The 144179-nt window shown below is 44.6% G+C and overlaps 1 protein-coding gene across 7 annotated transcripts; it reads right to left on the reverse strand.

Moving 5' to 3' along the window:
• Positions 1-9158: 9158 nt before the first annotated feature.
• ZFYVE16 (zinc finger FYVE-type containing 16) lies at positions 9159-121568 on the reverse strand. Of its 7 annotated transcripts, none has more exons than XM_044276032.1 (20): positions 121481-121548; positions 100612-100668; positions 100173-100273; positions 84215-86163; positions 83148-83244; positions 82036-82212; positions 65400-65551; positions 63488-63734; positions 62267-62392; positions 62005-62160; positions 56442-56666; positions 54664-54746; positions 54082-54186; positions 53059-53209; positions 52457-52537; positions 51440-51602; positions 50818-50923; positions 49247-49414; positions 42606-42725; positions 9159-9303 (listed from the first exon to the last, which is right to left on the reverse strand). In XM_044276032.1, exons 3-20 carry the CDS (start codon positions 100240-100242, stop codon positions 9187-9189), a joined length of 4293 nt encoding a protein of 1430 aa, XP_044131967.1. In that variant the 5' UTR covers positions 100243-100273; positions 100612-100668; positions 121481-121548; the 3' UTR covers positions 9159-9186. The 7 variants fall into 7 exon arrangements, with proteins under 7 accessions (XP_044131967.1, XP_044131963.1, XP_044131965.1 ...); XM_044276028.1 differs by lacking the exon at positions 121481-121548 and adding an exon at positions 121252-121456; XM_044276030.1 differs by lacking the exon at positions 121481-121548 and adding an exon at positions 121252-121455 and having other exon boundaries at positions 82105-82212.
• Between the last annotated feature and the right edge of the window lie 22611 nt (positions 121569-144179).

Consider the following 144179-nt stretch of genomic DNA (forward strand, 5'->3'; position numbering starts at 1 on the left):
CACATGTTGCAGAAATGAGCATTCCCAATAAAGTTCTCAGTACCCTTTTCATATATCCCATGATAGTGCAGATGTGCGATCATTTGGTGGTAGCAACTGATTATCTAGATGATCAAATATGGGAAGTGATGAGACTTTTGAACATCGTGCAGAACCAGTTGATCGTTGTCACCAACCAGCACACATTAGTTCTAGACTATGTTACAGCCAAAGATCGAGGTATGTGCCAGGTTGTGGGAACCGCTTGTTGCCATTACATAGACCCTCAGGGTAATTTGCAAGTTAAGGTGGGTGTAGAGAAAATGGCGGATCTAAGAGATAAATGGCTGGAAGCACATAAAGCTGATAAAGATACATGGTGGTCTGATACCTTCTCCTTTCTTAACCCCGCCAACTGGTTTAAAGGTATTGCGGGTTGGCTCATGGGAATTGTCCAAGGAATATTACAGGTAGCCCTAATACGATTGGTGATAAATATAGTAATTAAGCATGTTCTTACTTGTGTGACCCGCCTTTCAAAAAGAATGAAGAAAGCTGATGAGCAACCTATCATGCTTCTCTACAATGAGGAAGAACAAAAGAAAACGCCATTCAACACAGTTCCCCCTCCTCACTATGATGCCGTGTAGAGATAGGGTAAGATGAATCCCAGGGTATTATCACAAGTCCGAGCAACCGGGAGCCTAGCTAGAAGGGGTGTGTTGTCGCCACTGAGGGTGAAGAGGATACGAAGGGTTTGCCCAGGGGATTCGCTAGGCAAGGGAAAGTCTCCAAAGGGTGGACTGTTATGGAATATTTAGACAAAATGGATACTTGCTTGTTGAGAACTATACTTTAGCTAAAAAGGCAGCCAGGCACCCAGCCAACGCCTAGAACAAGAATCTTATATATTAAAAATCATACTTCATTATGTACCTCAAGACAGTTTCTGTTCATCTCAAGCAAGCAGCTTCCCCAATCTAGAAGGGGGAGGGGAGAACTTCATCTTGCACATACAGTTGCAAGAAAAAGTATGTGAACCCTTTGGAATGATATGGATTTCTGCACAAATTGGTCATAAAATGTGATCTGATCTTCATCTAAGTCAGAACAATAGACAATCACAGTCTGCTTAAACTAATAACACACTAAGAATTAAATGTTACCATGTTTTTATTGAACACACCATGTAAACATTCACAGTGCAGGTGGAAAAAGTATGTGAACCCTTGGATTTAATAACTGGTTGAACCTCCTTTGGCAGCAATAATTTCAACCAAACGTTTCCTGTAGTTGCAGATCAGACGTGCACAACGGTCAGGAGTAATTCTTGACCATTCCTCTTTACAGAACTGATTCAGTTCAGGAATATTCTTGGGATGTCTGGTGTGAATCGCTTTCTTGAGGTCATGCCACAGCATCTCAAATCGGGTCGAGGTTAGGACTCGGACTGGGCCACTCCAGAATGCGTATTTTCTTATGTTTAAGCCATTCTGTTGTTGATTTGCTTTGGGTCGTTATCCTGTTACAACACCCATCTTCTGTTGAGCTTCAGCTGGTGGACAGATGGCCTTAGGTTCTCCTGCAAATGTCTTAATAAACTTAGGAATTCATTTTTCCTTCGATGATAGCAATCCGTCCAGGTCCTGACACAGCCCCAAACCATGATGCCTTCACCACCATACTTTACAGTTGGGATGAGGTTTTGATGTTGGTGTGCTGTGCCTCTTTTTCTCCACACATAGTGTGTGTTTCTTCCAAACAACTCAACTTTGGTTTCATCTGTCCACAGAATATTTTGCCAGTACTGCTGTGGAACATCCAGGTGCTCTTGTGCAAACTGTAAACATGCAGAAATGTTTTTTTTTGGACAGCAGTGGCTTCCTCTGTGGTATCCTCCCATGAAATCCATTCTTGTTTAGTGTTTTACATATCTACAATCGCTAACAGGGATGTTAGCATATGCCAGAGACTTTTGTAAGTCTTTAGCTGACACTCTAGGATTCTTCTTCACCTCATTGAGCAGTCTGCGCTGTGCTCTTGCAGTCATCTTTACAGGACGGCCACTCCTAGGGAGAGTAGCAGCAGTGCTGAACTTTCTCCATTTATAGACAATTTGTCTTACCGTGGACTGATGAACAGCAAGGCTTTTGGAGATACTTTTATAACCCTTTCTAGCTTTATGCAAGTCAACAATTCTTAATTGAAGGTCTTCTGAGAGCTCTTTTGTGCGAGGCATCATTCACATCAGGCAATGCTTCTTGTGAAAAGCAAACCCAGAACTGGTGTGTGTGTTTTTTATAGGGCAGAGCAGCTGTAACCAACACCTCCAATCTCATCTCATTGATTGGACTCCAGTTGGCTGACACCTCACTCCAATTAGCTCTTGGAGCTGTCATTAGTCTAGGGGTTCACATACTTTTTCCACCTGCACTGTGAATGTTTACATGGTGTGTTCAATAAAAACATGGTAACATTTAATTCTTTGTGTGTTATTAGTTTAAGCAGACTGTGATTGTCTATTGTTGTGACAGATAAAGATCAGATCACATTTTATGACCAATTTGTGCAGAACTCCATATAATTCCAAAGGGTTCACATACTTTTTCTTGCAACTGTAGATGTGACAGAAAATACAGAGTTTATAGCCAATAGAAAAGATATACGCCACCTTACACCCCCACTCCTTCCTGTTCTATATTTGCTGTCCTATATACTGTCTGCTGTTCAGCAATAAACCAGAGATCTTGCTTTGACTGCCAGGTGTGTGTGTCTCAGTTTGATCTTTCCATGCACGTATTCATTTAACATTGATTTGGAGCAGTACATCAACCGAACTGGCAGTTTGACCAGATTCAAAACACGGGACCCGCATCTACAACGAGAACGAAGTGGGCAGTGCTGTGGCTGGAGGCCCCCGAATTTCCCGGGGTCCGTCCACCACTAAGCACTGCTCCCATAGAAGTGAATGGGAGCGCATCACGCATGCAAGGCCCATGCTCCTATTCATTTCTATGGGGCAGACGGCAATAGCCAAGCCAGCGCTCTGCTATTTTCGGTGGCCCCATATAAATTAATTGAGGGCGGCTGCGCATGCGCAGTGCGCCCTCTCTTCATTTCCTGGCTCTGTTCTCATGGGACCAGCACCTATCAGACAATGGGGGCATATCCTAGCGATATGCCCCCATTGTCTGAGATGGGAAAACCCAGTTAAAGGGGTATTTCGGTTATAAAAAGTTATCCACAGGATAGGTGGGGTTCCTACCTCTGCACCACCACCAATCATGAGACCAGGGACTGTACCCTGTGGAGCCCCCCTTGAACTGGACGGAGCAGCAGGTCAAAAATGCGCACCACTGCTCCATTCATTTTTTCTGGGAGTGTCGGAGATAGCCGAGTACAGCGCTCAGCTATCTCCGGAGAAATGAATGGCGAGGGCTGTGTAAAAACGCCAGTGCAACAAAGTATTGTCACACAGGCGTTAAAAACCCCCCACAAATTAGGATCTTGCGAGATTTTTTTTTTTGTAAGTGGGCACAAGCTCCTAGGCCAGACACACCAAATAGTACGGAAATATTGCAAATTTAAAATCAACAGAGCAGGTCAAGTTATACACAGCTTTCACCATGGACACTGCTACTGCATATACTGCAGATTTCTCTCACAATCCCACAGCTTACACTACACTACTTGTGGTTTTACATTTAAGCCTCATTCACACGTCCGTGTTTTGGTCAGTGATTTCCATCAGTGATTGTGAGCCAAAACCAGGACTGGAGCCTCCACAGACATAAGGTATAAGGAGAAGATCAGCACCTGTTCTGTGTTTAGAGCCGAGCCTGGTTTTGGCTCAAAATCACTGATGGAAATCACTGACTGAACACTGACTGTGTGAATGAGGCATTAGGCTGGATTCACCTGTGACTGACAGTAGCTGCGGAACTAGTGTTGCAGATTTTCGAGTGCAAATCAGAAGCATTGTACAGTACCAGCAAATTGGATTAGAATTTCAGAATTCCCATGCCCATGCTGCATAAAAAAAAAAAAACGCAGCAGAAAAAGCTGTGGTATTGTGGATTTTCAATCTGCAGCATGTCAATAATGCGAATTTCACTCTTTCCAATGCAAAGAATGACACTGTCTAATATGCAGCTTTTCTGCAACAAAATCCACACGGTATGCATGCACCCTTTGCTGCATTCCCCCCCCCCCCCTGCTAATCAGACACATATGAACCCAGCCTTAGGGTGCCTTCACACTTTACGCACCATAAAGACATTTCCATGTTAGGCTAGGCTAGGTCTACACGATGACATTTGTTGCACGACGTTTTGTCGCACCAATGTCGGGCGTCAATTTTTATAAGGATAGTCTTAGTGTTGTGCTGCGACTGCGACGCGACTGTCGCGTCGCAGCATGTGGCCTTGCGACACCATAGACTATCATTATAAAAATTGTCCCACAACAAATGTTACAGTGTAGTTGTGCCCTATGTGTCGCGCAACGACACGTTGTCGTGTAGACCTAGCCTTAGCCTATAGAGGATGAAAAGTGTCAATACCCGCGTTCTGTTCTGCTGCAGAATGATCAGGATTTCCTGTAGCTGAATGTCTCCATTTCAAAGGAGATGTCATCTACACAGAAATCTGCAACATTATTGCATAGTAACATAGTTTATAAGGCTGAAAAAAAAGACATCTACCCATTCAGTTATACAACATTCATAGATTTGCTGCAGTCAAGTCTAGAACTTACCTCCCCATAGAAACTGATTAAATTAATTTGGCATGACTGATCCCTCATAAAGCCATGGCGTTATTTGCTTATTTTCATTGAGGTACTCCAAGATAGCGTCTCTTAGAAAACCTTCAAACAGTTTACCCACGACAGATGTTAAACTTACCAGCCTATAGTTTCCGGGCTCTGATTTTGGACCTTTTTTGAATATTGGCACCACATTTACTATGCACCAATCCTGTGGAACACTCCCTGTCATTATAGAGTTCTTAAATATCAGAAATAAGGGTCTGGCTATGACATTACTTAATTCTCTTAGGATATGGGGGTGTATGCCATCTGGTTCCAGCGATTTGTCTATTTTCATATTTTTAAGACGCAGCTCCACTTCTTCTTGGGTCAGACAGGGCACTTTTAATGGGGAATTTACTTTTACATTCTGAATTTCATCTGACAGTTTATTTTTCTCAGTAAAAACAGTGGAGAAAAAAAAAAGTACATTTTTTTTCTTTACTTTTTTTTTTAGCATCGCTCTCTGCAACTCCCTCTCATTACTCTGTAAAGGGCCAACACCTTCAGATTTATACTTTTTACCATTTAAATAATTGAAGAACATTTTAGGGTTAGTTTTACTCTCTTTGACTCTAGTTTGGATGCTTTTATTTGTCTTTTACATATTATATTTTTTTCCTTCTAGTTTTTCAGTACTTCCTGGTTACCCTCCTGTTTTAGTGATTTTAAAGGCTTGTTTTTTTGTCATTTATTGCTTTCTTTAAATTTCTATCTATCCACATTGTTTTTTTCTTGTCCCTTAACCTTTTATTCCCATAAGGTGTGTACCTCTCACAATTAGAGTTTAGGATGCCTTTAAAAATATCGAATTTTGTAGCTGTATTTTTATTTTTGAGGACTTTGTCCCAGTTAGTTAGACCAATGGCATGTAAATTTAGGTTTTTTGAAGTTTGGTATTTTTATGCCTCCCTGAAGAAACATTCTTTTGAATGACAATTGGAAGGTTATTATTATATGGTCACTATTTCCCAGGTGTCTCCCGACCTGCACATCTGTTGTTCTGTCAGGTCTATTGGTTAATACTAAGTCCAGTATGGCTATCCCTCTAGTCGGGTCCTGAACCAGTTGGGAAAGGTAATTGTCTTTGGTTATTGCCAAGAACCTGTTTCCTTTATAAGATATCCAGGTTTCAGTTTCCCAGTCTACACTCACTTAAAGAATTATTAGAAACACCTGTTCTATTTCTCATTGATGCGATTATCTAGTCAACCAATCACATGGCAGTTGCTTCAATGCATGTAGGGTTGTGGTCCTGGTCAAGACAATCTCCTGAACTCCAAACTGAATGTCAGAATGGGAAAGAAAGGTGATTTAAGCAATTTTGAGCGTGGCATGGTTGTTGGTGCCAGACGGGCCAGTCTGAGTATTTCAAAATCTGCTCAGTTACTGGTCTATCTCCTTTAGTAGTAGATTTTCTGTGGACTCTGGTATATTAGGTGGCTTATAATAAACTCCTATTAGTAATTTATTATTGTTTTTGCCTCCATGTATTTCTACCCACAGTGACTCCACATGTTCATGTCCCTCACTTATATATTCCCGGAGTGTGGGCTTTAGACAAGACTTTACATAGAGGCAGACCCCTCCCCCTCTCGGGTTTTGATGATCCTTTCTAAACAGACTGTAACCCTATACATTAACCGCCCAGTCATAGCTATCATCCAGCCATGTCTCAGTTATTCCCACTATGTCATAGTTCTCCTCACACATCACTAATTCCAGTTCACCAGTTTTATTAGTAAGGCTTTTGGCATTAGTATACATACAATTAAGAGGTTTATGTATATTTTTTACCCTACACCTTTCCTTCTGAACTGTTCTAGTCCCTCCTTTCATTTCTCCCCCAGACCCACTACCTCGCCCCTGGTCTCTATCTGCACTATCTTTCCCTCCTATGATGTAATTTCTCCCCCCCAGTCCCTAGTTTAAACACTCCTCCAACCTTCTAGCCATCTTTCTCCCCAGCACAGCTGCCCCTTCCCCATTGAGATGCAGCCCATCCCTACTATAGAGCCTGTAGCTGACAGAGAAGTCGGCCCAGTACTCTAGGAACCCAAACCCCTCCTTCCTACACCAGTATTTGAGCCACTTGTTAACCTCTGTAATCTCCTGCTGCCTTTCTTGTGTGGCTCGTGGTACAGGCAGTATTTCAGAAAACAGCACTTTTGAGGTCCTTGCCCTGAGCTTGTGACCTAAATCCCTAATTCACACAAAATCCGCAACAAAACTGTAACTTTGAAAAATTCACATCTGCGGATTTTGTAGCGGAAAATTCTACAACGTGTGAAGGCACCACACCAGCCGCATGTTGCGGAATACTTGTTTTTTCCGTGCGGATTCCTGTGCGGAAAAAACGCAGCGCATTGCAGGACCAGTCACTCTCATTGTTCTAAGTACAGGTATGTCACCTATGGATAGGTCCTAATGTTGCAATATTGTGCTGCTTCTATGTCATAACTTAGGGTCCATAAGCACATTTAGATAGGCGCTCTTGGGGTGGGAATTTCTGAGGCCACATCGGGTGACCCAATATCATATACTATATGCCCTACGTCTTTCTAGCTGGCCCACAAAAAGTTGATTAGGAGTCAGCAACAGGTGGTTAACCCCTTGTAGGAGACCAATATTATTGATTATCTGCCGTTGTTACAACAGTTATGGACCATTTTATGGATATTTATTAATTATGTATCATGAGATATAACGCAATTCATTTGTATCCCTACTGTTATCATGAAATATATTTTTTAATTGAATTTAATAAAATTTTATTGGATATTGGAATTTGATGGTACTCATTTGTTTGGGAGGTCAAACAGTACATTGGCAAGACAAAGCGTGAATTCAGGAAAAGAATTGGTGAACATCTTTCAGACATTAGGAATGAGGCAGAAACACCAATAGCACGGCATGTGAGTGAGTGTAAGGGTCACGAGGCCGTAGTCGGGAAGACTACTGGGCCACACTCCCCCATAAAGGTACTGGACTTGAGACCGTGTGTGAACGGTACTCTGTACAACCAGGAGGCTGATGGACATTGGGCTGGGAAAGCCGCATGTTATAACCGTGTGTGAACGATGCTTTAGGTGCCAAATAAAAGCGATGTTTGGACCTTAAACTTGGTGTCTGGCGAAGATACTTGTGTGAATGACCCCCGGAGAAGAGCTAACCCCCCACAGTATGTACTATACCCTAGTGACACTCTTACCTACTAACATGACATCATTTTATATGAAATGACTCCATGAAGACATAGTAGGTATAGGGCTACCATTGGTTTTCCCTTGAGTGAATGTTATATACACTATTCCCTGTTTCCTTTTGTGGTATTTACCTACTATGTGAAGAGATATTACGCTGCTACTATGATTTTTGTTATGTTTGCTAGCTTGTTAGGCTCCCCCAAGAGTGTGATTCCATTGTCATTTTTAGTGAATCCCATAATGTGATCCTATTGCTTTTTCGGATAAGGACACGTGGATGGACTCCAATTTATGTATACTGCAGTAAAATGTGAGTGACAAGGAGAGCCGCCAATTGATTCCTCCAAAGATGTAGGTGCGATCATTCAGCACCTCCCAGCAGCGATACACTACACCAATAGCGGACGCCGGGTAGCAGGAGGAGACTGTGGACACCCCCCTGCTGCGATTGGCTGTCCCCAGAGGCCGTGTCTGCTGAGGGACGGGGTCAGAACTATTTGAAGCTGCCGGATGAGTGACCGATACAGCCGGTATAGCGCCTAGATACTGCCACTCTGTGAGTACCGAATATTATATGCTCAACTGATCTAATACCTACCTGCTCCTGATGAAATGCGGGTCTATCACCGCATAGAAACGCGATGAGCAGGAGTGTAATATAAAAGGGCCAGTGCATAGAATAAAATGGTGTCGCAACTATGACACCCTATGTATCTGAAGCTATTATAACAAACGATCCTTAGATACAAATCCCAATTATCTGTGAAACCTGCTCCATTAGGCAGTTTATTGGTAACATATCGTGTCTACACTGAGACTTATGTTCCTAAGTTACAAGATAGTAACACTGTAGCTACCACCTGCTCATACAGTGTTTACCCAGATGAATAGGGTTAAGTGAGGTAGCCTTTCATGATAGAAAGTACACATTAACCTTAGTGCCTCCCCTCCATTAGTTGAGGTTACACCCTAGCCTGAGTCGCTCTAGTTACCTGAGTGAGTTCCCGATTCCAGTTTTTAAAGAGACAATACACAATAAAGATTTATTACTTTATTTTAACTTTTTATTCAGGCAAGTTTGTTAGTTTCGAGTCAATGAGGGACGTAAACGCTTTTTAAATAATTTAGTAGAATTGTTCAGCTTCTTCCCTGTCAGTCAGGCTGGGCTCAAATCACATTTTTGTCATATAGTGGTTTACTCAAAAAGGTGGCTGCGCTGCCACGGATAGGCTGTAAGGATATGACAGTCTCTTCTAGTGCAGCCGAACAACCGGATTCCAACAGAAGATGATCTTTGCCAAAAACGACCCTTCTGTGGATTTTAGAGTTTGGAGAACATAGTGAAGGTCCATTAACTTTCCATATATCAACAATATATTAATATACTCAAAGGTATAAAATCAACAGGCATTGAACAATCAGCAGGTCGTCCGTGTTCACAAGATTGCCCGACCCAGGTTTCGACAAAATAGCTTCATCAGGGGCGAATGTTACACCCACTTCTGGGCGTTCTATTTATATGAGTAGGGGATGACAAAAAAGGCATACCCCTCCCACCCCTCTTTAATATAAAATACATATATCTTAAAATTTTTGATATAATTGAAACAACCATATTTCTGTTAGTTATACTTGCATTAAATCAGCACTCAATCTCAGTACTGATTAAGTCTTTCTCCTGCATATAATGATTTCGCATTGCCTGTATTGCACATATTAAATCTCCGCAGTATAGCAACCCTAATCCTTTAGAACAGACTTTCAAATCTCCGTTGTTTTTGACAAATGTAACCGGAGTTATTATATCTTCTCTCCATAATACAGAATTTATCCTTCCTACCTGCAGCTCGTAACAAAAAAAAAAATCACTATTCTTAACATTACGCTGTTTAGCATTACCCACGTTATCATTCGGCCAATCCCATTGCACTCACATCTACTATCACCCTACGTAATTCCCTATTCACAAACCTGACACGTGATTTATAGCAATCCGTAGAACCTCCCATTCTCACTGTTCCTCCGCATAGTGTTATACGTTAGCTTCACTACAAACTATTCAATCAACCATTGTTTCGGATCAAAATCAATGTTTAGTCCATCCGGTTGTAGGGAACTCATTCTATATATCCAGTCCACTTCCCGGCGGTTGATGTTCGCCAGCGGGTCCCCACCCGGCCAGTTCAGTTTAACCTTTTCAATCCCCGCAAACCATAACGCCTTAGGATCTTTTCCATGCATTTTTTTTTTTTTATGCATGGACACGCTATGACTTTCCAAGCCTTTCTTTATGTTGTTAATATGCTCCTGGATTCTAGTCTTAAAGGGCTTCTGTCACCCCACTAAACCGTTTTTTTTTTGTTTTTGTTTACTTATAATCCCTATACTGCGATTTATGCCTACATAATCTAATTAATCATTTTGGTCCAGTAGATTGTGTTAAAAACGTGCTTTTAAAATATGCGAATTACCTTGCTACCAGCAAGTAGGGCGGCTACTTGCTGGTAGCAGCCGCATCCTCCGATCCTAAAGACGCCCCCTCCTCATGTTGATTGACAGTGCCAGGGAGCGGGATCGTTCTCTGCTGGCCCTGTTTGCATTCAAAATCTCGCGCCTGCGCCGTACGGGTCTTCAATCGGCGCAGGCACACTGAGAGGCGGCCCCTCCATCCTCAATGCGCCTGCGCCGGGTGTAGATGTGACGTCGCAGGCGCATTGAGGATGGAGCGGCCGAGCGAGCGGCCGCCTCTCAGTGCGCCTGCGCCGACTGAATACCGTTACGGCGCAGGCGCAAGATCTTGATAGCAGACAGGGCCAGCAGAGGACGATCCCGTTCCCTGGCACTGTCAATCAACATGAGGAGGGGGCGTCTTTAGGATCGGAGGATGCGGCTGCTACCAGCAAGTAGCCGCCCTACTTGCTGGTAGCAAGGTAATTTGCATATTTTAAAAGCACGTTTTAAACAAAATCTACTGGACCAAAATGATTAATTAGATTATGTAGGCATAAACCGCAGTGTAGGGATTATAAGTAAGCAAAAAAAAAAACTATAACGGTTTAGTGGGGTGACAGAAGCCCTTTAAGCTTGCGCATAGTTCTCCCAATATAGTGTAGTCTGCATGGACATTTAAGTAGATAGACAACCCCCATATGGTCACAGGTTATTTCCCCTTTAATATCATAGGTCAAACCCCTTATAGATGTTATTCTCTGTACATTCCTTTTCTTTTTATCTTCATTAGTGTGATTTCTGCATGCAATGCAGAAACCGCACCATGTGAATTATAATTTTTTCTTGTTAGTATGGTATCTAAGGCGTTAATGTTTACATTTTTAGTGTATGTTGAAAGTATGACAAGAACCCACCCTTACGTGCCCGATCCAGCACTTCTGTTATTTTTGTTGCTCTGCTACATGGCCTAAGAGGTAGATATTTATGCAGCGGACCATTACTAAATACCATCAGGCAATTATAACCAAGTGATAAATAGTGTTGAGCTCGAATATTCGAATAGCGAATATTAATCGCGAATATCGCAACTTCGCTAATTCGTGAATATAGTGGTATATATTCGCAATTTTTTAACATCTGAAAACACGATTCCTCCCTGCTTCTTTCTTGTGGGTGAATGAGTCATTGGCCCACAAACAACTTAAGCAGGAAGGGATCATGTTTTCATATGGAAAAAAAAATTACGAATATTCTAAAAAAAACGAATATATAGCAATATAGTGAATATATTCATTATTTAGAATATTCGCATTATTTTTTCCTATCTGTACAGTTGTTCGCATACTCCTCCCCGACAAGCGTCCCCGTCACCATGGGAACACCTGTGGGTTAGAAAATACAGGCATTCCCATGGTGACAGGGACGCTTGTCGGGGAGCAGTATGCCAAAGTGGAATAACAGTACACATTAAAAATAAAAATAAAAATAATATTCTAAATAACGAATAGATTCGCTATATTGCTATAACTTTGTTCTTTAGAATATTCGTAAAATACACATATAGACTGCAATTTAGCTAATATAGTGCTATAGTATTTTATTTTTTTTATAGTGTAAATTTTTTCCAAAACTAAAGTTCAGAAGAGACAAAAAAATTGAATTATAAAAAAAAGAAAGATTATAGCACTATATTAGCTAAATTACAGTCTATATGTGTATTTTACGAATATTCGCTATATTGCTATAACTTAGTTTTTTTGAATATGACGTATATTCGAAAAAACAAAGTTATAACAATATATAGCGAATATTCGTAAAATATACATATTAGCCATAGCAACCAATAGGAAAGTTGCCTTATAAAGTTAAAAGAAAATCGTGAATAATTAAAATCGCATATTAGTCTCAGTAAATAGAATGACGAATATTCGATTTCGACAAATATTCAAATATTCGCAAAATATCGCGAAATCGAATATGGCACCTCCCGCTCATCACTAGTGATAAAATCCAGTCCAATATAGCTGAATTAACCCTGTACTTTATTAGTTGGCTATAATAGCTGGCATTCACAACACAGTGCACTAAATATACTACACTACACGCATCAGTGTGTAATGTATACCTGTGTGTGGTGCAGTGTGTGATGTATACCTGTGTGTGGTGCAGTGTGTGATATATACCTGTGTGTGGTGCAGTGTGTCATGTATACCTGTGTGTGGTGCAGTGTGTCATGTATACATGTGTGTGATGTATGTGGTGCAGTGTGTGATGTATACATGTGCGATGTATGTGGTTCAGTGTGTGATGTATGTGGTACAGTGTGTGATGTATACATGTGTGATGCATGTGGTGCAGTGTGTGATGTATAAATGTGTGTGGTGCAGTGTGTGATGTATACATGTGTGTGATGTATGTGGTGCAGTGTGTGATGTATACGTGTGTGATGTATGTGGGGCAGTGTGTGATGTATACATGTGCGATGTATGTGGTTCAGTGTGTGATGTATGTGGTGCAGTGTGTGATGTATACATGTGTGATGCATGCGGTGCAGTGTGTGATGTATACATGTGTGTGATGTATGTGGTGCAGTGTGTGATGTATACATGTGTGTGATGTATGTGGTGCAGTGTGTGATGTATACATGTGTGATGCATGCGGTGCAGTGTGTGATGTATACATGTGTGTGATGTATGTGGTGCAGTGTGTGATGTATACATGTGTGTGATGTATGTGGTGCAGTGTGTGATGTATACATGTGTGATGCATGTGGTGCAGTGTGTGATGTATACATGTGTGATGTATGTGGTGCAGTGTGTGATGTATACATGTGCAATGTATGTGGTTCAGTGTGTGATGTATAACGTGTGTGGTGCAGTGTGTGATGTATGTGGTATAGTGTGTGATTTATACATGTGTGTGGTGCAGTGTGTGATGTATACATGTGCGATGTATGCGTGTGTGGTTCAGTGTGTGATGCATACGTGTGTGGTGCAGTGTGTGATGTATACATGTGTGTGATGTATGTGGTGCAGTGTGTGATGTACAATCATGGCCATAAATATTGGAAATTGGAAAAGTTGCTGCTTAAGTTTTTATAATAGCAATTTGCATATACTCCAGAATGTTATGAAGAGTGATCAGATGAATTGCATAGTCCTTCTTTGCCATGAAAATTAACTTAATCCCAAAAAAACCTTTCCACTGCATTTCATTGCTGTCATTAAAGGACCTGCTGAGATCATTTCAGTAATCGTCTTGTTAACTCACAAGGCTGGAGATCATTATGTCAGGCTGATTGGGTTAGAATGGCAGACTTGACCTGTTAAAAGGAGGGTGATGCTTGAAATCATTGTTCTTCCATTGTTAACCATGGTGACCTGCAAAGAAACGCGTGCAGCCATCATTGCATTGCATAAAAATGGCTTCACAGGCAAGGATATTGTGGCTACTAAGATTGCACCTCAATCAACAATTTATAAGATCATCAAGAACTTCAAGGAAAGAGGTTAAATTCTTGTTAAGAAGGCTTCAGGGCGTCCAAGAAAGTCCAGCAAGCGCCAGGATCGTCTCCTAAAGAGGATTCAGCTGTGGGATCGGAGTGCCACCAGTGCAGAGCTTGCTCAGGAATGGCAGCAGGCAGGTGTGAGCGCATCTGCACGCACAGTGAGGCAAAGACTTTTGGAAGATGGCCTGGTGTCAAGAAGGGCAGAAAAGAAGCCACTTCTCTCCAAAAAAACATCAGGGACAGATTGATCTTCTGCAGAAAATATGGTGAATGGACTGCTAAGGACTGGGGCTAAGTCATATTCTCCGATGAAGCCTCTTTCCGATTGTTTGGGGCATCAGGAAAAAGGCTTGTCCGGGGAAGAAAAGGTGAGCGCTACCATCAGTCCTGTGTCATGCCAACAGTAAAGCATCCTGAGACCCTTTCATGTGTGGGGTTGCTTCTCATCCAACGGAGTGGGCTCACTCACAATATTGCCCAAAAACACAGCCATGAATAAAGAATGGTACCAAAACACCCTCCAACAGCAACTTCTTCCAACAATCCAACAACAGTTTGGTGAAGAACAATGCATTTTCCAGCACGATGGAGCACCATGCCATAAGGCAAAAGTGATAACTAAGTGGCTCGGGGACCAAAACGTTGACATTTTGGGTCCATGGCCTGGAAACTCCCCAGATCTTAATCCCATTGAGAACTTGTGGTCAATCCTCAAGAGGCGGGTGGACAAACAGAAACCCACTAATTCTGACAAACTCCAAGAAGTGATTATGAAAGAATGTGTTGCTATCAGTCAGGAATTGGCCCAGAAGTTGATTGAGAGCATGCCCAGTCGAATTGCAGAGGTCCTGAAAAAGAAGGGCCAACACTGCAAATACTGACTCTTTGCATAAATGTCATGTCATTGTCGATAAAAGCCTTTGAAACGTATGAAGTGCGTGTAATTATATTTCACTACATCACAGAAACAACTGAAACAAAGATCTAAAAGCAGTTTAGCAGCAAACTTTGTGAAAACTAATATTTGTGTCATTCTCAAAACTTTTGGCCACGACTGTATACATGTGTGTGATGTATGTGGTGCAGTATGGGATGTATACGTGTGTGATGTATGTGTTGCAGTGTGTGATGTATACATGTGTGTGATGTATGTGGTGCAGTGTGTGATGTATACATGTGTGTGATGTATGTGGTGCAGTGTGTGATGTATACATGTGTGTGATGTATGTGGTGCAGTGTGTGATGTATACATGTGCTGTCACCTTAATGTCCGGGGCTCTTTGTCACCTATGAGGAGTCCTCTTCAGCTCTTCAGCCATGTGTCCCAGGAGCCGGCACCTCCTCCTTTCAGCTCCCACCGGCTTCCCCTGCTGCTTGGCGCTGTATCGCTCCTGCCCAAACCATCCAATAGTAAAGCTCCTTACTGTATGGAGCTTTGCTATTGGTCATTTCAGGCACAGGCAGCATCGCTGCGCTGCCCGTGCCGTTCCCTGTGCTGCTGAATGTAGGGGAAAAGTCTAAGGTGTATTGATAGGCCTTAGACTTTTTCCAGGGAGTAAAATGGCCTGAACAGGCGTCAATGATGCTTGTACAGGCGTTATTGCGACCTCTGCCTGAGAGTCCTGAATCTACTGAATTAGGGCTCATGCACACAGCCATATTTTGCAAATCGCGGATCCACAAAACACGGATACCGGTGTGTGCATGCTGCCATTTTCTTTTTCACTTCAATACAAATCTCCTATCCTTGTCTGTAAACTGGACAAGAATAGGACATGTTCTATCTTTTTTGCGGGGCAGCAGAACAGATGTGTGGATGCAGAAAGCACACAGTGTGCTGTCCCCATCTTTTGCGGCCCTTATTGAAATGAATGGGTCCGATCTGTGTACGTACAGCCATGTACATGAGCCTTTACACTGACAGCATTATGTCAATACAATAGATTCCCGGACCCTCAGGGTTACACAGCATTATAACTCACTATATTGCTGTGAGATCCTATCGGAGGAGCAGATGACAGAACAGGACCTCTCACTGACACACACTGCGAGTTTCTCTCATTGAACTCGCTTATGTGTCTGGCCTTAGAATGAGCCTTACATCAGGGCAAAAACTATCTCACGCAGATCAAATAATATGGTAAACATTCGTTAGTAAGTCTATTATCACAGCCTGATGAACGCATTAAAAGAAAAAACTAAAGTTTATTGAAATCTATTTAAAATAGGGCAAATCCTATATGTCACAATATGTGGCCATCAAGCAACCAGACTTGAAGAGTGCAGATGGGACTTGTGTATAACCCTCTGCACCCATTAAAGTCTGGAATAATTCTTAGCTTGCTAGCAAGGTGCTGCTAATGAACTGCAAGCAAAGAAAAACGGACACGGTCCAGTATACTTGTAGACTAAGGTGTGATACAAGTGAACCTCTGTGATCCTTATTGACTATGGTCTGAGAGAGCTATATACTGCTAGCCACACTGACTGTACTAGGTTGATGGAGTCTGGTCTATAGCTCAACCAGTAATCCACACTATAAATGTGCCTCAGTAGTCCTTGCGTTTGCTGAGCACACATAAACAATCCACACGGTTATCTTTGGAAAGGTCTATTTTTATCACCAATCATCCAAGATACATGCACCGTACTTATGTGTTCATTTCATGTGGATACAAACAAAACCCCCATACACGTCAGTGTTAATAGGCTATCCTCTCATATTGCCACTATCTTATTGTCAGTATCACCTAACTGTTGTGACTCATTCACACCCTGCCTTAAGAACCGTGTCCTAAAGACATTGACTCTACACGTTTCCACGTGACATGTATTCGCCACGTATCCTCAAGGAGCTAGATTAAAGACGCCTGTGTAAAGACAAGTGCCCCGCACTGTTGTGTGCACGGGCTCCGGTGCTATGATGGCCATACGCGGCCGAACAAACGCCAAGTACATATAGCAGAAGCCCCACCCTTTGGTACACGCGCCAGTCAGAACTAAAAGGCGTGTTCCTACTCACGCTCTCTGGCCGTCGAGTACTCCGATGAGCTATGACGTTCCCGGGAGTTGGCACATGCGCGCTTAAATTCTGGGGGAATCCAGTTCGCAGCCCATATCCATAGCCTGGCTTAAAGTAAGTACAGTCGTGGCTAAAAGTTTTGAGAATGACACAAATATTAGTTTTCACAAAGTTTGCTGCTAAACTGCTTTTAGATCTTTGTTTCAGTTGTTTCTGTGATGTAGTGAAATATAATTACACGCACTTTATACGTTTCAAAGGCTTTTATCGACAATTACATGACATTTATGCAAAGAGTCAGTATTTGCAGTGTTGGCCCTTCTTTTTCAGGACCTCTGCAATTCGCCTGGGCATGCTCTCAATCAACTTCTGGGCCAATTCCTGACTGATAGCAACCCATTCTTTCATAATCACTTCTTGGAGTTTGTCAGAATTAGTGGGTTTTTGTTTGTCCACCCGCCTCTTGAGGACTGACCACAAGTTCTCAATGGGATTAAGATCTTGGGAGTTTCCAGGCCATGGACCCAAAATGTCAACGTTTTGGTCCCCGAGCCACTTAGTTAGCACTTTTGCCTTATGGCACGGTGCTCCATGGTGCTGGAAAATGCATTGTTCTTCACTAAACTGTTGTTGGATTGTTGAAAGAAGTTGCTGTTGGAGGGTGTTTTGGTACCATTATTTATTCATGGCTGTGTTTTTGGGCAATATTGTGAGTGAGCCCACTCCCTTGGATGAGAAGCAACCCCACACATGAATGGTCTCAGGATGCTTTACTGTTGGCATGACACAGGACTGATGGTAGCTCTCACCTTTTCTTCTCCGGACAAGCCTTTTTCCTGATGCCCCAAACAATCGGGAAGAGGCTTCATCGGAGAATATGACTTTGCCCCAGTCCTCAGCAGTCCATTCACCATACTTTCTGCAGAAGATCAATCTGTCCCTGATGTGTTTTTTATTTATTTATTTTTTAGAGAAGTGGCTTCTTTGCTGCCCTTCTTGACACCAGGCCATCTTCCAAAAGTCTTCGCCTCACTGTGCGTGCAGATGCGCTCACACCTGCCTGCTGCCATTCCTGAGCAAGCTCTGCACTGGTGGCACTCCAATCCAGCAGCTGAATCCTCTTTAGGAAACGATCCTGGCGCTTGCTGGACTTTCTTGGACGCCCTTAAGCCTTCTTAACAAGAATTGAACCTCTTTATTTGAAGTTCTTGATGATCCTATAAATTGTTTATTGAGGTGCAATCTTAGTAGCCACAATATCCTTGCCTGTGAAGCCATTTTTATGCAACGCAATGATGGCTGCACGCGTTTCTTTGCCGGTCACCATGGTTAACAATGGAAGAACAATGATTTCAAGCATCACCCTCCTTTTAACAGGTCAAGTCTGCCATTTCAACCCATCAGCCTGACATAATGATCTCCAGCCTTGTGCTCGTCAACATTCTCACCTGAGTTAACAAGCCGATTACTGAAATGATCTCAGCAGGTCCTTTAATGACCGCAATGAAATGCAGTGGAAAGTTTTTTTGGGGATTAAGTTAATTTTCATGGCAAAGAAGGACTATGCAATTCATCTGATCACTCTTCATAACATTCTGGAGTATATGCAAATTGCTATTATAAAAACTTAAGCAGCAACTTTTCCAATATTTATGTAATTCTCAAAACTTTTGGCCACGACTGTATATTGATAAAGGACCCACCAGGTCTGATGAACTATTTGCAACTTAAAAGGTCCACATCGCTTCCTTGCGAAGCAGGGGTATGTCAATATCACCACCACGAATCGACATCTTAACCTGTTCAATCCCCTGCACTCTCAACACATTAGGGTTGCCGTCATGCATGTCACATACATGCCGTGCCACAGATGTGTCCCTCTGATTACGAAAGTCTGAGAGATTTTCGCCAAACCTCCTCCTTAGCTCACGTTTAGTTTTGCCAACGTACTGTAAACCACATCGGCAACTAATAAGGTACACAATGCCCATAGATGTACACCTGATAAACGAGTGTATGTTGTATCTGTTCCCTGTAGTGTGGCTTACAAAAAAATGCACCTTTCATAATTTTGCCACATACTATACAGGAGCCACAGGGAAAAGTGCCCTTTAATGTGTTCTTTAACCACTTCAACCCCGCTAGATGAAACCCTCTTAATGACCAGGCCACTTTTTACACTTCTGCACTACACTACTTTCACTGTTTATTGCTCGGTCATGCAACTTACCACCCAAATGAATTTTACCTCCTTTTCTTCTCACTAATAGAGCTTTCATTTGGTGGTATTTCATTGCTGCTGACATTTTTCCTTTTTTTGTTATTAATTTGCAAAAAAATGACATTCTTCACTTTCAGTTGTAAAATTTTGCCAAAAAACGACATCCATATATACATTTTTCGCTAAATTTATTGTTCTACATGTCTTTGATTAAAAAAAAAATGTTTGAGTAAAAGTTATAGCATTTACAAACTATGGTACAAAAATGTGAATTTCCGCTTTTTGAAGCAGCTCTGACTTTCTGAGCACCTGTCATGTTTCCTGAGGTTCTACAATGCCCAGACAGTACAAACACCCCACAAATGACCCCATTTCGGAAAGTAGACACCCTAAGGTATTCACTGATGGGCATAGTGAGTTCATTGAACTTTTTATTTTTTGTCACAACTTAGCGGAAAATTATGATTTTTTATTTTTATTTTTTTCTTACAAAGTCTCATATTCCACTAGCTTGTGACAAAAAATAAAAACTTCCATGAACTCACTATGCCCATCACAAAATACCTTGTGGTGTCTTCTTTCCAAAATGGGGTCACTTGTGGGGTAGTTATACTGCCCTGGCATTCTAGGGGCTCAGATGTGTGAGAAGAAGTTTGCAATCAAAATCTGTAAAAAATGACCGGTTAAATCCGAAAGGTGCACTTTGGAATGTGTGCCCCTTTGCCCACCTAGGCTGCAAAAAAGTGTCACACATCTGGTATCGCCGTACTCAGGAGAAGTTGGGGAATGTGTTTTGGGGTGTCATTTTACATATACCCATGCTGGGTGAGATAAATATATTGGTCAAATGCCAACTTTGTATCAAAAAATTGGAAAAGTTGTCTTTTGCCAAGATATTTCTCTCACCCAGCATGGGTATATGTAAAATGACACCCCAAAACACATTCCCCAACTTCTCCTGAGTACGGCGATACCAGATGTGTGACACTTTTTTTGCAGCCAAGGTGGGCAAAGGGGCACACATTCCAGAGAGCACCTTTCGGATTTCACAGGCCATTTTTTACACATTTTGATTGCAAACTACTTACCACACATTAGGGCCCCTAGAATGCCAGGGCAGTATAACTACACCACAAATGACCCCATTTTGGAAAGAAGACACCCCAAGGTATTCCAGTGAGGGGCATGGCGAGTTCCTAGAATTTTTTATTTTTTGTCACAAGTTAGCGGAAAATGATGATTTTTTTTTTTTTTTTCGTACAAAGTCATATTCCACTAACTTGTGACAAAAAATAACTTTCATGAACTCACTATGCCCATCACAAAATACCTTGGGGTGTCTTCTTTCCAAAATGGGGTCACTTGTGGGGTAGTTATACTGCCCTGGCATTCTAGGGGCCCAGATGTGTGAGAAGTAGTTTGCAATCAAAATCTGTAAAAAATGACCGGTGAAATCCGAAAGGTGTTTTTTGGAATGTGTGCCCCTTTGCCCACCTAGGCTGCAAAAAAGTGTCACACATCTGGTATCGCCGTACTCAGGAGAAGTTGGGGAATGTGTTTTGTGGTGTCATTTTACATATACCCATGCTGGGTGAGAGAAATATCTTGGCAAAAGACAACTTTTCCTATTTTTTGTCACTACCAGAGCTTTGAGACGTTCTCACAGCTCTGTTTCTCCACCCCTGTGATGATGTCACTACTAGAGCTTAGAGGAATTCCCTCTGCCCTGTTTCTCCGCCCCTGTGATGAGGTCTTTACTTTCTGTTTCCTTCCTCCCAGCTGTCCCTCCTGTGTTTGATTTCGCTGCCTTTAAATCACCCCTCCTTTGTAGAGGTGCGGATTATACTTTTCATTTGAGCTGTATCTCTCGCTTGAGTATCTTCACCTGTGTGATATCTTTTCACTGGATCTGTGTTCTGCTGAAGCAAGTACTTCGGATATTGTCTGCTGACTTTGGATCTGTTTTCACTGCAGCTGCAGCTCCTTCAGTTAAGTGTTCAGACATTGTGTGTTTCTGTTTGTTTGCTGACTGGATCCGAGGCGACCCCGGTTCCGTCCATATACTGAGCAGGGCACCGGTGGCCGTGCCCCTTCCACTATTGTAAAGGTTTCAGTGGTCATCAGCCTTAGGTACGCGGGCATGTCTCAATCCACCATCTGGATATGTGCTTAGCAGCTTAGGGAGAGCTTTTAGGGTCTGACAGGGGTCACCCTTTATCCTCCCTAGTTTGGGTCCGGTCAGTTGCTATTCACTGTGTAGGCTCTTGTTGCTCACTTACAGTCATGACATTATAATCCACCATACCGTCCTTTTTTGACATGGATCCGCTTTCTGACCTGGTTGACCGCATGCAGGGTCTTTCTTTGGAGGTAGCGGATCTCCGTCAATCTATGACTCAGCTTCAAGCATTGGGCTCTGCTCCGGCCCATGGAGTCTGTTGCGAGCCAAAGGTCTCACTTCCGGAAACGTTCTCCGGGGACAGTGAGAATTTTGTTAGTTTCAGAGAGGCATGCAAACTCCATTTTTGCTTGTGTCCCCATTCCTCTGGTAATGAGGAACAGAGGGTGAGGATTGTCATCTCCCTGCTCAGGGGTAATGCTCAGACTTGGGCTTTTTCGTTGCCATCGGGGGATCCCTCCCTTCGATCCGTGGAAAGATTTTTTGTGGCCCTGGGGCAGATATATGATGACCCGGATCATGTTACTCTGGCCGAATCTAACTTACGTTTTTTATGCCAGAACAAACTGTCGGCGGAGCTTTATTGTTCTGAATTTCGGAGGTGGGCAGCTTATTCAGGTTGGAATGATGCTGCACTCCGGAGTCAGTTCTCTCATGGTCTCTCAGAGAGATTGAAAGATGCGTTTGCTTTCCATGAGAGACCAACGTCCTTAGAGTCTGCCATGTCATTGGCGGTACGCCTTGACAGCCGTCTAAGAGAAAGAAACGAGACCTCTCTGTCCAGCCATTGTCAGTCTAGGGGCAGTGGTGCGGACTCATTCAGTGTGCAGGGGCCTCATCCTCTCTCGGTTCCCTCTGTGGAGGAGCCCATGCAGCTAGGTCGACTTCCCCCTGATAAAAGAGGATTTAGTCCTCAGAGAATGGTGTGTTTTTGTTGGGGGGGGCATAGGTCATTTGGCAAATGTTTGTCGGTCTAGGAAATTCTTGAACTGTACTAAGAGTTATAATAAGAGAAAAACCTCAAAAGGTAAATCATCAAACTCTGCTTCATCTGCTACTTTGAGCAAAGTTGATGTAGGAATTGATGCTTTTCCTCTGACCTGCAGTTCCCGTTTTCTCCTTTCTGCCAGGGTAGCGCTAGGGAGCAAAGTCATTTCTTGTGAAATTTTTGTCGATAGTGGAGCGGCCGTCAATCTTATTGATACTCAATTTGTAGCCATGCATGGTTTTCAGGTTTGCACATTAGTAAAGGATATACCTGTTTTTGCTATTGACTCTGCTCCACTCTCACAGAGATCCCTGAAGGGCATTGTTCACAATATCCGGTTAGCGGTAGGTGACACTCATGTGGAGGATATATCTTGTTTTGTCCTTAACGGATTGCCTTCTCCTCTAGTTTTGGGGTTACCCTGGCTCACTAGACATAACCCCACTATTGATTGGCAAGGAAGGCAAATAAATGAGTGGAGTGAGTTTTGTAGAGAGAATTGTCTCACAGTGATTTTTGCAGAGGTGTCTACTAAAACGGTGCCATCATTTCTCTCCGATTTCCCGGACGTGTTTTCCGAGAGCGGTGTTCAGGAGCTACCTCCTCACCGGGAGTTTGACTGTCCCATTAACCTCATTCCCGGCGCCAAGCTGCCAAAAGCACGCCTCTACAATCTCTCACAACCGGAAAGAATCGCAATGTGAACTTATATCTCTGAGAGTCTCGATAAGGGGCATATTCGTCCCTCAAAATCACCTGTTGCCGCTGTTTTTTTTTTTTTTGCTAAAAAGAAAGATGGCTCTCTGAGACCTTGCCTAGATTTTAGGGAGCTGAACCGTATCACGATTCGCGATCCCTATCCCTTTCCTTTGATCCCGGACCTCTTCAACCAAATTGTTGGGGCCAAGGTTTTTTCCAAATTGGATTTGAGAGGCGCGTACAACCTGGTCAGGGTCAGAGAGGGGGATGAATGGAAAACGGCCTTTATTACCCCTAACGGGCATTTTGAGAATCTCGTTATGCCTTTCGGCCTGATGAATGCTCCAGCCGTCTTTCAGCATTTTGTTAACAGTATTTTCTACCATTTAATGGGGAAATTTGTATTGGTGTATCTTGATGATATTTAGATTTTTTCCCCTGATGTTCAGACCCATCAGGATCATCTTTTTCAGGTTCTGCGGGAGAATAAATTGTACACCAAGCTGGAGAAATGTGTTTTTATGGTATCGGAGATTCAATTTCTGGGTTTTCTCCTCTCTGCTTCTGGTTTTCGCATGGATCCGGAGAAGGTCCGTGCTGTGCTGGAGTGGGAGCTTCCTGAGAATCAGAAAGCATTGATGCGCTTTCTGGGTTTTGCGAACTATTACAGAAAGTTCATTTTGAATTATTCCTCTGTTGTCAAACCCCTCACTGACATGACAAAAAAGGGGGCCGATTTTTCCTCTTGGTCGGAGGAGGCGCTTGCAGCTTTTTCTAAGATTAAAGAGAGTTTTGCGTCTGCTCCCGTCTTTGTGCATCCCGATGTTTCCTTACCTTTTATTGTTGAGGTGGATGCTTCCGAGGTGGGTGTGGGTGCGGTTTTGTCGCAGGGCCCTTCTCCTGCCAAGAGGCGACCCTGTGCCTTTTTCTCTAAAAAACTCTCCCCGGCAGAGAGAAACTATGATGTGGGAGATAGGGAGTTGTTGGCCATCAAGTTGGCTTTCGAGGAATGGCGCCATTGGTTGGAGGGGGCCAGGCACCCTATCACCGTTTTTACCGACCATAAGAATCTGGCGTACTTTGAGTCGGCCAGGCGTACGAATCCGAGACAGGCCAGATGGTCTCTGTTCTTCTCCAGATTCAATTTTGTCGTTACATTCCGCCCTGGGATCAAAAATGTGAAGGCTGATGCTCTCTCTCGCTGTTTTCCGGGAGGAGAAAACTCTGAGGACCCGGGTCCCATTTTGGCGGAGGGGGTGGTTGTTTCTGCTTTGTATTCTGATTTGGAGGCCGAGGTCCAGGCTGCCCAGACTGAGGTACCTGCCCGTTGTCCTCCTGGGAAGTTGTTTGTGCCTCCTGAGTTACGTCACAAACTCTTCAAGGAGCATCATAATACTGTTCTTGCTGGTCACCCCGGGAGTAGAGCCACGGTAGATCTCATTGCTCGGAGATTTTGGTGGCCGGCTCTTCGTAAGTCGGTGGAGGGTTTTGTGGCTGCTTGTGAGATGTGCGCTCGCGCTAAGGTCCCTCGTTCACGGCCTTCAGGTCCCCTTCTCCCGTTACCCATACCTTCCCGTCCTTGGGCACACCTCTCCATGGACTTTATCACGGATCTTCCTCGTTCCTCAGGGAAGTCGGTGATTCTGGTGGTGGTGGACCGTTTTAGCAAGATGGCTCATTTCGTACCCTTCCCTGGTTTACCCAGTGCTAAAACGTTAGCGCAAGCTTTTGTCGACCATATTGTTAAATTGCATGGCATTCCCTCGGATATTGTTTCCGATAGAGGCACGCAGTTTGTATCCAGATTCTGGAAGGCTTTCTGTTCTCGCCTGGGGGTTCGGCTGTCCTTCTCTTCTGCTTTTCACCCGCAGTCGAATGGTCAGACTGAATGCGTCAACCAGAATCTGGAGACATATTTGCGCTGTTTTGTGGCAGAGAACCAGGAGGATTGGTGTTCGTTTCTCCCTCTTGCTGAGTTTGCTCTGAACAACCGTCGTCAGGAATCTTCTGATAAGTCACCATTCTTTGGTGCATATGGGTTCCATCCGCAGTTTGGGACATTCTCGGGAGGGGGTCCCTCTGGTTGGCTTGAGGAGGAGAGATTTTCCTCGTCTTTGTCTACCATTTGGCAAAAGATTCAGAGTAATCTTAGAAAGATGATTGAGAAATATAAGCGTGTGGCTGATAAGAGACGTATGCCTGGTCCGGACCTGAATGTGGGTGATCTGGTGTGGTTGTCTACAAGAAATATTAAACTGAAGGTTCCCTCCTGGAAATTGGGTCCCAAGTTTATTGGGCCTTATAAAATCTTGTCAGTCGTCAATGCTGTTGCTTTCCGTCTTGATCTTCCATGGGTTTGGAAGATACATAATATATTTTTGTATAAAAATCAAAGAGATTTTTATTTATTTTTTTCTCACAAAGTCTCACTTTCCGCTAACTTGGGACAACAATTTCAATCTTTCATGGACTCAATATGCCCCTCAGCGAATACCTTGGGGTGTCTTCTTTCCAAAATGGGGTCATTTGTGGGGTGTTTGTACTGCCCTGGCATTTGAGGGTCTCCGCAATCATTACATGTATGGCCAGCATTAGGAGTTTCTGCTATTCTCCTTATAGTGAGCATACAGGTAATGAGATTTTTTTTTTCCGTTCAGCCTCTGGGCTGAAAGAAAAAAAAATGAACAGCACAGATTTCTTTATTCGCATCGATCAATGTGGATGAAAAAAACTCTGCCCAAAAAAAAAAAAAAAGGAGGTGAAAGGCGTCTGCCAGGACATAGAAGCTCCGCCCAACATCCATACCCACTTAGCTCGTATGCCCTGGCAAACCATATTTCTCCATTCCATCAATCGATGTGGATGAATAAATCATTGCCGGGATTTTTTTTTTTTCATATACAAAGTGTTTGCCAAAGCATAGGAACACCGCCACCTCCTCAGCTCATATGCCTCGGCAAACGTATCTTTTACTGCAGAGGAGAAATCTCGTCTTGCAGCGCCGCATACACCGACTTGTGTGTAATCTGACAGCAGCGCAATGCTTCTGTCAGAATGCACATCAGTGCTGCAGCTAGTCGATCGGTTGGTCCACCTGGAAGGTTAAAAAAAAAAAAAGAAAAAACCAGGCCACAAGGCAACAATTTTATTAACTTTTGAACAGAACATATAAACTTTAACTTTTTGAACTGAACATTAACCTTTTTGCTTACTGGTGATTTTTTTTTAATTTTTTTTTTTCTTCACCTTTATAGGACAAACCTCTCCTTCCATATGGGACAATGTGCAAAGCGCAAATTGCCCAAAGATGTGGCGAAGTACATTATGCACTTTATCCCAGGTGAAAGGAGAGGTTTGCAGCAGCTGTATATGAATGGGCCCTAATAGCCCTGTGTGCCTGTCCTGGTGAGATGTGATCCCTATGCTAGGTGTACCTGTGTGTGGTACTTCCGGAAACACTCTCCAAAGCATAGGGCAGGGTGGTCAGGGCAGTCAGGACAGAAATAGCGGGCGTCACGCCTTATTCCACTCCTGCTACAGACACAACATCTTTTTCGGGGTGACGGTTGGGTTGAGGTACCAGGAACGACATTGGGGAAATGTCGCTCGTGTAGACGGCTAACTACACTGGTGGATGGGGCCACTGAACCTCCTGGATACAGGAGGTTCTCGATGATCTCTTCCTGAAATTTGAGAAAGGATCCTGTTCTCCCAGCCTTACTGTAGAGAACAAAACTATTATACAGAGCCAATTGAATCAAATATAAAGACACCTTCTTATACCAGCGTCTGGTGTGTCGGGAAACTAAATACGGAGACAACATCTGGTCATTGAAGTCCCCCCTCTCCGTCATTGAAGTCCACCCCTCCCATGAGCGCATTATAGTCGTGGACACAGAGGGGCTTTTCAATGACACGGGTTGCTCGCTCAATTTGTATTGTCGTGTCTGCGTGAATGGAGGAGAGCATGTAAACGTCACGTTTGTCTCTCCATTTCACCGCAAGCAGTTCTTCGTTACACAAGGCAGCCCTCTCCCCCCTTGCAAGACGGGTGGTAACGAGCCGTTGGGGGAAGTCCGCGCGACTAGTTCGCACGGTGCCACAGGCGCCAATCTGTTCTAGAAACAAATGCCTGAAGAGGGCCACACTTGTGTAGAAATTGTCCACATAAAGATGGTACCCCTTGCCGAATAAGGGTGACACCAAGTCCCAGACTGTCTTCCCACTGCTCCCCAGGTAGTCAGGGCAACCGACCGGCTCCAGGGTCTGATCTTTTCCCTCATAGACACGAAATTTGTGGGTATAGCCTGTGGCCCTTTCACAGAGCTTATACAATTTGACCCCATACCGGGCGCACTTGCTTGGGATGTATTGTTTGAAGCCAAGGCGCCCGGTAAAATGTATAAGGGACTCGTCTACGCAGATGTTTTGCTCAGGGGTATACAAATCTGCAAATTTCTGGTTGAAGTGGTCTATGAGGGGCCGAATTTTGTGGAGCCGGTCAAAAGCTGGGTGGCCTCTGGGACAAGAGGTGCTATTGTCACTACAGTGCAGGAAACGCAGGATGGCCTCAAATCGTGCCCTGGACATAGAAGCAGAGAACATGGGCATGTGATTAATTGGGTTCGTGGACCAATATGACCGCGATTCATGCTTTTTGGTTAGACCCATGTTGAGGAGAAGGCCCATAAAAAAATTTATTTCGGAAACTTGGACAGGTTTCCACCGGAAAGGCTGGGCATAATAGCTTCCCGGGTTGGCGGATATAAATTGAGTGGCATACCGGTTTGTTTCTGCCACGACTAAGTCCAAGAGCTCCGCAGTCAAGAACAGCTCAAAAAAATCCCAGGGCCGAACCGATCTGAGCTGTCTCAACCCGAACTCCAGACTGGGCGGTGAAAGGGGGAACTACAGGTGCGGCTGAAGTTGGGGACTGCCAATCAGGGTTTGCCAGCACCTCTGGGATTCAAGGGGCTCTACGGGCCCGTCTGTGCGGTGGCTGCGACGGGGTAACTAATGCACGTGCCACCGTACCAGCTTCAACTGCCCTTCTGGTGCTCTCCACTTCACCATGTTCTACGGCAGTGCTGGTACTAGGTCCAGGGAGGGCTGCGCTGCTGGTGTATGCCTCACCACGTAATCCAACAGCGCCAGCCCCACTCTGCTGCCCTTGAAGCGGATCCTGCACAACCTGTGGTCTAGCGACACGGGGCCGGGTATGCCTGGTGCCATCAGGGACCTCAACCTCCTCGTCCGAACTTTGGGTCAGAGTGCCACTGCTTTCTACAGGTTCATATTCTGACCCGCTAGATTCATCAGATGAGGGTTCCCATTCCTCATCCGACTGGGTCAGAAGCCTGTAGGCCTCTTCAGAAGAATACCCCCTGTTTGACATTTGGGCAACTAAATTTAGGGGTATTCCCTTAGACTACCCAAGAAAAAAAGCAAGCCTGTCTTACAAATGGGAGGCTAGCGAAGTACCGGAGGCCGCTGCGGTTGATAAAAAATATCAAAACAGATTTTTTTTTATCGCCGCAGCGCGTGTAAAGTGATTGTGCAGTGATAAAAAAAAAATAAAAAATTGTCACTGCGGCGGGGCGGGCGTGGGCGAACGCACGTGTGGGCGACCGATCAGGCGTGATCGGGCAAACACTGCGTTTTGGGTGGAGGGAGAACTAAGATGACACTAATACTATTATAGAGCTGACTGATCAGTTCTGATCACTTCCAGACACTATAAAAGTACAAAAGCTGATTAGCGATACGCTAATCAGCGAATAAGTGACTGCGGTGCGGTGGGCTGGGCGCTAACTGATCCCTAAACTACCTAACCAAGGGGCCTAAACTATCCCTAAAACCTAACAGTCAATACCAGTGAAAAAAAAAGTGAGTTTGCACTGATCACTTTTTTAACTTTCACTAGTGATTGACAGGGGCAAGAAGGGGTGATCAAGGGGTTAATTGGGGTGCAGGGGGGGTGATCTGGGGCTAAGTGTAGTGTTTGGTGCTACTCACTGTGAAGCCTGCTCCTCTGCTGGATCCAACCGCCCAAAAAGGACCAGCAGAGGAGCAGGGAAGCCATATAACACATCATATTTACTAATATGATGTTTTATCTGGCTTCTCATTGGATTTTTTAAAAATCAGCAACCTGCCAGCGACGATCATTGGCTAGCAGGTTGCTGACGTGACCCCCCCCTCTAACTTTTGCCGGCCCGCGATGCGCATGATGACGCTCGCGAGATGACGCTTATATGTGTGAGACTGCGCAGCGCTGCCACCGCCGGAACGCGAATCTGCGTTAGGCGGTCCGGAGGTGGTTAACCAGGTTTCAGATTTAGGGCATGTACAGTTGCAAGAAAAAGTATGTGAACCTTTTGGAATTATATGGATTTCTGCACAAATTGGTCATAAAATGTAATCTGATCTTCATCTAAGGCTACTTTCACACTTGCGGCAGTGTGATCCGGCGGGCAGTTCCGTCGTCGGAACTGGCCGCCGGATCCGCCGATCTGCTGCTGACTGAAAACATTTGTGAGACGGATGCGGATGCGGATCCGTTTTACAAATGCATTGCAAGGACGGATCCGTCTCTCCGCTTGTCATGCGGACCGACGGATCCGTCTTGTACATTTTTCTCATTTTTACCGATCTGCGCATGCCGGAACGACGGATCCGGCATTCCGGTATTCTGAATGCCGGATCCGGCGCTAATACATTCCTATGGGAAAAAATGCCGGATCCGGCATTCAGGCAAGTCTTCAGTTTTTTTCGCCGGAGAGAAAACCGTAGCATGCTACGGTTTTCTCTTTTGCCTGATCAGTCAAAACGACTGAACTGAAGACATCCTGATGCAAACTGAACGGATTACTCTCCATTCAGAATGCATGGGGATAAAACTGATCAGTTATTTTCCGGTATAGAGCCCCTGTGACGGAACTCTATGCCGGAAAAGAAAAACACTAGTGTGAAAGTACCCTAAGTCACAACAATAGACAATCACAGTCTGTTTAAACTAATAACACACAAAGAATTAAATGTTACCATGTTTTTATTGAACAAACCATGTAAACATTCACAGTGCAGGTCGACAAAGTATGTGAACCCTTGGATTTAATAACTGGTTGAACCTTTTTTGGCAGCAATAACTTCAACCAAACGTTTCCTGTAGTTGCAGATCAGACGTGCACAACGGTCAGGAGTAATTCTTGACCATTTCTCTTTACAGAACTGTTTCAGTTCAGGTCGTTTTCCTGTTACAACACCCATCTTCTGTTGAGCTTCAGCTGGTGGACAGATGGCAGATTCTCCTGCAAAATGTTTTAATAAACTTGTGAATTCATTTTTCCTTCGATGATAGCAATCCGTCCAGGCCCTGACGCAGCAAAGCAGCCCCACAGCATGATGCCCCCACCACCATACTTCATAGTTGGGATGAGGTTTTAATGTTGGTGTGCTGTGCCTCTTTTTCTCCACACATAGTGTTGTGTGTTTCTTCCAAACAACTCAACTTTGGTTTCATCTGTCCACAGAATATTTTGCCAGTACTGCTTTGGAACATCCAGGTGCTCTTGAGCAAACTGTAAACGTGCAGCAATGTTTTTTTTTTTTTTGGACAGGAGTGGCTTCCTCTGTGGTATCCTCCCATGAAATTCATTCTTGTTTGGTGTTTTACATAACGTAGATTCGCTAACAGGGATGTTAGCATATGCCAGAGACTTTTGTAAGTCTTTAGCTGACACTCTAGGATTCTTCTTCACCTCATTGAGCAGTCTGTGCTGTGCTCTTGCAGTCATCTTTACAGGACGGCTACTCCTAGAGAGAGTAGCAGCAGTGCTCAACTTTCTCCATTTATAGAAAATTTGTCTTACCGTGGACTGATGAACAGCAAGGCTTTTGGAGATACTTTTAGAACCCTTTCCAGCTTTATACAAGCCAACAATTCTTAATCATAGGTCTTCTGAGAGCTCTTTTATGCGAGGCATCATTCACATTAGGCAATGCTTCTTGTGAAAAGCAAACCTAGAACCGGTGTGTGTTTTTTATAGGGCAGGGCAGCTGTAACCAACACCTCCAATCTCATCTTATTGATTGGACTCCAGTTGGCTGACACCTCACTCCAATTAGCTCTTGGAGATGTCATTTGTCTAGGGGTTCACATACTTTTTCCACCTGCACTGTGAATGTTTACATGGTGTGTTCAATAAAAACCTGGTAACATTTAATTCTGTGTGTGTGTTATTAGTTTAAGCAGACTGTTATTGTCTATTGTTGTGACTTAGATGAAGATCAGATCACATTTTACGACCAATTTGTGCAGAAATACATATCATTCCAAAGGGTTCACATACTTTTTCTTGCAACTGTATATAGACTGTGTACCAGACAATCACGTAAATTGGAACTACGTTGATACGCGATTAAAGGACGGTCTGGTATCAATGTAGGATGGACCAGTGACACGATCAAAATATAACATATAGGCTGGACAGCCAGCGGATACATCAGATGAAACTGGCAAATTAGGCTTAAGTACGTGGACAGAGGGCATCCACCATCAGGGTGTGCCTCTGGGCTGAGCCATTATCTAGGGTTCCGACAGGGTCAGATTTCCTACAATGTAGTCCTTATTTGCCCCTGATGCCAAGTTTATCACTGAGTAGCTAGATTCCCTTTAGACAGTTGCCAAGAGGTTGTGTATAACCAAAGGAGGACAGCATCTGGGGTCAAAGTAATAGAGGAGGGGGATATACTATTAATCGAATGGGTAATCTCTAACCAAAAAGTATGTTTCTTTAGGCAGAACCAAAAAATGTGGCTTAACAAGCCTTCTCCAGACCCACATCTCCAGCATGCACCATAGTCCTGTATGCCCCTTAATCGCATTCCAAGAGCTATAACTTTTTTGTTTTCTCATCAATGTAAATTTTTTGCAGGACAAGTTTTTTAATGCACCATTTTGGGTACATGTAATGATTGATTAAAGCCAGCTGTTTAGCGAAAACCTCCTTTGTTTACATCAGTAAAAAGACGTATTAGTGGTCACTAAGGGGGGTTAAGTAGATCTGCTTGGAGGTTTTGTACCATTGTGTCAATATTTTATAAGAGTGTTCCTGAAACCGTATGCATCTCGAGAACCCATGGGAGTGAGAATGTATATGCAGAATACCTATTTCTGAAAAATCAATGTTCAGTTATGTGGCCAAGGTCTTTATGTATTGAGAGATCACTTTGTTACCTTGTGTCAACAAGGAGTACTACAAAAGTGAGTTCAATTTTGGTTGGACAGTCTTCTTGTGCATTAACATTTCAAACCATGTTTCATCTTTTACTTCTCCTAATTATTTACATAATAGCCTGCAAGTAGATAGGAGTTTAGAGGTGTCTAGAAAGTTACCTCGGGTGGAGGTTTAAAAGGCAGATTGAGGATCTTCTTCTGGGGCAGGAATTTCCCTAAGAAAGTCCTCCAATGTGTGGTCTTGGAACCTGTCCCATACTAGTGCAAGATCGGTTACTACTAGTCTTACAAGAAAGGGGATCAGACCTGCTGGCATTACAGGGGATAGACTACCAAGCAAGTCATAGTCCTTGTTTAGGGTTCGTACAACTGATATGGTTTCTATAAGAAGAGGGCTGTCCCCTAAAGAGGCAGCAGAAAGACAACACAGGCCTGCTCTCTGTTCATGTGTAAGATGTGTTAGTTCCACCCTGTATTTGGGGAATTGAATTTGGAGCCATCTTTTCAAACGGATCGCTCTATAATAGGTGAGTACATCTGGGCGACCAAAGCCACCATGTTCTTTCCTTAATACTAATTTATTGTAGGATACCCTAAACTTCTTCCTATTGCACAGGAAGGTTGTGAAGATTGGTCTTGGGAGGAAAAAAAAAAAAAAAAAAAGATCTGGAGCAAGATGGGGAGGATTTGTAGGACATATAGGAGTTTGGGCATGATGAAGGTCTGTAAGAGGTTTTTACGACCCATTCACAAGATATAGGCGATCTTGAAGGACTTTAAATGTGTTTGAATATCTTTAAGCAAAGGGACATAGTTGAAATGGAATAGTCTTCCAAGTTGAGAAGGGGTTTTGACTCCTAAATAAGTAATACGGGATGTCTGCCACTTAAAAGGTGTGGATGCCCTTAAGGCTGTCACTAATGCAGAAGGGGGGCCTGAGACATTAAGGGCCTCAGACTTGGAGTGATTGACCTTGAAATTGGAGAGGTGGCCAAACTAGTTAAATAACTAATAGGTGCGGGAAGGCCTCGACAGGGTTGGTGACCATGATGAGCAAGTCATTAGCAAAGACTGCATTAATGTAATAGGTCTTATTATCCGCCACCTGAATATCATGAATACTGGGATGATCTCTAATGGCCTGGAAAAGGTCTCCATCACAAGAATAAAGAAAGTGGGAGAAAGGGGCACCTCTGCCTCATACCATTCCTAATTGGGAAAGAGTCCCATTAACTCTAACTTTGCACTCTGGTCACCATATAAAATCATGATTGCCTGAAGGAATCTTTCTGGTATACCAAAACGCAACAATGTCTTCTGCAGGAAATCCCAATTGACCCTGTCAAAGGCCTTCTCCACATCTATTCCTAGGAGCACCAGTGGTTGACATGTCATTGTGGCTACTTGAATGACTGTAATAAGCCTGCAAGAGTTGTGGTTCCCTTCTCTACCTGGGACAAAGCCTTCCTGATCATGTTGTATGAGTTTAGGGAGAAAGGTGCTGAGCCTCTTGGCCAGCAGCTTTCACCAAATTTTATCATCAACATTTAGGAGTGAAATCAATCTGTAGCTCCCCACATTGTTGCAGGTCATTCCCCTCTTTAGGCAGAATAGCAGACTATTGCTTCAAGGGATTGTAAGTGAAGGTGGAAACCAGAAAAGAGAGATCTGCACCAGTCGGTAAGCTGAGGTAACAGAATGGGCAAGAACTTCTTGTAATATCCCACAGGAAAGCCATCTGGACCAGGACCTCTCGCCAATAGCATTGATTTATTAATCCTCCCAACCTCCTCTTCCGTAATTGTTCTGAGTAGGGTCTCTGCATCCTCCACAGATAGGCAGGGTAATTGTAATTTGCACAGAAAGTCATCCATGATCGAACAAGAGTCCAGTCTTGATAGATCCCCAGACTCCCTAAAATTGTACAGGACCTGGTAGAACTTGGAATGCTTCAGCTATATCTTTTGTCTTTGATACTAGCTTTCCACTTTTTTTGCTTAATAGAAGAAATGCAGGTAACAACTGGACTGAATAACATTTATTTGCATTTTCTTAAATACAAATTGCTTTATTATACAATGAATTAACAACACGTTACAAATTATCTAAAAATCAAGACAAATGTAAAAGAAAGAATATTTTAAATAACAGAAAATTGTTTTCCAACCTTTACAAAGTGCAGGGGATTACCATATGTAGAAATACTCTTACTCCTCGCTGCTTCTATGACAATTTTGTGCCTTTTATAAATTGTAAAATTAATTTTGCACAACAGCAGCTCAATATAACAATGCTCTTATGCGGAGACCAGTCATTCCTGTTTGATATACTATAATAGTTAATGGACATAATGCTGATGAACATTTCATAATGCCACAGTTTCGCAAAACTGATGATACAAAAACAAAAAAAAACTAAAAACACAAAAAAACTGCATTACAACAATATAAGGCTACTTTCACACTCGCGTTTGGTGCGGACCTGTCATGGATCTGCACAAACGCATCCGTTCAGAACGGATCCATTTGTATTATCTGTAACATAGCCAAAACGGATCAGTCTTGAACACCATTGAAAGTCAATGGGGGACGGATCAGTTTTTCTATTGTGCCATATTGTGTCAATGAAAACGTTTGGCTTAGTATCGTCAGACAAACACCAAAACGCTACTTGTGTCCGCCTCCAAAGCAGAATGGAGACGGAACAGAGCCAAACTGATGCATTCTGAGCGGATCCTTTTCCATTCAGAATGCATTAAGGGCAAAACTGATCCGTTTTGGAGCGCTTGTGAGAGCCCTGAACGGATCTCACAAACAGAAAGCCAAAATGCCAGTGTGAAAGTAGCCTTACAGATATATAAAAATATACAAACAATTTGGATATCTGGAGAAAGAAATTTAGACAGCTGAACCGCAAAAGGTTCTTTGTACAATGAAAAGTTATGCAATTTTCCATGATATCTCCTGTATCTGGAGGATCTCTGCTTGCAGTCATACCATATAAACCTTCATTGTTTACTTCCCAAGGATACAAATCTGTCCTGGTCACGTGATGACAAATGCATGGCCAGGGCAAATTCTCATCTAATAAGTAATAAAGGTGGCTTTCGAATGACAGCAAGCAGAGATCCTAAAAACCTGTAAGGAATTAATACATAAATTGTATCGGAAAACTGTAATTTTAAATTATAAAAAGAAGCAGCTTTATTTGCAGAAACCGTAGTGCACCTTTAGGTTGGTGATCCCTTCTGGTTTTCTTTTCCTCTGTATTCTAGAAGGATGAAGTAGAAAAACCTTGTGTTTTCAGAATACAGGAGGCAAAAAATTGGATTTCCAATCCAGTTGTGTAAATGAACCTTTAGATGAAAAAGTAAAAAAAGCGCACAAGATCTGCTAGAAGTTGTATACGGAAATAATAAAAGCTATGGACTGCCAGCAGCTTAGGAAATCTATTGGTTTTAGTATGAAAAAAACTTGCATAGCTTGAGATTTGCTATTTGATGAATTGTTCTTCACTTTATACACTAAGGCTAGCTTTGCCAGCTTTAATCTGTTGCAGACTACTACTATGAATGAGTCTGGATGTAAAACTAGAAGGTTTTCCTATGGCCTCACAATACAGTAGTAGGAAATAATGATTGACAATGCAGTGCAGCATGGCCTGGCTATAGAAGAGTTGGATACATAACCATACCTTATGAATGATGTAGTAGGCTGCTACAGTATACATCGATCCTTGCCTAGTATGACATTTACAGAAACCTGAGCGAACAATAAATGCTGAGATTTTTCTATCAAATATGTAACTACATAGTATAAGAATTCCCTTCTCTCCTGTTCAGAAGACGTGAAGCTCACACCTCTCGCTGCGCTTTATTATTGGAAGATTTACTGAAAGGGGTTGCCCAGGATTACAAAATCTGTACATGAACTGTGTCTGGTACTCCGAATATGGTTAAGGTACCATACCAGATGGGAGTGGGCCTGTTTACAGGAGACCTTTTTGAGCAAAAGTGTGGTAAAAAAAAAAAAGTTTGCAGTATTGGCCAAAAAATAAATAAAAAAAACATGAAGAATAATCTATACCATCAGGAGTGCATTCTCAAAACTTTTCTCTACTCGAAGAAAGGATTGAATGCTCCCCAAGTAAGTGATGGCGAACCTTTCAGAGACAGAGTGCCCAAACTGCAACCCAAAACCCACTTATTTACCGCAAAGTGCCTACACGGCAATAAATGCTACAGTCCAATATAGTATATCTCCCATGTACTTTATCATTTAGCTATAATAGCCTGCCTAGGCATATTGGTACGCCTTAGACTTTTTCCAGGGTGCGGGTGCCCACAGAGAGGCTCTGAGTGCCGCCTCTGGCACTTGTACCATAGGTTCGCCACCACTGCTATAATAATATCTAAGACTGTATGAGACCAAACTAGATACCACCATTTTAAACTGTATGACTGCTATGTGTTTAAGCTGTTGGGGTAAGTTGACACGTAGTGGATGAGGTGTGGGTAAAGCCACATCAGGAAAAACATTCATTTAACATGTTAAACATTGCAATGGCGTCGTAAAGGGCATCAAAGTTGTATCGCAAAACATATGTGTCATAACTAGGGAAGCGCAAACTTTATATTCTGAAGTTCGTGTTGTGGTATATGCTGAATTGCGTTATGGATTCAGTTACTACGGACCATAACGCAATTCCATGACGGAATACATAACAGAATGCCTTTAGAGGCATTCCGTCATAATAGAAGTCTATGGGCTGCAAAACGGATCTGTCCGGTTTCAGTTATGCAGGAGAGGACTCCAACATAACGAAAACTGGACGGATCCGTTTTGCTGGCCATAGACTTCTATTATGACGGAATGAATAACGGAATGCTTCTAAAGGCATTCCATTATGGAATTGCGTTACAGTCCGTGGTAACGGAATCCATAACGCAATTCAGCATATACACCAACCCGAACTTCAAAATATGAAGTTGCTCATCCCTAGTCATAACCCTTAAGATGTGCATAAAAAGATTTGCAAATAGAACTCTGGGCATAAAATTTATAATAAAACCTTTTTTTATGTGGGCAGAAATGGTCACTTCTCCTGCCCCTTAACGAGAGGGGTTTAGCACTGTGAGGACTCAGTGTTCTCCTGCCTGGTAGGCCCCAGAGCATGGCTACTGAAAGGCCTTGCCATGGGCTGACCAGGAATCTGCATAACAAATTGTGAGGATTCCCGGGGCCATATAGCAGAGGATGAGGGGGTTTACATAAATGAAACTGAAAGGGGTATATTGGCCAGAAGTGATAAATGGCCCTGGTCCTCAGCTGCAAGCTAGAAGTTAGGGAGGTTCAATTTGTACCCTGCCGCTCCATTTAAAGTTCATGGCACAGACAAAAGCAACCAAGCCCAGTGTTTGGACCCCCACAGATCTAGCATTTATCACCTATCAAGTGAATAAGTGATAAATGGTTCTAGCGAGAATACCACTTAAAATTATCGCACAATTGCTCACAATGTTCAAGGTCTCGGTTTGCCTTCAGTCAGTGGGAACATTTTTGCTTACTTCTAGGCGGAAATCTGGTACAGACGTAACCGTTCTCACAGCTGAAAGTCAACTATAGTTGTTTTCAGTCCTCTGAATCTTAAGGGCTCATTCAGACGACCGTATGAATGAGTCTGCATCCGTTCCGCAACTTTGCGGAATAGGTGTGAACCCATTAATTTAAATGGGGCCGCAAAAGATGCAGACAGCACACCGTGTCCCTATCTGTTGTTCCGTTCCTCGACCCCGCAAAAAAACAGAGCATGTCCTATTCTTGTCTGCAATTGCAGACAAGAATAGCTATTTTGTATCATAGTGTCGGCCATGTGCAATCCGCAAAATGCGGAATGCACACGGGCCGGTATCAGGGTTTTGCAGGGCTGCAATTTGCAGACCGCAAAACACTAGTGTCGTCTAAATGCCGCCCAAGGGTGGATCCTATGAACGATTGTTAGCGATCATCTGGCAGTCTAATACTGCCTCCAAATGCTCATTCATCGGGATGAATGCTTAAAAACCACAATAGAGTGGGCGGCAGATCACGCAGTTACACCGCTGTCCTGCATGGGAACGAGCGATGGCATAGCGATCACTCCTCCCCATGATGCGGAGGACATCGCTGCATGTAATAGCAGTGGTATCCTCTGCTAGCTATCTGACAAATGCTTTCCTGCCGACCATCGTCTGTGGCATCGGGATGTCTATTACACCCTTTAGACTCTAGAATGACATGTTACCTACACTCACACCTGGTTCTAAACCATCAGCAGCAAAGTGAAATTTGTGCTACTGACATACTTATGTCACAAAAGATAGCCTAGACTGCAAAAACTGTAGTAAACTCTGGACATGGGTTGTCCAGTTACACTGTGAGGCTTTACACATTCAGGCTTAAAGGGGTTGTCTGGTTTCCCATATTGATGACCTATCCTCAGGTTAGGCCATCAATATCAGATCAATCTGGTACTAACGACCTATCCCAAGGATACATCATCAATATGGGAAACCAGACAACCCCTGTAAGCCTCATTATGTAAACAGGAATATTCCTTTTTACTCACAACCCGCAGAAATTTAAGCAGTGAGTAAATAAAAAAAAACTTCAAAACATTAAACTTCACTATTCACGCAGGAAACATTTTGAAGTTTTCTAGAGTACCTGAATCCAATTAACTAGTCCACACACAGTGGAGGGACCGATGACATCACTGAAACGCAAGGCACATGGTGAAGAAATACATTACATGGTCATGAATAATTACTTCAATTAGTTTTTCCAAGTACGTCCACCTAGGACATAAACACTCCGTCTTTGCATGTGGTGAATCCGCTGCATTTTCCTGTACCGGCAAAGTAGATGACAAGACCTCATCCACACACTGCAATAAAACCTGCTGCAGAAAATGCCATGCAGTGCGGATTGTAAATCCACAACATGTCAATTTATGCTGCAGATTTCACCCTTTTCAATGCAGGTCTAAAGCAAAATTACATTAAAGCCTCCTGTAATATGCAGAGTTTGCCATGGAAATCTACCCCATATGGTCATACCCTAAAGGGGAAGCCAACAATAAATTAAAGGGGTATTCAGGTTGTCTGAAGTTCTCTCCTATTCACAGGATAGGAGATAAATTAGATTGGTGGGGGTCCTACCGCTGAGACGCGAGAATGGGAGTCCCCTGAAATGAATGGAGCGCCCAGTCGGGGATTCGCATGACCACTCCATTTATTTCTATGGGAGTTCTGGAGATAGCTGAGCGCCAAACTTCCACAGAAATAAATGGAGCGGTCACAAGCATGTAAGATCGCTTCGTCCATTTCAGGGGGGGCTGCAGGGGGTACAGGGCCCCCTGTTCTCGTGATCGAATGGGGGTCCTAGCAGCAGGATCCCCCACTGATCTAATAGTTATCCCCTATCCTGTGGTCAAACAACCGGAATACCCCTTTAATGATTGTATACTGTAATATAGACTTTAAGGGCTCCTCTCAAGTCTGATGTCTCAGCTAAGCTGTAAACAGCTCCCCCATATTAACAATCTGATGTTAATATTTTTTACATAAAAAGAAAACCCAACTTCGCTGACCTTTGTTTTCCCTGAAGGGTGAGAGCTGGTTTTAAAGGCAGTAGGCTGGTGGGATTCACTGACAAAAACCTAACGTGTATGGCGGGATCCATCATACAGGGGGACGCAACAGTCAGAGGCAATATCAGCTATATGCCAGGAGCCAAACCTGCGTTGATCAGCTGAAAGGGTTTTTGCTGATGAGACAACCGCTTTATGGCAGGTCCTCGTAAAAGCTGTCTGGGGAAAAAAAAACGGACTGAAAGCTGTTCCTCATGACTTTACAATGAAACACACAATCAGCTTGGCCGCGGAACCAATATATATTTTTTTAATGGAGATGGGGAAGCAGCTATGCAATGAGGCGGTGGCATATAAACTGTACCTAACCACAAGGCTGCCAAAAAGGACAAGTGGAGGGGAGGTGACTAGGCAAAACCCAAATTTTGAGTTTTGCCCAGAATCTTATATTGCATGAAAAGTGCACTAGACAGCAGGTGCAAACCAATCAAACAAAGCCAACACCGGCAAAGAATGCTACATGTTGATTACCCGCTTCAGAAACGGTTTTGCATATGAATGTAGTTTTTATTAGTATTATATCATCATACATGTCTTAAATGAACTAGACACACTATGCAAGGAGAATAAATGCAATAGAAAAATATATGTGTGCCTTTTCTAAATTATTGCTTTGTGCAATTACACACATACAAAGTAAATTAAATTATTCCTTTCACGCGACAATGCTGTCTCTAAATACAGCTATGAGGATAGAAAAGCATGGCGATGAACTTTATAGCGCTGCACAGCGTGTATTTTTACTATGGTACAGATTGAAAACATCTATACAAAGCAAACTGAAATATAAAGAATAAAATACATAAGATTAATTTAGCTTTGAAAATGACAACTCCTAAAACTTCATACAGTAAATTTACAGCCCCGGCCTGAAAAACCAACCCGGTTTACTTGGTGGGGGAAAAACTGATCCAGCAGTGTAATTACAAGGGCAGACGTAGTTCTAGGAGCTTTATATTAATCAGGATAGCACATTTACGTATTAATATATTGCACCAGGGTTGCTGTAATGGCTAATCTCGGATGCTCAGTGTCCACACAGTATGAGAATCGCACAGCACAGTTCTATTCTTTATATTCAAGGACTAGAACCGCATACAATAGTTTTCTTACCACTCTCACAGTGATACAGGAAACCAATCTGACAGCTTAGTGTTTAGAGTTCAGTACTGAGACAGGTACAGGTGCTTATAAAGTTATAGAGAAAAGTTTTACTAAAAGTATTACAATGAGATATAAAATGTTCATATGTTACGGTGGCAAAGTCATCAGTCACAGCTTATGACCAGTAAACACTGGGCCAAACATTTTATCATTTTTCATTCTCTGCTTTATTTTAAATGAGCATCACCCTTTACAGCAGAGGAAGAAGATTACCCAGACTTGAGTAGTTTTCAGGTTGCGCATCCGGACAAAATAAGTGACGCCCGTGTGCAAGGGGGCCTTTATTAAGGTAGGAATACCCTTGAGGCTATGTTCAAGGTGAATTTGTGTATGACAATTCTGCAGCATAGTGCCACCAATGTGGATGACATGACAAGAAATCTGAAAAAATAAATAAATAAAAATGCACAGCCTAAACTGACCTGCAGCGCGGATGTAAATTGGTAGCATGTCAATTTAAGGATATCATCCTTTGCCATGCAGAAAGAAATCTGCTGCAAAATCCACAAGTTCCACTGCAGGTTTTGCTCATTTCCATAGAATAATTTGCAGGGAAATTCCAGTAAGCTATTTGTGGCCATACCCTAAAGGGGTTACATACTGTAGAATCAGAAGAAGAAAGGCTTTTTTTTTAAATAAATACTATTTTTGTTAATCTCATAAAACACCTTTAAATTGTTATTTTCATAGTCCTGTATGGTGCCTGTGGCAGTGTACCAAATGTACAGAAATGTAAGTATCAGTGTAGGGACACCCAGAGGTAGCCACCACCTCCGCTCTTCGCCCCTGGCTCCGGAATTCTCCTTTACTATTGATGCCTACGATTACTTATGATGTATTTTTTTTGTATCTTTGATAAAAGCTCATTCACTGACGCTAGGCAGAAAGGCTGTAGAATTCGCCCAGGCAGAGGTTTTCATTACATCTCCTTCCATCAGTAAACTGCCATGTTAGTAGGTGGTACAATAATGTGAGATTTGTATACTGTATAATTCTATTAGCTTGATACAAATACTGGTATTGTCCATGCTAACCAATCTGAGACTTGAAAAAAAGCTTCATTCATGCCATCGGTAGACTGAAATAAGCAAGTGCACAAAGCATGCTGGAGAATAAAAGTCTCGGGCCCTGAAGACTACAAAGACAATGGCTTTGGAAAAAAAGCTACAAATCAAGATTTTGGTTGGAAATCTCCCCTTTAGTTTGAAAAAATGAAAGTGCACTGGTTGTTCCTGTGGCACTATTAGGATGGAGGGTATCGCAGAGAAATTGTTTCTAGAATGGTGATATAGTAATTAATTTGCTGTATAAAAGCACTTGTCCAAAATATGCTGCATGAACGAGCTGGTAAAAGAACTGGTGAGAGCCCATGCCGTCAAATGACCAATGAGTAAGATGAGAGATAGGCGCACACTAACTAAGGCTCTCTATCAAGAAGAAGATCAGTTCCATTACCAGAGGTAAAATGCTGGTGTCTGAGGTCCGGTTGTGGATGACTGGGATGAGGGCGCTGTCCAGGTCATTCAAGTACTGTTGGGGGAGAGGCTGACCACCTGACCCTGCACGATACTCAACCTGAAGAGAAGACCATATAAAAAGAACCATTTAACGCATATAATATAAAACAATCATATCAGGTCTCCGTTAAGTTTACTACTTACTACTTACTGCTCAATATCTTACTTCATTTCAGAAAACCAACCTGTGCGGTGTTTAGACACAAGCATAAGGGTACTTTCACACTTGCAGCAAAGGATTCCGGCAGGCAGTTCAGTCACCGGAATTGCCTGCCAGATCTGGCAATCCGGACGCAAACGGATACATTTGTGAGACGGATGCAGATCTGTCTCACAAATGCATTGCAATACCGGATCAGTCTTTTCGGTTGTCATCCGGAAAGACGGAATTAGACTTACCGGTAATTCAGTTTCCACAAGATCACCACGACGACTACAAGGAGATTGACCCCTGACCTCTGTAGGGGCAGGAACAGAGAGAGGGTTTAAATCCCCCCTCCCACCACCAACACCAGTGTGGTCAAAATTACAGAGACAGAAATAATTGGTGAAAACACAAAATAATAAGTCGAGAGGGTAAGCTTCATAACCTCCTAGGTAAGACTAAATAAAGGGTAGGGAAAATATGTGCCGTCGTGGTGATCTTGTGGAAACTGAATTACCGGTAAGTCTAATTCCGGGTTTCCACCTCATCACCCCAACGGCTTCAAGGAGATATAAAAAATTATAGCTATGGGGGGGGGGGGGGGGACCGCCTGAAGGACCTTACGTCCAAAAGACAAGTCTGAGCTAGATAGGTCTAACCTATAGTGTTTTGTAAAGGTGTAAATGTTAGACCAGGTAGCAGCTTTACAGATATCCTCAAGAAAAGCTCCGGCCCGCTCGGCCTGGGAGGAGGACATAGCTCGGGTAGAGTGAGCTCTCAAATTTGAGGGGCAAGGAAGGCCTTGGGATTCATAGGAAATGGAAATGGAATCCTTAATCCACCATGCTAAGGAGGACCTGGAGGCTTTTAGACCCTTATTCTTACCTGAGAATAAGACAAATAGGTTGTTGGATCTACGGAACCCTCTTGACACCTCAAGATACCGTAAGACTGAGCGTCTTACATCTAGTGAGTGGAAGCTAGACTCCCTATCATTAGAGGGATTACTGCAAAAGGAGGGTAAGACTATCTCCTGGTTACGGTGGAAATCCGATACTACTTTAGGCAAAAAACCTGGATCTAATTTAAGAATAATTCTATCATCGGTGATACGGAGATAGGGTTCTTGTATCGATAGGGCTTGAATCTCGCCTAGCCTTCTTGCGGACGTGATGGCCAACAAAAATGCGGTTTTTAGAGATAGATGTTTGGTGGAACAACTAGCTAGGGGCTCAAACGGGGCAAGAGTTAGGCCTGTGAGCACCGTATTGAGGTCCCAGTTGGGGATCCTAGATTTTAGAGAGGGGCGTAGCCGGGAAGCAGCTTTCATAAATCTTTTGATCCAGCGATGATTGGCTAGATCTTGATCAAAAAAGCGCGCTAGTGCCGAGACTTGTATCTTCAAGGTGGAAGGTCTAAGACCCAATTCAAGTCCCTGCTGGAGGAAGTCCAAGATTTTCTGAAAATTGGGCGGCTCTAAATTTGGGGCAGGGTTACCAAACCAGGAGCAGAATCTCTTCCAACCCTTTAGATAGATCAAGAAGGTAACCTTCTTCCTACTCGCTTTCAGGGTAGATATCACTTGGTCAGAAAGCCCTTGAGACTTCAACCTCTGGACCTCAGGATCCAGGCTGATAACTTGAGGAAACTCGAGTTTGGGTGTAGAATTGGCCCTTGATGAAGCAGGTCCCTCCTGGAAGGAAGAGGCCATGGGTCCTCTATTGATAGTTTTTTTAAGGAAGGGAACCAGCTCCTTTTCGGCCAATAGGGAGCTATTAGAATCAGAGTCGTGTCCTCTAGGTTGAGCTTTTGAATTATCCTGGGAAGTAGAGGCAAGGGTGGAAACGCATAACAGAGATCCCAGTCCCAATGCATCGTGAGCGCATCCAGCGCCCAAGGATTGTCCCGTGGGTTCAATGAACAGAACATTGGTACCTTTGTGTTCTTCTTGGAGGCGAACAGGTCCACTTGTTGAGTGCCCCATCATTCTACCAGAACCTGAAACACGTCCTGATTTAGAGACCATTCGGTATGGTCTATTAACTGGCGACTGAGATGGTCTGCTTCCACGTTCAGTATCCCTTTCAAATGAATTGCGGAGATGGACCTCACGTAGGACTCTGCCCCATTGAAGATACTTCTTGCGACGGACATCAGTTTCTCTGATCTCGTGCCACCCTGGTGAGAGAGGTATGCTACCGTCGATGTATTGTCTGAATAATTTTTACGTGTCGACCCACGAGAAGGATTTCTGCAGCTTTCAGAGCTTTCCAGACCGCTTCCAGCTCTCTGAAGTTGGAAGATTGAGAGCGGGTTGTTGAAATCCAGGAACCTTGAAAGAAATGATCTCCCACTTTCGCTCGCATCCGTAAGCACTTGAATTAAGGGAGTCTTCTCCCAGGCGACTCCCAAGGACAGATTGCCTGTGCTTTTCCACCAGTCTAGGGAGGTCTTCACCGCTAGAGGGATCAGAACTTTGTGATCCAAGGAGGACTATTGCTTGTTCCAAGTTCTGAGGATCCATGACTGTAGGGATCGGAAGTGGGACTGGCTTCATGGGACGGACGGAATGCAGGACGAGAGAAGGCCCAGGAGACTCATAGATTCCCTTATGGGACAAGACCTCCTGTTCTGAAACCGTTGAACCCTTAATTGGATGTTCTTGACCTTATCTGGTGGAAGAAAGGTATGTTGAGCCCGGGAATCCAGGACGACACCCAAAAACTGGATAGTGCTGAAAGGTACAAGATTTGACTGAAAGGTACAAGCTGGACACCAACCACCCTAGATCTTGGATGAGAGACAGGAAGGTTAGTAAGTCTGATCTGAGTTTGTCCTCTGAATTCCCAATTAGGAGGAAATCGTCCAGGTATGGAACAATCACCAATCCCTTGTGTCTCAGGAAGGCCACCATCTCGACTACCAGCTTCGTAAAGACTCTGGGCGCAGAGGATATCCCAAAAGGGAAGGGCCGTAAACTGGAAGTGACGGGTTACCCCCCTGTGGTCCTGAATGGCAAATCTTAAGAACCTTTGGGATTCTGGATGGATTGGGACGTGTAGTAAGCGTCCTGAAGATCCACTGAATACATTAGGGCATTTCTCCCTATTAAAGGAATCAGGGACTTTAGGGATTCTATCCTGAATTTCCGATAAATTATGAATTTGTTTAAGGCTTTTAGGTTTATAATCATACGGAATGAGCCTTCTTTTTCCTCTACCAGAAAAAGATTCAAATAGAACCCCTGTCCTAGCTGTGATGAAGGGACCCGTACTATCACATCCATTGCCAGAAGGCTTTGAATTCCCTGGAGAATCTTTTTGCGTATATTGGAGGAGCTTGAATTTGTGACAATGAAGCGGTTTGGGGGGGTGGGGGGCTGGGTGAGGAACGTTCGATACGGTATCCGAATTTTATGATGTCCCGGACCCAAGGATTCGGGGTAATGGACTCCCAAGGAGTCAAAAAATTCTTCAATCTCCCCCCGACTCTGGCGTCATTGCTTATCCGAGGACTTATTTTGGGAGGAAGAGGGGTTACTTCTACCCCTGCCCCCTTTCGGATAGCTCCAGCGTCCTGACTTCCCTTTATCTCTAAAGGGTTTATTCTGGCTAGTGGGGGCCCGAAAGGGATATTTCCTTTCATAGGGTCTCTCCTCTGGAAAGCCCTTTTTCTTGTCCGCAGCCTTTTCTAGGATATGGTCCAAGACAGGGCCAAAGACCTACTCCCCTGAGAACGGGATGGAGCATAATTTCATTTTTGATGTGTTGTCGCCTGACCAGCTCTTCATCCACAGGGCACGGCGGGCCGCATTGGAAAGCCCCGCGTGCTTCGCAGCAAATGTGACAGATTCGGCCGAGGCATCTGCCATAAATGCTGTGGTGGACTTCAATAAGGGGAGGGACCTTAAGATCTCTTCCCTGGGAGTATTATCTCTGATGTGAGATTCCAGCTCATCTAGCCACAACCTCATGGACCTTGCTACCGAGGTGGCTGCGATGTTTGCTTGTAAATTAACAAGACTATCTGCCTTCCTATCTATGGGGTCAAGCAACTGGGAGGTGTCTTCAAAGGGCAAGGCAGTCTTTTTATTGACTTTTGTGACTTGAATTTCAACTTTTGGTGTTTCGTTGAAGATTCTCCCTTCGTTAGTGTCAAATAACAGACGGTTCTTAAAAGGACCTGGACACCCCCAACCGCTTCTCTGGGTTGGACCATTCGTCGAGTACCATATCTCGTATATTCTCGTTGATTGGAAACACACGGGTCTTTTTAACCCGGAGTCTCCCAAACATTTCGTCCTGAACTGAATGGGCTCTTGGGATTTCTTCTACCCCCATAGTGGCCTGGACGGCCCGTAGCAGGTCTGGCATCTCATCCAACGAGAAACAGAATTTCCTATCAGATTCTGTTGTCTCAATATCAGAGGATGCCTCCTCATCCTCCCAGGCTCTAGATGATGAAGCATCTTCCCCTATCGCCTCCGGGTCTGATAAGGGAGGAGATGGTCCCCTTCGCTTTTTAGGAGGAGGTGGGACCCTGGGTGAGGAGGAAATCTGGGATAAGGAGGTCTTTACTTCCTCATGTATCATGGACCTCAATTCATCAAGGAAAGAAGGCTGTTCCTCAGCAATAATCGCTAGAGATGCAGTCCTTGCATAGTCTCTTGCGGTAGTCGTCCGGAAGCCGTTTGAGGCAGGACACACACTTAGCCTGTTTCCTGATTTTTTTCTGAGCCTCCTTAGGGACCTGGGGAGAATAACCCCTATCAGCCATGAAAATATAAATGGAGATAAATAGCCTCAGGCCAGAGATGTGGAGGAGGAGGAACAAGCAACCTGGTACAGTGTTTAAGAACACAGAGCAGAAAAAAGCACTTCCCCACAGGGGACTTACAGCAGACGGCACAGAAGGTTCTCCAGAGGAACGGGGTTCAGGCGACATGACTGCACGCTGACTCCGATGTACGCCGGTACAGAGAGACGTTCGGCACTTGCTGGCGCCGAAATTTGAACCGGAGACGCTTCCTGGGGGACGTCACTTCCCCCGTCCACCGGAAGTGACGTCAGCCGCCTTCTGAAGCGCTTCGGCATGCACCCAGCGATAGCCATGGAGGCCCGGCAGGAGATCGCAACCCAGGAGCAGGCTCACATATCGTAATGGAGCGAGGCCTCCCTCCTTCACCCCTGCCCAGCATTAGTACTAGGACCGCAGGGGGAACACCAGGTAAGGTGTCAGGAAATAATCCATCTTCATCCCCACACAGGGAGACTCTCTCTGCCCCTGTCCTCTGTAGGGACAGGAAACACTGGTGTTGGTGGTGGGAGGGGGGGATTTAAACCCTCTCTCTGTTCCTGCCCCTACAGAGGTCAGGGGTCAATCTCCTTGTAGCCGTCGTGGTGATGAGGTGGAAAAACGGATCCGGTATTGATTATTTTCTCATTTTAAAGGCCTGCGCATGCGCAGACCGCAAAACTGAATCCGCATTAATGCACTTCAATGGAAATTAATGCCGGATCCGACATTCCAGCAAGTGTTCAGGATTTTTGGCCGGAGAGAAAACTGCAGCATGCTGCGGTATTTTCTCCGGCCAAAAAACGTAAAAGAGGGACTGAACTGATGCATCCTGAACGGAATGCTCTCCATTCAGAATGCATTAGGATAAAACTGATCAGTTTTTTTCCGGTATTGAGCTCCTGTGATGGAACTCAGTGCCGGAAAAGAATAACGCTAGTGTGAAAGTACTCTAACATTGTGTACCCAGTTCCAGTGCGTCAGCTTACCAAGACATTGTGGACAACTGTATGCTTCCAACTTTGTGGGAACAGTTTGGGGAAAGTAATTTTCTGTTCCAGCCATACTGTGCCCCAGTGCACAAAGCAAGGTCCATAAAGGCATGGATGGGTGGGTTTGGTGTAGAAGAACTTGACTGGTCTGCACAGAGCCCTGACATCAACCCCCCACTGAACACCTTTGGGATGAACCAGAGCAGATTGCAAGACAGGCCCTCACAACATCAGTGTCTGACCTAAAATATTCTTCTAGATCAGGGATGCTCAACCTGCGGCCCTCCAGCTGTTGCAAAACTACAACTCCTAACATGCCCAGAGAGCATACTGCTGTCAACCTACAGCAGGGCATGGTGGGAGTTGTAGTTTTACAACAGCTGGAGGGCCACAGGTTGGGCATCTCTGTTCTAGATAAATGGACAAAACCAAAATCTTGGAGAACGCCTTCTCAGAAGAGTTGAGGCTGTTTTAGCAAAGTTGGTTGTCACAAAAGTTCCTGTAGATGTAATGTGTAAGCATCCCAATAATTTCATCCATGTTTGTGTGTGGGAAATAAATTATATATGTGTGGAAAATATATACAGTGTGTATCACTAAAAATCTATGAATAACTAAAAGAAATTATCAAGGTATAAGAGCTATTACCATGTCAATATCCATGGAGACTCGTAGCCCAATCTTATTCATTCCACTGCTCTTTAAAGTCTTCAGATGTGGACATAGAGCAGCTCCACATGCGGTCGCTATCTCTTTAGCAAACTGAAGGTGAGCCGTTGCACTGACTGGTTCACGGTCTCTTAGCAGATAAAACACCTAAAACACAGATATTAGAACTTGAGAACTACAGGTGACGTATTAAATGGACTATGGTTTGCTTCATATTAATGCTTTGCATGAGTGTATAAAGACGGCAAGTCATTGTCACAATGCAGCAGCTCAAACGTACCATCATTTTATATAATGTCTTCCATTCACAATACATAACTAAAATAACTAGTGCGCCTAGTGCAACAGGAGATATTACATGATCACATTCAAATGTATGGAAAACTGTAAAGAACACACATGGACCCAATATGTGCCTCACTCTCCAGCTAATAATTGCGGCCATCCCTCTGACATTCATATGATGTAGACATTTTAACAGGGTGTGCAATAACAGGAAAGAAACTTTAGCTAGAGCTTGTCTAAGGGCCACGCACCTTAGATAGTTGGCCAACAACTACTGCTCGTGACTCCACACTGCACTTGTATGCGCGAGTATGGATCTGTTATGAAGGGAAGAAAATAATCGGCTGCCAGCAAGTTGAAATCCAACAAGCCCCCATGCAGCGTTTTCTGTCTGGCCGAATCCCGGTATATTTTCCGGTTCTCTGTTGGATCCCTTTATAGTCATAGGCAATACTAGATCCTGAGAGATCAGGCAGGCTGTTCTCTGCCAGAACAGCTTGCAGGAGACCTATAGCATTGATGTGAAGGAAGATTAAGTCTTTTATATCTTTCAACCACCCAAGTGCTGTTGCCATACAGCCCCATGTAAAAGTGCAATCACCCGACAAATGATCACAACACCAACTTTTTGTAGCACAGATTGATTTTAACCATTGAACTACTGCTGCAGTCCAAATAAATGCATTCAGTTGAATGGAACCTTGAACAGTGAAAATCAAAAAGTCGCAGTGTATCCCAGACCTAAAATCATGGTTTGTCAGCAGCACAACGCCATGTACAAACACTGAGGTGCTGCTAACAACGAATCAGTTTATTCCTAATCATAGTCCCGTTTATCAGCCCATATAAATTAACCATTAGGGTCCCCTTACAATTGCCGATGCCAGAACTGTAACAAACAGCAGATGACAATATACAAGATTTTTTAAGTGCTTGGGTCGATGCAATGAATGAGAGCGAACAATCATTCATTCCCATTGACAATGCATATCGTCAGCAAAACATCCCATGTTTACACAGGGAGATATTAGGTGCCGCACAAAAGATGTTTTTAACTGTTTGGAGGGTAATAAGGGGCCAATTATCGGGAGTAAGTGATCATACAAAAGTTACTTCTCATTAAGTCACCTGATCCCTGGCCCCAGTAAAAGGGCCCTTATGCACCAAGGAGTATGAAAGACAATGTACTCAAATGTATTCATAGCATGACTCCAGGAAAGTGTATACAAGTCACAGCTTGTAAGATCCAGTGGTCAGACACTTACCTCTGTGCATTTCACAGCCTTATCATGCGCTTCAAAATCAGTGTCTTGACAAATCCTTTCACTAGGAATTCCTTCCATGGATTGTCCATCAATGGGGCTTATGATCCTACAAATCAAAGACAGAAACAAATGTATGACAGTTGTTAGTATACATAGGTATATAGGTAGTAGTAGCCTCCCGATTAACAGCTTTTCCTGTATAAGGCCTCATGCATATGACTGTAGTTGCAGTGTGGATTGAATGTGGACCTATTCACTTCAATGGGCCCGCAAAATATGTGGACAGCACAGCATGTGCTGTCCGCATCCGTATGTCCGTTCCTTGGCCACACAAAAAAGATAGAATGTCCTATTCTTTTCAGGGTTTTTTCTGACCGCAAAATGTATATGGTCATGTGAGCGAGCCTTAATTTGTATCGTGCAAAACTTGTTATCCAGCCTGCATCTCCCTCTCTGTCCTCATATACAACAGAACGGGCAATTTGCCATAATTCTGCATACAAATACATATGTCCTGTGTGATATGAATAATAAAGACAAAAGCCCAAACTACCAATTGTGTATCAGCGCTGGCAATTCAAAAATTATGATTAATTTGTATTTTCACACTTTTTGCTTTTACCCTTTATTTTTAGTGTCTACAGTCTCCACCCAACGAATTGTCACTTCTTCAGACAAGTCTCCTGAATCTATTCTTCCACATGTTATCCTGAAGTCTTTTTTGTCTCGCAGGGCTTGCCGCAGAGCTTCCATCATCTCTTGTGTTATCTGTACCATCACTCCATCTGATAAAAAACAAAATCATTACTGTGAATCAGGGATGACAACACCCTTAAAGGGGTTTATCCAATGAAGCGTTATACACCTGCAGCCGATGGTGTAGCCCCATACATGTATGGCAGATTACAGAAACCCAGCGCTTTACATATACGAAGAACCCATCGAAGTCATGGATGCCAAACCTGCGGCCCTCCAGATTTTACAAACCTACAACTCCCAGTATGCTTGGACAAATACAGCTATTAGGGCATGCCAGGAGTTGTAGTTTTGTAACAGCTGGAGGGCCGCGGGTTGGGCATCTCTGTTCTAGGTGATTAAGGCCTCTTGCACACAAATGTGTGCGCCCCGTGGCTATGCTGCGGTCCGCAAATTGCGGGCCGCAATGTACGAACACCAACCGAGGGGCAGTCGCAGCGGATCGCAGACCCATTCACTTTAATGGGTCTGCGATACGGCCGTGCCGCAAAAAGGACATGTTCTATCTCTTTGCGGAACGGAAGTACAGGACGAAACAAGCGCTTCTGTGGGGTTCTGTTCCGTGCTTCCGTTCCACACCATTCCACATCTCCGTATTTGCGGACCCGTTAAAGTGAATGGGTCACACACTGAACTGTGCCCATGTATTGCGTAAATACGGCCGCAATATGGCCACGGAGTGCACGTTTGTGTGAAAGCGGCCTAAACCTGAGAGATTGGATTAAAGAATTATAGTAAAAGCTCTACCAATGAGGAAAAAAAAAAAAAAAAAAGGGAGAGAGAAAGTCAGGGGGCCGTGGAACGCAGGCACTGAAGTGTCAAGGGATTAGGAGGTAATTTTATCACTAAAAGATGCCATTTACAGGTATAAATTTACACATACCTTCTACTATGCTAGACTTAGCAAGGAATCCAGATGATGTTTTCAGGGCTCCATTGAAGACAACAAAACTTGCTCCAGTAACTAAAAAACAATGTTAAAAAATAAAAATAATATATCTATTTCATCATAATATATAATAATCTTAGACCGACCTGTAAGGCCTAAACTCAAGTATTTTAAACTATATGAACAGTTCACCAATTAAAGTATCATTGACCAACAGCTCAGAGAAACCATCACAAGAAAAGATGCCTACAAAATTATTATGATCTCAAGATAATGACAATGATCTGTTCCTCGTGTATCATTTATTGCACACGTGAACTTTTTCTGGAAGTGTGTCATGAGTAAGGATGGTGACCCAGATTCTGCTTGACGTGATTACCCTGTGGCCACAACGTACAACACTTCACTAAACGGGCGGAGAAGCAAATTTATAATAAACATCCAAATCTTATTCATATACGTGATCAAATACTGGCCACAATACTGTACACAAAATAATAGCTCGCACAGACAAATCCGTTCACTGTCCGCTATAACGTGGACTACAAGAGAGGTAAACAGCATTTATGATATTTCCAGTAAAAGCAGAGGCTCACCTTTTCTAGGCTGTCCGGCAGCACTGTTGGCTTGCGTCTGATAGATTCCATCACTATTCTGCACACAAACCAGATGGGAGTCCGCCTCCAAACTGAAGCTAGCGCCGATGCTTATGACGTGTTCATTGCATGAATGAATTACTTTAAGAATCTTTTAAAAGCAGAAAAAAAAGTTGTTGTTTTTTTTAGACAAAATAGGTCTTCAATATCAGAATCATCACTGGGAACAAAGCCAGAAGCACGGCTTCGGTCAAAGTGTGGTGGCCATGCTGGGTTACTGTAGCTCAGCTAACATTCACTGTGCTTCTGGCTCAGTGGAAAGTGTTAAAGGGGTTCTACAATTTGTTTTAACTGGGTGCCGGACCCCCGCCGGTCAGATGCTGATGATCTATCCAGAGGATAGATCATCAGTTAAAACAAATTGTAGAACCCCTTTAATTCTGCTGACTGCAGGTGACAGCAGCTTAGGCTACATTCACACTAGCGTTCGTGGCTCCGCTTGTGAGTTCCGTTTGAAGGCTCCCACAAGCGGCCCCGAACGGATCCGTCCAGCCCTAATGCATTCTGAGTGGATGCGGATCCGCTCAGAATGCATCAGTCTGTCATCGTTTGTCCTCCGCTCCGCTCAGCAGACGGACACCCGAACGCAGCTTGCAGCGTTCGGGTGTCCGCCTGGCCGTGCGGAGGCAAACGGATCCGTCCAGACTTACAATGCACCCTTTCAGAGGGGATGTCGGGAGGCGAATCCCCACCGATCAGATACTGATTACCTATCCTGAGGATAGAACACTTTAACAGGCACACAAAAAAAGTTAAAATCCGCTCCATATACGGTATGCAAGAATAAAACACTGATGAGATTTTAGTCTCTAGATGTATATACTGTATACAGCCCACTTTTGCCTTGCTAAATCTCCCCCAGTTGATGGGTTACAAGTGATGATAATAAAAAGATACAGAACCAGTGAGCTAATGCAAATAGATGTAGGAACAAGAATAATGCAACTTGTGTATCTTGCTCACCTCATTATGTCGCTTTGAGGGGATGTTTATGCAGCTTTTGCCCATCTCCATGTGAATTACCAAGCCCTCTACATGTGGAATGGTGTACTGATAATTTCTAAGGTCCTGGGAAAAAAACAAAACAAAAAAAAACACCACAATTGTGTGAGATGCTCTTATTAAATCACTTTTGCAGCACACATGCATATAAAGTAAAACTTTGGCCAAATGCTAATTATATCATTTTTGCCTAGAGTTTTACCACCTCCCCAACTTAGATGCCGAGATCTCCCTGGCATCTTTTTGCTGCCCTCTACCCAAAAGGCAGTACTAAGTCAGACTGGAACCTACACAGGAAATAACTCATTACACAAGCCAATATTCTGTCCAAAAAAGCCGAAGCGGCTTACGACAACCACCGGTTGGGACAAGTGAGGGGGGAGCCATACAATAAGATGCTGGAGGACCTCGGCAAAGAGACCAGTAAGTATAACTGGAGGAAGCACAGCGAGAGCTCCAAAAATACGACCAAAGGGTGTTGTTTTCTGTTGGAGTTTCAATTTAAACCTCTTTGCGATAAAAACATCCAGAAAAAATACTTACAGTCAATAAGTTGATTATAGTGTGTCCAATCTCTCCAAATACAGGTTTGCGATGTCTGCGGCTTGTTACAGGAGATGGATATACTTAAGGGATTAAACAGAATAAAGTTATTAAACATAGACATATCCGGGATAACTAAAGTGCTGTCACTGGATGGACCATCGCTGACAAAGACCAAACGCTGCCTGACAACTCAAAGAGCCTCAAACACAAATCGCCTTGACTTTAATAAGTGCCAGGAGTTTATATAAAGACATTTTTAGAATTCAGTTCCAGCGTTTCATAAAAAATGTAATAAAAAAAAAATACAAACATTTAAAATTGGTTGTTTTATCTCCGAAGTCCGTGAAGCAGACGTGTTCTAGCATAGTGTTGGCCAGCAGTCTAAGTTAACCCCCTGGCACAGTAAAGAATTTTAACTTTTCCCTTCCCTTCTCCTAGGAGCCTTAACATTGTACTTTTCCTTTAACATAGCCATATGAGGGGATACCAAATGTATTTCTTTTTTGCTGCGTTTTACAACTTAAAAAAAAAAAAAAAAAAAGTCACATTTTGGGGGAGAAATGTTGCTTGCGTCACCAAATTCTGACACACATTAATGCAATGACCTTTTTGTTGTTGTGGGTGACCTTTAGTTTTATTGGTAACATTTTGGGGTACATACCACTGATCAGTTTTTATAAAACTTTTTTTTTTTTTGGGGGGGGGGGGGGGGTGAAGCAATGAAAATCCAGTGATTTAGCCATTTTTATATTTTTTCTGGGACTCTGTTCGCTGTGCAGGATAGATACTTTTATATTTTAACAGTTCAGACTAGGCGAGCCATTAAAGGGCATCTGTCGGCAGGTTTGTACCTATGAAACTGACTGACCTTTTGCATGTGAGGAAAAATGATGTTTTAATATATGCAAATGAGCCTCTAGGAGTAACGGGGGCGTTACCATTACAGCTAGAGGCATCCGCTCTGCAACTGCAGCACCCTCTGCATTTTGATTGACAGCGTTATTAGGTTTTCACTGCCTGGTCCTGTCAAAGTGCAGAGGAAGCAGCAGTTGCAGAGAGAGCAGAGCCTCTAGGTGCAATGGTAACGCCCCGTTGCTCCTAGAGGCTCATTTGCATATATTAAAACATCATTTTAACACAATTTTCCACAATGTGGGCACATATGAATATGGGACTAACACAGATGTCTTCAGCTGCCAAGTGCACATGTAACAGGTCAGCCAGTGTCATAGGGAAAAAACTGCTGACAGATGCCCTTTATTTTTATTTTTTGTATTTATGTAAAATTTGGAAAGGTGTGACCTGAGTTTCTAATACTTTTGGTTCTTAGATTTTTTTTTTAAAACAAGTTTTACATTTTTTTTAAAATCATTTCTTGCCCCTAAGGGCCTTGATCCTCCACAGCAATCATCAAACACAGAGAGGAGGCATATGTCGCTAAGGGGCAATATGCAATAATGAAGGGTCCATTTTGCCCAAGGCATATACCATTATAGAGAGAATGTTTCATCAATGGCATCAGGGAGAAGTGAAATTGCCCAACATCTAATGCCATCTTCTACTTCCATTTAACATTTATGGGAATAATTGTCATCCCCTGTACGCCAGGAAACTAGTGTTAAAAAGTCACAAAGTTTGTTGCACAGCATGCTTGCACAAAACTTTGCAACTTTTGGAGGCTTTTGGGGGGACCCTAGCAATATGCTATCCCTCTATGGTATAAAAACTCTATTAATTAATTTCTACAATTGCATATGGCATTTGACACAACTTACCACCACTTTCAGCCCCCAGTGTCAACATTAAACGAATCGGGAAAACTTTTGCCCATGGAACCTCCATTTTCAGGATAATAACCCCACACAAGAAAGGATTATTTGGTATGGGCAGTCCGCTGAGATCCTGAAAAGTAGGTGTAAAAAACAGGAAGCCGCCATGATCCTTGCTATCCAGAAAGCTTTCAGTAAATGTAACGTTTTCCAGATTGCCAATATATTTTCCTGTTAAAGAAAAATTAATTTAGACTGAATATAGGAACATATGAAACAAAGGACAGTCATTATCTCTAATATCACTTTTATTGACCTGAATCGCACACTGTATGTAATTTGGGACATGAAGGTGTCACGAGACTTACCGTATTTTTAGCCCCATAAGATGCATGAAAAGTGGGGGGGAAATGCCCCTGCGTCTTATGGGGCGAATACGAATGAGCGCTTCCATTATGGAAGTGCTCAATAGTACCGGAGGACCAAGAAGCAGTGAAGGCTCTGTACTCACCATTTCCTGGTCCTCAGCTGTCTGTCGGCTGTGAAGGCTGTGGACAACGTGAGGGCGCTCCGTGACCTCACTCTGTGCACGCCAGTTCACAGCAAAGCCGACAGCAGGAGGAAGAGGATTGTGATGTAGGTGAGGAGCGGAGGTGTCCAGGAGCAGGAGAGGTAAGTGTTTTTTTATTTTATAAAACATGATGCTGCTGGGGGCATATTGGGGGCTGAGAGGCATAATGGGGGCTAAGAGCCCCCATTATCAGCCATTATGCCTAAGAGGCATAATGGCTGATGAGGCATGGGGTTCTTATCAGAGGTCTGATTGGGGGTCATTTACATTGGGGTCTGAGCTGAGGTCTGATTGGAGGTTTTATTGGGGTCTTATTAACATTGGGGGTCTGATTGGGGCTGTCAGCCGAGGTCTGATTAACATTGGGTGGTCTGATTGGGGGTCTGACCTGCTGTGTAATGAAAAATATTTTTTTTCTTATTGTCCTCCTCTAAAACCTAGGTGCGTCTTATCGGCTGGTGCGTCTTATAGTGTGAAAAATAAGAATCTGCACACAAAAACTAAACTTACTGCTTCTACCATTAATCCATCTGGGACTGATGGTCAATTACTTTAATACAGTATAACCCTATGTATTATGTCTTGGTTTTAAAGAGGACAGTTTTTCACATGTTTCTAGTAGATACTTATGTAGCCCATGAAATAATTCTGGAGCATCTATTCCCATAATGCTATACTGTAACCTTCCCTCCTAGATATTTATGAATAAACAACTGGGTGTACTAGTTAACACCATTGTTCCGTATGAGAACATAGTATTTAAAAATAGAAGATGTGCACTTAAATTCCAAAAGGTATGAGGTATATGGTGTTCTTCCACACAGACATTATATTCTGCTCAGCGGTTATTGGATGCTCTACGCACAGATCTTACTAGAAATATGTAATGTACAGAGTATGTTGACAAATGCGAGCATATTATGATATTTTGTAACATCTTTATTGTCATAACACGGTGTCGTTTTTGTTCCTGTTATGAACTACAGTATTGTATACGGATATAACATAATGTACCCGACTGGGTGTAACCATTAGGCCGCTTTCAGACGAGCGTATTTGCAATGCGTATATAGTTCGGATTTAATGTAACGGAATCCGCTGTTATTGTTAATGAATGGAGCTATTCAAATGATTCATTTCCGTCTGTATTTGAAATCCGCAGCATGTCCGAGTTTTGTGCGGATTTGTTTCCAAATACGCACTTTACAGTCTGTGCAGTGCATAAATAATGAAGGAAGAAATACGCATGTCATTCCTGATGGTATATCATCAGGATCCTGAGCCAGAATACTGACTGCTTTCAATGCGCTCGTCAGAAAGCGGCCTAAGGCCTCTTAATTCACACTTGCGTTGTCTGGACCCGGCGTGTACTCCACTTGCCGGAATTACACGCCGAATCCGGAAAAACGCAAGTGTACTGAAAGCATTTGAAGATGGATCAGTCTTCAAAATGCTTTGTTACTATGGCAGCCAGGACGCTATTAAAGTCCTGCTTGCCATAGTAGGAGCGGGGAGCGGTATACTTACCATCCGTGCGGCTCCCGGGGCGCTCCAGAATGACGTCAGAGCGCCCCATGCGCATGGATGACGTGCCATGCGATCATGTCATCCATGCGCCTGGGGCGCCCTGACGTCACTCTGGAGCGCCCCGGGAGCCGCACGGATGGTAAGTATGCTGCTCTCCCGCTCCCCACTACACTTTACCATGGCTGCCAGGACTTTAGCGTCCCGGCAGCCATGGTAACCACTCTAAAAAAGCTAAACGTCGTATCCGGCAATGTGCCGAAACGACGTTTAGCTTAAGGCCGGATCCGGATCAATGCCTTTCAATGGGCATTCATTCCGGATCGGGCCTTGCGGCAAGTCTTCAGTTTTTTTGGCCGGAGCAAAAAGCGCAGCATGCTGCGGTATTTTCTCCGGCCAAAAAACATTCCGTCCTGGAACTGAAGACATCCTGATGCATCCTGAACGGATTTCACTCCATTCAGAATGCATTGGGATAATCCTGATCAGGATTCTTCCGGCATAGAGCCCCGACGACGGAACTCTATGCCGGAAGACAATAACGCAGGTGTGAAAGAGCCCTTACCCTTGTCAACAGGGTATGTACCTATACTGTCTGAGACTGTCAGTGCTGACTGTGACAACAAGGGATGAGAAGAAAGATAAAAGAAGTCTGTGAAGACTGGCAATATGCAAAGGAGCAGTGCAAGGAAAACCACTCCATGAAATACCGGTTGGAAGAAGACAGACTGAAAATGATGTCTGGGAAGGCACGCCAGGATATCAAGGACCACAAAACTGCAGCTGTGGCAGAGCCTGTCTCCCATGGGGGTAAAGAAATAGGGGTGCTAGAAGGCACAAGACCAAATGCCATGCCTGGCAGCGGCTGCCAGAGAGAGAACACTCTGGCAGGACAATGACGAAGAAGTCAGGGTTGGATAACCAGGACATCTGGCATGACAATGGTCCACAGAAAAAAAAAAAACAGAGGGAGGCGTATCCAAATGATCAGGGTTATACGAAACCTTGTCAAACCTAAGGAGTGTTCCCTAAGGAGAATGGCAATGTGGTAGACAGTGGCAAGTAGAGGATTGGAAACTGTCTGAGACTCCACAGAAGACTGCCTGGACCGGCAGACCTAACCTGAAGGAAAAATACCTCGGGGATAAATAGAAACAATTCTGATGCCTGAAACAAACAGTGTGTGTAGACTCATCAGACTATATACCACCATATATCTCCGCCTGAAGAAGCAGAGAATGTGGTTATCAGAGAAATGCACAAAATGGCCAGATAGCAACCAGAGATGGCATACTCCGACAGGAGGGTAGTGTGATGTGGATGCCCACTGCTAAGAAAGTAACAGAAAAAACTGGTGATACAGACAAAATAGCACCAGCACAGGCACTGCAAAGCATAAATGGGCAATACGAGAACCTAATGAATATGGAGATCGGCCAAGTAGAAAGAAACAATATCTGTGGAGAATGCAACTACTGGCCTTGTGGAAGGGGAGAAGTAGAAAAGGGTGTTGTGTCTCAGCAACGAACCATCTATTAGCGGGGACAGCAAGGACAGTACAACCGCTGTACCTGATGAGGGGAGCAATGCAGACAACTCACATACGCAAACTGAGAACATGATTACCCAATCTCCTAAATGAGGTAACGCTGATGCTGTCACAGCACCAATGCCGACTTGTGAAGGGAACAAAGCGGTAAACCAGTGCCATAGAAATGGGTAGGTTATGCCATGTAAAGATATCCGTACTGGTGCACACCAGACATGAGCAGCCCCATTAGTTACAGCATGCCATGCTATTGGCACGTGTTCTGTGCCATAAGGAATAAGTGGACTTGTCAGCTATAGCACCAAGTGCAGCATAACACACACCTGTTGGATCTACATCACCCAATGCTACTATAAAACAAAGAAGGGGGTTCTTCAAATATGTTCTTTGTTGGCCGGGCATGGGAATAATGACAGGGAAGATGGGTGGCGGGGACTCTGTTCGGAACAGAACTAGATAACTCCAAAGGTTTGTTGATTTACATATTTAATTCCATTCCATAATTAATTATTTCAACCTTAAGCCCAGCCACATTAAGTGGAGAGACAAGGAAAAAGTTATAATTGAGGAGAGAGTATGGGTGTGAGAATTTCATGCCCGAGAGAGACAGTTCCCAACCACCAAAACAGCCCAGAAGCTACGGCCTACTATGCCACAAAGTCGGGAGCTCGCACAGAAGCGGGGCCGACCAGAAGGACTTCCGGCCGAAACGGATTGCGAGGAAGGAGCGGGAGTTCCAGCGGGGGATGAGGAAGGCCTGAGACGGGCATGCCCTGAACAGACAGGCAGCAGCCATCCCAGGAGGGATGCGATGCGACCACTAAGAACACACCAACGGGCCCAGGAGGAAGGTGAGGGGCCTGTGTGGGTTTGGCACCACAAGCTGAAGGAAATAAGTAGGTTTTTTAGGAAAAAACTTTTTCTGTGTTCACTGGCGAGAACAGGAGAATGGGGGCCAACAGGGAAAAATTAACCATGTAGAACCCAGGGACAGGAAACAAGAAGGTGGTAAGATACTTACCTATCTGACGGTATCTCCCCACCCTCACTCCAGACGTTTCACCGTCATTGGTATGCTGCCCCTTGGGAGGGCAGCTATACCGGGAACAGGGGAGGCTATCTGAAGTGGTGGTTAAGGTGACACGATCACTGGAGAGTAACATCGGATTTGAGATCCGCTATTCCTTCTTGCCTTCTAGAGGTGGAGAACAAGCATCAGGCTTGGGGCTGCGCTGGTCTCCCCTCTCGTGTGCGGGAAAACAGGTGGTTTAAGACCAAGCTAAAATTGATTAGCTCAGTGAGAGGAGGTGCTAACACTTTTCAGCTTAGTGTCGCCTCCTAGCGGCAGCAGCAATACCCATGGTGTTCTGTGTCCCCCAATGATACGAGCGAGAAAATTCACTTCGGGGTCAATTTGCGAATTTAAAGAAGAAACTGTAGTAAGCAAAAAAAAATTTCCAATTTTCCCCAAATAAAACTAAAAAAAAATAATCTAATTAATATATTAATAAACAGCCCTGTGTGTCTCAAAACAAAATACAAAAATTATTTTAACAGCCCAACGAAAAAAAAGTTTGCGGCGCTCTAAATCACGAAAATAGTCTTCAGGCCTGGTCAAAATGAGGTAACGGTTCCCAAACAGCACTTGCACTGAAGTGAGACCAGGCAGAAGACGGGGAAGACTGTTAGTGGTGTATCCCATTGTATGCCGATAGGTCACAGCCTTCCATTGGGGGTATACACTGGGAGATCGTCCTGTCGTATCCACCCAAAGGAAGGCTCTTAACATCTTGTGCTTAGAGTCTTACTAATCACTTAGTAATGCTGATGTGCCCAGAGCAGCTGAATGGCCGGGGCTCTTCTTATAATACCCACCCTTTGCTCTTTTCAGAAGGACATGGAAACAAACTGTAACCAGGCTGTACCTTTCTGTGCCTCCTTGTAGATGTTCACAAGAAGTTTAAATACATCCTTAGGAACGGAGTCTTCATTCGGCAAGCAATTCAAAATTATGACAATTTCAGCTTGGCCTAATCCATGCAATCCATTAGTTGAGAAAAACCAGCATTTTTCTGAAGCATCTGAAGAGAATACAAAAGATGCAATGTACTATTTTCTTTATGTGACACATAAAAGGCACGGAGGACACGTGTATACCAAAGAAAGCTTCTCTTTGTTTGTACTTACAAGTTACTAGCTTGACATTAACAAGCAGATTTGCATTTAGGATAAATGTTAATGGATTAGACTCATATTCTTCCAAAAGCGACATGACTCCTGCATGAGTTGGTCTATTTTCACAGCACACAGCATCTGAAACAAATAAGTGTCCAAGAGGTCAATAGTGCTGGATCAGTGTGAGTAATCAGCATAAAAAAAATAATGGACAAAAGCCCAAATTAATCAAAATAAATCCTAATTAAGAGGACATCTGTCAGCAGTTTTGTACCTATGACACTGGCTGACCTGTTACATGCGCACTTGGCAGCTAAAGGCATCTTTGTTGGTCCCATCTTCATATGTGTCCTCATTGCTGATTTTTAAGAGGTCCTTTCACCACTTCTGACATGTCTGTTTTAACAGCTTGCAATCCCCATGTAATAACAGTTCTGTAGCATCTCTTCTTATGGCTCCATGTTGTGTCATTCCTCTATTATTTCTACTATAAGTTATGAATGAATTGCTAGCAGTTTGCAGTAAGGGTACAAAGGGGAGGTAACCAGTTAGGGGGTGTACCTGCACAGACTGACAATGGCAGCACTGACTGGATAGAGTCAGACTGTGCAGGGACACCCCCAACTGGTTACCTCCCCTCTGTACCATTATTGCAGACTGCTAGCAATTCATTCATAACTTCTAGGAGAAATAATAAAGGGATGGCACAACATGGAGCCATAAGAATAGATGCTCCAGAATTGTTATCATATGGGGAATGCAAGCTATTAAAACAGACATGTCAGAAGTGGCATGTCTTTAATATATGCAAATGACCCTCTAGGCGCAACAGCGGTGTTGCCATTACACCTAGAGACTCTGCTCTCTCTGCAACAACAATTCCCTCTGCACTTTGATTGACAGAGCCAGCCATGATGACGTTTTCACTGCCTGGCCTTGTCAAAGTGGAGAGGGCTCAGCAGTTGCTGGGAAAGCAAAGCCTCTACAGTGTAACAGCAACGCCCCCGTTGCTCCTAGAGGCTTATTTGCATATATTAAAACATCACTTTTCTCAGCAATGTGGGCACATATGAACATTGGACCAACACAGATGACTTTAAAAAGGGATGAAAATTTAGCATACAGATGTTGAGAAGATTTCCGGTGCATCTTTTTTTTTTATGTTCCATAAAATTTTCTGAATCAACATCATATCGATAGCAGCGTAAAAGGGACAAGCTGCACAGCAATTACCTTCACTTTCTCCAACCGTCATTAACAGGGGAGGCAGACCTGTTTCATCGTCTGGAATAAGGCTGACTTCTCGGCTCACACACTTCTCAATGCAGCAAAGCATCCTGAGGTCTGATGCAGAAGACACTTTGAAGGCACTAGCTGTTTCATCAGCTGCAGATACCTGAGCTATGGGCACTTCATGTGTGGGCTCTGACTTCTCGGTGTTATCAGATTGCTTTGAACCATCCTGAAAGGATTCAACAGCCTGTGGATAGAAATTTAGCATTTACTAATGTGACGGTTTCTAATATCAGTAACACAACACAATGACCTCACCTATTGTTCAGAGCAGTTCTAATCTACTACATGACATGAGAATCCTGCTGGGGCTCATGCACACGACCACAGCATGTTTTGCGGTCTGCAAATTGCGGATCCACAAAACAGGTACCGGCCATGTCGTTCCTCATTTTGCAGAACGGAATATCCTGCCCTCTATGGAACAGTCCTATAGGAAATGTTACATTATTTTTTTTGCGGGTGCCACAGAATGGACATACAGATGCACACAGCGTGTGCTGCCTGCACATTTTGCTGCCCCACTGAAGTGAATGGGTCCGCATCCAACCCACGAAAAATGCAGATCGGATGCAGAAAAAAAAATTATACGGTCATGTGCATGAGCCCTTATTCTGCATCAGAGACAACAAAAATAAATATTTTACAACTCAATTCTAATAACAAAAAGTGCAAGCACAGAAATACACACACAGGTTTTCATTTAGCAAGTACATACAATTTCTAAGATCTCTGCCTGCAGTCATTTAATAGGAACTTTGACTGTTTACTTCCAGTGGATGAAAATCTGTCCTGGTCATGTGAAGATCATAAAGGTGCAAGACATGCTGCAGGGTGCATTAATACAGCATTTGAGCCATATACATAGAAGTATAAGTCCTCCCAAAGTAAAGTTTTTTTTTATTACTGCAAGACACACCTAGGATTTAGAGGAGGAAAATAAGAAAAAACCTGGACTCAACGCTTCTTCCGGGCCCCGCACAGTGTCAGGTATTAGTGCGCGCCTACATGCACTACGTCCTGCCGCTGTGCGCGTTCAGGACACCACCGTGGGACCTGGAAAAAGACTAGGGGGTAAGTGTGTAAAATTTTTTTGAGGGGGGGGGGGGGGTGTTATACGTCTTATAGTCCACAAAATACAGTATACCTTCGATGCATGTCATTGTATAGGCATAAAGTGGCATATGTCATCCATGTGCAAATATGTGTACATAAAAAAACATGTATACCTCAGAGTATGAATAACGTGGAAGCCAGCGCTATTTCATACAGCAGAAAAAAAATAAGGTATACATATACTGGCCTAATGGAGGCCAAAATGACATGGTAAAAAAAGGGCCTATGGGTGTGTTTGAAAGATAACGTCCCATAAGGACATTACAAATGCATTGTGAATGTACCGGATGGGTATACTCCCAAAGAACAGAAACGGCAACATAAATCTCTTCACGAGTTACATGCAAATTTGTTTTGGATTTTGCTGCAGATTTCACCTCATGCTTTGAAAAGGTCGATTTCCGCACAGATCTTTCCCACTGCGGGTGAGATTTGGTTACGTCTCAACCACATTGCTTCTACTGTGCATTTTTTCTGCCTGTAACTTCAAGGCAGAAATTCTACAGCGTATCTATACGCTTACCTCTTTCACACAAGCATGTCCGGACCGGGAAACGCGCTCCATGTGTTGACCACATTTCCTGGACCGAACACTGCTCCTCTGACGCGAACTCCTAGCATCATAATGACGCTATGGGTTCCTGCCTGACCATGGGTTTTTATTGTACTTGTGAACCTGTTTATTGTTCTGTTGATCACACAAGTAAATGACATTGATGATGACCAACGATCTCACCATGGCAGAATCTGGTGAAACTGGAGTAGCTGGACTGGAGTCTTGGGCAGCCTTCTTGCCAACAGCAGCAAGTTTACTTGTGTCTGCAACTTCTCCATTAGGTAATAAGCCATCTGCAAACCACACTCTTTTCTGTTCCTTTGGATTCATTCCTGAGGACGGAAAAAGTTACAATGAAGCACAAATCAGACACACTCATCCATCTTATCCAAAAACAGGGCTTAGTACATTGGCATTGACCTCCTCCTAAATCACCAATATCCAGAGGTTTGAGGAAGATCTCACATGCTATATGAAGGTAGGAGAAGCAGCGTCTGCATTGAGGTGCAGCTATTCACAATAAACCTGGATCCTAATCAGGTTTGTGGAAGTCAGCAAGATCTGCTTGTAGCCAGTTAACACCAATAAAGCAGAAAAGTACTCACGTACCAGGTTCAGCATAACCAGACTTGTTCTAACCACCGAGAGGCATAACACAAGTATAAATCGGATGCAGCACTGTACGATGACCTACGAAAATACTCCGGCTGCTTTTCCTTTAACGAGGCCCTGACAACTTTCTTCATAATTGTTTAAAATGAATACTTGTATTTTCCTTTGTTAGAACTCTACATTTTGCAGTTCATCTGTTATTCCTCCTCAAAATGCATGAAATAATCCTGCCACATACGAGACAATGATTGGCTGCAATGCAAGTCAAATGTGGGATCAATAGCACCATCAACGAAACTGGCTGATGAGGCGGTCCGATTTTTATCTTGAGTGCAATGGCAAATGATTGGCCAAAACTAGCCAATCATGCCGCGCACATGCAGTTTGACCACCAACAGCTGAAATTGGCCAAAGTGGAAAGTCTACCATCAGCCATCGTGAACGATGGTCAGCGCTATTTTTCTTCTAATGACAGTTGGCCGTTTTGGTCAAATTTAATCTCATGTACATGGCCAGCGTAGACTGGCAACCGGGTGCTACCATTCCCCTTGTCAAAGAGTTGTGTCCCTACCGTCTACTTTCCTATAGGTGCTGACAGTATCTATAGGAACAAACGCTATTGAGGAGATTAGCTCCCAGTTGTGCGATCAGGGCTCATGCACACGACCGTATGTATTTTGCGGTCTGCAAAAATGGATTCACAAAAAAACAAAAAAAACTGTCCTATCCCTGTCCATAATGCGGACAATAATAGGACAAGTTCCAAAAAAATTTGCAGACCCATTGAAATGAGCAGTTCCGCATATGGTCCACAAAAAAACTAATAAAAAACAAAACAAAACAAACGGACATGGAAAGAAAATGCGTTCGTGTGCATGAGCCCTTGCTTTAAATATTTCCAGGAGGAATAATAGCACAAGAAGAATCATTGCTCCCGAATTGTTCTGTCAAGGAGAATGTAAGTGGTTGACAAGTCAGGCGACACCTCCTCCTTTAAGTATAAATGAGGTTTCGGATACCAGATTTTCGTTTGTCACTTTAGAATATATTTGGTTAATGGAGACACAGCCTATGAAACAGGCCCCTCTCACCTATACTAAGGCTACATTCACATGGTCCGTTTTTAATGGACGTTTATTTCACTGGTGTCTTTCTGAGACATTAAAAACGGTCCCCTTCAATTGTATGGGGGCTGCTGGGCAGTGAAAATGGACAGAATAGAACATATTCTATTCTTTTAACATCCGTTATTCACTTACTGTCAAAAAGGGCCATGTGAATAACCCGATAGACGACCAGTGTTCTTAAAACGTAGTGTGAATGTAGCCTAAAGTCAGAGCCTGGGGCAACGTAGCTATTTTCTGTGACCACGTAGTAGAGCTAGAGGCAGCGTATGACTGGATCTCATCGCAGCTCTGCAGAAAGAAGGTCTAGAGAAGCAAATTAAAAGTCGAGGGTAAAGTAAGGCAAATATAGGCACTGCGTTCTGAAATATGAATGAGCATAAGCACAGGACATCAAATATCTCTTATCCAATGCCGGAGGCGCAGAGACTGCACACAGCTTTACAATACTCTAAACTACTGATGGGTAACAGGCGAAGACCCACTGGTGACAAATGTCTCCCCGTTCATAACATGGTTTTTGTGAAACTTTTGCAAAAAAAAAAAAAAAAGAAAAAAGCAGCAAAACCCCCAAATTTTTGACTAAAACCGTATATCCTGCACTTACCTATAACTAAATGTCTCTTCAAGCACAGACCATGGAATCATTTATTAACTTGCTGCTGACATTCCTTGAGCATTATTTTAACATACCAGAGGGTAAAGGGCACCATTATATATCATGTGGTTACACTGATGTTTTAAAGGCAGCATTCCATAATCTAAAGTCACCAGACAGATGGACGTAAAATAGGCACATATGAAATAGTTAACCCTTTCCCTGTTTGTTTTAGAACTACCTTAACTGTACATGGAAATACAACTATGACCATAGGATGGTGCAGGCGTAGTAGCTTTGGTTGCACCATCTGCACCGGGTGTTGGCTTTTACATGCAGCTGACATCCCACCGCAACTGTCGGATCCCGGCAGGTCATCCCCTTGGATGCTGCAGTCAATAGCAAACAAGGCATCTAAAAGGTTTAACATAAATCCTGTCACCTCCATCCCCATGTCATGGCAGGGTGCCAAAATACTATCATGAAGGACACCAACTCCACCATCTTTGTACACCCATTATACTTTTTAATATTGATGACCTATCCTCAGGATAGTCCATCGATATCAGATCGGTGGGGGGGGGGGGCGACTCCCATAGATCAGCTGTTTAAAGAGAAAGCTGCGCTCATGCCAATGCTGCCTTCTCTTCATTGTTTACTTGTTCTGCATCGCAACAGCAGCTGTGACCAGGAGTAATTACAACTAAGATGTTCCCCTCACTTCTATAAAATGGTTCCTTCCTATTCATAGAAGTGAATGCGATGCCATACTGTAATTACAGCTGCTCACAGCTGCAGTTGTGACAGCGAGCAGGTAAACAGTGAAGTGAAGGCAGCGCTCTTATGAGCGCAGCTTTCTCTTCAAACAGCTGATCGGTGGGGGGTGATGACAGTCAGACCCCCCACTGATCTGATATTGATAAACTATCCTGAGGATAGGTCATCAATATTAAAAAAGCAGACACCTCTTTAAAATAAATATATTTTTCTATTAAAATTGCTTCATTATGTAAAAAAGAAAAGTGTTTAACCCCTTCCCGAGCGCAATCTGTATATATACGTGATAGCTGCACATGCCCCATGCAGCTACCACATATATAAACGTTCTGGCAGCTCTTTAATCCAAGCGCTGCAAGGCGCTTGGATTAAAGCTTCTGCCCCTGCCCTTCTGCTGTCACGGACAGCATACAGTGCAGTAATGCCGGCAAGGGACCAATCAGAGTGACCCCTTGCCGACAATCCATCCGATTGGTTAATCTGTGCAGACTAACCAATCGGATCGTGGCAGTGAAAAAAATGCCGATTTCATGCTCTGATCTGCGCTCTGCAGATCAGAGCATGAAATCATGTAGGGTCCTCGTAATACCCCCCCCCCCCCCCGGTCTGTGCCTGTGCCCCTCATCTGTGCCCCTCCAAGCCCCCCCTTGTGTCCGCCTGCAGCTCATCTAGAGGCAGCTGCCCTGATGCGGTCCGCCCCCCCCCCCCCTGCCCCATGCATTCATTTTCTAGCCGCCCCTCTTGCCCCAGCCTCCCTCAATATTGTCGGCTGTACCCCCTGATCCCCCCCCCCCTTTCCAGCGCTGTCCCCGATCCCCCTGCTGTGTGTGATGGCGGCGGCTCCATTCCTGAGCCGCCGCCATCAGCAGAGAGTGTCAGCTCTATGCTGATACTCTCCTGTAACCCCATAGATGCCGCGGTTGCGGCATCCATGGGGTTAATAGAGGGAGGGAGCTCCCTCTCTCAACCATCGGGGCTGCAGCGCTGTGATTGCAGCACCCGATGGTTGCCATGGCAAAGGCGTCCAGTGCTGCCACCTACATGACATCTGGAAGTATTATACTTTGGAATGCAAGAGCATTGCAAAGTATAGTACAACTATCAGCCCCACTGGATCTTCAAGATCCAAGAGGGAACTGATAAAAAAAAAAAAAAAAAAAGTGAAAATAATAAAAGTAAAAATAAATAAATAAAAATGTAAAATTAAAAAAAGAAATTGCCCTTTCCTATAAAAAATAAATAAAATACACATATTAGGTGTCACCGCGTCCGTAACAACAGTCTCTATAAAAAAAAAAAAAATCACATGATAGACCCAGTCCGATAAACACCATAAAAATAAAATAAAAAAACTGTGCCAAAAAAGCTATTTTTGTCACCTTACATCACAAAAGTGCAACAGCAGGAGATCAAAAAGGCTTATGACCCCCAAAATAGTAGCAAACGGTCACCTCGTCCCGCAAAAAATGATACCCTATTTAAGACAATCACCCAAAAAATAAAAAAGCTATGGCTCTCAGACTATAGAGACACTAAAACATCATTTTTTTTTGTTTTAGAAATGCTATTATTGTGTAAAACTTAAATAAATGAGAAAAAGTATACATATTAGGTATTGCCACGTCCGTAACGATCTTCTCTATAAAATTATCACATGACCTAACTCCTCAGATGAACGCTGTAAAAATAAATAAATGAAAACTGTTCCAAAACAGCCAATTTTTGGGTCACCTTGCCACATAAAGTGTAATAATGAATGATCGAAAAATCCTATGTACCCAAAAATGGTACCAATAAAAACCTCAAAACTTTCTGCAAAAAACGAGCCCCTGCACAAGACGATCGGCAGAAAAATAAAAAACATATGGGGTTCAGAAAACCAATCCAGCACAATCTGCCTTCCAAAAACCGTATGGCATTCCTTTCCTTCTGCGCCCTGCCGTGCGCCCGTACAGCAGTTTACGACCACATGTGGGGTGTTTATGTAAACCGCGGAATCAGGGTAATAAATATTGAGTTTTGTTTGGCTGTTAACTCTCAAAGTGTTAAAGAAAAAAAAAAAAAAAAAAAATTGAAAATCTGCCAAAAAAGTGAAATTTTGAAATTTCATCTCCATTTTCCTTTAATTCTTGTGGAACGCCTAAAGGGTTAACAAAGTTTGTAAAATCAGTTTTGAGTAACTTGAGGAGTGTAATTTCTACAATGGGGTTATTTATGGGGGTTTCCACTATGTAAGCCCCACAAAGTGACTTCCGACCTGAACTGGTCCTTAAAAAGTGGGTTTTGGAAATTTTCTTAAAAATTGTAAGAATTGCTTCTAAACTTCTAAGCCTTCTAACGTCCTAAAAAATAAAAAATAAATGACATTTCCAAAATGATGCCAACATATAGTAGACATATGGGGAATGTTAAGTAATAAATATTTCATTAGCTATGACTTTCTGTTTTAGAAGCAGATAAATTGAAATTTCGAAAATTTTGAATTTTTCATTTTTTTTTAAATAAATTAGGGATTTTTTCATAAATAAAAGGCGAAATATATTGACTCAAATTTATGACTATCATGAAGTACAATATGTCACGAGAAAACAATCTCAGAATGGCTTGGCTAAATAAAAGTGTTCCAAAGCTATTACCACATAAAGTGACGCATGTCAGATTTGTAAATTTTGACCTGGACACTGGGGCATCAATGACCCTTGGCCATGAAAGGGTTAATGACCAGACCACTTTTTACAATTCTGCACTACACTACTTTCACGGTTTATTGCTCGGTCATGCAACTTACCACTCAAATGAATTTGACCTCCTTTTCTTCTCACTAATAGAGCTTTCATTTGGTGTTTTTTTATTGCTGCTGACATTTTTACTTTTTTTGATATTAATCAAAATTGACCGAAATTTTTGCAAAAAAAATAAATTTTTTACTTTCTGTTGTAAAATTTTTCATTTTTCTCTAAATGTATTGTTCTACATGTCTTTGATTAAAAAAAAAAAAGCAATAAGTGTATATTTATTGGTTTGGGTAAAAGTTATAGCGTTTACAAACTATGGTGCAAAAAAATTAATTTAGGCTACTTTCACACTAGCGTTCGGGCGGATCCGTTCTGAACAGATCCGCTCATAATAATGCAGACGGAGGCTCTGTTCAGAACGGATCCGTCTGCATTAAAATTGCAAAAAAAAGCTAAGTGTGAAAATAGCCTCGGACGGATCCGTCCAGACTTTCCATGTAAAGTCAATGGGGGACGGATCCGCTTGAAGATTGAGCCACATTGTGGCATCTTCAAACGGATCCGTCCCCATTGACTTACATTGTAAGTCTGGACGGATCCGCACGCCTCCGCACGGCCAGGCGGACACCCGAACGCTGCAAGCAGCGTTCAGCTGTCCGCCTGTCCGTGCGGAGGCGAGCGGAGCGGAGGCTGAACGCCGCCAGACTGATGCAGTCTGAGCGGATCCGCTCCATTCAGACTGCATCAGGGCTGGACGGCTGCGTTCGGGTCCGCTCGTGAGCTCCTTCAAACGGAGCTCACGAGCGGACCAGCGAACGCTAGTGTGAAAGGAGCCTTACGCACTTTGACTTTCTGAGCACCTGTCATGTTTCCTGAAGTTCTACAATGCCCAGACAGTAGAAACACCCCACTTCGGAAAGTAGACACCCTAAGGTATTCGCTGATGGGCATAGTGAGTTCATGGAAGGTTTTTTTTTTGTCACAAGTTAGCGGAAATGGAATTATTATGTATTTTTTTCTTACAAAGTCTCATATTCCACTAACTTGTGACAAAAAAAGGAGATTTTTGTGAAACTCACCTGTAAAATCTTTTTCTCGTCTTTTCCATTGGGGGACACAGACCATGGGTATAGCTTAGAGGTATTACTAGGAGGGACACTATGCAAAAACGAAGCTCCTCCTCCTCGGGCTATACCCCCAGACACCTCCAGGAGGACTTCAGTCGTTGCAAAAGCAGTAGGAGAAGGAGAACTGAAAAAACCACAATGGAAACCAACACACCAACTAAACAAAAAAAGCGGGCGGGAGCTGTGTCCCCCAATGGAAAAGACGAGAAAAAGATTTTACAGGTGAGTTTCACAAAAATCTCCTTTTCTCGTACATTCCATTGGGGGACACAGACCATGGGACGTCCAAAAGCAGTCCATGGGGTGGGAAAAACCAACACCGCCAGGAGAAAAAACGTCCAACCGTTAAACGGGCACCACGGCCTGCAATACCCTGCGCCCGAGGACAGCATCAGCCGAAGCCAGCGAGTGCAACTGATAAAACTTTGTGAACGTATGCAAGGACGACCAAGTGGCAGCCTTACACAACTGGGAGGCGGAGGCGCGATTGCGTCTGGCCCAGGAAGCTCCCACAGCCCTTGTGGAGTGAGCGGTAATCCGCGACGGGGGAACCTGACCACGAGCGCGATAGGCCGCAGCAATAGCGGAACGGATCCACCGCGCCACAGTAACCTTGGAAGCCGCCAGACCCTTACGAGACCCCTCGGGAACCACAAAGAGGGAGTCCGAACGACGAAAGGAGGCGGTGGCCCCCAGATACATCTTCAGGGCCCTGACGACGTCCAGGGAGTGGAGAGCACGTTCCTTGGGGTTCGCCGGAGAAGGACAAAAAGAGGGCAGGACAAGATCCTCGTTAAGGTGGAACGGGGAAACCACCTTGGGCAAAAAAGAAGGAACCGGCCGTAGCACCACCTTATCCTGGTGGAAGACCAGAAAAGGCTCCCTACAGGAAAGCGCGGCCAGCTCCGAAACCCTCCTGATGGAGGTAATGGCCACCAGAAAAACCACCTTCCAGGTGAGGAAGACTAGGGAGACCTCCCTCAGAGGCTCAAAAGGCGCATCCTGAAGGGCGCGCAGGACCAGGTTAAGATCCCAGGGGGGTAAGGGAGGAACATACGGAGGAACCGAATGCGCCACCCCCTGCAGGAAGGTTCTCACCGGCCCCAAAAAGGCAATAGACCGTTGAAAAAAGACCGCCAAGGCCGAAACCTGACCCTTCAAAGAACTGAGCGACAGCCCCACCTCAACGCCGGACTGTAGAAAGGCCAGCACCACCGGAACAGAGAAACGAAGCGGCGGAAAACCCGACTTCTCACAAAAGGTTAGATAGGCCCTCCAGGTGCGATAATAGATCCGTGAAGAAGCCGGCTTCCGAGCTCTGATCATGGTTCTCACCACTGCATCAGAGAAGCCTCTCTTCCTCAGAATGTAGGTCTCAATAGCCACGCCGTTAAACGCAACTGACGTGAATTCTGGTGGAAGAGCGGTCCCTGAGATAGAAGATCCTCTCTGTCGGGAAGAGGCCACGGAACGTCCGCTAACATTCGGACGACGTTGGAGAACCAGGCGCGGCGAGGCCAATCCGGAGCGATAAGAATGGTTAGTATCCCCTCCGCCTCGATCTTGCGCAGCACCTTCGGCAACAGAGGAAGTGGAGGGAAGACATAGAGGAGGTCGAATTGCTGCCAAGGAGACACCAGCGCATCCACTCCGCACGCCCTTGGGTCCCGAGCGCGGGCCAGGAACACGGGCACCTTGTTGTTTAGCCGGGACGCCATTAAATCCACGTCCGGACGGCCCCATCGGCGGCAGATGTCCTCGAACACCTCCGGATGTAGGGACCACTCTCCCGGATCCACCTTGGTGCGGCTCAGAAAATCTGCCGTCCAGTTGTCGACGCCCGGAATGTACACCGCCGACAACACTGGAACATGAGACTCCGCCCATAGGAGGATCCTCGCCACCTCCTGCATCACTGCCCGACTGCGCGTTCCGCCCTGATGATTGACGTAGGCCACAGCCGTGGCATTGTCCGACTGAACACGCACCGGCCGAGCCGCAAGGAGGGAAGTCCAGTGGGAGAGGGAGTTGAAGATCGCCCTTAGTTCCAAAACGTTTATCGGAAGACGGGATTCCTCCGTCGACCAGACCCCCTGAACTGTGAGGTTCCGGAGAACGCCTCCCCAACCGATGAGGCTGGCATCGGTGGTGACTATCGTCCAGGAGAACGGAAGGAAGGACCTCCCTGATGAGAGATTCGGGGAGGCCTGCCACCAGGGGAGAGACAACCGAACGTGCCGGGACAGGCGGACGGGAGCGTCCAGACCACGAGAGGTCTTGTCCCATAGGGCAAGAATCCACTGTTGTAACGGTCGAGTGTGGAACTGGGCATACGGAATCGCCTCGAAGGAGGCGACCATAAGGCCCAGAACCCGCATGCACTCCCGAATGGTGAGACGAGGAGCTTGTAGAAGGAGCGACACCGCCCTCCGAATCTGAGAGGACTTGGAATCCGGAAGAAACACCCGAGAACTCGAGGTGTCCAAAATCATCCCCAGGAAGGAGAGTCTCTGGGAAGGGTGCAGAGAGGATTTTGGTAGATTGATCAACCACCCGAACCGTTCTAGAGATTGAACGGTAATTCGGACGCTGTCCTCGGCCTGTGGAAGAGACGGGGCTTTTATCAAGATGTCGTCCAGGTAGGGCAACAACGAGATGCCCCTGGTGCGAAGAAGCGCCATGAGAGGCGCCAAAACCTTGGTGAAAACGCGAGGGGCGGTCGCCAACCCAAAAGGCAGGGCGACGAACTGGTAATGACGACCCCAGATGGCAAAACGCAGAAAGCGATGGTGAGACTTCACAATCGGGACGTGTAAGTAGGCGTCTTGAATGTCCACAGACGCGAGAAATTCCCCCGGAAGCAGAGAAGCAATAACGGAGCGAAGGGACTCCATGCGAAACTTCCGCACCCTTAGAAACTTGTTCAGAAGCTTCAGATCCAGTATCGGGCGCACCGACCCCTCCTTCTTCGGAACGACGAACAGGTTTGAGTAAAAACCTGTTCCCTGTTCCTCCGGGGGAACGGGAAAAATGACACCCCGGTCCAGAAGAGAGGAGACCGCCAAAAGGAGGTCCGAGGCCCTGGCTGGATCCCCCGGAACGCGAGACGGGAAAAAGCGTTCCGGCGGGCTGGACGCGAACTCCAATTTGTAACCGGACGTCACAATCTCCAGAGCCCAGGCGTCCTGAATGTGAGCCCTCCAGACCTGCTGAAAGGAGAGCAAACGGCCCCCCACCACGAGGGGTGGGGGCACCCCTTCATGCGGAGGGCTGCTTGGGAGCAGGGGGACGGGTTGACTGTGCCCGTGGTCGCCAAGAGGGCTGGGGTTTGAAGAAAGGCTTCTTGCGGGATTCCTGGGATCCCCCAGCCGACGAGGACGAAGACGTCCTGGCTGTGGAGAAGCGACGAAAGGACTGGCCCCGGAACCCTGAAGCCCGAGATCGAAAGGGCCGTTTGGATCTGGGTTGAGGCAGATGAGTACTCTTGCCCCCCGTTGCGGCAGAAATGAATTCGTCCAACTGGGCTCCAAAGAGTCTAGATCCTTCAAAGGGAAGGTTAGCGAGGGAACGCTTGGAAGAAGCATCAGCATCCCACACCTTCAACCAAACCTCTCTACGCTGAATGACAGAGGGCCGAAATACGGGCAAATAGGGAACCGATATCCATTGAAGCCTCACAGAGATATTTAGAAGCCTGAGACATTTGGAGAATAAATTCCAAAGTGTCTGCAGGGGCGCCCTGTTCCGTCAGATCCTGGTGGTGGCGCCGCAACCACGCCGTAAGGGCTCTGGCAACCCAAGCCGACGCAAAAGACGGTCGCAGGGAAGTGCCCGCCAGAGAGAAGATGGACTTGGAAAGTGAATCCAGGCGTCTGTCCACCGCATCCTGCAGGGAGGAACCGTCTAGGACAGGAAGGGCCGTGTTCTTGGCCAACCTGGCCACCGGAGGATCTACCTTAGGGGAAGAAGTCCACTTTTCCACCGAGTCAGAGGGGAAAGGGTAAAGCGTATCCATGCGCTTGGTGGACGAAAATTTTTGATTGGGTCGGTCCCAAGCCTTTGATATGACCGCTGTGAATTCCTCATGAACGGGGAACACCGCGGATTCGGGCCTTTTGGGCGGAAAGAGGGAGAACTCCCGACTAGTGGAGGGAGTGGAATCTCCGTGGATATTAAAAGTGTCACGGACAGCCTCCACCAATTCGGATACCATGGTGGAAAGCCTAGGCAGCGGTTCCCGCTCCGTGGCCTTGTCCGATCCGGACAATTCCCCTTCGGATTTGCGCTCCCCACGAGAGGGAGAGTCAACCGGACATGCCTCAAGGCGTGGGGGAGAAGCGGAGTCATCCGATGAGGAATGCTGCCGCTCACGCTGCCTCTTAGACGTCAGACGCCCCCTGTGAGAATCACTGAGAGGAGATGGAGCGGTGGACGCCACTGGAGTAGTAGCTGCCATACGCTCCATGAAGGACATGGCTGCCTTGGCAACTAGGGCCAGATCCGCTGCCGCACTAGACATGGCGGAAGCCCAGGCGGGTACCGCCGGTTCCGCAGGGGCAGAGGGAGGACTGGGCTGAGCAGGAGAAGGAGGCTGATCCTGTCCAGGAGCAGGGCACGAGTCACAGGTGCCAGAGGTAGAAAAAGGCAGAAGGCACACCTTGCATGACCCCAAAAGAGCCTGAGAGGAGGCCTTGGCAGATTTAAGTGCCCCAGGCTTTGGCATGATGGAACCCCACAGTAAAAGATCTCCTACCAGTTGCTGCAAAGATCAGGAACAGAGCAAGCTGTTCTCCTACCACCCAGGCAACGCTAGCAGAAGTCTCCGGTGTAGAGAGATGAGGAGCTGCACGGCCGTGAGCAAACAGAGTCTCCGGTGTAAGGAGAGTCAGAGCGGCATGCCGAGGCTCCACCCCCCCGAAAGCGTCACTATGGCGCGAAAAAAGCGCGCGAAACAAGTGCGCGCGCGAAAATAAGCGCGCGCGCGAAAATAAGCGCGCGCGCGAGAATATGCACGAAAATAAGCGCGCGCGCAAAAATATGCGCGCGCGCGATTTAAACAAACACGTGGTGCAGCAGGGGTTAACGCGGCCATGGAGGAGCGGTCTGCCGGCGGGCGCTGAGAGAGCGCAGCAGCCAAGGCCCGACGAGAGAAGCTGAAGCCCACAGTTTAAGGGGGAAGAGTGCCAGTACTCCAGTTCAGGATCCTTCTTCAAGCTCACCCAGGTAGCCACAGACAAACAGACACAGAGGGAGGGGGAGGGACTGGGCAATACTTATCTGCTCAGCATGCTCCCTCGATGTCCAGACCAGCAGGGATGCGCCTCTTCAGACTTCTGACTCCAATCCAGGAGAACAGTGCTCTGGAGGAGGGTAGGCAGCAGGCGTCCCAGCAGCTGGTGGGATGCCAGAGCTGACATGTTGAGCCTGGATCCACTTTTCTTCTGTGGGGGGATGGGAGGTAGCCAGGACACGTCGAAAGACGGTGGCAGACACTCCACGGGGGCCAGGAAAGCGCAATGCTGACCTGCGTCCCCATCTGAAAACAGAAAAAATAACAAACAGGAGAAGAGTAAGCGTCACCTCCTTGGACAGACACTAAGCAAAGACTGAAGTCCTCCTGGAGGTGTCTGGGGGTATAGCCCGAGGAGGAGGAGCTTCGTTTTTGCATAGTGTCCCTCCTAGTAATACCTCTAAGCTATACCCATGGTCTGTGTCCCCCAATGGAATGTACGAGAAATAAAATTTTACATGAACTCACCATGCCCCTCACAAAATACCTTGGGACGTCTTCTTTCCAAAATGGGGTCACTTGTGGGGTATTTATACTGCCCTGGCATTTTAGGGGACCTAAAGCGTGAGAAGTAGTTTGGAATCCAAATTCGTTAAAAATGCCCTGTGAAATCGTAAAGGTACTCATTGGAATTTGGGCCCCTTTGCGCACCTAGGCGGCAAAAAAGTGTCACACATGTGGTATCGCCGTACTCAGGAGAAGTTGGGGAATGTGTTTTGGGGTGTATTTTTACAGATACCCATGCTGGGTGAGATAAATATCTCTGTAAAAGACAACTTTTCCCATTTCTTTACACAAAGTTGTCAGATATTTCTCTCACCCAGCATGGGTATATGTAAAAATACACCCTAAAACACATTGCCCAACTTCTCCTGAGTACGGCGATACCACATGTGTGACACTTTTTTGCAGCCAAGATGCGCAAAGGGGCTCAAATTCCAATGAGTATCTTTAGGATTTCACAGGGCATTTTTACGCATTTGGATTCCGTGAGGGGTATGGCGAGTTCATGTAAGATTTTATTTTTTGTCACAAGTTAGTGGAAAAATAATAATAATTTCCGCTAACTTGTGCCAAAAAAAAAAAAAAAACAACTTCTATGAACTCACCATGCCCCTCAAAAGTGATCTTTATAGCGCCGCAGCGATTTTACTGTGTTTTTGCAGTGATCAGAAAGAAAAAAAAAATTCTGTCACTGCGGTGGGGCGGACTGAACGCAAGTGTGCGCAAAAGATCAGGCAAACACTGTGTTTTTTGTAGAGCCTAGCAAACATGTCTTATTCTTATCCGCAATAGCGGACCAGAAAAGGCATTTTCTATATAGTTCTGGCAAAATGCGGAAAGCACACTGCCCGTGTCCGTGTTTTGCAGATCCCCAAAACACATTTTGGGGGGTGATCGGGGAGTCTATATGGGGTTAATAAGTGAAGGGGGGGTGTAGTGTAGTGTGGTGATTGATGCTACTTACAGAGCTGCCTGTGTCCTCTGGTGGTCAATCCAAGCAAAAGGGACCACCAGAGGACCAGTTAGCAGGTATATTAGACGCTGTTAACAAAACAGCGTCTAATATACGGTTTCAGGGTTAAAAAAAATAAAAAAAAATAAAATAAAAAAATATTGCATCTACAGCCTGCCAGCGAATGATCGCTGCTGGCAGGCTGTAGATTAACTTCTCCACGCAAAATCTAGGCTCTCGCGGGATGACGCGCCGATGTGTCCAGGAGGAATAACCCGGCCGCTTATTATCCATATTCCTTCCTTTGCTGGCTGGATTCATTTTTCCATCATATTATACACTGCTTGTTTCCATGGTTACAGATCACCCTGCAATTTATCAGTGGTGGTCGTGCTTGCACACTATAGGAAAAAAAACTTCCATGGTCCCGGCCATCAGAGAGGCTGAAGCCTTTTTCTATAGTGTGCAAGGCAAAACGTATGCCAACTGATGGCATTTGTAAGACTTAGAAATGCTGGATCAGTCTTTCCGGTGTCATCCGGAAAAACATATCCGGCATTTTTTTTTTTTTTGGTCTTTTTTTTTTTTTTTTTTTTTTTTTTTTTTTAACAGTCCGGCATTTACTTTCCCACCCACATTACAAAACTGGAGTGAGCGGTGTAAAAATGCAAAGCCCTATTTTGCGACATTTTGAAGCCAGGATTCTGGAGTGAAGGCATGATAAATCAGGGCCACTGTGACCAAGTACAAAATTGGTCTCACCCCTACATCAGGTTGTCAGGCAGTGGCATCAAGTGCATGACATTTAAGATTAGCAAACTACATTGTGAGGGCTCATGCACACGGCCACAGACGGTTTTGCGGTCTGCAAATTACAGATCTGCAAAAAAAGGATACTGGCTGTGGGCGTTCTGCATTTTGCGGAACGGAACGTCCGGATCATAACAGAACAGTCCTATCCTTGTCTGTAATGCGGACAACTTCTATATTTTTGCGGGCGCCACGCAACGGGCATACAGATGCGGATAAAAAAAATATCTGTAAAAGGTTAAAATGTTATCTGTCTGACCCCACATTGAGAGTGAAAGTTAACTATCGGTGATTTTAAAGTCTGGCTGTAAAAAGGACAAATCAAGCATTAAAAAGGTATGCAAACACTTGTGAAGCCGGGCACAGACAAAGGGTAAAAACTGGATCTTGCATAAGCGCAGCTTTAAGAGGGCCCGTCACCTCTCCTCACATGGCTGCTGTAGGAACTACTTGTATTCCCCATGTAATAGCAATTCTGGAGAAACTATTCTTATTCATGTTGCGTCATTCCTCTGTTATTACTTTTAGAAGTTATTCATGAATTTCCAGCAGTCTGCAAAAAAAAAAAAAAAACACAACACATCTGGATGTTACCAGTTGGGGGTTTGTTGCTGCATTCTGAGCTATCAAATCAGCGCTGCCGGAGGCAAGGACACACCGCCAACTGGTAAAACCCCACTGACTTTAAAGTCCGTTGGGTTTTACTAGGGTAGGTAGTCCTCAGGGTAGGTCCTCAATATCAGATTGGAGGGGGTCCGACTGACGGCACCCCCACTGAGCAGCTGTATGAAGAGAAAGCAGAAATTGTACAAGCGCTCTGTTCTCTCCACTGTTTACCTGCTCAGTGCAGATATTGCAGCTCCTCCGCCCCATTCACTTCAATTCAAGTGATTAGGAGGGAGCTGCCTCATTGAAGGGAATGGGGACGGACGGGCTGCAATTACACTGCTCACCGATGCAATGTCGATGGCAAGCACATAAACAGTGTAGACAACACGACACTAGTACAAGCCCTGCAGTCACTTCAGACAGCTGAACAGCGGGGGCTCAGGCAGTCGGACCCCCGCCAATCTGATATTGATGACATATCCTGAGGATAGGTCATGAATATAGGAAAAGCGGATAACCCCTTTAAAGTTGGAGGCTACAAATCAATCTTGGCTGAGACACCCGACCAAAGATTGCTGTGTAGCAGTGCAGTCATTGAACTGAACGGGATCACACATTTCGTAACTGTGGGCTCCGAATTGCAAGCAACTCGCGAGTTGCGCTGTGACCCCATTCAGTTCCACAGCAATAGTCAGTTACTGCCGAACCTTGTTCCAGACTGCTGGTAACTCATTCATAAACTTCTAGCAGAAATAATAGAGCAATAGCACAACGTACAGTCAGAATTGTTATTACACGGGGAATGCAGGCATGTCAGGGGAAGTGACAGCTCCTCTTTAAAGGAACACCTCATGGAAAACTGAGACACTGGGGAAGATTCACAGAGCCAAATGCAGCAGAATTCAGGGGCAAATGCAGCCAAAGAATTTGCCACACACACTGCACACCAAAATTATTATGCATTTTAGGCATTTTTAAAGACTCTCTAAAAAGTTTTCAAAAGGGGCTAGAAAAGGAGGCACAACTAAGAGGAGTCAAACAATGCACCACATTAATTAATGGTGCGAGACATTTTTTGGAGCAAAATATTGGCCCAAAATAAGCCAACCAAGAGGTGAAGTAAGGGAAAGTGTCTAACATGTCTAACTAGATGCTGCAAATCTATCACACAGCATGTGCCACATTCTCTACCCATCTTGTCGTGTTGTATGTAGTCTAAATGTGGGGCATTAAAGGGGTTCTAGATCTATCCTCCAAATAGGATATGAGGAGACGTCTGACACCAGGGACCTCCGCGATCAGCTGCCGCAACAGCCACCGGAGCCAGAAGCCGATGGCACCCTTTCTCGTAAATAGAAGCTGAGCCCGCATGGCCGCTACATAGTGATAGAGCCTCCTGCTTCAGGTGTCAATGGCTGCCACAAACAGCTGGGGGGGGGGGGGGTGTCAGACTTACCAATCTGATATTGGTGACCCCTTTAGTAATAAATCATCCCCATTGCCTTGTGCATGGCCTGAATCAGTTTTGCCCAGAGTTTTCCTTGAACTCTAAAAAATAAGGTGCAATATCTCCAAATTCCCCCTCTGCCGGCTCATTCATGTCTGTACATTATAAATAAAATATTCCTCCATAATTTTCAACCAGTTATTTTCCATCTATTCATCAGCTCGGATTTACCTTCAGCTCCTGGTTGCTTACGCACTGAGCCAGGCACCAAAATGGTGGGCGGCGAAGAGTTAATTGTACCTGCTGCCTGTGCCTGCACGAAAGGAGGAATGGTGGAACAGTACTCAGAGGGGACAGTGGGATTTGGACTAGGAGCAGATGGGCTCATCATCCTCTTAATAGCCTGTACTAAAGGAAGGGAAACAAAACAGAAGACTTTTGATAGGGATACACTAAACTTGCTGCAGTCTACATTACTGAGTGCACTAAAGCCTCACCCAAGAGGACAGACAGAAGTATCAGGAGGAAGAACAGTAATAGCAGAGCTCAAAGAGAGGCTTCTGAAGAAAGCAGATGGAAGCAGTCCTAGAGTCCTAGAAGAAGAGCTCATACTGACCGACATCCTCTAAGTGACGAACCAGAGCTATGGAGCGCTGATAACAAAGGCCTCCGGATATGGAGCATCGCTCTCTGCCCTGAGCTTCTATCACATCCGGTAACGTCGAGATATACATCTTGCTCTAAAGTGAACTTGTCACCTGTACTATGCAGCACACAGCATAGCGTAGTGACAGACCCAGTGATTTCGCCTGTCCCCACTCACCCCCGCCTCCTGACGTTGAGCGACATGTTTCTTTCCTGTGCACAAAGGGAAAGAAATCTATCAATCATAGTCTGGGGGTGGGAGCCGCGAGCCTTTTTTAGACTCCTCTCCATCACATCATTGGCGCATGCTGCTGGCTTCGACAGGTCAGTACTATGTACTGGCTGCCATCCGAGAAGTGACAGACCACTGGAACCGGAGTCTCTCACTTTGCTATGTGGCCCTCAGCGAGGGCAGTGTAGTACAGCTCAGGTGCCTTTTAATTGCTTGTATACACATATAATTGCAGTTTCTCAATAGTTTGAAATAGCAATAACTCAAAAGATTATGTGAAATGGAAAAAAGTACTGCTCAACGTTTACGGCACATTTGCAGGATGTCAGCAAGTAGGATAAAGGTTAGTAAGGAAGAAAACGGAATATGAGAACATGAAAGCCACATCTACTGATGGTTGCCACACCTAGCGGCCTGGGGAAACCATAAGCAATAAATGTGGTGGGAAGCACAAAAGGATCCTTACCTTTAGAGATGGAGTCATAGCACAGCACACAGACTCTGGCTTCTTTCTCCAGATACTGCAGCCGGCACTTCAGACTACAGCAGGCAGCACAAAAAACCTAAAGCCAAATACACAGTAAATGAGAAGGCACTTTACGGGATTACACACCTGTGATCTATAAATATACGGCGATGACTTAACTCATGACTAAACTGGAGCTACACCCAGCACAAAATACCTGTAAAGTGGTTTATAATTTCCCTCTCTTTTCATGCAGGTACCTTCCATCTCGCCAAACAAAATAAAAAATAAATTAAAAAAAACACTATTTATTAGAATCGTTTTAAAATGAGACCAGGTAAGTCTCACTGCCAGCTATCGCAGCCCTAATCAGTGGGCAAGTACATAATGAAAATAAAAAGATGCAAAGAAAATAGAGAAAATTTAGAAGACGAACAGAACCTGGATTAGTGAAGGAGAGGAGGGGAGCGGGGGGAGAAGTGGGGCCTCTCAGCAGGATAATTTTCCCTACAGAAACCCTACCCTAGCCCTCAGCCAGAGACAGCCCCTGATGGTGGAACTTCTTCGTCCTCTTACCTATCCTGGTTCACCCTAAAAAGCCCAATCATCAAAATAGCTCCCTATTACCCAGATGAGTTTTTCCCAGTGTGGGTTCCTTAGGGGGTCCATCTAAGAGACACAGGGGCCAAAATAACAATGCTGGGGACCCATTGTTATTACTCTCTATACCTGCTTATGTCTACAAGTACCTTCCATTTAAGATCCCTGCTGAACTGATGACCTATCCAACGCACGGTCCTGTTATTGGTGAGCAGAGAGAAAGCCGCTGCACTACTGCAAGCTCTGGTGCCCTCTCAAAGAGCTGATTGGCGGGGGTCCCGGGTGTTAGACCCTCACCGATAAGATACTGCTAACTCAGACAACCCTTTTAATAAATGGTGAACAATCCCTTTAAGTAATCCCTTAAAACCCCTTTGAGTCCTGGACAAACCCCTTTAAAGTTTTAAGCAGTTATGTAGACAAGTGACTTGAAGGCAAAAAACCAGATGTACATATGACCAACTTACTTTTCCACAGGCTCTACAATGGTGTCTTCGCTTAGTGAAAGTGAACCTAGTGCTGCAGTTCATGCAGTTTGGAGCTTCAGAGTCAGGAATCCAGATTGGCTGCCTCTGACCAGGTACAGGATTTTCCAATGCCTCATTCTCAGGTCTTTCCAATGCTTCCATCACACTGAGCTCAGGACTCTCATCAGTATCTTCATTCACCGACCCTTGCAAAGCACTGGGTGAATGCACGCTGCTTGATCCAGACTCTTCAGGCATTTGGTCTACAATCTGATTATTTAGCTTATCAGGTTGCCTAAGAGACAGAGACTTTGGTGGCTGATTAAACAACTGTTTTGGCCTAGCACCGCCAATGTGGCAAACCATAGTAGCACCAGAAAGATTCCCTTTATTTTGAGGCGGAGGTGAAGCAGCAGCTTTATTCTGTGAAATATCCACCGTGTTGCTCAGTGCTTTGCCTTCTACTTCCTGAGACTCATCGCCAACAGTGTCAGTCCCACCGGATTCAGCCAAGGTTAAATCACAAGGTGGGCGGTTTTCCAAAGCAGTTTCCTTATTCAAAGGAACACTTTCCACACCAAGAAAAGCATCAAGCTCTGCGTCACTAATGTATGTGTCACTTAACAACAGGTCATTATGGTCACTTATGAAATCAGATAATACAGCATTTTCAAAACCAGGGCTATAAATATCGTCTTTAAGGGTTGGGCTCGGGGGAATGGGCTTGCATGTTTCCACTGTAGGCAGTTTGGTAACAGGTTGTGGTGGGATATCATCATCTGTTGATTTAACGTCATTGGCTTTACGTTTCTCTGTAGGTGTTGGCAGAGGTGTAGGTTGTAAGGATGCAGTTTTACAACTTGGTATCTCAGAGTCGTGTTGTGAGACCTCAGCTGGTACTTCTTCTGAGGCTTGGTTATACAGCTTCATTGCGTTGTCTTTCACAGGCGAATCATCTTGTGTAGCACAATTTGAGAAAGGCAGAGATTTGGTGTGAGGAGTCGGCGCTGATACCTTAGATATTTCATCATCGCATTCTGAGGAGATGACACTTGAGATCCCAGGCTTCTCCACAGACGGACATTCATTTTGGCAAGCGCCTAAATTACTATAAATCTCACTTTCCGAACCAAAGTCGACATTTTCTGCAGGGAAATCTAAATTTGCTGTTAGTTGCTTAGGCTGAAAAGTTAGTGTATCCGCCTGTACCCTTGACTCCAGGTCAGTTTGATCATCAGGCAATGTCTCATAACAGAGATCATCGCTGACATAGCCGTCAGTGCTCGACGAACTTGATGTACTGGTGGAATCAATACTAGAAGCAATGTCTGAAGCTTCTCTTGCGTCGTCTACTTGAGCAGTAAAATCAGAGGCGGCATTGACATTCGTATTACTAACTTCAGGGCTCAGGTTGAGCAGATCTGATTGCCTTCCAGGTAACCAGTCTGAGTTCCTTGTAGAGACATCTGCACAACACAGCTCCTCATTTCCCAATGAAGTGGTCAGATCTGAAGCTGGGACTGTAAAGAAACCTGGGTCAGAAAGTAATTCAAGGTCGGAGACCACATTTGTGCTTGGCTGGAGGGCATCAGGAATTAAGGACTCATTGCTGCTTGCTGTATGAAGCAAGCTGCCAGTGTCACTGATAAGGTCACATATAGGAACACTACTCCTGCCGGTGCTGGATTCACCTTCATTGGACATTCCTTCCTCTACACAAGATAAGAGATCTGGGCCGCTGACATTTCTTTCACCTTGTGAGACCGGAGTAACATTTTTAAGCTCTTCTTCATTCGGAGAGATTGACGACGGAGGGTCCTCATGACTATTACCATAGGACTGCTTCCTGGGAGCTGAGAAATCTGGCTGCAGGTAGAAGTCACCTGAAGAAAGAGCACTTTGGTTTGGGTCAAGAGGTGTGTCACATGACTGGTAGGTTTCCAACTCATCTGTATAAAGAAAGTAAGAAAGTAAAGACTTCAAAGCCTGAAACCGAGCACCGTGCTTATAGATACACACAGCCTGTCACTATTCTGTGTAGTGCCATCACTTCTCTGCGCTGACAGACTGCCCACTACATACTCAAACATTACGGCATTTTGCTACTTTATGTATTCATCTCATAGAAGAAAATATTGTCTTATATTTCAATTCTTGTCTGCATTCTGCTGTTCCTCCATTATACCTCCTTCAAGTTCGTAAATAGATTTCTGAGAAGAATAATGGAATTTTATGAAAATATACTTCAGAATTGTTATATGACAGGGAATGCAGTCAGAGTAACTAAATCAGGAGCTGACAAGTCCTTTGTAAGGAGAGGTTCTGCAGCAGCTGCAGTTTTGTTGTAATAATTATTGGCCCAAAATGAATCAAACATGAACTGCTATGTTTAATAGTATGGCATCTGCCATCTTGTGATATGTCCACCATTTTGTGTGAGCTCATGGAAAGGCCACGCGTTCCTAAAGTGTATTCTCATATTTTTCTCTACAATTGTGCCAGTTTGAGAGAGTACTCCTCGTCTTTTAAAAGATTTATATTTAAAGATAAAGCATGAGGATGTTAGTATGTTCTCTAAACATCTGGTACAAATCACCCCTACAGCTTGCTGTCTGTTTATGAATATATAATATATGTAATCTATTTCACTTAATGTTTTTGTGTGTCGTTAAAGGATATCAACACTATCCACTATAACAGTGACATCTACAGCACCCCGCCCCCAAAACAGTGACTTCCACAGGGGCCCGTGGCCTTTACTGGATCGGGGGCGTGTCCTTTTGAACAGCTCACTCTCAGACAGCAGCACTGTGCTGTCCGAGTGTGATCTGCAGGGAGAAAGTTACCCTCTACCTTTGCAGCTGACAGAAGTTGATTTTCACCTTCATTTTTTTTTAAATCCCTGTTGGCTAAGGAGTGGAGGGGCGTGGCCTAACCAGATATGGGCGTGGCTTATCGGGACCTAGAAGTTGATTTTTAACTTCATTTTTTCAATCTCAGTCGGCTGAGGAGTGGGAGGGGGCATGTCCTTTTGAACAGCTCACTCTAAGGGTCCAGCTGGATGTATTGCGGATCCGCAATGCACTACGGACGTCTGAATAAAGCCTAAGTGAGTGTGAGCTGCAGGGAGAAAGTCACCATCCCTCCCACCCCTGCAGCTGACAGAAGTTGATTTTTACCTTAATTATTTCAATCCATCGGCTCAGGAGTGGGAGGGGGCGTGGCCTAACCAGATCAGGGGCATGGCTTAGTGGGTTTTAAGTCTTTTGAGGGTGGACACATTGTGGCAGGGGGCGTATCTGGGCTCCTTCCTGCAAGAGTGACGCCCCTCTGGGCACCTTACTGGCTCATTTGCATATCAAATAAACTGGATTTTCAGAGGATAAAAACATCTATTGCTGGAACAAAGGCACATTTTGAAATAAGGTACTAAGTGCTATTAGCAAATGGCTTTACTTCAATAGCGATTATCCTGGTGACAGTTTTGCTTTAACCACTTCAGCCCCGCTAGGTGAAACCCCCTTCATGACCAGGCCACTTTTTACACTTCGGCACTACACTCCTTTCACCGTTTATCGCTCGGTCATGCAACTTACCACCCAAATGAATTTTGCCTCCTTTTCTTCTCACTAATGGAGCTTTCATTTGGTGGTATTTTATTGCTGCTGACATTTTTACTTTTTTTGTTATTAATCAAAATGTAACGATTTTTTTGCAAAAAAATGACATTTTTCACTTTCAGCTGTGAAATTTTGCAAAAAAAAACGACATCCATATATAAATTTTTCGCTAAATTTATAGTTCTACATGTCTTTGATAAAAAAAAAATGTTTGGGCAAAAAAAAAAAATGGTTTGGGTAAAAGTTATAGCATTTACAAACTATAGTACAAAAATGTGAATTTCCGCTTTTTGAAACTGCTCTGATTTTCTGAGCACCTGTCATGTTTCCTGAGGTTCTACAATGCCCAAACAGTATAACTACCCCACAAATGACCCCATTTCGGAAAGTAGACACCCTAAGGTATTCGCTGATGGGCATAGTGAGTTCATAGAACTTTTTATTTTTTGTCACAAGTTAGTGGAAAATGATGATGATTTTTTATTTTATTTTTTTCTTACAAAGTCTCATATTGCACTAACTTGCGACAAAAAATAAAAAATTCTAGGAACTCACCATGCCCCTCACAGAATACCTTGGGGTGTCTTCTTTCCAAAATGGGGTCACTTGTGGGGTAGTTATACTGCCCTGGCAATTTAGGGGCCCAAATGTGTGAGAAGAACTTTGCAATCAAAATGTGTAAGAAATGACCGGTGAAATCCGAAAGGTGCACTTTGGAATATGCGCCCCTTTGCCCACCTTGGCATCAAAAAAGTGTCACACATGTGGTATCGCCGTACTCAGGAGAAGTTGGGGAATGTGTTTTGGGGTGTCATTTTACATATACCCATGCTGGGTGAGAGAAATATCTTGGCAAAAGACAACTTTTCCCATTTTTTTATACAAAGTTGGCATTTGACCAAGATATTTTTCTCACCCAGCATGGGTATATGTAAAATGACACCCCAAAACACATTCCCCAACTTCTCCTGAGTACGGCGATACCAGATGTGTGACACTTTTTTGATGCCAAGGTGGGCAAAGGGGCGCATATTCCAAAGTGCACCTTTCGGATTTCACCGGTCATTTTTTACAGATTTTGATTGCAAAGTACTTCTCACACATATGGGCCCCTAAATTGCCAGGGCAGTATAACTACGCCACAAGTGACCCCATTTTGGAAAGAAGACATCCCAAGGTATTCCGTGAGGGGCACTGCGAGTTCCTAGAATTTTTTATTTTTTGTCACAAGTTAGCGGAAAATGATGATTTTTTTTTTTTCTCTTTTTTCCTTACAAAGTCTCATATTCCACTAACTTGCGACAAAAAATAAAAAATTCTAGGAACTCGCCATGCCCCTCACGGAATACCTTGGGGTGTCTTCTTTCCAAAATGGGGTCACTTGTGGCGTAGTTATACTGCCCTGGCAATTTAGGGGCCCATATGTGTGAGAAGTACTTTGCAATCAAAATCTGTAAAAAATGACCGGTGAAATCCGAAAGGTGCACTTTGGAATATGTGCCCCTTTGCCCACCTTGGCATCAAAAAAGTGTCACACATCTGGTATCGCCGTACTCAGGAGAAGTTGGGGAATGTGTTTTGGGGTGCCATTTTACATATACCCATGCTGGGTGAGAGAAATATGTTGGCAAAAGACAACTTTTCCCATTTTTTTATACAAAGTTGGCATTTGACCAAGATATTTATCTCACCCAGCATGGGTATATGTAAAATGACACCCCAAAACACATTCCCCAACTTCTCCTGAGTACGGTGATACCAGATGTGTCACACTTTTTTGCAGCCTAGATGCGCAAAGGTGCCCAAATTCCTTTCAGGAGGGCATTTTTAGACATTTGGATCCCAGACTTCTTCTCACGCTTTAGGGCCCCTAAAAAGCCAGGGCAGTATAAATACCCCACATGTGACCCCACTTTGGAAAGAAGACACCCCAAGGTATCCAATGAGGGGCCTGGCAAGTTCATAGAAATTTTTTTTTTTTTCGCATAAGTTAGCGGAAATTGATTTTTTTTTGTTTTTTCTCACAAAGTCTCACTTTTTCGCTAACTTAGGACAAAAATTTCAATCTTTCATGGACTCAATATGCCCCTCAGCAAATACCTTGGGGTGTCTTCTTTCCAAAATGGGGTCAGTTGTGGGGTGTTTGTACTGCCCTGGCATTTGAGGGTCTCCGCAATCATTACATGTATGGCCAGCATTAGGAGTTTCTGCTATCCTCCTTATATTGAGCATACAGGTAATGAGATTTTGTTTTCCGTTCAGCCTCTGGGCTGAAAGAAAAAAATGAACGGCACAGATTTCTTCGTTCGCATCGATCAATGTGGATGAAAAAATCTCTGCCAAAAAAAGAAAAAATGGAGGGGAAAGGCGTCTGCCAGGACATAGGAGCTCCGCCCTACATCCATACCCACTTAGCTCGTATGCCCTGGCAAACCAGATTTCTCCATTCGCATCAATCGATGTGGATGAATAAATCATTGCCGGGATTTTTTTTTTTTATATATATATATATATATATATATATATATATATATATATATATATATATATACACATATACACACACAAAGTGCTTGCCAAAGCATAGGAACGCCGCCTCCTCCTCAGCTCGTATGCCTCGGCAAACGTATCTGTTACTGCAGAGGAGAAAATCCCGTCTTGCAGCGCCGCATACACCGACTTGCGTGTAATCTGACAGCAGCGCAATGCTTCTGTCAGAATGCACATCGGTGCTGCAGCTGGTCGATCGGTTGGTCCACCTGGAAGGTAAAAAGACAAAAAAAAAAAAAAAAAAACAACAGGCCACAACGCAATAATTTTATTAACTTTGGAACAGAACATGTAACTTTAACTTTTGGAACTAAACATTAACCTGTTTGCTTGCCTGTTTTTTTTTTTTTTTTGTTTTTTTGTTTTTTTACCTTTATAGAACAAACCTCCTTCCCCATGGGTCAATGTGCAAAGCGCAAATCGCCCAAAGATGTGGCGAAGTGCGTTATGCACTTTGTCCCATGTGAAAGGAGACGTTTGCAGCAGCTGTGAGTGAATGGGCCCTAATAGCCCTGTGTGCCTATCCTGGTGAGATGTGATCCCTATGCTAGGTGTACCTGTGTGTGGTACTTTCGGAAACACTCCCCTAAGCATAGGGCAGGGTGGTCGGGACAGTCAGGACAGAAATAGCGGGTGTCACGCCTTATTCCACTCCTGCTACAGACACAACATTTTTTTCGGGGTGGCGGTCGGTTTGAGGTACCAGCAACGACACTGGGGAAGTGTCGCTCGTGTAGACGGCTAACTACACTGGTGGATGGGGCCACGGAACCTCCTGGATACAGGAGGTTCGCGATGATCTCTTCCTGAAATTTGAGGAAGGATCCAGTTCTCCCAGCCTTACTGTAGAGAACAAAACTATTGTACAGAGCCAATTGAATTAAATATACAGACACCTTCTTATACCAGCGTCTGGTGCGACGGGAAACTAAATACGGAGCCAACATCTGGTCATTGAAGTCGACCCCTCCCATGTGGAGGTTATAGTCATGGACTGAGAGGGGCTTTTCAATGACACGGGTTGCTCGCTCAATTTGTATTGTCGTGTCTGCGTGAATGGAGGAGAGCATGTAAACGTCACGCTTGTCTCTCCATTTCACCGCGAGCAGTTCTTCGTTACACAGTGCGGCCCTCTGCCCCCTTGCAAGACGGGTGCTAACGAGCCGTTGGGGGAAGCCCGCGCGACTAGTTCGCGCGGTACCACAGGCGCCAATCCGTTCTAGAAACAAATGCCTAAAGAGGGCCACACTTGTGTAGAAATTGTCCACATAAAGATGGTACCCCTTGCCGAATAAGGGTGACACCAAGTCCCAAACTGTCTTCCCACTGCTCCCCAGGTAGTCAGGGCAACCGACCGGCTCCAGGGTCTGATCTTTTCCCTCATAGACCCGAAATTTGTGGGTATAGCCTGTGGCCCTTTCACAGAGCTTATACAATTTGACCCCATACCGGGCGCGCTTGCTTGGGATGTATTGTTTGAAGCCAAGGCGCCCGGTAAAATGCATCAGGGACTCGTCTATGCAGATGTTTTGCTCAGGGGTATACAAATCTGCAAATTTCTGGTTGAAATGGTCTATGAGGGGCCGAATTTTGTGGAGCCGGTCAAAAGCAGGGTGGCCCCTGGGACGGGAGGCGGTGTTGTCGCTAAAGTGCAGGAAACGCAGGATGACCTCAAATCGTGTCCTGGACATAGCAGCAGAGAACATGGGCATGTGATGAATCGGGTTCGTGGACCAATATGACCGCAATTCATGCTTTTTTGTCAGGCCCATGTTGAGGAGGAGGCCCAGAAAAGTTTTAAATTCTGAAACTTGGACTGGTTTCCACCGGAAAGGCTGGGCATAAAAGCTTTCCGGGTTAGCGGTGATAAATTGTGTGGCATACCTGTTTGTCTCTGCCACGACCAAGTCTAAAAGCTCCGCAGTCAAGAACAGCTCAAAAAATCCCAGGGCCGAATCGATCTGAGCTGTCTCAACCCGAACTCCAGACTGGGCGGTGAAAGGGAAAACTACGGGTGCGGCTGAAGTTGGGGACTGCCAATCAGGGTTTGCCAGCACCTCTGGGATTCTAGGGGCTCTACGGGCACGTCTTTGCGGTGGCTGCGACGGGGTCACTACTGCACGTGCCACCGTACCAGCTTCAACTGCCCTTCTGGTGCTCGCTACTTCACCAGGTTGTACGGCAGTGCTGGTACTAGGTCCAGGAAGGGCTGGGCTGCTGGTGTATGCCTCACCACGTAATCCGACAGCACCAGCCCCACTCTGCTGCTCTTGAAGCGGATCCTGCGCAACCTGCGGTCTAGCGACACGGGGCCGGGTACGCCTGGTGCTATCAGGGACCTCAGCCTCCTCGTCCGAACTTTGGGTCAGAGAGCCACTGCTTTCTACAGGTTCGTATTCTGACCCGCTGGATTCATCAGATGAGGGTTCCCACTCCTCATCCGACTGGGTCAGAAGCCTGTAGGCCTCTTCAGAAGAATACCCCCTGTTAGACATGTGGGCAACTAAATTTCGGTGTATTCCCTGAGACTACCCAAGAAAAAAAAAGCAAGCCTGTCTTACAAATGGGAGGCTAGCGAAGTACCGGAGGCTGCTGCGGTTGATAAAAAATATCAAAACTGATTTTTTTATCGCCGCAGTGCGTGTAAAGTGAATGTGCAGCGATCAAAAAAAAAAATTTTTTTTTTGTCACTGCGGTGGGGCGGGCGTGGGTGTACGCACGTGTGGGCGACCGATCAGGCCTGATCGGGCAAACACTGCGTTTTGGGTGGAGGGCGAACTAAAGTGACACTAGTACTATTATAGATCTGACCGTGATCAGTTTTGATCACTTCCAGATACTATAAAAGTACAAATGCTGATTAGCGATACGCTAATCAGCGAATAACGGACTGCGGTGCGGTGGGCTGGGCGCTAACCGATCCCTAAACTACCTAACCAAGGGGCCTAAACTATACTGAAACCTAACGGTCAATACCAGTGAAAAAAAAAAGTGACAGTTTGCACTGATCACTTTTTTCCCTTTCACTAGTGATTGACAGGGGGGATAAAAGGGGTGATCAAAGGGTTAATTGGGGTGATCTGGGGGCTAAGTGTGGTGTAGTGGGTACTCACAGTAATGATGTGCTCCTCTGCTGGAACCAACCGACCAAAAGAAGGAGCAGAGGAGCACAGCAGCCATATAACCCCATCATATTTACTAATATGTGGGGTTAAATGGCTGCTGATTGGTTTTTTTGAAAATCAGCAGCCTGCCAGCCAATGATCGTGGCCGGCAGGCTGCTGACGAAATACTCTGCAGTGAAATGCCGGCCCGCGATGCGCATGCGTGGGCCGGCTGTGACGTAATCTCGCGTCTCGCGAGAAGACGCGCCGATGCGTCCAGGAGGAACTAATCAACCACCTCCCGGACGCATCGGTGCGTACAGCGGTCGGGAGGTGGTTAAAGCTCTCCTACAGCAGTGAAGATAAATGGCTGGGTTGTTATGGAAACCTGAAGTAAAACTGTATGTGGAGACTGAGAGCTTCTATTGGCGGATAAGGGTCATGTGACCGAGCTTCTATTGGCTAATGCATTTCTTGGGAATATGTCGGGAACGGTACATCCTAGAGAGCAGAGACCTGGTCTAAAACCTTCCTGGACACACGAAGTACCCGTGTGCCAAATTTCATGATTGTAAATGCGACCGTGTGGATTCCTTTAGCGGACATGCGCGCACACACACACTCAGCTTTATATATTAGATATATATATATATATACGTGTAATGAACCTTAATTCTTTAAATATAAGATAATCAATAGGATATATGGTATTGTTATGTATGTTGTTAAATATTATAAAAGATAATCTATTATATAATATAATTCTCACTAAGAATCTTCCTATATTTTAGGGGTGGAAGCAATCTTTAAAGGTAAATGTCACATTTAGACCCCAATTTCAATTTTCATATATGTAGTTACTAATAACATGATATTCCAGAATCAGTTACTATTAGACTGACTTACCCCATATTTAATAAGATTCAGCCCTTAGGAACCAGTCTGCATAAAACTGCAATTTCACTATTCAGTTAAGATGGCCGCCACTGCCCTCCCCCTGAGGCTAATCCCACCTGCCATCACTAGCCAGTAACAATAGCCCCCCAAAAGTGTCAGTAACCAGAGCCCTCCCCCCTAAAGAGTTAATCTCCTGCAGCATACAGGGGTCCTCTTACCACATGTTGCTTCCATTTATACACTGAGCAGACGGCAGATCTCCCTTCCCTGCTCTGCGCTGCTTCCACTCTGCATTCTCCAGCTCTGCTGAGTGAGGGAGCGTCTGTCAAGTGCAGGGACAGGGAGAAGTGCACACAGCCCAGGCACTGTTATCAGCTGCTGGGGAGGACCTGGCTTTAATCATTTACTTACAGTCCCTGGCTGTCAGTAATGTGAGCCTGCACGCTGCGTGCTCCGTCCTTCAACAGATAGACGGACCATGTCTAGCAACCCTATTTTAAGCACAGGTAAAAGTAGGCAGTACAGGGAACAAAACAGTGGAATTAAGGGGTAATTGAATACACAGTGAAAAGTTGAAATAGGGCCACCAAGGAGATATTAATTAATCACCACAATCCAATACTCCAAAAAAATAAAAAAAATGACAGTTATCCTTTAAGTATTAGACTGTGTTAATGAGTCTCTGTCCGAAGAAAGCTATGTTATTCTAACTAGCAATTAAATACTCTTTGAAGACACACGTGCAAATGTCCAATTGTGGTTTTAATTTGTACCATAAATTTGACAGATTGAGAGATGTCTAATGGCACCACTAAGTCTGCATTTTAATTAGTGTGTGTGTGTCATAGTTAATCCTTACCGTTCTGATTTAAGGTTCTAGATGTCATATGTTTAGAATGTAAGATGAAGTCAGACAGCATAGTTAATTATTTATAGTATGATACTAATAGCTTATACAACAGTGCCACCTAGATATGAGTAGGTGACATTACAACAGCAGCAGAAAGGCATTCTGGTTAATACAATGACATCATAGTCCTTATCGTGTGTACAAGCCTACCAGATAATGAGTGGAAAAAAACTCCAATTTAGGAAGGTGTGTCTAACTGTTAAGTTTTTGGTAATAAGCCAGATACAAGGAGGAGGAAACCAAGCAACCAGGAGATCAGAAAACCAAAGAGCTAGAAACCTACAAAGGTTAGAAGACAGGCTTAGACACATAATGACAAGTTGAGCTCTCTAGAGGGGTCTATCAAGATGAAAGCCATGGTGAGATGTGCGATGATGGACCACCCAGCTTTCCTAGGAGCAGAAGTGAGATTCCTACTAGGACTTGGTAAGAGACACAAAGAATGATATTTCATGGTATGAAGATTAATTGGATAATGTGGGTGAAATTATACCATCTAGATTGTCAAATAAATACATGAATTAATTGATTATCTTTATATTGAGATGAAGTCTTAGGATACTGTGAGGCTTTATTCTACTCAATCTATCAAATAATTAAATTATTGCTGTATGTATGTGTATATATACACAGTACAGACCAAAAGTTTGGACACACCTTCTTATTCAAAGAGTTTTCTTTATTTTCATGACTATGAAAATTGTAGATTCACACTGAAAGCATCAAAACTATGAATTAACACATGTGGAATTATATACATAACAAAAAAAAGTGTGAAACAACTGAAAATATGTCATTCTAGGTTCTGCAAAGTAGCCACCTTTTGCTTTGATTACTGCTTTGCACACTCTTGGCATTCTCTTGATGAGCTTCAAGAGGTAGTCACCTGAAATGGTTTTCACTTCTCAGGTGTGCCCTGTCAGGTTTAATAAGTGGGATTTCTTGCCTTATAAATGGGGTTGGGACCATCAGTTGCGTTGTGGAGAAGTCAGGTGGATACACAGCTGATAGTCCTACTGAATAGACTGTAAGAATTTGTATTATGGCAAGAAAAAAGCAGCTAAGTAAAGAAAAACGAGTGGCCATCATTACTTTAAGAAATGAAGGTCAGTCAGTCCGAAAAATTGGGAAAACTTTGAAAGTGTCCCCAAGTGCAGTCACAAAAACCATCAAGCGCTACAAAGAAACTGGCTCCCATGCGGACCGCCCCAGGAAAGGAAGACCAAGAGTCACCTCTCCTGCGGAGGATAAGTTCATCCGAGTCACCAGCCTCAGAAATCACAGGTTAACAACAGCTCAGATTAGAGACCAGGTCAATGCCACACAGAGTTCTAGCAGCAGACATCTCTAGAATAACTGTTAAGAGGAGACTGTGTGAATCAGGCCTTCATGGTAGAATATCTGCTAGGAAACCACTGCTAAGGACAGGCAACAAGCAGAAGAGACTTGTTTGGGCTAAAGAACACAAGGACTGGACATTAGACCAGTGGAAATCTGTGCTTTGGTCTGATGAGTCCAAATTTGAGATCTTTGGTTGCAACCACCGTGTCTTTGTGCCACGCAGAAAAGGTGAACGGATGGACTCTACATGCCTGGTTCCCACCGTGAAGCAGGAGTTGCGATGGTGTGGGGGTGCTTTGCTGATGACACTGTTGGGGATTTATTCAAAATTGAAGGCATACTGAACCAGCATGGCTACCACAGCATCTTGCAGCTGCATGCTATTCCATCCGGTTTGCGTTTAGTTGGACCATCATTTATTTTTCAACAGGACAATGACCCCAAACACACCTCCAGGCTGTGTAAGGGCTATTTGGCGGAGAGTGATGGGGTGCTGCGCCAGATGACCTGGCCTCCACAGTCACCGGACCTGAACCCAATCGAGATGGTTTGGGGTGAGCTGGACCGCACAGTGAAGGCAAAAGGGCCAACAAGTGCTAAGCATCTCTGGGAACTCCTTCAAGACTGTTGGAAGACCATTTCAGGTGACTACCTCTTGAGGCTCATCAAGAGAATGTCAAGAGTGTGCAAACCAGTAATAAAAGCAAAAGGTGGCTACTTTGAAGAACCTAGAATATGACATTTTCTGTTTCACACTTTTTTGTTATGTATATAATTCCACATGTGTTAATTCATAGTTTTGATGCCTTCAGTGTGAATCTACAATTTTCATAGTCATGAAAATAAAGAAAACTCTTTGAATGAGAAGGTGTGTCCAAACTTTTGGTCTGTACTGTATATATATATATATATATATATATATATATATATATATATATGCGCACCGAAATGAAAATTCTGGTCCGAAACCGAAAATTCAGGATGCCCTTGACCGAAACCAAGACCGAAACTGCCTTTTTGCCCAAATACTTTTAAAATACTTTTTTAAGTTAAAAAAAAAGGAAAGTGAATTAAAATATAAAGTTAAACAGATACATAGATATTATACACACAATGCCACCCAAAGTGGTTATTTTAAAAAAAAATTCACTCTCTACCCCCCCTCCCTCGTCACTCTCATTCTACCCCCTCCCTCGTCACTCTCATTTTACACCCCCCCTCCCCTTGTCACTCTCATTTTACACCCCCCCTCCCCTTGTCACTCTCATTTTACACCCCCCCTCCCCTTGTCACTCTCATTTTACACCCCCCTCCCCTTGTCACTCTCATTTTACACCCCCCCTCCCCTTGTCACTCTCATTTTACACCCCCCCTCCCCTTGTCACTCTCATTTTACACCCCCCCTCCCCTTGTCACTCTCATTTTACACCCCCCCTCCCCTTGTCACTCTCATTTTACACCCCCCCTCCCCTTGTCACTCTCATTTTACACCCCCCCTCCCCTTGTCACTCTCATTTTACACCCCCCCCCCGTCACTCTCATTTTACACCCCCCCCCCCGTCACTCTCATTTTACACCCCCCCCCCGTCACTCTCATTTTACACCCCCCCTCTGTCACTCTCATTTTACACCCCCCCCCTGTCACTCTCATTTTACACCCCCCCCCTGTCACTCTCATTTTACACCCCCCCCCCCCTCTCATTTTACACACCCCCCGTCACTCTCATTTTACACACACCCCCCCTTGTCACTCTCATTTTACACCCCCCCCCCCCCTTGTCACTCTCATTTTACACCCCCCCCTCTCACCTCTAGTGTAGCCTGTGTAGCATGGCCGAGCTCTGTTCGGTCCGCGGTACAGGAGCATTTGTTTCTTGTACCCGGCCGGACTGAAAGGAAGTGCACACTAAGTGAGCACTTCCTGTCAGTCCGGCCGGGTACAGGAAACAAAAGCTCCTGTACCGCGGAACGAACAGAGCTCGGCCACGCTACACTAACAGCAGTCATCGCGTCGGCGCGGGATCTCGCTGAGGGGTAGAGACAACTGATAGGCGAGCAGAGGAGGAGGCTGGGCGGGGATAAGAGCCGAAGAGGAAGAGCTGCCTGGGCTCCAACACGGTGGACTCCGCCCTGGGCACTTGCGAGCCCTCATCAAAGTTCGTTTTTGGCATATTTAAAAGTCCACCAAAGCATATAAAGGTACCGTGTTAATCATCTGTTTTGCGGCTACAGCGGTATGGCAACTGTTAAAAAGGGGTAAATCTGCTGACAGACTCCCTTTAAAAAAAAAGAGGTTCTGCAGCAGCTTTGGCATTATAAGGAATAAAGCGCCCCCTTATATAAATTCAAAAGAATAAGTAGTCATTTCAGGGTTCTACAGCCTATACACCTCTCAGCGTTAGGGCTCATGCACATGACCGTATGTATTTTGCGTTCTTTTTTTTTCAAACTGACATACAGAAGTAGAAAGCATATGGATCATCTGTGTGCTTTCCGTATGCCTATTCCGCAAAAGACAGAATATGTCCTATTCGGACCACAGACCCATTGAAGTCGATGGGTCTGGAAAAAAAACAGATTCAACAAGGACATCACCTGTATTTTGCGGATCCACATTTTGCTGACCACAAAATACATTCAGTTGTGTGCATGAGGACGAACAGGTAATGAATTCTTGCTCAGAAATTAAAGGGAACCTGTCACATTGAACATGATATCTGCAGGCAGTATGCTATAGAACTGGAGAAGCTGAGCAGATTGATGTATAGTTTTATGGAAAAAGATTCACTAAAACTTGTAACTTATTCGGTCCTATCAATGAGGGAAGGCTGTCCATCACCGATAGGACTGTCTCCTCAACTTGAACGCCCAAAATGAGCAGGAATTTAAAAAGGGGGCCTATACTTTTTTTTTTTTTTTACTGATGATCTATCCTTTGGATAGGTCATAAGCATCTGATTGGCAGGGGTCTGACACCCGTGGACCCCTGTTGATCAGCTGTTTGAGAAGGCAGCAGCGCCATGGCCTTCTTGCAGGCCAGTGATTACACTACTATTTCACTGGCTTTGGCGCAGCTCAGCACTGTTCACTTCAATGGGGCTGAGATGCGCCTCGTTCACATGACATAGTTGTGATGTCACTAGCCTGCGGGAAATTACTGCGAGCGCCGCTGCCTTCTCAAAAAGCTGATCAGTAGGGGTCCCGGGTGTCAAACCCCTACCAATCAGATGCCGATGACCTATCCAAAGAATAGATCATCAGTAAGAACAAGGTGGAGAACCCCTTTAAGTGAATGAAATACAGGTTATACGGAATCTTTTCCCATACAACTATTAATCAGTCTGCTCAGCTCCTCCTGCAGTTTACACTGAATCTTCATGGTAACAGGTTCCCTTCAATGCTTCAGCAACATTATATTGGATTAGTTATTCTGTTTCTGAAGACAAAATCCAGATATCCTATAGTATGGAACCCCTAGGTGAAGATATCCTAACCAAAAAACGTGAAACCATCTAAACAAAATGCCAGAAACTCACCTGTATTCTGCTCAAAATCATCCAGCAGTTTATCCAAATCAACAACTGCTGCTTGAAAGTAAGTGTCCATCGTCCTATGGATCCACAATTTTCTTCGGCACCTGAAAAAACAGATTTTAAAATAAAAAAAATTAAAATACAACACACAGAAACTGAATATTCAAACTCAGACTGGGGCTTGCTCAAGATTGCTTTTTCACTCCGTCATAAGCGACCGTTCAAAACATGTTTGTAAATTACCTTTATGAAGAATGATAACTTTTACACCCTCCCATGGCTGACTGGCAACATGGCCCCCCACCATCGCCATATGACCTCATCATGAGGCCTCATCCATTACAGCAGTAACGTGAGCATCCTCTGCTCCACAAAATGTACTGGGGGGTAGGGGACATAAAGGAGGCAATTAAAGGGCGTTCCCAGGCTGGGAAATGATTACCAGGTCAGCGGTCTGACGGGCCTGCAGGGACTGTGCAAGCGCCGAGGCCTCTTTATCCTGAAGAAAACAAAAAAAAAAAAAGACCATTTACAGACGCATTTTATTTCTAGTAAAATTATGACCAAGAAAATAATAGTCATATGGGGAAAGCCCTTTATACCCACATAGTACATTGATATTACTCCGTTCCACACCGAGATCGGTGATAAAAAGAATAGCAGAAATGAAAATGTAACAAAAAAAAGTAACCTCGAGCAATCACTGAGGTCGTATCCATCTCGCATTACAAATGTAATGAAATAGTTGATGGGGACAACTCGGCCGTTCTCTCCCAATGTGTCAGACATAAAACAATAGAAAATTATAAATGACATTACACATATTTGGAGGCTGACTGTATCGGTTTAACTAAAACTAGACTAAATGCAAGTCTTAAATGTACCCTCTATTTAGCCTTTTTAGCATCGCTACAGATCAGCTGTTTTAGGGCTCATGCACACAAACGCATTTTTTGTTAATGCCCATTCAGTTTTTTTTTGCAGCCCATTCAGTTCAATGGGGCTGCAAAAAACGGAAATGACTGTGTGCATTCTGTGTCCATATGTCCGTTCTGTAAAAAAAAAAAATAGAACATGTCACATTCTTGTCCGTTTTGCGGACAAGGACAGGTATTGCTACGATGGATCCGCAAAAAAAAAAAAAAAAAAAAAAAAAAAAACACAACACAGACGTCATCCATTTTTTTTTTGCAGATCCCTGTTTTGCGGACTCTAAAATACATACGGCCATGTGCATAAGCCCTTAAAGGGAATCTGTCACCACATTTGACCATATTAGACAGATCCTATAGCGTTATATGTGCCACCCAGCAGTTAAAAACTGTACCTTTGTTGCATATAACCGAGTCTTCTTTCTGCCAAAAATGAACTTTGAAGATTATGTAAATGAGCCCTCTCAAGTGCCCAGGGCGGTGTCTCAATCTTCCGAGCCCAAGACCGGACCTCCCCAACGGCTCATAACCCTGCCCTCCGTGTGCCTGTGCCCGCCCGTTTACTCCCCTCCCCTCGCCTTTTCCATTGCGGCTGCGCGGACAAATTCGTAGCCATCGCATGCGCAGTAGGTATTGCGATGCCCTGCCAGGACCGGGCATCGCATGCGCCAGCTACAAGTACTCGTAGCTGGCGCATGCGCAATGCGATGCCAGGTCCTGGCAGGGCATCGCAATACCTACTGCGCATGCGCCGGCTATGAAGGAAAGGAACGCCATATGGTTTTTGGAAGGCAGATTTTGATGGACTGGTTTTAGATGCCATGTCCCATTTAAAGCCCCCCTGATGCATCCATACAGTACAAACTCCCAAAAAGTGAATAAGGTGCCAGTTTTATTGGTACTATTTTGGGGTACATATGATTTTTAATTGCTCTATATTACGTTTGTTGCGAGGCAAGTTAACTGAAAAATTGCACATTTTTTTTTTTTTTTTTAAATTATGTTTTTATTGTTTTTCAACATAAAAAGGAAACAGGGGGTAACAAGGTACCAGGAATAAGGCACGCAGGCCTACCTATGAGTTCAAATAAGTACATCACTGTTTAGCATCAAGTACAGTACTGTCCAGCAGTAAGAGTTGTACAAGTTCAGGTCATGCATATCATAAAACATATAGGGAGCCATAGGATTAAAAGCATAAGTAAAGAGCCCAATCAGCAGGGGTGCGTCTCCGAGGGAGGCAAGGACTTAGCATTCAGCAAAACTGGAACCTGGGGGCAGGACCGTATAGACATAGTGCCTAGTGAGGACATCAATCCCTTAATAGGCCAATATCAATAAGGGGTGAATTAAGCAATTTTATAGAAACAACCTCCCAAACCGAAGGTAAGTTGCCCGCCCAATGGTCAATATAGTTGAGAGGGAGATTTGATGTGAAATGAGTCCGAGGCGTCGGGCAGAGATTCTCAGGTGGATTGGGTTACTTATTTGGGTCTCTGTAACCCGACCACAAAAGCCATTTCCTGAGAAATGTGCCATGCGACCGCGTTTCCCACGAAGAGAGTTCTTCAAATCTTTGAAGTTGGTCCATTTTTTGTAACCAGTCTTCAATGGTTGGGACATGGGGTTGCAGCCAATGCTTGGGTAGCAGGAGGCGGGCCGCAATCAGCATTTGAGTAAATACATATGGCGGCTTTGACTTTTGTGCTATTGGAGGGATGGAGAGGAGGGCTAGCTGGGGTGAAATGGGAATAGAGGTCCCACAAATCAAGTTTGATTGAGCAAAGATCTCCGTCCACCATTTATAAATAGGGGGGCAGGACCACCATATATGAAAGAAGGTTCCACTCTCCCCGTGGCACCTCCAGCAGTCGTCAGAGGCTGATGTTGAATACAGCGATGTTTTATCAGGGGTATTGTACCATCTGGTGAGGATCTTATAATTATTTTCCTGGATCCGTACACAGCGGGAGGCACCATGGGGAGAGCACAGCAGACGGGGCAGACTACTAAAGGGGATCACGATATCAAGGTCTCTTTCCCAACAAGTAATGAATGATGGCTTGGAAATCATGGGAGGTGAACGGAGTCTACCGTAGATTAACGAAATGAGCCTCCCAGGGACTGAGTGGTGAGAGATAAGCGACTCAAACCACACCAAAGGGCGAGAAAGGTCTCCTATTTCTACGTGTTGCCTCAGGAAAGCTCTAATATAGACGACAGTGAAGATATCACAGGGATGTGGGTTTAGGAGAGCGTCAGTTGATTGTTGATCCATCCAGTTACCCGAGGGGAGTGCCAAAGCAGTGATGCACAAGGGAGAGGACTTTAATCCCTGGGAGGACGCGGATCGTATGGGGTAAGGGGCTGTATCTACAATATCTTTTATTGTCAGTAGGGGGGATGGGAATGGAACAGAGCAGTGTGAGGACGAGAACCATTTCCAGGCCTCTAGCGTGGCTTTTATTATTGGGTATTGGGAATATTGTCCAGAGAGAACCGTTTGGGAACCAAGGAGTAGGGCCCTAGGAGATTTTTCCAAGATTGCCAAATCGGTTGCTACCGAGAGAGAATACGGGGGGAGGCGCAGCCAGGCTACCACTCGAGTAAGGAGGATAGCCCTACCATAAATTTCGGGGTTAGGCATACCAATCCCTCCTGCATGTCTAGGTCTAATTAGAAGGGAATGGGATAGTCTAGCTTTTTTGTTATTCCAAATGAAAGATCTAAACTTCTTGGAGACTTGCACATAGTATTGCTTGGGAACTGGGATTGGTAGGACTTGCTGTAGATATGTCAGTCTAGGGAGGATTAAGGATGTGAGAAGATTCTTGCGGCCGAACCAGGAGAGGGTCGGGTTAGATTGTGCTAACTTGTCGATGGCCTCAAATATAGATTTTTGTAATGGGATATAGTTAAGGGAAAAAAGATCGTTAATATTAGGACTGAGTTTAATCCCTAAATAAGTGATAGTGGGAGAAGACCAGTTGAAGGGGGAATCCTTCTTTAAATCGTCCTGTGTGGATTGGGGAATTCCCCTACATAGGACGAGGGATTTGCTTGCGTTAATTTTAAAATCTGATGCTAAGCTGAAAGCGTTCAAATGGGCTTGAATCCTAGGTAGGGAAAGTTTAGGGTTGGTCGTCATCATGAGGACATCATCTGCAAATGCTGCAATTTTCTGTTCCCTGCCTCCCAAACATAGACCCGAAATCTCCCCATCTCGCCTAATGATGGCAAGAAGCGGCTCTAGAGCCAGGACAAACAGGAGGGGCGAAAGGGGGCAGCCCTGTCTTGTTCCGTTACTTATCGGGAAAGGGGGCGATAGACCACCGTTAACCTGTACTCTAGCTGATGCCTGCTCGTACATGGCGAACACCGCCCTTACAAAGGGGTCAGGGAGATCAAATTTAAGCAAAACGCTCTTTAGGTATTGCCAATTGACCCTATCAAACGCTTTTTCCGCATCCGTACTAAGGAAAAGCAGGGGGGAGGAGTGCTTCTTGGCGTGACAGAGTACGTTTACCACTCTGGTAGTGTTGTCTTTACCTTCCCTGGCCCGGATGAAGCCAACCTGATCGCCATGTACGAGGAGGGGAAGGAAAACAGCAAGCCTATTGGCCATCATCTTAGCGAGGAGTTTGAGGTCTATGTTTAGGAGGGATATGGGCCTGTAATTGGAGCATTGTTTAGGGTCCTTCCCCTCTTTGGGTATAAGAGAAATGTGTGCCACCGTCATATCTCTGGAGAGTGGGCAGCCGAGTAGAGATTGGTTACAGACCTTCAAGAGGTGGGGGAGAAGAAGATTCTGAAAGGTCTTATAATATGAAAGTGGAAGGCCATCGGGGCCCGGGCTTTTCCCTATGGGCATTTGTGACATGGCGGTCTTAAGTTCCAAAATGGTAAAAGGGGCTTCTAACTTCAACTTCTGTTCGGATGAAAGGTGGGGCATCTCGGATGAGTCTAAGAAGCTTCCTATAGCCGATTTTCTGCTGTCGTCGGAATCAGGGGGGGAAAGGTTATATAGACTATTATAGAAGTCCCGGAATTGAGTTGCAATCTGGGAAACTGAAAAGATCGATTTCCCACCAGAGGTATGAAGCTGATGGACATAGTTAGAAGACCTTCTCCCCCTGACTCTGCTCATCAGAAACTTGGTCGCTTTATCCCCATGAGCGAAAAACTTGTGTTGCATGCTCATGAAGTATTTAGCAGTTCTTGCCGCTAATAGGGATTTAAGCTTTGCTCTATATTCAGAAAGCTCTCTTAACTGGGGTTCAGAGGGGGAGGACTTATGGCTATGCTCCAAGCTCTGAATTTTCTGCAGGACTTCGTCTATAGCTTTTCCTTGAAGTTTTTTCCTGTAAGACCCGATGTTAATAAAGTGACCCCTGATAACCGGCTTATGGGCGTCCCAGAGGGTATTACTTGAGATATCAGTGCTCCCATTCAAGGAGAAATAATCAGCTAGATGTTTGGAGATTTGGTCTATCAGATCCTGGGAGCCTAAGAGGGTTTCATTAAGTCGCCAATTAAAACAAGATGGGTTTTTCACGGGAGCTAGGACCCTAATAAATATTGGGGAGTGGTCAGACAGGTGGATGGAACCTATCGATGCTGTGTTACATAGATGGAGGTGTTCTTTGGAAATAAAAAAATAGTCTAGACGATGATACGTGCCATGAACAGGAGAGTAAAAGGTGTAATCGTGGTCATTGGGGTGAAGAGAACGCCAGACGTCAATCAGGTGAAGATCCCAAAGGGTTTTCCTAATGAGTTTAAGGGATCTGCCAGAGTGGGAAGATTTGTGTGTGGATATATCTAGTTGAGGGAATAGGGCAATGTTAAGGTCTCCTCCCACTATCACAATCCCCTCACTAAAAAGGTTGATAATAGGGGCTAGACTGGCTAACCAGTGGGACTGATTGGAGTTGGGACCATATACATTAACGAAGGTGTAGGTCTGCTGTCCTATTGAGCCCTTGATCAGTATATATCTTCCCTCAGGGTCAAGCAATTGGTCAGCAAGCTTAAATGGGATCTTTTTGTGGAAACCTATGCTCACCCCACTGGACGCAGAGGAGTTACCTCCACAATGATACCAGGTGGAATAATAGGAATACTGCATGTTTGGGTAGCGGTTAAAACGATAATGCGTCTCCTGGAGGAACACCACCTCGGCCTTAGCTTTTCTCAGAACGGCAAAAACCTGACTCCTCTTGGAAGGGGCGTGAAAGCCCTTGACATTGTAAGAAGCCATAAGTAGATCAGCCATATGACATAGTGTGAGTGGGGTTACCTCTAAGCCAGTAATGTCCCCTCCAGGAGAGCAAGGAGGTGTCGTACAGACTCTTCTCAGTATGCTTTGGCAAGATCAGGATGCAGCATAGGACGCGTAAGGCGGTCAGGAGTGTCTCATATCCTGGGGGAAAGAGCAAGTAGGAAAGGGGGACAAAACATAACAGGGGAAACAAAGAAAAACTAAGCATAATTACATATGCAACGTACATGTGGGGGGAGTGTGGTCTTGTGACCATGCAAGAGGACGTATAACAAATCAAAATTCTAATGAGCAATCAGGGACAATGGGCCCGTCTGGTCAGTATGGCGAGCACATACATTATAGCGGTTAGTCTATTAAAGGAACTTTAGCAAGAACTTCAAGTGAGGACCTACTCAGGGAGAGAAACAATACAAGTTAAGTCCCATACATACAATGAAGGGTCACTGCTGAGTAGGCTGGTGGTCTAGGGAGTTGCTTCTGGGGGTAAACTGCAGACCCCTCTTCCTAGATCTGGTTGACTTCGGAGTACGTTGGACCTCAAATGGAGCTATTGCAGGAAGGTCCGGTAGGTCGTTCAAGTCCTGATAGAGCTCCCAATTCTCAATCGGCAACGGATTAATGCTCAGGACGTCGTAGGCAGCTTGTAAATCCGTGTAAGACGAGATGAAAACTTTCTTCCCTGCACGGGTAAAAGAGAGTCCAAAAGGATAGGACCAGCGGTATATGATCTTGTTAGAGCGGAGCCAGTCGGTCAGAGGCTTCAATGCCCTGCGTTTTCTCAGGGTAGAGGGGGCTAGATCTTGATATATTTCAATTTTGAAGTCCTCATAGGATAAATCTGAGCTATTACGGGCAGCTTCTAAGATGGCGGACTTGACCGGGAAATTCAGAAATTTGCATATAACATCCCTGGGTGGGTCAGCAGGCTTGGGTTTCGGGCGCAGGGCCCTATGTGCCCGTTCAATGATCACCTCTTGCGGGAAGTCGGGGCCCAACAGTGAACTACATATAGCCAGGACAGTCACCGAGATATCCCCAGGTGGAACCGCCTCTGGAATTCCGCGGAATCTCAAGTTGTTGCGGCGCCCCCGGTTCTCCTGGTCTTCGATCGCGTTATGCAGCCCGTTCAGGTAGGTAGAGCAGCGGCGCAGGGCATCGGACACTGCCGTATGGTGGTTCAGGGACGCTGCTTGATGCGTTTCTAGGGCTTCCACCCGGTCCCCAATATGACGTACCTCTTGTCTGAATGCCGCAAATTCCGTGAGGATAGGCTCCATTACCCTGCTCAGGGCCCGGTCCAGATACTTTCTGGTTATGGGTAAGTCGGAGCTGACCTGGGGATCCTCCGACTCGCTCTCTCCTTCAGATGGGCCTGGAGCGCGCTTTGCAGCTTTAGGCTGTGGTGTCGGCGCCATCTTGGTTTCTTTCTGTGCGACCGTTGCTGCGGCTTTCCGGAGGAATTTCTCCATATCGCCCGGAGGAACTTGGTTCTTGAAGGTAGCGGAGGAGTCCACTTGCATCGGGTTACCGATTTTGACCATTATCTCCCGACAGTGCTGATGTTAGCTTATGTTACACGGAGTCCTCTTAAGAGAGCACAGAGCTATGCAGCCATCTCCGTCCGGCGCTAGCTCCGCCCCCCAAAATGGCACATTTTTGGCACATTTTTTTGTTTTTGTTTTTTTACCAGATTCAACTGACAGGGTAGATCATGTGCTATTTTTATAGAGCAGGTTGTTACAGATGCAATGATATCAAATATGTCTACTTTCTTTGTTTCAATTTTACATAATAAAGCATTTTTGAAAAAGAAATTATGTTTTTGTGTGTCCATTTTCTGAACGCCATATGTTTTTTATTTTTCTGCCGATCGTCTTGCGCAGGGGCTCGTTTTTTGCAGAAAGAGTTGAGGTTTTTATTGGTACCATTTTTGGGTACATAGGATTTTTTGATCATTCATTATTACACTTTATGGGGCAAGGTAACATAGTAACATAGTAGTACATAACATAGTACATAAGGCCGAAAAAAGACATTTGTCCATCCAGTTCGGCCTGTCATCCTGCAACTTGATCCAGCGGAAGGCAAAAAAAAAAACTGAGGTAGAAGACAATTTTCCTCACTTTAGGGGAATAAAAAAGGTGAACAAAAAAACTGTTTTGGAACAGTTTTTATTTATTTATTTTTACAGCGTTTATATGAGGGGTTAGGTCATGTGACAGTTTTATAGAGCAGATCGTTACGGACGTGGCAATACCCAATATGTATACTTTCGTATTTATTTAAGTTTTACACAATAATAGCATTTCTAAAACAAAAAAAAACAAAAAAAGTGTCTCCATAGTCTGAGAGCCATAGCTTTTTTATTTTTTGTCCGATTGTCTTAAATAGGGTATTATTGTTTGCGGAATGAGGTGACGGTTTGATTGGTACTACTTTGGCGTCATAAGCTTTTTTGATTGCTTGCTGTTGCGCTTTTTGTGATGTAAGGTGACAAAAATGCCTTTTTTTTTTTTACAGGTTTTTTTTATGGTGTTTTTCGGACGAGGTCTATCATGTGATTTATTAATAGAGACGGTCGTTACGGACCCGGTGATACCCAATATGTGTAGGTTTTTTTTCATAGGAAAAGGCAATTTTTTTTTTTATATTACATTTTTATTTATTTATTTTTACTTTTATTATTTCCCTCCTGGATCTTTCATTGCAAAGTATAATACTATCAGATGCCCTATAGGTGGCAACACTGGACGCTTTTGCAAAGCGTCCGGTTGCCATTGCAACCATCGGGCACTGCCATCGCAGCTCGGCAGCCCCGATGGTGGAGAGACAGAGCCCCCTCCCTCTATTAACCCCATGGATGCCGCTGCCGTGGCATCTATGGGGTTACAGCAGAGTGTCAGCATAGAGCTGACACTCTGCTGATGGCAGCAGCGGCGCCTCAGGAATAGAGCCGCCGCCATCACACATAGCAGGGGGACCGCATCGGAGGCAGCGCTGGAAAGGAATGTACGGCCAACATTGAGGGAGGCTGAGGCAAATGGGGGCAGGAGGAATGTATGAGGCGGACCGCATCAGGGCAGGCGCTGCATCGCATCAGGGCAGGCGCTGCATCGCATCAGGGCAGGCGCTGCATCGCATCAGGGCAGGCGCTGCATCGCATCAGGGCAGGCGCTGCATCGCATCAGGGCAGGCGTTGCATGAATATGGAGATGAGCTTCAGGGGCAGACGGACACAAGGGGGGGGCTTTGAGGGGCACAGATCGGGGGGCACGAGGACACTACCTGATTTCAGGCTCTGAAAGCGCAGATCAGAGCCTGAAACCGGCATTTTTTCACTACCGCGATCCGATTGGTTAGTCTGCATAGACTAACCAATCGGATCGATTGCCGGCAAGGGGCCACTCTGATTGGTCCCTTGCCAGCATTACTGAACTATATGCTGTCTGTGACAGCAGCAGGACAGGGACAGAAGCTTTATTCCAAGCGCTTTGCAGAACTGGCTTGACGTTTATACACGTGGTAGGTAGCTGCACGGGGCATGTGCAAATATCAGGTATATAAACGTATTGCAGTCGGGAAGGGGTTAAACAGCTGACTGGTGGGGGTCACGGACCCTCATTGAACAGATATTGATGGCCAATCCTCAGGATTAATTCCCAGAAAACCACTTTAAGGGCTGTTTCACACGAGCGGATGCCGTGAGTGACATCCGCTGCGTGAATGACAGCCAAGCAGAAGCACGGAGCATTAACATGATTGATAAAGCTCCGTGCCTCTCTGTGATCTCTTTACTATGAAATCACAGTGAGATAAAGTTGTCATTGTGATTTCGTAGTAAAGAGATCACAGAGAGGAACGGAGCATTATCAGTCATGTTAATGCTCTGCTTCTGCAGTTCGCATCGGGTCTTGGCTGTCATTCACGCAGCGGATATCACGCACGGCATCCACTCATGTGAAACAGCCCTTAGACATCATTTGGAAGTCATGAAGCTGCGAGGGATCAACGTATGATGGATCCAAACCAATAGATGCCACTGAGTAAAAGGGTTCTTTATGGTACTTTCATGGTTTCAGTCATTTTTTAAAGGGCATCTGTCAGCAGATTTGTACCTATGACACTGGCTGACCTGTTACATGTGCACTTTACAGCTGAAGGCATCTGTGTTGGTCCCATGTTCATACATGTCCACATTGCTGAGAAAAATGATGTTTTAATATATGCAAATGATCCTCTAGGAGTAATGGGGGCGTTGCTGTTACTCCCAGAGACTGCTCTGCTGTGCCCTCTGCACTTTGAATGACAGGGCCAGGCAGTGAAAACTCATCACATCTGGCTCTGTCAAAGTGGAGCTAGTGCAGTAGTTGCAGAGAGAGCAGAGCCTCTAGGTGTAACAGCACCGCCCCCATTGCTCCTAGAGGCTCATTTGCATATATTAAAACATCATTTTTCTCAGCAATGCCGACACATATGAAGATGGGACCAACACAAAGGCCTTCAGCTGCCAAGTGCACATGTAACAGGTCAACCAGGTTCATAGGTACAAACCTGCTGACAGATGCCCCTTAACAACAAGAACACTGCTGTAAGGCTCCGAGGAGATGCAGTTATGCTCTGTTCTGGATACAAATCAAAAATATGCCCAGGCACGATACCCTTTTTTCGTTTTTTTTTTCTTCTATTTTTAGGGGGATATGCGACTAAGGGTACTTTCACACTAGCGTTATTCTTTTCCAGTATTGAAATCGGTTAAAGCGTCTCAATACTGGAAATAAAACGCATCAGTTTTGTCCCAATGCATTCTGAATGGAAAGCAATCGGCAGCTGCTTGCTTGCAGTATTTTTTCCAGCCAAAATCCCGGAACACTATCGCACTTGCCGAATCCAGCATTAATGTATTAATATCGGATCCGGTACCAAGTGTTCCGGAAATTGCTGTGTTGCCAGACCCAGCCGATCTGCTCATGCGCCGGGATATAGGAGGAGCTATTTTTAGTTTTGATCTTTGAATTTTTTTTATTCCAGATGATAGCGGATGAGATGGATCCGGTATATCACCGGACCCGTCTAATGGATCCGGAAAAAACATATTTCTGCCTGCCGGATCCGAACAACGCTAGTGTGAAAGTACCCTAACCCTGGGTTCAGACCTGAGCGTTCTGAAAGGAGCGCTCTGTATGCGCGATTGTACCGGCGTTTACATTCGAGCATACAGAGACAGACGAACACACATTGTCGCGCGTTCCCGAATATCTATGTACGGGAACGCGCGACAAAACGCCCCAAAAAAGCTCAAGAACTTGTTTGAGCGTCGGGCGTTTTACAGCGCGATCGTACGCGCTGTAAAACGCCCAGGTGAGAACCATTCCCATAGGGAAGCATTGGTTTCTCCTTGTTGAGTGTTTTACAGCGCGTAGGAACGTGCTGTAAAACGCTCAGGTGTGAACTTAGGGTAAGGGTCCATTCACGCGTCCGCATCTGTTCCGCAAGCAGGTTTGATTTAAAGAGGACCCGTCACCAAAAATACAGTGCAATCTGAAAGCACTATGTTATAGAGCAGGAGAAGCTGAGCAGATTGATATATCGTTTTATGGGAAAAGATTCAGTAAAACCTGTAATTTATACATTTATATCTCTGCTCTTTTGTGCTCCCCTCCTCCCTCCTGTACAGATAGCGCCTTCTCGATGCTTACATTCATAAGGGATACTGTACTTCACCGTGCTTATGTGGAAACAAACCAACAGCAATGACACACACTAGGGGGGATTTACCAGTGTCGGACCTGTCACCGTACAATGTAATATTATAGAGAAGGAGGAGCTCAGCAGACTGATGTATAGTTTTATGGGAAAAGATTCTGTAAAACCTGTAATTTATACATTTATAACTCTGTGAACAGCTATAGGTACAGGAGGGAGGGGTTATCAGTGACTGACACTTAAGGCCCTTTCACACGAGCGAGTTTTCCAGTGCGGGTGCGATGCGTGACGTGAACGCATAGCACCCGCACTGAATCCTGACCCACTGATTTCAATGGGCCTGTCCACATAATCGTTGTTTTTCGCACATCGGTTCTGCGTTGCGTGAGAATCGCAGCGTGTTCTATATTCTACGTTTTTTTACACAGCCCTGGCCCCATAGAAGTGAATGGGGCTTCAGTGAAAAACTGATGTAACCTGGATGCAAGGCGTTTTTCACTGATGGTTGCTAGAAGAGGTAGATTGTTATTCTTCAGGTTTTTTTTCACGCACATGAAAAACGCATCAAAACTGATTGCACCCGCGCGGGGAAAAACACTGAACGCAACTGGAGAAGAAACTGACTGAAATTGCTTGCAGAATGGTGCAAGTTTCACTGAACGCACCCTGAGCCAATCCGTGTCGTTCCTGTGAAAAGGAGGCCTAAGGGTACTTTCATACCAGCGTTGTTAGAATCCGGCAGGCAGTTCTGGCAACGGAAAGCTTTTTTTTTTCCCGGATCCGTTAGACAAATCCAGTAACATACCGGATTAGTCTTATCCAGTATCATCCGGAATAACGGATCCGGTATTTACATTTTTTCAAACATCAAAAGAGAAAGTAGCTCTCCCTATATCCCAGGCGCATGCGCAGACCGGAAAACTGGATCCGGCGATGCAGCATTTTTCTGGCATTAATACATCTCTATGGAAATTAATGCTGGATCTGGAAAGTGCGGTATTGTTCCGGGATTTTGTCCGGTCAAATACAGTACAAGGGACGGGACAGAAGACATCCTGATGCATCCTGAACGGATTGCTTTCCATTCAGAATGCATTAGGACAAAATTGATGCGTTTTTTTCAGGGCTGTGGAGTCGGAGTCAATTTTGGGTACCTGGAGTCGGAGTCGGAAAAAAATAAAACGACTCCGACTCCTACTAAATTTGAATTGGATTAAAAGAATAAAAAAGCAAGTTTAAATGTCCGAATTCATAAACAGTTATAATTAATGACTTCTCTACTGTAAGAATAAAGGCCAATGCATGCAGTGCCTCACGTAACCGCAAAACAAACGCGTTCAGTGATGTGAAGAAGCATGCTTTTCATATGCTTCACTATATGGCACGCAATGCACAATTAGGAGTGGCAATACATATACTTTCCATTGTGTTGTGTTCTGATGTTACAGGGAACACAATGCCCATGGTTTACCTCGCCTCTCACTGATAAGGGATTAAGTAAATATGTGTTTTGCAGGACTAGAGACACTTGTATAAGTGAAGGGAATGGAGGGTCAATAGTTCAAGACTGAAGCTGTAAACCATGGATGTCAAACTCATGGCCCTCCAGATGTTGCAAAACTACAACTCCCATCATTCCCTGATAGCTGTAGTATGCCCAGGCATGATGGGAGTTGTAGTTTTGCACCAGCTGGAGGGCCACGAGTTTGACATCCCTGCTGTAAACCATTGGAAAAACTGCTGTCATTCAGCTAAGGCTATAAAACGTGTAAACTCAGAATGTTATCTTAAACTTTAAACATGACTATGGGATTCTTCTAGGGAAATCATGTTTTAAAATAAATGTCCCTTCCTGGATCCTCCCTCTTCAGCAGAAGATCAGCACACAAAGGAGAAGGCAGCAGCTTCTGCCCAACTACCTCTCTGCTATAAGAGCTTAGAAGAACTTCTTTCTTTCCTTCAAGGAATGTATAAAATACATTTGCATATTAAATACAGAGGAGTCGGAGTCGGAAGTACAAAAAACTGAGGAGTCGGAGCATTTATCTACCGACTCCACAGCCCTGGTTTTTTTCCCGGTATTGAGACCCTTTACCGGATTTCAATACCAGAAAAGAATAACGCTAGTGTGAAAGTACCCTTATCCACACAATGCTATCAATCACTGATAACCCCTGTACCTATAGCTCTTCACAGGAGGGGAAAAAGCAGAGATGTACATTTATAAATGACAAGTTCTACTGAATCTTTTCCCATAAAACTACACACAATCTGCTCTGCTCCTCCTGCTCTAAAACCTGCTGCCTGAAGACCTTTTGTGGTGACAAACTCTTTTTAACCACTACAGGACCGCCGTACGCAGGATTGCGTCCTGCCGGCGGCCCTGCTCTTCTGGGTGGACGCATATACGCGTCCTCCCGCGAGAGCCGAGATTTCCTGTGAACGCGCGCACACAGGCGCGCGCGCTCACAGGAACGGAAGGTAAGCGAGTGGATCTCCAGCCTGCCAGCGGCGATAGCTCGCTGGCAGGCTGGAGATCCGAATTTTTTAACCCCTAACAGGTATATTAGACGCTGTTTTCATAACAGCGTCTAATATACCTCCTACCTGGTCCTCTGGTGGTCCCTTTTGTTAGGATCGACCACCAGAGGACTCAGGTAGGTCAGTACAGTCGCACCAAACACTACACTACACTACACTACACTACACCCCCCCCCGGTCACTTATTAACCCCTTATAAACCCCTGATCACCCATGATCACCCCATATAAACTTCCTGATCACCCCCCTGTCATTGATCACCGCCCTGTCATTGATCACCCCCCTGTAAGGCTCCGTTCAGACGTCCGTATGATTTTTACGGATCCACGGATACATGGATCGGAGCCGCAAAAAGCATACGGACGTCTGAATGGAGCCTTACAGGGGGGTGATCAATGACAGGCGGGTGATCACCCATATACACTCCCTGATCACCCCCTGTCATTGATCACTCCCCTGTAAGGCTCCATTCAGATGTCCGCATGATTTTTACGGATCCATGGATACATGGATCGGATCCGCAAAACACATGCGGACGTCTGAATGGAGCCTTACAGGGGGTGATCAATGACAGGCGGGTGATCACCCATATACACTCCCTGATCACCCCCCTGTCATTGATAACCCCCCTGTAAGGCTCCATTCAGACGTCCGCATACGTTTTGTGGATCCGATCCATGTATCCATGGATCCGGAAAAAATCATGCGGATGTCTGAATGGAGCCTTACAGGGGGGGGTGATCAGTGACAGGGGGGTGATCACCCTGATCACCCCCTGTCATTGATAACCCCCCTGTAAGGCTCCATTCAGACGTCCGCATGCGTTTTGTGGATCCGATCCATGTATCCATGGATCCGTAAAAAATCATGCGGATGTCTGAATGGAGCCTTACAGGGGGGGGTGATCAGTGACAGGGGGGTGATCACCCTGATCACCCCCTGTCATTGATAACCCCCCTGTAAGGCTCCATTCAGACGTCCGCATGCGTTTTGTGGATCCGATCCATGTATCCATGGATCCGTAAAAAATCATGCGGATGTCTGAATGGAGCCTTACAGGGGGGGTGATCAGTGACAGGGGGGTGATCACCCTGATCACCCCCTGTCATTGATAACCCCCCTGTAAGGCTCCATTCAGACGTCCGCATGTGTTTTATGGATCCGTAAAAAATCATGCGGATGTCTGAATGGAACCTTACAGGGGGGTGATCAGGGAGTCTATATGGGTGATCACCCCCCTGTCATTGATCACCCCCCCAGCCTGTAAGGCTCCATTCAGACATTTTTTTTGGCACAAGTTAGCGGAAATTTTTTGTTTGTTTTTGTTTTTTCTTACAAAGTCTCATATTCCACTAACTTGTGTCAAAAAATAAAATCTCACATGGACGCACCATACCCCTCACGGAATCCAAATGCGTAAACATTTTTAGACATTTATATTCCAGACTTCTTCTCACGCTTTAGGGCCCCTAAAAAGCCAGGGCAGTATAAATACCCCACATTAGGGCTGCAGTAAACGAATATTTTTGTAATCGAGTATTCTATCGATTATATTTCTCGATTCATCGAGTAATCTAATAAGAAAAAGCTACTTAAAATAACGTACGTAATTAGGTATGTATAAAGTTATTGGTTTGAAGGGGTTAATAACTTTATACATGCCTAATGCCAAGGTGCTTCCATTAACCCCTCCAAACCAATAACTTTATACATGCCCATTGGGTTTGGAGGGTTTAATGGAAGCACCTTGGCATTAGGCATGTATAAAGTTATTGGTCTGAAGAGGTTAATGAAAGCACCTTGGAGGTGCCTTCATTAACCCCTCTCTAAACCAATAACTTTATACATGACAAGGTGGTGCTTGCAGCCTCCATTAACCACTCTCCATCTGCCTCCCCCCAGCCTCTGATCTGCTTGCCCCCAGCCTCTGATCTGCCTCCCCCCTCCCCCCAGCCTCTGATCTGCCTCCCCCAGCCTCTGATCTGCCCCCCCTCCCCCCAGCCTCTGATCTGCCTCCCCCCCTCCCCCCAGCCTCTGATCTGCCTCCCCCCCTCCCCCCAGCCTCTGATCTGCCTCCCCCCCTCCCCCCAGCCTCTGATCTGCCTCCCCCCCTCCCCCCAGCCTCTGATCTGCCTCCCCCCTCCCCCCAGCCTCTGATCTGCCTCCCCCCCTCCCCCCAGCCTCTGATCTGCCTCCCCCCCCTCCCCCCAGCCTCTGATCTGCCTCCCCCCCTCCCCCCAGCCTCTGATCTGCCTCCCCCCCCTCCCCCCCAGCCTCTGATCCTGCCTCCCCCCCTCCCCCCAGCCTCTGATCTGCCTCTCCCCCCAGCCTTCTGATCTGCCTCCCCCCCCCTCCCCCAGCCTCTGATCTGCCTCCCCCCCCCTCCCCCCAGCCTCTGATCTGCCTCTCCCCCCTCCCCCCAGCCTCTGATCTGCCTCTCCCCCCTCCCCCCCTCCCCCCCAGCCTCTGATCTGCCTCTCCCCCCTCCCCCCTCCCCCCAGCCTCTGATCTGCCTCTCCCCCCCTCCCCCCAGCCTCTGATCTGCTCTCTCCCCCCAGCCTCTGATCTGCCTCTCCCCCCAGCCTCTGATCTGCCTCTCCCCCCAGCCTCTGATCTGCCTCTCCCCCCTCCCCCCAGCCTCTGATCTGCCTCTCCCCCCCTCCCCCAGCCTCTGATCTGCCTCTCCCCCCTCCCCCCAGCCTCTGATCTGCCCTCCCCCAGCCTCTGATATGCCCCCTCTGGTAACGCAACCCCCCCTCCCCAGTATTAATCATTGGTGGCAGTGGCCACAGGGTCCCCCTTTCCCTCCCCCCCCATCATTGGTGGCAGTGTCAGTTCCGATCGGAGCCCCAGCAGTGTAATGCTGGGGCTCCGATCGGTTACCATGGCAGCCAGGAGTCACGCTACTGAAGCCCTGGCTGCCATGGTATGTTAGTAGTGAGCAGAGAGCAGCGCATTATACTCACGTGCGCTGTGGCCGCCGGTCGCTCCTTCTGTCTGTGCGGCGGATTGCTAATGCTTACAGCATTAGCAATGCGCCGCACAGACCTATGAGAAGGAGCGACCGCCGGCCACAGCGCACGTGAGTATAATGCGCTGCTCTCTGCTCACTACTAACATACCATGGCAGCCAGGACTTAAGCAGCGTCCTGGCTCCCATGGTAACCGATCGGAGCCCCAGCATTACACTGCTGGGGCTCCGATCGGAACTGACACTGCCACCAATGATGGGGGGGGGAGGAGGGGGACCCTGTGGGATATGGCCGGCACATTCATTGGTGGTGCAGTGGCCACAGTCCCTCCCCTCCCCCTTGGTCTTCAGCGGCAGCCGCGCACAGTGGGGAGGGAGAGACTCCCTCCTCCTCCTCCCTCAGCTGTGCCGGCCGCTCAGTCCTGCCTCTCTGGCTCCGGAGGACACGGAAGCGGTGAGTGAGACGCTTATTTCACTCCCGCTCCGTGATCACGTGATCTGAACGATTCATCGATGCAGGGAAACTGCATCGATGAATTTTTTGACTCGATTTAATCGAGTTATTCGAATAATCGTTTCAGCCCTACCCCACATGTGACCCCATTTCGGAAAGAAGACACCCCAAGGTATTCCGTGAGGGGCATATTGAGTCCATTAAAGATTGAAATTTTTGTCCTAAGTTAGCGGAAAGTGAGACTTTGTGAGAAAAAAACAAAAGAAAAAAATTAATATCCGCTAACTTATGCAAAAAAAATAAAAATTCTAGGAACTCGCCATGCCCCTCATTGAATACCTTGGGGTGTCTTCTTTCCAAAGTGGGGTCACATGTGGGGTATTTATACTGCCCTGGCTTTTTAGGGGCCCGAAAGTGTGAGAAGAAGTCTGGGATCCAAATGTCTAAAAATGCCCTCCTAAAAAGAATTTGGGCCCCTTTGCGCATCCAGGCTGCAAAAAAGTGTCACACATGTGGTATCGCCGTACTCAGGAGAAGTTGGGGAATGTGTTTTGGGGTGTCATTTTACATATACCCATGCTGGGTGAGAAAAATATCTTGGTCAAATGCCAACTTTGTATAAAAAAAATGGGAAAAGTTGTCTTTTGCCAAGATATTTCTCTCACCCAGCATGGGTATATGTAAAATGACCCCCCAAAACACATTGCCCAACTTCTCCTGAGTACGGCGATACCACATGTGTGACACTTTTTTGCAGCCAAGGTGGGCAAAGGGGCACATATTCCAAAGTGCACCTTTCGGATTTCGCAGGCCATTATTTACACATTTTGATTGCAAGGTACTTCTTACACATTTGGGCCCCTAAATTGCCAGGGCAGTATAACTACGCCACAAGTGACCCCATTTTGGAAAGAAGACACCCCAAGGTATTCCGTGAGGGGCATGGCGAGTTCCTAGAATTTTTTATTTTTTGTCACAAGTTAGCGGAAAATGATGATTTTTCTTTTTTTTTCTTTTTTCCTTACAAAGTCTCATATTCCACTAACTTGCGACAAAAAATAAAAAATTCTAGGAACTCGCCATGCCCCTCACGGAATACCTTGGGGTGTCTTCTTTCCAAAATGGGGTCACTTGTGGCGTAGTTATACTGCCCTGGCAATTTAGGGGCCCATATGTGTGAGAAGTACTTTGCAATCAAAATGTGTAAAAAATGGCCTGCAAAATCTGAAAGGTGCACTTTGGAATATGTGCCCCTTTGCCCACCTTGGCAGCAAAAAAGTGTGACACATCTGGTATCGCCGTACTCAGGAGAAGTTGGGGAATGTGTTTTGGGGTGTCATTTTACATATACCCATGCTGGATGAGAGAAATATCTTGGCAAAAGACAACTTTTCCCATTTTTTTATACAAAGTTGGCATTTGACCAAGATATTTTTCTCACCCAGCATGGGTATATGTAAAATGACACCCCAAAACACATTCCCCAACTTCTCCTGAGTACGGCGATACCACATGTGTGACACTTTTTTGCTGCCAAGGTGGGCAAAGGGGTACATATTCCAAAGTGCACCTTTTGGATTTCACCGGTCATTTTTTACACATTTTGATTGCAAAGTTCTTCGCACACATTTGGGCCCCTAAATTGCCAGGGCAGTATAACTACCCCACAAGTGACCCCATTTTGGAAAGAAGACACCCCAAGGTATTCTGTGAGGGGCATGGTGAGTTCCTAGAATTTTTTATTTTTTGTCGCAAGTTAGTGGAATATGAGACTTTGTAAGAAAAAAAAAAAAAAAAAAAAATCATCATCATTTTCCGCTAACTTGTGACAAAAAATAAAAAGTTCTATGAACTCACTATGCCCATCAGCGAATACCTTAGGGTGTCTACTTTCCGAAATGGGGTCATTTGTGGGGTTTTTCTACTGTTTGGGCATTGTAGAACCTCAGGAAACATGACAGGTGCTCAGAAAGTCAGAGCTGTTTCAAAAAGCGGAAATTCACATTTTTGTACCATAGTTTGTAAATGCTATAACTTTTACCCAAACCATTTTTTTTTGCCCAAACTTTTTTTTTTATCAAAGACATGTAGAACAATAAATTTGGCAAAAAATTTATATATGGATGTCGTTTTTTTTGCAAAATTTTACAGCTGAAAGTGAAAAATGTCATTTTTTTGCAAAAAAATCTTTACATTTTGATTAATAACAAAAAAAGTAAAAATGCCAGCAGCAATGAAATACCACCAAATGAAAGCTCCATTAGTGAGAAGAAAAGGAGGTAAAATTCATTTGTATGGTAAGTTGCATGACCGAGCGATAAACGGTGAAAGGAGTGTAGTGCCGAAGTGTAAAAAGTGCTCTGGTCATGAAGGGGGTTTCACCTAGCGGGGCTGAAGTGGTTAAAGGGGATGTCCGGGTTCAGAGCTGAACCCGGACATAGCCTTATTTTCACCAAGGCAGCCCTCCTGATGCTAGCATCGGGGCATCTCATGCTCCGATGCGCTCCCTTACCCTGTGCTAGATCGCACAGGCTCTTCTGTTTACAACACACTGTCGGGCGGAAGCTTCCACCCGGCAGTGTGTTCGGTGACATCACCGACTCTAATGGGCGTGTTTTAACCGTTTTACAGGCTAGGGCAGCGCTAAATCCCGCTCAAAAGTTCCGGTGACATCACTGGGATTCCTGGCAGCCCCATAGAGCTCTGTTTGTCACCGGAACTCCTGAAAAAGCTTTTGCCCTGAGCGATTTAGCGCAGGGCAAAGGAGAGCATCAGAGCATGAACTGCTCCGATGCTGAAGACAGGGGGGCTGTCTGGGTGAAAATGGAGGGATGTCCGGGTTCAGCTCTGAACCTGGACAACCCCTTTAAGTGCGCTGTGGTCTCACCATTGTCAGTGAAAGTACCCGAGATGGAGATGCCACTTTTTAAACCGTCGCACATCAGAAATGAGACATAATCCTGTTCTAATCTGAAATCCCGAGGAACTTTCCACTGCACTTCTTAAAGTAGCAAAACTAATCAAAAGTCACAAGATTTCACCAAAATATGTGCACAACATACGACACTACATCATTTGGGACATTTTTTATGCCACAAAACTGGCATAGCAGAATTAAGTGTCCCCTGTATACATACTATGTACAGTACATGTTCACACACATATAAACATACACCCTAATACACATATATACTCACATGGGAGCAGCCTGGCAGCACTACAGTATAACTTCTGCCCATTTCACGCAGACCATCTCTGCGCAGATCCCGCACATTAGCCGCATTTCTCCCCGCACATTACCACACACAGGTACACACTCTGCTTAATAACTTTATTATAAAGATGGCCCCTCGCACCACCCGCTCCGTTGTCACCGGGAGGGCAGCCGCAGCGCCGCTCATAATGAAGCACAATTGCCCCGCTCACCTCCTGAGTCACCCCGGCCTCATCCCGTCCCTCTATCTGCGTCTCTGCCTCTCGGGGGTACGTTCACCTCTGACGTCACGACTCCCCGCCTCTCTGTCATGTGAGTGAAAGACGTCATAGTCACATGGTCGCAGAGAAACCGTGTGGGTCATGTGATCGGGAGATGGTGATGGGCGGAGCTAAGCAGCTGTGTGAGGGGAGGCGGTACAGTCGTGCGCAGTGGCACGAAGCTGATTGTTCCCAGCAATTGGTTCTTCAGCACGTGCTATTGTGTCACGTGGGAAATTGTGTTGCTAGGGGCTACTGAGGGGTGAACAACCTCTGCCACTCCAGCTGCTTGAAAACTACAATTTCTAACTGGCACACCTGCTCAGCTGTATGCAGCATGCTGGGAGTTGTAGTCTGACAACAGCTGGAGTGCTAGAGGTCGCAGACCCTTGGACTACTATATTGCAGCTGCTTGCAGAAGTAGTGATCTACGCTAAAAACTGTTACCCTAAGACTGCAAAAGGAGAAAAGAAAAGAGAGGTTGAGTGGTACCACCAGGGCTATAGGTCCTGGGGAAAAAGGCGCCAAAGAGATGGAGAAGATGTTAGTGTAGATAGAAGAAGAAGTATAAAATATAATATGGAAAATTCAGCCCGCACTACCCCTAGCAGGTGCAGATTGCTATGGCGAAATAGAGATATAAATGTAAAAACACAAAATGCAATCGCACACTGCAACCAGCACTCTGCCTTGCCTTTATGCTGGATGTTGAATAAGGCATTGGTGTACATTTTGGCCAAAGCGTAATAAGCCACTCACCACGTCAAGGTCGCCTTCATGAGTGGTCCCTAACACTAGTTCCTACCTTTTATGGGCCATGACAGCCACATAAAGTCCAGGGAGCGCAGGTACAGCATGCACGCCAAGCACACTCTGCTTTTAACCCCGTCCGGTGCCATTACAGCTTTCATCGGATCCAGGGATGCAAGTACCAACATGCATGCTGAACCCACTATATACTTCTCCTGGAGCCTAATGGCCTGGTAGGTGCTATATAAGCAGACTCAGTTTTATACTGACTTTAAAACCAGCCTCCAGGAGGCTGGTTTTAAAGTCAGTATAAAGTCAGTATAAAACTGACTCTGCTTATATAGCACCTTCCAGGCCATTAGGCTCCAGGAGAAGTATATAGTGGGTTCAGCATGCATGTGAGTACTTGCATCCCTGGATCCGATAAAAGCTGTAATGGCACCGGACGGGGTTAAAAGCAGAGTGTGCTTGGCGTGCATGCTGTACCTGCGCTCCCTGGACTTTATGTGGCTGTCATGGCCCATAAAAGGTAGGAACTAGTGTTAGGGACCACTCATGAAGGCGACCTTGACGTGGTGAGTGGCTTATTACGCTTTGGCCAAAATGTACACCAATGCCTTATTCAACATCCAGCATAAAGGCAGGGCAGAGTGCTGGTTGCAGTGTGCGATTGCATTTTGTGTTTTTACATAAAATATAATATGAAATAGCACCACACTCTAAGTGCCGTTCAGTAACTATTTAGGGAAGGCAGCACAAGTGTTATAGGGAGGTGAAAAAATATTTTTCAATCCGAATAGACAAATACCAGTGATGGGTGAACCTAGTCTGGTGGTTCCAAAGCAACCAAATGGATCCGACCGGACGTGATTCAAAAATCAGAGAACACTATAAGAGGCGCCACTCCCAAGAGTATTGAGGAGATAGGTATGGTGGATAGTGCCCCCTTGAACCGGAGGATAGTAATGCAATAGAATACTCCTATAAGGAGATTCGTGTTTCTGAGGGTTAGAGTACTCACTTCACGGGGGGGGGAGGGGGTAGTCACAGGATAAAGCTCAAGACAACCGTGACTAACTGCCCCCCTGGACAAGAGATCCCGGCCAGGGAAGCAGTTAGTCACGGGTGTCTTGAGCTTCATCCTGTGACTACACAAGTTTGATAAATGACCCCAAATATACCTTACAGGCAGTGGCGTAACTACAGGGAAGCGACTGCTTCGGGGCCCGGCGCCCGGCAGCATGCCCTGTCTATCCCTGCAGAGCTGACAGGCTGAGGCACACACTCTGTGCTACGAGACCCTTGTGTATTTGCATGTCTTTCAGAAAAGTTTCTCCTGGGATTCGAACTCACAACCTTTCACATCAGATACAAGGCATTTACCCACAAAGCTATTACAGCTGTATTACCAGTTACTTAAAAAAGTAAATAAATAAATAAAATAAAAAATATAAGACTTCTACTGTAGGTAACTTTGATACCTAGTGTACATACACATGACAGCTGCCCCAGCACACTGTGTATGGATGTAGCAGAGCTGGGTGTACACGAGCACCAAATCTTCAACACTAGAGGCTTCTGGGAACACAGGAAGAGGAAGAGGCTGCATCGCATCGCTGACATGGGAGGTAAGTATAAATTTATTTATTTATTTTTAAATACCGGACTGTTACTTTACTGCCACGGGGGGAAGGGGGGCTATTGGCGCCATGATACTGGCACATGGAGGGGGAGGAGAGAGGCACTTGATACTGGCACATAAGGGGGCAGGGGGAGAGGATGGCACTATGATACTGGCACATGGAGGGGGGGAGAGGCACTTGATACTGGCACATTAGGGAGCAGGGGGAGAGGATGGCACTATGATATTGGGACATGGGGGGGCAAGAAATGGACATGAATCATGAGGGGCAGAAATGTGAAATATGGGGGGGGGGGGGCGTGGATAGGTGTATAGTGTGAATCCAGCACAGTAGTGTGTGTGGTGTATCCGCAATAGACGTATGGCCATGCAAACAATTTAACTAGCGGAAGAAGCAAGATCCCTGAGACGCTAAGTACAGAACTTCTAACTATTGCTGTGCAGTCCAGGGACATACTACTTCCGAAATCCCGCGAGACCTGGGAACAGCTGATTACAGATACCACGAGCTAGACGCCGGAACAGTCGCTCGCAGCCCATCCACCGCACACGTCCGGCGGGACGTCCTCGAAACCAGAGGAAGGTAGGAACATTATCAGTTCAAACCTCATGCGGTGAGGCTTACCAACGGAAGGTGCATGTCTATAAGATTATTGGCATCTAAGGATATCAAGTCCTGCTTATATGTGGTAGCGGACATCGCTGAATCCATCTGCACTATTGTTGGGCTGTTATTGGAGCAGTACATAAGAGCCAGCTAAATTCATTGACTATTGCTATATGCGCATGGGACATTGTAACACATCGGTGTAACTCATTTGCTACATTATCAGCCTTGAACAGAAGAGACTGCTACTATTTAACCATTCCCTAAGTGGCATCTTTATTGTATTTTAGTTTATATGGTCCATTTGTATGTTATATGTCACATTGTTATATGGTGATTTAATAAATAATTTTATGTATCACTAACTGGTTCCAGGTGTTGAGTGCTCGCCCTCACTTTCAATTTCTGTTACATTTATCACTAGAGGAGGGGTGATCCTCTATATTGGGCTAGCAGCACCATCCAGAACCCCGCCTGAGGTGAGCCACCAATTTTGAGATCCTAGACCATGTCCTATTCTTGTCTGTTTTGCAGACAAGAATAGGCATTTCTACAATGGGTCGCCCGTTCCGATTCTGTCCGCATCAGAATACAACTGTAAAGAATCCATGGTGGACTAAGTGAGTGGCAATTTCAGGAGATCCCTTTTTAGAGAATTTAGGTACAGTGGCATTTAGAAATTTAATGATACTTCAGGAGCTCTGATCCCTTTCTGAACACTGAGTATTTTTCTTTCTAGAGACCACCTCAGCAAATGTCGGTCGTCTGGGACCCTTGTCCCCCTTGTGGACAAGCTCATGTCTGCGCGGTAGGGAATAAACCACACGCTTTCCCACATCACTGTCACAATCACTCACACTCTGATAACTTCTATCAGACCCACTTGGCACAGGTGACTTTACATTAACATCCCTCACTAGGGAAACATGTGGAGGGGCACTTCTGTGGCCTTTTGCGTCGCTAGCGCCTAGTAAGACGGTTACAGCTTGAAACGCCTGACTTAATTGGGTTAAGGCCTCCTGTGTAATAGCGCCATCACCCTCGGGTGGCTTAGGGTCTCGGATGGAATCCACTTTAAGAGCATGTGATAATGACACCGATATTTTAGGGTGTGAGAGCTGGAGGACTTAAAGATCTCTCATTATCAGACAGGTCACTTTCAACATTGACTATAATTTGGCTTGGTTTATTTGTTTGCTGTAGACTGCTATCGCAGAGGTGCAGCTCCTCTGCCTCACTTTTTAATTTGTGATAGGCAGCATGGCTGGGATTGAGCTTGCACTTTAAGTCCTTGATTGATGCCTTTGCAGATTCTAATCTTTTTTCCATATGGGATACATGTGTTTGCATTTTCGTTATATGCACATGTCTACCCTCTGAGAGAATACTGACCTCTAATAATGCATACATAATTGATGGCAACATCTTTAAGAGGTGTTGGTTTTTACTGGTGGTATTTTTAAGCACATCAAGATAAGTTAGATGTCTCCTGACTGTGCCAAGTGGCATCCATACATCCACACATTCTTTCTTGGCTTCTGCCTGCGACTCACTTATCCATGCAGCCACATCATGATCCAAATATAAATATAATTTACATATTCAACCACGTTATGGATTAGCTGCTCCGGGCAGATGGACTATCTCCTGTTGCATCACCACTACCCGCTTCACTACCGGCTGCACTCATTTTCGTACAACAAAGTTATATACAGATCTATGAATAATCTGGTTAGCCAAGAAAAGTATGGAACGTTTGCACAAATAATTAAGGAATTAACTCAATCTCGGTGGGACCTCCATTTTATGTCGGGATATAAAGCAAATGCTTTATATATCTACAAAAAAATATTGATCCAAAGAAAAATAATTCAAATGATATTGATCTGCGAGGTGGACATATAGATACCTCAAAGAGTTCGATCGAGAACCTAATTATTTTGTGCCATCAGTTAGAACAGGGTACAAGCGTCTATGCAAAAATATAAATGATTTATTATCCAATAATTTAGATACAATCAATAACAATGAGTATAAAATCAATAATAGAAGGAACACATGTATATTTTTGCATAGACAATTGTCCCTTTGTTTCACTGCTTGCACAAATCAAATTAAGATACTCGATAAAAGAACCTTTTATCCTTTAGGCTGATTATCTCCGCCTAAAGGATCATATCATTTTTTAATTTTATTTTTGATGCTCGCTTTTATATCAAGATTCTTTTTATATGGAAGATATTCAACATAAATGGAGGTCCCACCGAGATCGAGATAATTCTTTCATTGATTGTGCAAATAGTGAAGGGTCCCATATTTCTACTTGGCTAGCCAGATCGTTGCTGACATCTGTGTATTAATTATTGATTATTGATCAAAGAACATGAGTGCAACAGGCAGTGACCCGGGTAGTGGCCGTGCTACAGCAGATAGTCCATCTAACCAGTTGAATATATACATTCACTGCAAAAATTGGATAAGGATGTGACTACATGGATCATTGAGCTGCAGGAAAGAGCCCTGGAAGAACATGGGGATATATGGAAGCCAAGTGGCCTAGTTGATAGATACCTGACATATATTGATGTATTACAAGATAATACCAAGAGAAACCAACACGTTTTATGCATATTGCCACCTGTTTTGTATGCATTGTTAGCGGTCAGTACTCTTGCACAAGATAGATCTGAGTCTATGATGGGAACAAAAACCTATGTATTCCAGATAGAAACAGAACTAAAATCCACAGAGGCAACGATCAAGGAATTAGAGTAAAAACTTGATCATAGCCATGATGCATATCAAAAGGCAAAAGGTCACTTGGAGGAGTTGTACCTCCGTTATTCCAAAATTCAGCAAACAGGCAAATCAAGCTGTTACGCTCCCAACATCCAGACATGTCATCACATGCTCTTAAAGCAGACTCCATCCCAGACCCTAAGCCACTCAAAGGTGATGGCATGGTTACACAGGAGGCGTTGACCCAATTAAGTCAGGCATTCCAAACTGTGACCGCCTTACTAGGTGCCAGCAACACGGAAGCCCCTAGAAGTGTCTCTCCACATATTCCCCTGGAGAGATATACACTCACCTAAAGAATTATTAGGAACACCATACTAATACGGTGTTGGGCCCCCCTTTTGCCTTCAGAACTGCCTTAATTCTACGTGGCATTGATTCAACAAGGTGCTGATAGCATTCTTTAGAAATGTTGGCCCATATTGATAGGATAGCATCTTGCAGTTGATAGAGATTTGAGGGATGCCCTATTGGATTGAGATCTGGTGACTGTGGGGGCCATTTTAGTACAGTGAACTCATTGTCATGTTCAAGAAACCAATTTGAAATGATTCGAGCTTTGTGACATGGTGCATTATCTTGCTGGAAGTAGCCATCAGAGGATGGGTACATGGTGGTAATGAAGGGATGGACATGGTCAGAAACAATGCTCAGGTAGCCCGTGGCATTTAAACAATGGCCAATTGGCACTAAGGGGCCTAAAGTGTGCCCAGAAAACATCCCCCCACACCATTACACCACCACCACCACCAGCCTGCACAGTGGTAACAAGGCATGATGGATACATGTTCTCATTCTGTTTACGCCAAATTCGGACTCTACCATTTGAATGTCTCAGCAGAAATCGAGACTCATCAGACCAGGCAACATTTTTCCAGTCTTCAACAGTCCAATTTTGGTGAGCTCATGCAAATTGTAGCCCCTTTTTCCTATTTGTAGTGGAGATGAGTGGTACCCGGTGGGGTCTTCTCCTGTTGTAGCCCATCAGCCTCAAGGTTGTGCGTGTTGTGGCTTCACAAATTCTTTGCTGCATACCTTGGTTGTAACGAGTGGTTATTTCAGTCAACGTTGCTCTTCTATCAGCTTGAATCAGTCGGCCCATTCTCTTCGGACCTCTAGCATCAACAAGGGCATTTTCGCCCACAGGACTGCCACATACTGGATGTTTTTCCCTTTTCACACCATTCTTTGTAAACCCTAGAAATGGTTGTGCATGAAAATCCCAGTAACTGAGCAGATTGTGAAATACTCAGACCGGCCCGTCTGGCACCAACAACCATGCCACGCTCAAAATTGCTTAAATCACCTTTCTTTCCCATTCTGACATTCAGTTTGGAGTTCAGGAGATTGTCTCTTTTTTTTTTTAACAAATCTCTTTTTATTTAAGAAATCATGAAAGTTAGACAATATGCGAATGACAATATAATGATAGCATTTTAAAGTCAAGCAAATATCGAGTTATATTAATGAGATCAGATAAGGAGGGATGATAGAGGAAGGGGTGGTGAGAAGGGAGGGGGGGAGGGGAAGGTAGAGGAAGGGGAGGGTAAGAGGGGGGGGGGGAGAGTTCAGGAGATTGTCTTGACCAGGACCACAACCCTACATGCATTGAAGCAACTGCCATGTGATTGGTTGACTAGATAATCGCATTAATGAGAAATAGAAAAGGTGTTCCTAATAATTCTTTACGTGAGTGTATAAGGGTTAAATCCCATGTACTATATGTGTCTCATGGAAGTGATCAAAGTGCATGTGATTCTGACAGTGATGTGGGAAAACGTGTGTCTTATTCCCTACCACATAGGCATGAGTTTGCCCATAAGGGGGATCAGGGTCCCAGGCGACCATCATATGCTAAAGTGGTCTCTAGGAGGAAAAATCCTCAGTATTCAGAAAATGATCAGAGTTCCTCAAGCATCATTAAGTTTCGTAATGCCACTGTGCCCAAGTTCTCTAAGAAAGGTTCTTCTCAAATAGTAAACCACTTAGAACTGTATGCGTCCACTATGGATTCTTTAAATGTTGATAGGATAAGATTCCTACCATGGGCATTTGAAGATAAGTACCGTCACTATTTTATTTCCTTTAGGCATAGAGGAATTCAAGATTGGCAAGATGTCTTGCATGAAATAAAATTGGAATTCGGACCTTACCGAACCATTACTGCTACAAAACGTTAGATTTATAAATTCACATGTAGGCCCAATCAAAGTCCTTGTGAATTCCTCTCCATCCTTAAAAATCCCTATGGGTTAGCATATAGATCCCCAAATTGGGAATCTGAAGAGTTTAAGGAGTTATTTTATGATGCAATATCAACCCAGATCAAACTTAGCCTAGCTAGAGATCTTGATATTGATATTGAAGCTCCTTTGGATAGGCTGGTGACGGCTGCCACCTCACTGTGGAAACTGTTTATAAACTGTGATATAGTCCAGTTTTCCACAAAGGTGGGGGCTACTACTCCTGCTACGTGCAGCAGGAATGTCAAGGATTCACCAGAGGTCGCGACGCTGCAGAAAGGTCACGCTCTCAGAAAGCATGAAATGAATAAACACCCTAACTTCCTATGTGATTTATTTCAGGTTGAAGGCCGATATTTAGTGGATTCTTATCTTCAAACATAAACATATATAAAACATATCGGGCCGATCAGGGGTTTAATTGATACGGGATCACAGGCCACTATCTTATCATATAGTTATTTCCAACAGGTTCTGGATTTGACAGCAAAGAGACCAAGATTGAAATAGTTCGATGGCTCTTTGAAAAGTGTAGGTGGAGACGCTTTGCAGGTAAAAGGTACAACATGGTTGAAATTTTAAATTGGCAATAAGACAATTAGACATGACAAAGTGAAAGAAAAAGGAACGATTCCGGCACTTATTTTTCTTCCCATAAAATCTTCCTCTTTATTGAATTACATCATATGCGGAGTAGTATCACAAACAAGCTGTTTACGCGTTTCGGAGACCTTCTCCTTAGTCGTAACAATGTGGTCTGGAAGTTTGAGGACATAAAGACCCATGCACCCTCCCCCATCAAGTGGGTGGTGGTAACATGATGTCACAAATCAATCAACTCCCAGACTCACAACTTTTCCTATAGTTAGACATGCTACACTGATTGTGGACCTTCCATATGATCGGCTGATCATAGGAATTGATCTTCTGAAAAGGTTGAGTTCCATAATAGACTTCATTAATGAGGCAGTTTGGACTCAGGTGAAGGCACCCATTGCCTATGAATACTCTTGCAATGCACAAACCCAACGTGGTTGTCATGTGATTGAAGAGAGGCCTAACTCTGTTGAAGTTCATTTTAGGAACAGTCAAACGCCGGATGTCACGATCCTGAAAAACGGTAAGCCCGAGGAATCTGTCAACGGTGCCGCTCATATCATTAACATCCAGAGGGACAGAATGTAAAAGGTAACCTTGGATGAGGATGCATTGGCTATTTCTCTTGAAGGGGGAAATCACAAAAGTCGCGGACCTGGCCAAGTACACTCAATCCATGGTACGGATTGAAAAGGTCAATGACAATTTTTTGATTCCCATACAGGTGAACAATATAGCCCGGGTGAAATATGCCAATTGGGATCTGAAATCCGAAGCCAGCTACGTAAGCCTAGGACTCTTAAAAGAGGTCACCAATCCTAAAATTATTAAAAGTTCCTCTCCACAGGACCAGTGGATTTTATGATCTGGATGGAGATTCCCAGAGTCAAATTGTGGTTGCAAGATGTCTTTTGTCTATCTCCATAGGAAGTAAGACTACAGAACACGTTTTCGTCGTGTTGAATGAACCATGGCATCAGATTTATATAGGTAACGACCTTCTACACCGGTTTGCCATACAAATTGATAATAATCTATGGTCCAGATTACCGAGAGACCCAGAGGGGTTCGAGGATGTAAAGCAAGCCTTAAGATGGGTACAACAGATGCCCTATGCCGTGAGTATCATGGTTGCTGATAAGGTTAAAATCCCTGAAGGATGCAAACCATTTCTTCTTCCCATTCAAGTGAAGAAGGGACAAAATTTGAAGAACGCAGATGCTTTGATCTGTTTGTCCAACCTGATGCAGCAACTCGGCCTGAAGGTAAAACCCACTCCTATAATAAACATCCATCAGGATCCATTGCACATGATAATCCATAAAATGACTCCCCAAAGCATATCCCTGCACAAGAACACCGTAATTGGTCTGGCTATGGATTCGGAATACTATACTTTTGAATTCCAGAATGATGTCATTGGACTTATTCCTGATGAATACCTAACAGAAGAATAGGTAGTGGAACAATGTTTTTCCTCAACACCTGAGGGGTTATTCAATATCCACTATGTTTATCCTTTCAGTTCTGAAGAAGATACCATGCCACATCGAAGAGTCATAATTGGTTTTCAACCATGAGATTGATAAAAAAGGAGTACGAGTCATGCCAACAAGGAAAGGATAAGGTATGCTGCACCCAAAATGATTTAACCAGTGAGCTTGAAGAAACTTACGAGTTAAAGGGGTTTTCCCATTTTGCTAAATCAGCCTGAGCTGCAGTTACAGCAGAATTCACTTCCTGCTTTTCTGCTTCTAAAGCTGGGCTGGCTTAGGCAGCTAGAGTGAAGGCTGGCCGGATGGGCTTTGGGTCTGTCTTTATCCAATGGATCAAGCTTTTATATAAAGTCCCTACTGCAAGGATTAGGGTTAATGGAGCTCTCTCTCACTCTTTTCCATTGCACAGGGGGACGAGGCCGGGGTGCCCTCTATCACCCTTACTTTTTGCAATAGCAATTGAGCCGTTGGCAGCGGCATTGAGGGAAGCGCGGGAGGTTTAAGGTTTTAGATATGGGGGGGTAACTGAAAAGGTAGCCCTCTATGCTGATGATATGCTTCTATTCCTTGATGACTGGAACTCCTCCCTCCCGGCAGCCATGAACATCATAAATGGGTTTAGTAGGTTGTCAGGTCTGTGTATTAACTGGTCCAAGTCTGCACTTATGACGCTTTCGGCTGATGAGGGGCAAGATGGATGTTCTACAGAGGGCTTGCAACTAGTCAAATCCTTTAAATACCTGGGTGTCCAGGTCACCATTGATGTAGCGGACTATGAAAAGTTGAATTTGGCTCCGTTGTTACAGCGATTTCGACAGAAGGTGCAGACTTGGACCAAGTTGCCACTTTCAGTAATAGGAAGAGTTAACCTTATAAAAATGATTTTAATGCCACAGCTCCTATACTTGCTACATAATGCGCCTATCTGGGTGTCACAGTTAATGCTATATTCCGGGACCTGATCTGGAAGAGAGGAGTTCCACGTATTAAACTGGCCAAGCTGTGCAGACCAAAAACGGATGGGGGACTCGGGGTTCCGGATCCGTGGATTTATTATTTAGCTGCCCAACTTCAACAATTGCGGGGATGGAGGATGAAATTGATACAGCAGGAAGAATAGTGAGTCACTATGTTAAGGGCAAGAATCTAATGACGGCACTGGAAGATGGATCATTGGATAGCCTGGGAAGCGACATCCCGCTACTTCGGGTGGTTCATAAAGTCTGGTGGAAAGGCAGGACAATAGCCTTTGGTACAGGGTTATACCAGGTTTACCGCAATATGGCCTAATCTTATGTATACGGAACTACACAAAGTGTCTGATGTTCAGGTCTGGGGTAGGTACGGACTCACTTACATGCATCAGCTATATGAGGGGGATACTCTGAAAGACTATGCCCACCTACAAAGGGAATTTCTGCTCCCACACTCCCAATTTTACTTATACTTGCAGATACGGCACGCTATACGCGCCCAGGATGCGGCCGGGGGGGTTGCGCCGGCCTCCAGAAATCCGATGATTGATTTAGCAAGCTCTGGGGGATCCACCAGTGGAGTCATATCACTGCATTATAGCAGTCTTATGGAAATGCAGATTAAAAAGCAACCTCTTTGGTTATACGATAAGTGGCGGGGGGATATTGAAGACTTGTCAGAGGAGCAATGGCATACAGTCCTGGAGGGGTTCACAGATGAGTTCCCGATCACATGACTGACCATCCATGGTGACACATTGTCACCTGATCGTAGATTAACACCATGTGATCCACTCAGAAATGAGAAATGAAATATGATATGATAAAAATGGACCCTGAATGACAGCGATAATTCCCGGGTTACAATGCTCCGTGTATGATATGGTAAAATATGCAACTTAAAATACTGGAATGAATGATCATACTCTGGTGTGCTCTGAATCGCCCACGTTGTGTTTCAGCAGGATCTCTTCCAGAAGCTGTATGTATATTGTCAGTGCCTGGCGTCCGGTAGCATAGTAACCTACGATCAGGTGACAATGTGTCACCATGGATGGTCAGTCATGTGATCGGGAACTCCGTGACATGACAGAAAGACTGGCGGAAGTGGAAACATAAGGGCGGAAGTGACGATACTGGCGCAAGCGCAGTTGCAACTGAGAGACGCCAGGTGATGAAATATACAATGTGTTAATACACTGGAACGATGTAAGTCCAGGCGGGGCTCCTGCAGCATGGAGGCACGGTAGGCAAAGACTTTAGTAAACGAACTAATGAGGATATACACTATATACTTGAAATGTGATGGAATGTACATAGAGGGTTAAAAGGGTATGTCTTAATTGTGGCCAATGTGAGGCCAAGGGGAGGTATTTAAGTGTTCACTATACTGTTGTTGTACTGTGCTTGATAAAGACCTTTTGGTCGAAACGTTGCCACAAGAGGTGAAATAAAAGAATTTGATAATGATCCATCTGAGTGCCGCGGCTTCCTCATTTGCTGCTACAAATTACGGGAACCCCCAGACCGGGATCCAACGCTGCGGGCACCACCACGAATCGGAATGCTGGGATTACAGTGGGTAGTGCTGACCTGATTTTTCTTTTGTGCTGATGGAATCAACCCACAGAAGAAGAAGGTGGAGGCAGTGATCAAAACCAAGTCACCTAAAAACCTCAAGGAGTTTAGATCATTTCTGGGTGTGATGAACTATTCACGTAAGTTCATAGATAATTATGCCAAAATTACAAAACCTCTTTTGCAGTTACTGAAGAAAGGAGTAAAACGGGAATGAAGTGAGCATCATGAGCAAGCTGTGAAGGAACTCAAGGCCAAGCTTGTCCAGGCCCCATGCCTTGCCTGTCCAGAGGGTGGAAAACCTTTCTTTGTGGAAACAGGTTTCACCGACAAAAGCGTTAGTGCAGTCCTTTTTGTCAAAACAATATCTTTTATATGAAATAAATATCTTATATAAAAGATAAAATGTCAATAAAATATGGAAATCAGTCAGGAAATCCACTAGGCGGACATAAAAAACACCTTTTCTTTTATCTTGAGACTCTAAATTTAAATTATGCAATTAATGAAAAAAAAAAGGAATCAATTATGCAAAAATATAAAATTTATTTTCAGAATGCATATAAATCCAATAAAAATACAGACAATTTTCAGACATACAGATTTTAAACTGTGATACCATTCACCACCACTAGATGGTGCTGTAACTAAACACCATTACTTAAAGGGGTTGTCCGGGTTCAGAGCTGAACCCGGACATACCCTTATTTTCACCCCGGCAGCCCCCCTGAGCCTAGCATCGGAGCATCTCATGCTCCGATGCGCTCCCGTGCCCTGCGCTAAACCGCGCAGGGCACGGGCTCTTTTGTTTTCAATAACACACTGCCGGGCGGTAACTTCTGCCCGGCAGTGTGTTCGGTGACGTCACCGGCTCTGAGGGGCGGGCTTTAGCTCTGCCCTAGCCGTTTTACTGGCTAGGGCAGAGCTAAATCCCGCCCATCAGTGCCGGTGACGTCACCGGGGTTCCTGTCAGCCCCATGGAGAGCCCCGGTACGTCACCGGAACTCCTAAAAATGCCTTTGCCCTGTGCAATTTAGCGCAGGGCAAAGGAGAGCATGGGAGCATGAACTGCTCCGATGCTCCTGTCAGGGGGGCTGCCGGGGTGAAAATGGAGGGATGTCCGGGTTCAGCTCTGAACCCGGACAACCCCTTTAATGCAAATGCTATATTTTTATCAAACAGACCAATAATATATCAAGAGAAACTAAGGATCTTCTGTTTACCAACAGGCTATAACATAACAAAACACAGATTAATACAGGAACAATAAATGTTGTCCCTTGACTCAGCCTATGACATACAAAAATATATATGATATTATATACAGTCCTGATCAAAAGTTTAAGACCACTTGAAAAATTGAAAAAAAAAATCATATTTAGCATGGCTGGATCTTAACAAGGTTCCAAGTAGAGCTTCAACATGCCACAAGAAGAAATGGGAGTGAGACAAAACATTTTTTAAGCATTCAATTTAATGAAAACAACGAATAAACTGAAACAGGCTGTTTTTCAGTTGATCAAAAGTTTAGGACCACACCTCCAAAAATCCCCTAAACCCCCCCAAAACAGAAATCCAACTTCCAAACATGAACTCAGTAATGAGTAGCTCTGCCGTTATTGTTTATCACCTCCAAAATTCGTTTCGGCATGCTTGATGCAAGCGTTTCCATGAGGTGAGTGGGAACATTTCTCCAAGTAGTGAAGACGGCCGCACGAAGGCCATCTACTGTCTGGAACTGTTGTCCATTTTTGTAAACTTCCCTTGCCATCCAACCCCAAAGGTTCTCAATTGGATTTAGATCAGGGGAACACGCAGGATGGGCCAAAAGAGTGATGTTATTCTCCTGGAAGAAGTCCCTTGTCCTGCGGGCATTGTGTACTGTAGCGTTGTCCTGTTGAAAAACCCAGTCGTTACCACTCAGGTGAGGAATGCTCTCTGCAACATCTGGACATAGCCAGCGGCCGTTTGACGCCCCTGCACTTCCTGAAGCTTCATTGTTCCACTGAAGAAAAAAGCACCCCAGACCATTATGGCACCCCCTCCACTGTGGCGCGTAGAAAACATCTCAGGTGGGATCTGCTTGTCATGCCAGTAACGTTGGAAACCATCAGGACCATCAAGGTTACATTTTTTCTTATCAGAGAATAAAACTTTCTTCCACCTTTGAATGTCCCATGTTTGGTGCTCTCTTGCAAAGCCCAAATGAGCAGTTCTATGGCATTCAAGGAGACAGGGTCTTTGAAGAAGTTTTTTGTTTTTGAAGCCCTTCAGTCTCAGATGCCGTCTGATGGTTATGGGGCTGCAGTCAGCACCAGTAAGGGCCTTAATTTGGGTCGAGGATCGTCCAGTGTCTTGACGGACAGCCAATTGGATCCTCCGGCTTAGTGCTGATGAAATTTTTTTGGGTCTTCCACTTGACTTTTTTGTTCCATAACCCTCAGGATCATTTAAGAAATTCCAAATGACTGTCTTACTGCGTCCCACCTCAGCAGCGATGGCGCGCTGTGAGAGACCCTGCTTATGCAGTTCAACAACCCGACCACGTTCAAAAAGGGAGTTTTTTTGCCTTTAACATCACAACGTGTGACAGAAAATGACAATGAATCCACATCTTTGCACAGATTTGGCCTTTTAAAAGGCATGTGGTCCTAAAATTTGGATCAGCTAAAAAACTGCCTGTTTCAGTTTAATCGTTATTTTCAATTAATTGAATGCTCAAATTTTTTTTTGTCTCACTCCCATTTCTTCTTGTTGCATGTTGAAGCTCTACTTGGAACCTTGTTAAGATCCAGCCATGCTAAATAGGATTTTTTGACATTTTTCAAGTGGTCTTAAACTTTTGATCAGGACTGTATGATATTAATATAATAATTTATTCAATTCGGTAGTGATGATCGAGCATTCTCGGCCGAGTGCAGGTTCATCGCTCTGCCGAGTACCACATGTGCTCGAGCGCCATGCTCGAGTCTCCTCCCCGGACGTTTGGCGCCTTCTAAGCAGCCAATAAACATGCTGGTAAGTATTGCCATCACTGTAATGCCATTAGACATGTTTTCTACTGGCACTACAGTGATTGACTGGCCGGAACACGTCATCGGGTGCTATATAGCACCCGGTCACGCGGGTTTGGATCATTGCGAGTCAGGGAGAGCTGCTGTTAGGAAGGGACAGAGAGAGTGTAGAGCGAATTTGATCTCAAACCTTTCAGAGACCCAAAAGCCCTTTTAAGGACTATTGTTAGAGGTGGCAGCAAAATTTATTTTGGGGGAATTCTTTTTTTGTGTCAGGGCGACCGTTAGTGACATTCATTTTCTGCATTCTACAAACGCTGCTTGCTGTGACCAGTGAGAAGCACTGATATCTAGGCCGTGTGCGACGCCTATATTTAATCCAAATTATAGTTACAGTCAGTTTCTGTATTATACAAACTCTGCTTGCTGTGACCAGTGAGAAGCAAATCAGCACTGATATCTAGGCCGTGTGTGAAGCCTATATTTAATCCAAATTGCAGTTACACAGTCAGTTTCTGTATTAAACAAACTCTGCTTGCTGTGACCAGTGAGAAGCAAATTAGCACTGATGACACCCTTTGATTTAAAGTTGATCATGTCTCTAATAGTGTACACCTCCCTGTGATATTACTCGCAAATGTTGTTCCACGGTGTACATATTTGCAGGAGACACAAGCACCACATTTATAGCAACCCGTGACTGGTTTGTTCAACCATGTTCTGGGTGCTGAGGGTCCTATAAAGTGGCTTTTTACGACCTTGTCACGTATGCTAGTTCCTCTCCTGTAGGTGATACTAGGGTAGTCTCTTATCACAGTGCTAATATCTGAATCTATATGTTGGATATGCCAGTATTTCGAAATAATGTTTTTCACACTCGGGGCCGCTTGATCAAATGTTCTGATCAGGCAAATCTCTTTTTTATCCTTATTCACACCCCTAGCTTTGTCCTCAGATGCCCTTTCCTTCTTGGTGTTCAGAAGGGAAGCACGGTCTTGTGCATGTGCGAACTGAAAAGCTGGCTTAAGGGTATGTAAAGTATAGCCACGTTCTTAAAATCTGTCTCTCAGATCAGCAGCATGTTTTAAAAAGTCAGATTTCTGTGAACAATTCCTTTTAATGCAAAGGTATTGTCCCCGGGGAATATCCTTCCTGAGGGGATACGGATGACTACTTTCCCATCATAGGAGAGAATTTGTGGATGTATGTTTCCTATAGATTGAGGTATCTAATGAACCATTTGGGTTTTTAATTATGCAAATATCCAGGAAGGGTAACCTAGATTCATCACATTCCGATTTGAACCGTAGGCCAACAGAGTTGTTATTAAGGCCCTTGGTCCAAGTGGTAAATGCCTCCATGTCACCCTTCCAGATCACAAAGACATCGCCTATGAATCTAGACCATATCTGAATGTTCTCATTACCTGGTAGGGTAATGGAGCGCCGTGTGGTTTTTGGAAGGCAGATTTTGTTGGACTTATTTATTTACACAATGTCCCATTTGAAGCCCCCTTGATGCACCCCTACAGTAGAAACTCACTAAAAGTGATCCCATCTAAGAAACTACACCCCTCAAGGTATTCAAAACTGATTTTACAAGCTTTATTAACCTTTTAGGTGTTCCATAAGATTTAATGGAAAATGGAGATAAAATTTCACAATTTCACTTTTTTGGAAGATTTTCCATTTTAATAATTTTTTTCCAGTAACAAAGCAAGGGTTAACAGCCAAACAAAACTCAATAATTATTGCCCTGATTCTGTAGTTTGCAGAAACGCCCCATATGTGGTCGTAAACTACTGTATGGGCACATGGCAGGGCGTAGAGGGAAAGGAGCGCCATGTGGTTTTTGGAAGGCAGATTTCGCTGGACTGGTTTATTTACACCATGTCCCATTTGAAGCCCCCTGATGCACCCCTAGAGTAGAAACTCCAAAAAAGTGACCCCATTTTGGAAACTACGGGATAAGGTGGCAGTTTTTTAGGTACTATTTTAGGGTACATATGATTTTTAGTTGCTCTATATTACACTTTTTGTGAAGCAAAGTAACAAAAAATAGAAATTCAGAAATTTTATCTCCATTTGCCATCAACTCTTGTGGAACACTTAAAGGGTTAACAAAGTTTGTGAAATCAGTTTTGAATACCTTGAGGGGTGTAGTTTCTTAAATGGGGTAACTTTTTGGAGTTTCTACTCTAGGGGTGCATCAGGGGGGCTCCAAATGGGACATGGTGTCAAAAAACAAGTCCAGCAAAAACTGCCTTCCAAAATCCATATGGCATTCCTTTCCTTCTACGCCCTGCCGTGTGGCCATACAGCAGTTTACGACCACATATGGGGTGTTTCTGTAAACTATCAGGGCAATAAATATTAAGTTTTGTTTGGCTGTTAACCCTTGCTTTGTTACGGGAAAAATTTATTAAAATGGAAAATTTGCCAAAAAATACCTGTTTTGGCACAGTTTTTATTTTTTATTATTTACAACGTTTATCTGACAGATTAGATCATATGCTATTTTTATAGAGCAGGTTGTTACGGACGCAGGGATACCTAATATGTTTACTTTTTTTTAATTTATTTAAGTTTTACACAATAATATCATTTTTGAAAAAAATAAATAAAATTTTAGTGTCCCCATAGTCTGAGAGCCAAAGTTTTTTATTTTTTGGGTGATTTTCTTAGTTAGGGCCTAATTTTTTGCAGGATGAGATGACTGTTAATTATGGCTTTTTTGACACCATTTTTATTTTTTATTTTTACGTTCACCTGAGTGGTTAGTTGATGTGATACTTTTATAGAGCAGGTTCTTACAGACACGGCAATACCTAAAATGTATACCTTTTATTTAATTTTTTACACAATAAAATCATTTTTGAAACCAAAAAAACTTGTTTTAGTGTCTCCATAGTTATTTTATTTTTTTTGGGCAATTGTTTTATGTAGGGTATCAGTTTGTGCGTAATGAAATGACGTTTAGATTTGTTTTTAGCATAGTTTTTATTGAATTTTTTTGACAGTATTCATCTGAGGGGTTAGGTCATATGATATTTTTATATAGCTGGTCGTTACGGACGTGGTGATACCTAATATGTATATTTTCTTTAAGTTTTTTAAGTTTTACACAATAATCACTTTCCATTACACTTCTTGTGATATAAGGTGACAAAAAATAGCTTTTTTGACACCGTTTTTTTTCTTTTTTAACGGTGTTCACCTCAGGGTTTAGGTCATGTGTGGTATTTTTATAGAGCAGGGTCTTCTGGACGGGACGATACCTAATATGTCAAATTTTTATTTCTTTTTTTTTTACGTTTAACATAAAAGAAAGCATTTTTTAAACAAAAAAATCCTGTTTTAGTCTAATAGCCATATTTTTTTTATTTTTTTTGGCCATTGTCTCATGTAGGGGCTAATTTTTTTGAGGAATGAGGCAACGGTTTGAATGGTACTATTTTGGCGTACGTACAACTTTTTTGATCACTTATATTACCTTTTTTGGGAAGTAAGGTGGGCAAAATTTCTATTTCATCAGTTTTTTTTTAAGGCATTCACCGTGCAGGGAATGTAACATGACCGTTTTATAGATCAGGTCGTTACGGACACGATGATATATAATATGTGTAGGGAATTTTATTTTTTTAATTTTTAATCAGGGATAAATGTTTTTTTTTTTTTTTTTTTTTTTACCCAGACCCACTTAGTTCTTGAAGATGTACTGTACAGTATTTCACTTACACTTTGTCTGAACAGATCTCTGCCTATAGGCACTTTGAGGTTTCTGATCCCTGCGGTCACGGACCACAGGGATCAGAAACTTGCATAAGCTCTACAAACCGCAGGTCTGAATTGACCTGTGGTTTGTAGCTTTGTAGCGATCGTCAATGCGGGGGGGGGGGGGGGAGCACAGGACCCCCCTAGGCATTGTCACAGGGTGCCTGCTGAACGATTTTAGCAGGCACCCCGTTCTGATCACTGCTGGCCGTGCAGCAGTGATCAGAACTACACAGGACGTATGGGTACGCCCTGTGTCCTTAAGTACCGGGACATCATGGCGTACCTGGGTTAATATCATATTCGATAGCCATTTGTACGGCTCTGTATACAGCGGTAAGTTCTGCGACCTGGCTACTTTTGGAACCGATTTTGTATCCGATGGACACATCCGGGAATATATTATTCCACATGATTCCAATACCTGCAACCAGCGTACGCTCAGTTCCTATATCTGTATGGGAAGAACAACCATCTACATACACACATGTTAATGATTTGCAGTACTCCTCTTTGTAATATTTATATGGAGATGATGATTCTTCCTCCAGGACATCATTCTCCTGTGACTCACTTTTATGTTCCGCATTGGTACAATCATGGAGTTCTGCTAATTAGAGTTGAGCGGACACCTGGATGTTCGGGTTCGAGAAGTTCGGCCGAACTTCCCGAAAATGTTCGGGTTCGGGATCCGAACCCGATCCGAACTTCGTCCCGAACCCGAACCCCATTGAAGTCAATGGGGACCCGAACTTTTCGGCACTAAAAAGGCTGTAAAACAGCCCAGGAAAGGGCTAGAGGGCTGCAAAAGGCAGCAACATGTAGGTAAATCCCCTGCAAACAAATGTGGATAGGGAAATGAATTAAAATAAAAATTAAATAAATAAAAATTAACCAAAATCAATTGGAGAGAGGTCCCATAGCAGAGAATCTGGCTTCACGTCACCCACCACTGGAACAGTCCATTCTCAGATATTTAGGCCCCGGCACCCAGGCAGAGGAGAGAGGTCCCGTAACAGAGAATCTGGCTTCATGTCAGCAGAGAATCAGTCTTCATGTCATAGCAGAGAATCAGGCTTCACGTCAGCCACCAATGCAACAGTCCATTGTCAGATATTTAGGCCCAGCACCCAGGCAGAGGAGAGAGGTCCCGTAACAGAGAATCTGGCTTCATGTCAGCAGAGAATCAGTCTTCATGTCATAGCAGAGAATCAGGCTTCACGTCACCCACCACTGCAACAGTCAATTTTCATAAATTTAGGCCCAGCACCCAGGCAGAGGAGAGAGGTCCCGTAACAGACAATCTGGCTTCATGTCAGCAGAGAATCAGTCTTCATATCATAGCAGAGAATCAGGCTTCACGTCAGCCACCAATGCAACAGTCCATTGTCAGATATTTAGGCCCAGCACCCAGGCAGAGGAGAGAGGTCCCGTAACAGACAATCTGGCTTCATGTCAGCAGAGAATCAGTCTTCATGTCATAGCAGAGAATCAGGCTTCACGTCACCCACCACTGTAACAGTCCATTTTCATAAATTTAGGCCCAGCACCCAGGCAGAGGAGAGAGGTCCCGTAACAGACAATCTGGCTTCATGTCAGCAGAGAATCAGTCTTCATGTCATAGCAGAGAATCAGGCTTCACGTCACCCACCACTGTAACAGTCCATTTTCATAAATTTAGGCCCAGCACCCAGGCAGAGGAGAGAGGTCCCGTAACAGACAATCTGGCTTCATGTCAGCAGAGAATCAGTCTTCATGTCATAGCAGAGAATCAGGCTTCACGTCACCCACCACTGTAACAGTCCATTTTCATAAATTTAGGCCCAGCACCCAGGCAGAGGAGAGAGGTCCCGTAACAGACAATCTGGCTTCATGTCAGCAGAGAATCAGTCTTCATGTCATAGCAGAGAATCAGGCTTCACGTGATCCACCACTGCAACAGTCCATTTTCATAAATTTAGGCCCAGCACCCAGGCAGAGGAGAGAGGTCCCGTAACAGACAATCTGGCTTCATGTCAGCAGAGAATCAGTCTTCATGTCATAGCAGAGAATCAGGCTTCACGTCAGCCACCAATGCAACAGTCCATTGTCAGATATTTAGGCCCAGCACCCAGGCAGAGGAAAGAGGTCCCGTAACAGAGAATCTGGCTTCATGTCAGCAGAGAATCAGTCTTCATGTCATAGCAGAGAATCAGGCTTCACGTCACCCACCACTGCAACAGTCCATTTTCATAAATTTAGGCCCAGCACCCAGGCAGAGGAGAGAGGTCCCGTAACAGACAATCTGGCTTCATGTCAGCAGAGAATCAGTCTTCATATCATAGCAGAGAATCAGGCTTCACGTCAGCCACCAATGCAACAGTCCATTGTCAGATATTTAGGCCCAGCACCCAGGCAGAGGAGAGAGGTCCCGTAACAGACAATCTGGCTTCATGTCAGCAGAGAATCAGTCTTCATGTCATAGCAGAGAATCAGGCTTCACGTCACCCACCACTGTAACAGTCCATTTTCATAAATTTAGGCCTAGCACCCAGGCAGAGGAGAGAGGCCCCGTAACAGACAATCTGGCTTCATGTCAGCAGAGAATCAGTCTTCATGTCATAGCAGAGAATCAGGCTTCACGTCACCCACCAATGCAACAGTCCATTGTCAGATATTTAGGCCCAGCACCCAGGCAGAGGAGAGAGGTCCCGTAACAGACAATCTGGCTTCATGTCAGCAGAGAATCAGTCTTCATATCATAGCAGAGAATCAGGCTTCACGTCAGCCACCAATGCAACAGTCCATTGTCAGATATTTAGGCCCAGCACCCAGGCAGAGGAGAGAGGTCCCGTAACAGACAATCTGGCTTCATGTCAGCAGAGAATCAGTCTTCATGTCATAGCAGAGAATCAGGCTTCACGTCACCCACCAATGCAACAGTCCATTGTCAGATATTTAGGCCCAGCACCCAGGCAGAGGAGAGAGGTCCCGTAACAGACAATCTGGCTTCATGTCAGCAGAGAATCAGTCTTCATATCATAGCAGAGAATCAGGCTTCACGTCAGCCACCAATGCAACAGTCCATTGTCAGATATTTAGGCCCAGCACCCAGGCAGAGGAGAGAGGTCCCGTAACAGACAATCTGGCTTCATGTCAGCAGAGAATCAGTCTTCATATCATAGCAGAGAATCAGGCT

Source organism: Bufo gargarizans, chromosome 1 (genome assembly GCF_014858855.1).
Source record: "Bufo gargarizans isolate SCDJY-AF-19 chromosome 1, ASM1485885v1, whole genome shotgun sequence".
Lineage (NCBI taxonomy): Eukaryota > Metazoa > Chordata > Amphibia > Anura > Bufonidae > Bufo > Bufo gargarizans.

What these genes read in the sequence shown, in the direction of transcription:
- ZFYVE16 (XM_044276028.1), bottom strand. An exon ending in TAATGTCAAGCTAGTAACTT is followed by an intron (nt 62,161 to 62,266) that starts GTAAGTACAAAC and finishes TATTCTCTTCAG; the next exon opens with ATGCTTCAGAAAAATGCTGG. An exon ending in TCTCCATGGATATTGACATG is followed by an intron (nt 42,726 to 49,246) that starts GTAATAGCTCTT and finishes TCTTCTCTTCAG; the next exon opens with GTTGAGTATCGTGCAGGGTC.